This window comes from Crinia signifera, chromosome 3 (assembly GCF_055691185.1).
Source record: "Crinia signifera chromosome 3, ASM5569118v1, whole genome shotgun sequence".
Taxonomy (NCBI): Eukaryota; Metazoa; Chordata; class Amphibia; order Anura; family Myobatrachidae; genus Crinia; species Crinia signifera.
Genome location: NC_139219.1, coordinates 300,762,002 through 300,892,213, shown reverse-complemented (window position 1 = coordinate 300,892,213; position 130,212 = coordinate 300,762,002). Strand labels below are relative to the sequence as shown.

At 45.5% G+C, this 130,212-nt stretch overlaps 1 protein-coding gene across 1 annotated transcript; it reads right to left on the bottom strand.

Moving 5' to 3' along the window:
- Positions 1-22,823: 22,823 nt before the first annotated feature.
- Positions 22,824-101,304, bottom strand: TAF1B (TATA-box binding protein associated factor, RNA polymerase I subunit B). The gene is made up of 15 exons (XM_083178537.1): positions 101,110-101,304; positions 96,101-96,199; positions 93,794-93,881; positions 87,726-87,826; positions 85,615-85,710; positions 85,397-85,532; positions 83,675-83,837; positions 80,252-80,351; positions 62,689-62,836; positions 51,919-52,096; positions 51,214-51,260; positions 49,844-49,934; positions 47,739-47,809; positions 46,661-46,886; positions 22,824-23,608 (listed from the first exon to the last, which is right to left on the bottom strand). The coding sequence occupies exons 1-15, from the start codon at positions 101,125-101,127 to the stop codon at positions 23,440-23,442; spliced, it is 1,731 nt and encodes a 576-aa protein (XP_083034663.1). The 5' UTR covers positions 101,128-101,304; the 3' UTR covers positions 22,824-23,439.
- Between the last annotated feature and the right edge of the window lie 28,908 nt (positions 101,305-130,212).

Genomic DNA, 130,212 nt, shown 5'->3' with positions numbered 1-130,212 from the left:
AGCAGCAGCCTCCTCTAGCATCCTTCAAAACGGTCTGCTGTAAGGGGGCGGCCGTTTTTTGAGGGACATTTTGTCATAAGGACTCAGAGCCTGGAGGAGGCTAGCAGTGCAAAGTAGATCTGCGGTCCCGACTCCCGGCCACGAACAAGGACAGGTAAGACAGGGGGGAGCCAACACTTTGTGGCGGGGGGGGGGGGGGATTCGGCACTACGCCACTGCACCTTGGGCCTAATTTTGGTTCACTTGCAAAAGCGAATTCTCTCTCTAATGGACAAAACCATGTGCACTGCAGGTGGGGCAGATGCAACATGGGCAGAGAGAGTTATATTTGGGTGTTATTTTGTTTCTGTGCAGAGTAACTCTCTCTGCCCATGTTACATCTGCCCCCCTCCTGCAGTGCACACGGTTTTGTCCATTAGAGAGAGAATTCGCTTTTGCAAGTGAACCAAAATTAGGCCCAAGGTGCGCCGTCTGATAATGACCAGAGCCGAATTTCCCATTAGGCACGTGAGGCACGTGCCTAGGGGCGGCACATATTTGGGGGCGGCACTTGGACGCCTGTGATGGTACTATCAGCCCAAAATGTACCAATAACTGCAAAATATCTACTGTAATGTACTATGTTCCATCTTGAATAGAGCGTAAATGGACAGGACATGCAGATACTGCCCCTGTAAACTGTCCTACTTAGTAACTATGTATTCATAATAAAAGAACATGTCACAGTTAGTGGCTTTTTTTTTATAAATCCATTATATTGGCTATTATCAAATGAGGGCTTATAAGTAATCAATAAAAATAATACAATTAGACAGAAAGTGGGGGGAGGCGTTATTGTTGTGCCTAGGGGCGGCGTCATCCCTAAATCCGCCCCTGATAATGAGAAGCCAGTTCATTTCAACCCACAATATTTATTACAAATAATACAACATGTTTAGCCTAACATGCAGTAGGTAACAATTGTAACGATGTTAAGGTGTGTTCCCAGGGTGTGATTTTGCTTGTGATTCAATCCCAAATTGATCTAAGTGAATGGCAAGCAAAATGCATTAATTTGGACTATATAGTACAGATCTGTACTATGTAGTCTTGCCTGCCCTGTCTATTTTTCTATACTATTTTGATGCCGCGGGGTCACGCATTGGGATGGAATCGGCATCAAATGCGGCTGAAAAATGTTTGAGGTGCATTCGGTTTTGATTCGATTTTGCTTTTACAGGTTGAGTATCCCGTATCCGTGCATCCCGTATCCGAATTATTCCAAAAACCGTGTTTTTTTGGAACAATTCAAATCCCCCCCCCCCCAACCCTTTTTTTAGACTTACCAAGTCCCCCGGCGTCCATGGCAGGCCTTCAGCATCCTCTCCGGCGTCTCCAGCGGTCCCAGGAGTGCTTTGCGCGAGTGCGCGCCGGTGACGTCACCGGCGCACCTGGGAACTCGCGCAAAGCCCTCCTGGTACCGCTAGAGATGCCAGAGACGGTGCTGAAGGCCTGCTGTGGACTCTGGGGGACAATGTGGACCCCGAGGGACCACCGGGCACCACCAGGGGACAGGTAAGTATGCCTAAGAAAAATTTATTCTAAAAACCGGAAAAATTCCCTTATCCGGTATGCTCGTAGTCCCGAGCATTTCAGGTAAGGGATACTCAACCTGTATAAGCAAAATCGAAATAGAAAAATAGACCAAATCGAACCGTGTGTATGGGTAATATACCATATTATTAAAAAGACACATAAACTGACACATGATATAATTCAACAGTTTAATTCCTACTACCAAAAGGTAGTTATACTGTTGATAAATTATGTTCTAGAGGGGTTTATACTGGTTGATTCTTAAGGCTGTGTGATTCAAAAAAGTTTGGGAACCCCTGACCTACAGTATGTAACACTTTTCATATTAACTGCTATTTATTAATGTGACACCTTTTAGCATTTAAACTGCTACTTGTGTGACGTCTTGGGGTGTCTGGGTTATGCTGGCTCCAGACTAGAACCTTAGGAATGTTAAGAACACATCCGATAAGGTCACCTAGCCGTGGTAGGTGGGCCCATCATTGTTTGGTCAGACATTATACTACGAACCTCAATTGTCATCTCCACTGGTTCACTTTTACACTCTCTGCACTGCTTGATACATCAATACCAGTGTCTCTTACATTTATTATAGGAAAAGGGTGGTGGGGGAGATATTGAGTTTTTTTTTTCTAAATCCACAAGAGATATGGGGGCAGATGTTACAGATATATTGGGGTAATGTCCCGTTACCCTACCAGCCAGATTAGGGAATGGAATATTGATCATTATCATATATATTATATCTAGAAGGTGATATTTGGTGACAATCCCTTTTTCTCCTACTTAACCAAAATCAATAAATGAGGTACCATTTTAAAAATTAAGTTCTCCGCTTCTGGTGAATTGTTAATTTACAATTCCACCATCTTGCTGCCTCGAATCCGCTCAGTATAAAAAACACGGTAGATTACCGCCAGTGCTGCTACCAGACCGCTGTGCAGTCTCTGCAACCCCCCCCCCCCCACACACACACACCTGACTGCTAAAACTCAGCTACTTAGAGCTCTTGCAGCTCAGCCTCGCTGCAGGATGCGTACACGTCTCACACGTCTCAGTCGGAGGCCGGTCACTGACATCACATCCTGTCCGGCAGCAGAGCCCCGGAGCTCCATGCAACTGCAGCAGGACGAGTGCACACGGACCTCAGTACTAGCTGGAGAACTGTCTGCCCGCGTCACATCCCTGCTTGCACAGCCATGGCTGGGGACTATTTGGGGCAAACAAAGGCAGCGGGAAGAAAGGCTACTTACCTTCCAGACCTCAGTGCAGCCAGCAGTGGGGATCGCAGCAGACACCTCTATAAACAGGCCCAGATATGTCCTTCCCGTCACCCAGAGACCCTGAGCCCTCTTTTATAATAAAAGGGGAAGGGTTCCTCCTTAGGTATGTCTACAATTTAAGGAAAAATAAATAAAACCTACTAGGTGGCCAGTGCAAAAATTTACGATCCCTTTTTTCTCCCTTTATCCTTAGCCGAAATCCATAAATGAGGTACCATTTTAAAGATACAGTTCTCCGCTTCAATTGTTAATTTACAATTGTTTGTTTACAAATAGAGTTTAAGAATCGACTTTTGGCCCTAAAGTTCTTTCCCTGTATGCGCCAATACGGCACGGCTCGGCTACTCGAAATGGCTACAAATGAATCCGTTCTTCTTTCATCTTATTTCAAACCACCAACCTCACTATAAAATGAATCATATTTTTTTTGCATGCAAAATTTTCGCACAGGCCATATAGTATTTAAAAATCCTGATTCCCGTTTTGGGGAGGGATGGGCAAATTGGGGATTTTTATCATCTTTCATTTCTCAGAATTGCAGACAGATCACTAATATTATAATAATCAGGGAAATGGGGCCGCTGATATATAACAGCATTAAGCCTTAGAAAATGATTAAGTGGAGAGAGATAAACTACCAACCATCCAGCGCCTGTCATTTTTTCAAACACTGTCTGTAACATAACAGCTAGGATCTGATTGGCTGGTGCTTTATCTCTCTCCACATTCCGGATAGTGTCGCTGGATCAGAGAGTCAGAAGCAGTATGGGATGTTTAGCTTTGGAGCAGATGCAAATAACAGAGTATGACAGAGGATGACTGCAGAGGGTGACAGAGCTATTGTGTGGGCACAGCCATAGATAGATTTCTGTCTTGTATATTTTATGCATTAGCGGTCTATTATAAGAGCCGGTTTTTCACGTTTGGCTTCATACTTTAACTAATCACAGTAATGTTATGAATCCTAACGTGGATTAATACACAATTGATATAGGTCACATATGTAATTATTATAAAGTCAGTGCTGTTGTATCACAAGTAACGATATTGTCTTTACCCGGAGCAATGAACGTATTAGATAATTAGTGTCATGTGTTCCTGGGGAGTCTCCAGATAATGTAACGTATATGGGGTACATTAATTACTAAGATGGGATATTGCCCATAGCAACCAATCAGATTCAATTATCTTCTAGAAGGTTCAAAATAAATAAGAAATAGAATCAGATTGGTTGCTTTTGGCAACATCCCATCTTCAATAGAACTCTTAAGGTGCGTACGCACAGATAGATTTGGCAAAAGATCTGGGCGTTCCCGACCGATTGAAACGACCAATCGCTCAAATAGTTTCATGTGTATGAACGATATAGATGCCGATGCTCGTACCCGCCGGCCGTTGGTAGAGGTCTATGGTCTTTCCTGCATGCAGAAAGATCAGCGACCAATCGTTAGCGATGTGTACCGATCCTTTCACGATGAACGATTTGGTGACGCTGACTGACCGGCTCCCGCTCCCCTCCACCATCGTTAAAGATCATCGTTCATGTGTAATCGTTTGTACAATCGTTCACTATCTGACACCAAATCGTTTGTCCAGGAGTTCTTAGGAAATGGTTAACGAGATTGGATCATTTGCTAAATCTTTGCGTGTGTGTGCACCTTAAGTATGTGTACCCCAATGAATTATGATGACAACACTAGGGATCTTCCCGCCCAAGATCGCATTGCATTATGCGATCCTAATGGCTGGATGTACCTCTGTGCAGACGCAGACACAGGAGCTCCATAAGGAGCCCATCAGGAGGGCCAGGTAACTTCTATGACAGTATTTAATGTGGAGTAATAAAATGTGCTTATATTATTATTATTTACTGATTTTATAAAGCTGTTCCGAGCTACAGATGGCGCGCCTGTCAGCCAGCCTGCAGGATCACCAGATGTCCTGAGCTGAGTTTCACTATTAGCATTTTGTCTATCTGGTTGGTCAATCCGGACATGACTGGACTTCAAAGTTTTGGGAAGGAAGTCTTTTCCTTGGGTTTTTCATGTTTGTTTTTTTTGGTGGTGGTTTTTATGTAGATTTGATAACACGGTTGAAGATTGTTGGCTTGTGAATGGTAAAGTATGAAAGAGTTCACAAGAAATCAGTCAATCTGTCTGATTTGATGGAAAATCTGGTAATGTACAATATCAGGGCAACTGAGAATCGCCCATTTGCGCCAAAAATACTGGAAAACAGACAAAACTGAACATTCAGACAAATTGGGTAAATCCATTTTTAACCAACTTATCCGAACAATAATTTTTGCCCATTTTCTGGCTCTTGGGAGCAAATGGCTGATTGTAATTTTTCCCTTCTCTGTGGAAATAAAAGTCCATTCAGAGTGACTTATTTCCGAAGAGGAGAGAAATTATTCGATGATGTCTCTCCCATTCAGCCGCATGTGAGAGGACGTGTTCTCTTCCACAACCCTTCGCATGCTAGTGAGGGGATGTGTGTGTGTGTGTGGGGGGGGGGTGCGACGTTCGACGGGGCAGCGCTGACCTGTAAAGGTCTGAATCAGTCCCATGCAGTGGCGTAACTACGAATTGGGCGCCCCCTGCCGTTAATGGGGGGCGCCCCCCCGCCGCACCCCCTGCCCGCAGCCTTACCTGTCTTGCTGGTCCCGTCCCGGCTCCCTTGCTGGCTTCATTCTTCTGCTAGTGAGACGGAAGAACACAAAATGTCCGCCCCCAAACAGCAGACAGTTTCAGAGAACTGTCTGCTATATGGGGCGGACATTTTATTGTGGTCCGTCTCACTAGCAGAAGAATGAAGCCAGCAAGGGAGCCGGGACGGGACCAGTGAAGTCAGGTAAGGCTGCGGGCGGCGGATTGGCGGCGGGAGATGGGCGGACGGGAGGGGGCTAACTAAAGCACCACAGCCCCCCGGCGCCCACACATGCACAGCGCCCCCCCCCCCCCCGTGGCCGCGGGGGCTGCGGTGCTATAGTTACGCCTCTGGTCCCATGGTCTAAAACTCTCTCAGTCCTTAAAGTAGATAAGAGAATAGTAGAAGCATTCTTGCCAACTTCCTGGCTTCTCTCTCCGGTAGGGAGCAGCACTGATGGCTAAGCCAGGAGGGACGGTGCACACGGCAATGTGCCACAAGGGGCGAAGCTGGAGACAAGGGGGTGATATGGGGGCATGGTGGCTGATACACATCATCGTAGCCTCACCCCAATATATATAATGCTGAGACTACTGCCCATATTATTTATTTATTACCAGTTTCTTATATAGCGCACACATATTCCGCAGCGCTTTACAGAGTATAGTTGATCATTCACATCAGTCCCTGCCTTAGTGGAGCTTACAATCTATATTCCCTACCACATGTACATGCACACAGACATTCTAGGGTTAGGTTTTGTTAGGAGCCAAATAACCTACCAGTATATTTTTGGAATGTGGGAGGAAACCGGAGTACCCGAAGGAAACCCATGCAAGTACGGGGAGAATATACAAACTCCACACAGTTAGGGCCATGGTGGGAACTGAACCCATGACCTCAGTGCTGTCAGGCAGTAATGCTAACCATTATACCATCTTATGCAGACAGGGGTGTGGCAAGGATGACTCGATTCACCAAGAATATTACTTATATCATAGCAACCAATCAGATTCTGTCTATTATTTTCCTGGATACCATAGAGAAATGATAGCTAGAATATGTACGGTTGCTTTAGGAAACATCTTCATCACTTTTAGAAGCTTTAGTAAATTTACCCATAGATGTCACATTAAATTTATGTGACTTTCATAAAATAATAGGTTAATTTAAGCCCCTTCCCTGAAGTTGGAGGTTTGCACATGTGCACACACATTCCCCGAGCTGTTCGCTCGAGGAGCGACGGGAAGGACGCGGCAGCAGGAGTTTGCCCAGCAGATTTACCGAAGGAGAGAATAATCATTTGATGGTCAGCGACTACACACAGCCTAGCAAACAGGTCTGAAACAGGCCCAATGTGCCTTATTATCCTGTGGTGGTACATGTTATAACAAGCACTAATTATTTGTTTTCTACCAACATCTATCACACAGACCACAATGAGCGAGCGGCCATTTTGTGTGTTTTCCAAAAAACATATTTTGGTTTTGATGGAGAGCTGCATAAGATTTTCCGAAAAGATAGAGAGGGAAAAAAACAAGATACATGAGATAAGAAATAACAAGAGTTTATAGGAAGGTTTGTTGACAGTACACAAAATGCTAAATGTTTTTTGTTTTTGATATGTCAAACAGCTGAAGTAAGACCGACGGCTTCTCTGTCACTCAGGTACGTTTCCCCTCAATAACAAATTCCAGTAGGAACGTTACACCTCAGCAAGTTGGAAAACACAGTTTCAAGCATTCAATATTTTTTTTTCAAAATGTGAAATCTTGAAAAATCTTTTTAGATTTTATAAGCAAAAGTGAAGCTAGGCAAACACTATGGGCGGTATTCAATGAGCCTGATTCGCCATGTTTTTATGGCGAATTTGTGCTGTTTGGCGAATTTCTGACTAAAACGGTGAATCACCCTATTCAATGACCACATGGCGAATACATTTGAAGGTTTTTTTCGCCATGATTCACCGAGTAGCAATCGCTATCTTTTTATGGAGAAGTGGAATGTGAACTTTTAAAATAAAGTGTTTTGTTTTTTACATTTGGTGTCAAAAAATCAGGAATTTTATTCTGAGGAGGGGCATGCTACTTTCATTCATGTGCTGTAAGCACATGAATATATATTTAATAAAAAAAAAAAAATATATATATATATTTTTTTTAACACAGCATCCAGCAGGGGGCGCCGGAGCCGAGCCGCTCATTACATATTCATATATTCACTGCACCCGATCGTTACGATCGGGTATAGTGAATATAGGTCCCCTGCTGGCACCCCCGGGGGGCAGCCTGTGCTGCCTGGCACCCGGGGAGCCCACCTAACCCCCACAAACGTTCTGGGCTAGGCAGAGAGACTTCCATCTCTCTGCCTGGCACCGTCCTCAGGCTCCCTGCGGCAATCGCCGCAGGAGCAGCGAGCCCCTGACACGTTAAATACCAGAGCCCGCCGGCTCCGGAACGTGGCGAATGTGCAGCGAATCCTAAAAAGGATTCGCTGCACCTCGCAGGTATTCTCATTGAATACCGCCCTATAATTACAATTATCTGGCAGATCATCCGTCTAATCTGGGTGGTTGGAATGAAAATCTGTTAATGAGCAAGAGCAAAGTACATTTTCTCCCACAAACGGTCGTTCAGACAAAACAGTTAAATCCTTGATAAATCCTTGATTTAACCAATTTGTCTGAACTACTATTTTTATGTCCTTTTCAAAATCTCTCTGGAGGGGCATATCAGCCAGACAAACAGAATCATACTTAAAAGTTTGCATAAACATGTACAAATACATAGGTTGCTCTCCCATGAACATTTGGGTAACACCATTATACAGGTGGAGTGTCCCGTATCTGGAGATCTCTTATTAACTCCGAAGATTTTTTGGGGTCCCCCCCCTCTCCTTTATTTATACTTATCAAGTCCCCTGATGTCCACGGCGGCCTTCAAGATCTTCTTCAGCGGTCCAAAGAGTGCATTGCGCGGGTGCGCCGGTGACGCCACCAGCATGCCTGTAAACTCATGCAATGCACCCCTGGGACCACTGAAGAAGATCCTAAAGGCTGCCGTGGACACCATGGGACCATCAGGGGACCAGGTAAGTTAAAAGAAACTTTCACAGCTCCCATCGCATGCCATATGTAGTGGCATGCGATGGCATGCAATGCGATTTTCCTGTATTTTTAGGCATTTTTTATAAAATCGCATGAGATCTGATGCGATGGGATGTCATTTTTCACAGAAATTATGGACATGAGTTGACATCATGTAAAATGCACCCCAAATGTCATTTTGCACACTGTACCACCCCCACTATCAATGCCAACCCGAAGGGTGGCGAGCGCAGTGAGCCCGCGAGGGGTGGCGGTATGCGTCCTACGACCTTTTCATACCCCCACTATCCACGTCGGCGTGGAGTTGAGAATAGAAAGTGTGGCGAGCACAGCGGGACACAGTGTGGCGAGCACAGCGGGACACAGTGTGGCGAGCACAGCGGGACACAGGTATCCGGTATCCGTGTCCCCTCGCGGGCTTCACAGGTATCCATGTCCGCTCGCCACACTTTCTATTCTCGCCGAAGTGGATAGTGGGGGTATGAAAAGGTCGTAGGACGCATACCGCTGCGCTCGCCACGCTTCGGGTTGGCGTTGATAGTGGGGGTGGTACAGTGTGAAAAATGACATTTGGGGTGCATTTTACATGATGTCAACATGATGTCAACTCTGTGAAAAATGACATTGCATCGCATCAGATCGCATCCGATCTGATGCGATGCGATGTGATTTTTCGCTGTACGATGCACATCGTGGGAGCCGTGAAAGTACACAAGTACCTCCTCGTGGTCCCAAGCATTTCGTATAAGGGATACTCAACCTGTAATATAAACATATAGCTATTTAGACTGAATTATCCTGAGTTGTAAACATAGCACACCCAGGCATTTTTCAGTTGGATACAAATACCATTTCTACCTTAATAAGGGCCTATTCACAATTTAGCCCAGTGGTTCTCAAACTCGATCGTCATTCATTACTGACTGACACATTTTAAAATATCCACAGGTGGAGCTAATTATTTCACTTGATTCCGTGAGGAGACCTGAAAAACATGCACTGTGCGGGGTCCGACCTATAATTAAAATTTCTTATCACTGTTTTTCCGTATCGCAGGAATGTATTAAAAATCACATCCAGGGGCATCAGCGACTGCATATGCAGTGGGCCCTATTGAATTTCCCACAAAATGTGTTGAATAAGGGGATTTTTGTCCTTACCTGGAATTTTTGTCCTTACACTGGGACAGTGGGAAAGGGCGGAGCCATGGCGACGGGCACCAAGTAGCTAACACTAGAGATGCAGCCCAGGCCCCTCCTTCCCCATACTCCATCCTAGGTCAGTTTAGACTACCACCGGACTAAGGAGCACAGGTAAAGGAGAGAACATAGGAAATGGAAAGAAAAAGAGAGAGAGCAATCTTGTATTATCGTGAAACAAGAGCTTTCCCCAATACCAACCCTTCAGCTGATCAGGGGCGTCAGGGCGGGCGCCTAGTGTCCACCTACGGATTCAGAAATAAGGATTTTCCAGGTAAGGACAAAAATCCCCTTATTTCCTTTATACCGGTTGGTGGACAGTGGGACGTCGCACAGCTGTCCCCTCACGGGAGGGAACGTTCCTGAGCTGCAGAAAGAACGCCACGGCCAAACGCAGAATCGACCTCGGTGAAAGTATCAAACCGATAGTGGCGTATAAAAGTGTGCATGGAAGACCATGTGGCTGCACAGCGGAGACTCCAGAAGCCGCAGCCCATGATAGAATGGGCCGTGAGCCCAGCTGGCGCCGGTCTGTTCGCCAGGAGGTACGCTTGCCATCTGGCTAGGGATTGCTTGGATGCGGGCCAACCCCGCTTCTGATGATCATAAAGAACGTACAAAGCCTCTGTTCTTCTAATGTCCTTGGTCCTATCCACATAAATGTGAAGGGTGCGAACCACATTAAGAGTCTGTCCTCCACTAGAGTCCTGGAAAGAAGGCACTACAATTTCTTGGTTTACATGAAACCTGGATACCACCTTTGGCAGGTAACCCAACTTGGTACGGAGGACTGCCCGATCCTGGTGGAAAACCAAAAACGGTGGTGTGACGCCTGGAGGATTTTGTGGACCCGGTACTGACACGGGAACTTCAGGAGTGTCTGGAGCTCTGTATAACAAACGTGCTGGACGAATGATCGGCTGTTGCATGAATAGGTTTATTACCGGTAAGACTGTGACAGCAACAGAAAGTTCACCCGCAGGTTTGTCAGCGTCGCCGACGCGAGGGTAGGCACTTTGGCGGAGGTAATACCGGAATGCAAGGTGCTTGGAAGACCACCGGGAGTGCGGAGCAAGGCAAGCTGGAATATATCGGCAATACAGGACTTCCATAGGCGAATCTAGAATTATGGTAATGGGTGGTCCCAGATCTAGACAGAATAGCAGGGGTACCTTTGCGCGGCGTAGCCGCGCGTCAAAAATGGGGCGTGGCCTCATGGGAAGGAGGTGTGACATCACAAAAAGGGGTGTGGTATTACACTTTAGACCATACACAGTAATGGCCATTACACATTTTAGCAAACTCCGTAATACCCATTACACATAAAGCCACACGCCGTAATGCCAATTACACATAATGCCACACACCATAATGCCCATTACACATTGTGCCACACATCATGATGCCCATTACATACTATATAACAAACCGTAATGCCCATTACATATTTGCCACATAAGTGCTGCTTACCTACGTGCTCATTGCTAGGGGGTTCTTGCTTGATGGCACCATTGTACCCATTACACATGATGCCGCACACCATAGTACCCATTACACATGATGCTGCACACCATAGTACCCATTACACATGATGCCGCACACCATAGTACCCATTACACATGATGCCGCGCACCATAGTACCCATTACACATGATGCTGCACACATAATGTCCCTTACACATGATGCTGCACACCGTAATGCCCCTTACACATTAAGCCACACATTTTGCGTAATGCCCCCACATACCGCCACTTGTAGCGTCCCTTAAACAATGCCCCCAAAAGTGCCACTTACTGTAAATTTTTATATGAGCCTTCGCTGCTGCTGCAGGGAGAGATAGAGAGCGGTGCAGCTGCTTCTATGGGGAAAGGAGCAGAGCGCAGCACAGAGCACGCTCCCAACTCCCCTCCTGCCGAGTGGACATTTGAAATATTGTGCGCGCTGTTGTTGTGCGTGACATCGGGGGAGCACGCCGGGCGCTGGCACCACATGATTAAAGGGGGGACGGGCTGAGGTGAAAGCAGGGAGATGAATTGGAGCGGAAGCTGCAGTGGTGACGCCAATTAACCCATATGGATCCATCCTGGTATCAGATTGAAGGTTCGACTGGGATCAACCTCGAGCTTCAGTGATGCCGAAGGGGGAACTGGCAGCCGTTGAACTGGGTGGGGGTCGGAATTAGTGGGTCCCATGTTATCCTATAGGGAAAACGTTCCAGCTTTGCCTGGCCGTATCTCCAGTTCCCAGGGGGCTAGAGACACGGGACTGGGCTCGTTGGAAAGCCCCATCCCTCAGCTACAAAATGGGCTAATGGGTGGTCCTGTGCACCCCCGGACCACCCTTCTAGATTCGCCTATGAGGACTTCGGCAGAAGCGGATGGCTGAACTGGTAGTTGCACTGGAACCAGCAATATGCACGATTGTAATGGAGCACAGAGAACTAGTGGCCACAGTACTGGACTGTGGAGACGTTGCACTGGCAACTTCCTGTACCAGGCCTTCCTCCTAAATACCCCTCAGGGTAGGTCCCATTCGTTTGGGACGTCCTGGACCGAAGTAAGGGCAAAAACGGCTGTTTGCCCCCAACCAAGATGGCGCCGCGGGAGTCCGGTGCTCAGAGGACTACTCCCGGCTCCAGGCAGCTTCCCCTGGGAAGCGACTCTATCCGGCGTCTCCCCCAGCCGCGACACCGCAGCGTGCTGTGGGGAGGAGGGGGGGGGGGGCGAAGGAGTGCGGCTTACCTGCTCCTCAGCGCACGTCCCTCTGTGCTGGGATCCAGCCGGCTGGTCAGCGGCACTTCGCGGTGAGCCGGCTCCCGAGCAGGTGAGCAGCCTGGGTGGTCCACCTGGCTTGCTCGCCGCTGTAGAAAAAAAAAATGTGTTGTTTAAAAAACGCTGCAGATATCTGCAGCAGCTACTAAAAACGTGCCTGTGCTCTAAGGCACCAAGCAAAAAACTGACCTAGGATGGAGTATGGGGAAGGAGGGGCCTGGGCTGCACCACTAAAGTGTTAGCTACTTGGTGCCCGTCGCCATGGCTCCACCCCTTCCCACTGTCCCAGTGTCCACCTACCGGTATGAAGGAAATAAATATGCGCTATAATGTCTTTCCCTGGTCTGTACAGGCCACCAAGGCTTTTAAAGGGATTCATATGGATGACTGGCAGTGGGGATGTCTACGGTCAGAATACCGATGTTAGCATCCAGATAGAGGGAACCTTGGCAGGTGCCAGGTAAGTATACCTACCTCCCTGTGATGTCCTCCTAAGCTTCCGCCCTGCAGCCTAACATTAACTCTCCCTGCTAGTTCCTAACCCCGTAACACGCCGCCTAAACTTATGTTCTTATGGTGCCAAGACGGGGTGGGGGTACAAATTTCCCTGGACCTGGCAGAAGCAGCTCTTTTCAACACATGGCACTATGTGCTGGGCTGCAGTGTGGCCAGGGAGCTGCTTAAAGTGCTATTTTTTTTTTTCAAAATTTTATTCTAAGGACACGCCTCCCCAAATTAGGCCACACCTTCTGAAAAGTACCTGGGCCCAGCCAGACTCTCTACTGCCCTGGCGATAGGCCCTCATTCAGTTCCCATTGGAGTTGCGGATCATGCAGCAAAATATTGATGTTTGGTACTATAAGCATGCACCGGGCCCATACTGTGCATGCGCAGCGCTGGTCTCCGACATCAGCCGCACTACCACATCATGCTGTCAGTGCTTGACAGTCTGATGCAGTTTGGGGGGAGAGATGCGTGCCCCTGCCATAGCTGAGGTGGTTCAAGGCAAAGATCTCCTTCAGAGAATGGAGATTTCCTGGCCTCCGGGTAGTACTAGCGGTGGCCAGTTTAGGCAATCCCAATGGATCTGCAGATGGCCTATGATGTTGCAGTTGATGCGTTCAGTAATGCAGCAGGAAGTGCGATGCCTCCCACTGCATTGCCATATAATGGTATCACTGCTGCTTCTATGTAATGCACCAGATCTAATGGTGCGATTCAGACCTGCTCAGTCAGATCCGAATTCACTCTCCTGGCCGACGGGGGAGGTTTGCGCATGTGCAAATATGCGCATGTGCAAACCCCCACTTCGAACACCTTCGGCGACTTTCACACACCCCGGACCGTTCGCTCAAAGATATGCAGACAGGGTGGGAAGGGGGAGGTCCTTGGGGTCTGCCCGATTTATGGAAAAACTGGGAGGACACCTGTGAATGCAGTTGTGTCCATTCCTGCTTAGGACGGGTGGCGGACGTCACATGACATCAGTGCCCGTTCCCATTTCGGCGGAAAGCGGCCATATTTAAAGTATAGACTTGCTTTTCAGATCGAAGGCTGGAAAAATCATCCGATGGTATGTGCGATCATCGAATGATTTTTTCCTCCATGTGCCCACATTCGAGCGGTGTACACATCCGCTCGCATGCTAGTGCGGAGCATTTCTTTACAGGCGGGGGGCGAGCAGGACATTTAGCTGCTCGCTAAGAAGAAAATATAGCGAGCAGGGCTGAATGAGGCCTTATGTTGTGCGTAAAGATTATGGTCTTCTAGAGCATGGGTCTTCAACCTGTGGCCCTCCAGATGTTGTGAAACTACATGTTCCAACATGCATTGCCACATTTTTTCCTATAAGAGCATGCCAAAACTGTCAGGGCATGCTGGGACATGTAGTTATACAACATCTGGAGGGCCACAGGTTGAAGACATGTGGTCTAGATTCTCTAAGCTTCAAAAGTGATAAACTGGAGAGTGATAAAAAGACAGCCAATCAGCTCCTACCTGCTATGTCCCAGGCTGTGTTTGAAAAATGTCAGACAGGAGCTGATTGGCTGGCTGTTTATCACTCTCCATTTTATCACTTTTGAAGCTTAGAGAATATGGCCCTTTATTATTCATGGGTATTTGTACATGTGACGCGGCTTCTATTTCTACATCTTTTGTATTGTCACCATAATTATTAAAATAGGCCATAATAATATTAACATAATTTTTGCTGCCATACTGTAGTGGCGTCAGTAACACAGCTGTGTAATAAAACAATATAAGACAGAACGTACCTGATGGAAGCGTATAATCTGGGAGGAAGCAGTGTTTAGCACTGTGCAGCTTATGGGTGTCACATACAGCCTCCATGGCTGCAGCTGGGTGGAGGATCTAATTTGTCCCGGGGTTTAGAAGGCTCACGGAGCTTTCTAAGCTCATTATTGTCTTTAATTGAAGCCAATCCCGAAAGTTAACTGTGAAATCCTTTACATGTAATCAAATTCAGTCTCTGCACAGCCTTACTGAGCACAGAGCGATGGCACCGCCAGTCTGCTGCGCCTGGCTCTGCATGACATTCTGCGGGCTGATACTAGACAGCACTAGGTACAGGAACTATGCACTGCGCAGGTAAAGGGCAGATGCAGGATCTGTTCCACCTGCTCAGACTCCCAAGTTTTCTCTCTATCAAGCTTCAAAAAGTGATAAACAACCAGCCAATCAGCTTCTTTCTGTCATTTTTCAAACCCAGCCTGTAACATGGAAGTTAGGAGCTGATTGGCTGGTTGTTTATCACTCTCCATTTTATAATTGTATCCATTTGATCATATTTGAAGCTTGATACATGTGGCCCCCAGGGGCCTATTTATTAGTTATCAGAGTTTAGACCTGATAATAAAAAATTACCCATAACCAACTTTTTCATCATTGGGTGGTACATGGGGGCCCTTACAACTTTTAGCTATTGGGGCTACAAATATCTAGTTATACCACTGAGCCTTTCCCTTTGGCACTCACTTGCTTCCTTCTTGTCAGGTGTGTGTGTTATAGCACTGGTGTAAGCCGTGTGCTGATAGGGTATTGCAGATTGGTGTCTCTTTGATATAACTTATTACAGAGAATAAAGGTGCTGTGTGGCCTTGTTGGAGGTTAGTGAGGCTGGGTGTTTGGTGGCCTAGCAACAGAGCCAGATTAACAGTGAGGCGGCTGAGCTGCAGCTCCAGGCCTTCACATAAAAATAGGCCCGTCACCATGACAGCATGATGACCACCAGACAGACACCAGCTGGCCATATGGGTGGCCACAACTCTTATGTGCAGAAATACGGCTATGCATGCGCAAAACATTGGTCCCAGTGCGAATTCGCGCTCGACTGAATCAATCTGAATAAGGGCCATAGTGTCTGGGTACTAGACACTATGGCATTGGCCTCACCTCTTCCACTTCTCATAATAAGCCCTTGAACATTTTCAGCTCCAGGTCTATTAGGCCAGTGGTTCTCAACCTCGGTCCTCAAATACCCCCAACAGTGCACGTTTTCCCAGGTCTCCGCACAGAATCACAGGTGAAATAATCAGTTACACCTGTGGATATTTTAAAATGTGTCAGTGAGTAATGAGGGCACCTGTGCACCTGGTGGGTGACCTGGAAAATGTGCACTGTTGGGGGTCCTTGAGGACTGAGGTTGAGAATCACTGCATTAGGCCCTTAATCCAGCCATGCCTATCACAAGCCGAAATCAGGGTTGCCTACCTGACCCTCTCCTTCAGCGAGAAAATGCTCTGCTCCTGGACTTCCCTGGTAATGTAGGATTGCCATCACCTGTGGGGCGCTAGTTCATTGATAAGAGAGGTGTTTCACCACAGGTGACGGCAATCATACATTTCCAGGGAGGTCCAGGAACAGAGGGACAGATGTTTCAAGCTTCAAAAGTGAGAAAATGAAGAGTGATAAACAGCCAGCTAATCGGCTCCTATCTGTCAGTTTTCACACCCAGCCTGTAACATGACAGTTAGGAGCTGATTGGCTGGCTGTTTATCACTCTCCATTTTATCACTTTTTGAAGCATGATACATCTGGCTGAGAGCATTTTCTCCCTCATGGAGAGGGTCAGGTAGGCAAATATGCTCAGGGGCTAAATCACACATTTACTAATATATAAAAATGAATACCATAAATTAACTGTAATATATGTATATGTCGGCCCCTGAAACACAAAATTGATTCAGATTGATTAAAATTGACCGTTAGTAAGTTCCCCTCCAGTCATACCTCCCAACATGACCCTCTCCAGGAGGGACACATTGCTCTGCACCTGCACTTCCCTCTTAATTTATAATTGCCATCACCTGTGCTGAAGCACCATTCTTAGCAATTTACTTGTTCAACACAGATGAGGGTAATCATACATTATGAGGAACGTCCAGGAGCAGAGCATGGTGTCCCTCCTGGAGAGGGTCATGTTGGGAGGTATGCCTCCAGTGTCTATCTATCTATATGGGACTCCGCATGTATATAGTGATAATATGCCATTCTCTTGTAACTGCAAAGGTATCTGACACATATGCGGATTACAGTAAGACGTCATACTTAACCTTTACATGTATACAACATACATACCTCCCAACATGACCCTCTCCAGGAAGGACACAATGCTCTATTTCTGGTATGCTATATTGCCATCACCTGTGTGTTAAAACACCTTTCCTATCAATGAACCTGTTTAAAACAGTTGATGACAATCATACATATAGGGCGGTTTCACACGCTCTGGCTGACGTCGGCCGGCGAAACACCGCACGGACAAAAGCCACAGTAGTTAATAATGGACAGGATTGTGTCCATTCACGTGGGACGCTGTGGCCATCCCAACCATTGTAAATTTCTGTGCACGGCTTCTTGGCCGTGCGGGGTTTCGCCGCCCGGCGTCAGCCGGAGCGTGCGAAACCACCACCCTAAGAGGGAAGTCCAGGAGCACAGCATTTTGGAGAGGGGTCATGTTGGGAGGTATGAACATACAGTGCAATGTGTTCTTCCTTCTACAAGTGGGTGTTCTCATTTCTATCTATGTTGAGGTTGAATTAATGAGAAATTTCCCACATCAGTCAAGTACTCTCCCGGGTGCGGCTCCTGTCAGGTGTTGGCTGCAACTCTCACGGTTGTGACATCCAGAACTTATTCTAATATTCTCAATCTCTCAGCACCTCTCAGGGCAGTTACAGGCTGCTGTCAAGGTACCGATACAGACATGATTACTTAAGCTGGATGTAGACTTAATACCCTCCAACATAACCCATTCCATTAGGTACAAAATGCTCTGCTCCTGGACTTCCCTCTATGTATGATTACAATCACCTGTGTTCAATCACCTTTCTTCTAAAAGGCAGAATCTCCCAGGTGCTCACAATGCGCAGCCCCGCAGCATCGCTATCGCCCGGCCAAATAGATGGTGCAGACAGAATCTGTTCACTAGACTCCGCCTGCACTGTGTATTTGGCCGCGGCTGGATGCAGTTAGCCATCTAATCTGATGGCTAACTAGTACATCTTCATTATACACAGGCTCAGTCCAAATCGCAGGGGCTGGCTGTTTATACAGCAGCATACTGTAGTTACTATGCATACAGTAAATTGGTTGATAGGTTTCTCGCCTGGTTGCTGGAGTAAGTCTGTACATACATAATTAGTGATGACCCCACTGCCTGCGGTAACTAGCCCATAGTCTACAAAAGGGCTACCACCATCTCAGTATGGCACGAGCTGTAGAACCAGATGCGATGCTGCCCAATATTGGTACAGCAGGCAACATCGCATCCCCATAGTAACCTATGGGGGGTGAGGCTGCGAGAGGAGCAGGTAGGATGGCAGAAGGTATCAGTGATTCGGTGGTCCCTCCATCATACATTTCAGAGGTACTTAATATTTGTGCCCAAAATCACTCGTTATTAGCCACAAATATTAAGGGCGGGATGTACTAAAGGAAAAATGCGGAAAAACGGGGGTTTACCGCATTTTCCTATGTACCATTACCCGTCCGCCCCGTCTCTGCCGGACAGGGTATCGCCACCTCTGGGTGGCGATACCCTATAGAAGCCTATGGGCTTCTATCGCCACCCGCTGCCCGAGCGACCCCCCCCCCTCCCGTCCTCCATCGATCTCCTCCTCCCCCAGCAGGTGTGACAGCCGGGAGGACATCCGGCTGCAGGGGGGAGGAGGAGACGCTGGGGACACTGACAGCCGCCGGGATGTGACGGAGACCCCAGCACACCATATTACAGGTATCACGGGGGCTCCGTCACTGCACCCCGATGCTAGCCGCATATGTTAGTACATATGCGGTAGCATCGCGGCGATGTATATTAATACATCCCGCCCTAAATGATAAATGGGGCCGAGAGAGAGAGAGATATTTCAATAGAACACTTCTTGTGGCGTTGTTAGTGACATACGGTGTATAAAGGAATTACTTTTAAATGGAGTATTTTAGAGGGAGTTGCCTGTAATTGCTTTTATACTATGTCCACACACACCTCCTTCCGTCAGCATCCCCATTACATGTTGATGAAACACTGGGTGTTTATCTGTTTATTCTGAAATGGGAGAGATGAGACTTTAATGAAGGACAGTCACCAGCCAGCAAGGTGCGGCCGCTATCATTAGCCAGACAAATATGGTGGAATGGCCTGGGGCAAGGGTGTCCTCCTGTACTCACACAGCTGGAACAGACTCACATACTCTATCATGTAGCAGCTATCTGTATAGGGAAAACACAGCAGAGTCATTGGTATATCAATGTGATACAACTCAATGTATATTACTGCACTGTGTCAGGTCTTTATGTCAGAGGTGTATAAACAAGAAAGGAATTGAATGAGTTTCGTGGTTGCTTGGGACTCGCACTGTGTCACATTTACATACTGTGCATTACAGTGTACTAATTCCTCTAAATTGTGATGGTTATTGGGGGAAGGCGTCACTTAGATCAGCTCGGCTGGGCCTCTACATCAGCGCTGTATATAGCATTCTCTGCTAGAAAAAAATGTATATTTTTATTATTACCTTACAGAGATAAAAAGAAAGGAAAAAACTTATTCCCACAGACACAATATGGCCATAGGAATAAAATGTACCTCACACAGACAATTTGCAAATAAAGAAACAGTAAAGCCTATATCAAACTGGCTGACCACTCTATAATGGTCATTAATGGGTTAATAACTATATTAGCAGTAATTAGTCCATTCAAGCAGATCATTAGTAGTCATTTTTGAATATTAGTATAAATGATCTCCTCATGTCATTTAAATGGTTAGTCACTTTCCCATACCTCCCAACAAGTCATACTAAGTCATGGGCCAGATCCAGATGTACTAAGCTTCAAAAGTGATAAAATTGAGAGTGATAAACAGCCAACCAATCAGCTCCTACCTGACATTTTGGCTGTGACATGGCAGGTAGCAGCTGATTGGCTATTTTATCACTTTTGAAGCTTAGTACATCTGGCCCAATAAGTCAGGACTTTAAAAAAAAAAAGTGGCAAGGGCTTGGAAATGGGGGCAGGGCTTAGCAGGGATGCCACTGATGTGAGCCACACTTCCCAACTGCTGTCACTGTGGGGGCATGCCCAGCGCTCTGCGATAAGAGCTACCCTTTATGAGGCAGCCAGTGGAGGGTGAGCGAGTCTCCGTGGCTTTCCCCCTCATGCTGTGCCTGGCAGCCCCCTGCTCAGATGGCTGCCGGGCTCCACCTCGTCCTCTCTGCACCAGGAAGAAGTGTAGGAAGAAGGAGGTCACTGGTCCTGGAAGCACAGCAGGAGGCTGTCTGAACACAGGTGATGCAGGGCAGCAAGGGGCGGTGTGGGGTGGCAGGAAAATGCAGTAAAACCCCCAATAACAGAGTTTTTACCGCATTTTCAGTTTAGTACATCCCGCCCAGCCTCTACTCCAATAAGCAGGTGGAGGGGCAGTTGAGATACCCTGTGCTCTGCTTAGCAAGTGACGTGGTATCTCTTAACTGCCCGTCCTCTCCACCTCAGGACACTGCAGCCCACGGGAGGTTCAGAAGAACAGTCTCAAGAAAACAGGACTGTCCTGCACAGTTGGGGTGGAAATCTTTCCAATTGTATTAAGGCCCCCATACACTACAGCGATTTGGGACGATTTCACCCGTTCCCAACAGATCGGGGCAGAGAATTATTGACCGGACTCTATCATTGTTTAGCCCCCTGTTTTTGCTGCATAAGGGAGGTAGGAGGCGCCGAGATTATTATCCCAATCTTAAATTGATCAATCCCACAAGGTATTGATCACCTTAAGCGAGGCTGCATGCGATAACCCAGATTAGTGTATGGGGCCTTAACTGTTTTTTTGAGTCACTATGGAAACAAATGGACCTGCCCCACCTCCAGCTGTGCTGCACACCACAATGTCCTGGTTACTCCGGTAACAGTTGCCAGCCCTTGGGCCACTTACTGCCATGCTGACTGCACTTAGTAGAGGGAGGTAAACAAAGAGGTTGGCCTTGTCCTCTGTAATTACAACCTGCCTTGGTATTGAGAAGCGCAGCAGGTCTCCTCAACTCACAACTGCCATCTTAGTAAATTTCCCCCACGGTGTGTATGGAAAAAGTAGGAGCCCCATTCGGTCGGGCAGGATTTACCTATTCGCCAGCCCAGCAAACAGGTCTGAATTAGGCCCTAAGTATAGAGGCCTACACACAGGGTGATACTGCTGAACGATCTGAGCACTGTATCAGCGCTGTGTGCTGAGCGATCTCAGAGCCAGTGTTCTCCGCTGAGAACACCGTCCCTGACCAGCGATGTCACTAGATTTATCCAACATGCTGGATATTAGCGAAGCGCGGGGCCACGCATCGCTATGCCCCTACACACAGAGCGATGTAGGGGCATTTTCTAAAACCATGCTGCACTGCAGGTGGGGCAGATGTAACATGTGCAGAGTTAGATTTGGGGAAGTTATTTTGTTTCTGTGCAGGGTAAGTACGGACTGCTTTATTGTTACACTGCCATTTAGATTTCAGTTTGAAGACGCCTCACCCAAATCTAACTCTCTCTGCACAGGTTACATCTGCCCCACCTGCAGTGCAGCATGGGTTTTCCATCTGAAAAAATTGCAGCCTTGCTAACAGGTCTGAATTAGACCCTAGGTCAATTTGCATAACTGTCAGCTAATTCCCTTCATTCAAATGTTACAGATCATTTTTGTAGAGTGTGTTTATATAGCCTGGTAACAGATTTAAATCATGAGGTCTGTCCACAGGGAAAGCAGCGATTTACGTCATCTATGTACTGTACATGTTCACAAGAATATAAAAGATTTGATTTAGTCCTATATCCTCTCTAGGCCCTAATTCAGGTTGGATCATATATGCTACGTTGTTTGCAGCAGCTTAGCCTATGTGATCCTTAGCAATGAAAATGCAGGAGGAGATGCCTGCACACCACCCCCTGCCCGCACACCACCCCCTGCCCGCACACCACCCCCTGCCCACACACCGTCCCCCTGCCTGCACACCTCCTGTCTGTTTACCACCCCCTGCTGCCTGTCTCCATACCATCAGCTGCCTGCCTCCCTAACCCCCTACCTGCATCTGTGATCAACATTCCCCCTACTTGCCACTCTGTTACTCTCCTTTAGCTGCAAATTAAGATGTGACTGTGGGGAATCTGTACTGTGCCTTGCAGAGTGACAAGGTGTATAGCGATAGAGTATGAGCCAATCAGCTCCCAGCTGCCATGTTACAGGCTGTTTGGAAAATGAAAGGAGCTGATTGGTTGGTAGTTTACATCTCTCCACGGCATAATACATTTGCTCCCGGTTTGTTTATGACTGAACTGCCTGGATTTGTACACGTTTAACTATAGAGCATGTGCAGAGCAAACCCGTGCAATATGCATCTTTGAGTACAACTGCACCGGCCAGTAAATGTGCCTCACACCTAATTCAGACCTGATCGCAGGGCAAATTTGTTCTCAAAGTGGGCAAAACCATGTGCACTGCCCATTGGGGCATATGCAACATGTGCAGAGTGTGTTTGATTTGTGCTGAAATCTAAATCGCAGTGTAAACATAAAGCAGCCAGTATGTACCCTACACAGAAACAATTTTAATCACCCGAATCTAACTCTTTCTACACGTTACATCTGCCCCCACCTGCAGTGCAGCATAGTTTTGCCCATTTATGCGATCAGATCTGAATTAGGCCCATTGTATTGTGTTCTCATTCAGGTTTAAAGAAAACGGCTTTATTACATCGGTGTACCTGTTAGTGTTGCTAAAGATGAAATCACATTGGCATTGCTGTTTTGGTCTTCATTTTATAATAATAACTTTTTATAACAGAATTTATTTTTTTCCATATAAAATTCCTTATATTTTGTACAATCTAAGTTTGGTTTGTGTTAATGGAGTTCGAAGTTAAAGTGCATAAAGAATTCGTACAAAAAGCCTGGTTCATTTCTGTATGTATTATGTACTGTAGGACTCTTTTCCGAAACGGTCCTAAAAACCAACAAAACCTCTGCTCGTTTCTGTAGCCACTGGATAGAACACAGCAGATAGGCCCATATCTGTCCAATGTCTATAGCAAATCTGTTGTAACTGAAGGCAGCGATATTAAGGCATCCCGTCTGGACGATAGAGAGCTCCTTATTAGATGACAGCATTGCCTTCTACTGTGTGTCATTGTAACGGAACACCTGACTTTTCACACGGCCAGCATATATTCTATGTAAACACGTAATTCAGCATGGCGAATCAAGGATATTCCACGTTCTCTACTGTAGTTGTGTCTGAACTAGTTCTCCTCCTTTCCATTATACGGGCCTAAGAGCACATCCGGTGTCCCGACTGCACATTTCAAGCCATTTTCATAAGCTGCCGGTGGAAGAGGTTCTCCTCCACCAAGCACACCTCATAGTGGATAATGCTGACCTCCACGTTCAGAACCACGGCGAAGAGAGAGAGGACAAAGTCATAGCTGCTCGGGAAGTTGGACGCTTCGTAGAATTTCCAGTGTTTACAATGACTGTCAGAAAAAAAGAAAGAAAAATAAAGAAATGAGCAAATGATCGGCAGGTCCTGTGGACTAGCGATGATCAGCTGGTCATTAGGGAAACCTGAGGTTTTTTTTTTTTGTAATACAATAGTTGGTACTTATGTAGTATCTGGGCGTCCGATTTTGTGATTGTATGCCTTACCTTAAGGCATACAATCAGATGCGATTTTGCATAGGATTCAATGTTAAGAAGGTCCTGTTCATTTCCCCACTATCCAAGTGGGCATAGAGTTGATTTTATATAGCGTGGCGAGCGCAGCGAGCCACCGAGCCCGAAGCGTGGCGAGCCCCGCGAGGGGATGCATATTTCTTAAAAAGTATTCTGTGTCCCCTTGCGGGGCTCGCTACGCTCGCCTCGCTACGCTCGCCACAGGTTTATATCCAACTCCATGCCCACTTGGATAGTGGGGAAAGGAAAAGGACCCCTTTTTCCCATTGAATTCTATGTTAAAATGGACTCAGACCATTTTAACATTGAATCCTATGGAAAAATCTTGACCATCGCATCGCATACGATGCGATGCGATCCAATTTCTAAATCGGACGCCCAGATACTACATAAGTACCCAATAGTTTTTACCGGAATTTAAATTTTGGTTGCAAATAACAAACAATAAAGAGTTAAACAGGCAGTCAACATTCCTGCCAGTACATTGATGCTGCATTCGATTACATATATTCAATAAAAAAAACATACTTATATTGTTTAATAAACAAATGTGTGGTCTCCGTTATTGTAAATAATAATATATATATATATATATACATATATACATATACACACACACACACACACACACACACACCCGTGGTGTGTAAAGTAGAGATACCTACATATTAGACAGCGAGTACATGTTGTTGTATCACAGGGGATGAGAGCCCCCTATCCCACACGAAACCTGAGATACTAATGTGGACCCTACAGTATCTATTCCCCAAATAAGATAAGGCCTAAAGAAAGGATCTGACACCTTACCACACTTTATCATCCCTAAGTGCACCGTACACCCAACCGAACTTGTAGGGCCAGTGTATAATGTTCCATATTTCATACATTTTAAAAACAAAGTAGCTTTCTACATAGCAGCAGTGAGATGGATACATATAATAGTTGGGAGTAGAAGAATTGCATTAATTTCCTCCATCCCCCAGTACTAATGGAGCATGTAACCCTGGACAGTTGGACGACCATGTTAAGCCCCCTGCTGCATTGGACACATGGGAAAAGACTGTTAAACATCTAAAGCAAAGAGGATTTGCACCCTTTCACTGCCAGACCAGAATTTTTTGGGGATGCAACAATTTCAGATTTTCACTACTACATATACAGATCACCAAGTGGCAAATTCTCTGGTAGTAAGATTATGGAACACAACGTTCCTGGGTACTTGTGTATTATCTGGGCGCCTGATTTTTTTCACCATTTAACATTGATTCCTATGGAAAAATCGGGCCCATCGCATCGCATGCGATTTGGTTGCATGCGATGCGATTTTGCTGAAAAATCGCGTTGCATCGCATCTGATTGTATGCCTTAAGTCAAGGCATACAATCAAAAAATAGGGTGCCCAGATATTACACAAGTACCCGTTCCTGCGCTAAATACAACTGTAGTGCAAGGAGGCTGGCGTGTACCTGTTACACCAAATCACGAGTCATATTTGTATAGTATATAGAATTTAAAAAAAACACATAATAAATCATATAATAAAACATGAATAACAATTTTGAAATAGGCGGCCCCCTATACAGTGGTTTACCATATAACCTAGGATTATTGCTAAAATACGATTATAGGCTTGTATATATAATATATTGAAGGCTGTCATAGGGAATCATGGTCCAACAAAGGTGTGACATCCACTCATTAAGTGCAGCTGAAATGTGTGGCTACACAGCTGTACTCCAGTAGTAATGTCCTTATAGTTGTGAGAGTGTGTATAATGTGCGTACAGTGTACTTGCAATATAGTATGAGTGTAAGCACTAGCTAATAGTAAGTCTTATACGACCGCCTGCCAGGGAGTGTACCTGTAACTCTCCCCTTTCCCTTTAAGATTGTCCAAAGCTTCCCCCCTGGGAGATGGAATCTCCAAATCTCCCTAAAAGGAGAGTGTGTCTTAGGAGACAAGAGGAGAGGGTGGCCCACCAAAACCCCACCAGACCGTGACCAACACAAACAAAATGGTCAGGTGAAAGGTACAGAAAAAAGTGCAAACTACATGAAGAAATTGAATACATAGTAAACAATTGAATAAATTAATAGTAAAACTGTATCCTTGCCCTAGCCAGCAAGCCAGGGCATAGGACAAATAGTGCATCCTGAAAAATAAAGTGCCTTACTAGTGCGAGGTGTGGTACCCACTGCAGTCACCAATGCATTTTTAAAGCACCCCCATTACCAGTGCATTTTTCGGCACCCCTGACTCAAGCAGCACCAGGGGCACATAGCACCTCAGGCATCAGGCTTCTGACCTCTTGGCCAGAGGATCATGCAGATGACCCATTTTCTACTGGGAGTGTGCCTAAACCCACCAGCAGACATAGACATCTACGCTTGATCTTAGCCCAAAGGCTGGGAAGACCTGGCTACACCATCCAATGCAAGGAGTCTCTGCAAAATTCCTTAATGTGGGGATGAAGGGTGACAGGGCAAGTGGTGGACACAGGGCAAGTGCTGAACTACTAGAGGCTTCACAGCTCCTACCTCTGCATATATATATATTCTACATTGAACTGAGAACGGTCCCTTTTCTTCAAGAAAAACACCAGTGGTGGCTACTTCCTTACACTGACGAACACGTACAGTACAGGAAACAATATTAATCAATGGGTACCTTCTTTTATACATCGAGTGCATGTCCGACCATGAGAAAAAAAGTCATTATTTGCTGCTAGGATATAACATTTAAAAAATATGAAAACTTATAGTGAATGTTACAAAGATAAGTAACTGAAGGAATAAAGATTGTGAAATAAACCAAGGTGCAAGAATCCCTGAAAGGGGGCGGGGGGGGGGGGGTATTTCATATTCCAGGCATACTGTGCAACATGCTCTCATTTTCCACATACATTCTATGGATACATTTGGTGCAAGACATAAGCAGTTACAAAGCTTAAGGTAAGTTGGTGGCTTTCCAAAAATCTGTCCAAGTCCATGGCTGTGATCTCCTGGGGTTCCAAGAAAGATCTTCACACAATCTAAAGGTGAGACAATCTCCGATCACAGTAGAGAAACATCAGAGACACCCCCTCGCCACCTTTCCTCCCCATGTGATGGCTGATAGCAATCTCTTGGCAGAGGCTAAATACCGGTCTTTGTTTAGTTTCCATGACTGTACAATCTTACACACACCAACTAAGTTCTAATCTGATCTGTGTGTTTTACCAGAGGATGGAAGGGGATCTTATGTACTGGATGTCCTTGTTCAGTTATTCCACAATTACGTTACACGTACAGTATGAAATGAACAAATAATTCATGGTCTCCTAATTAGATTTTAAGATTGCAGAGTGGCCTACTGTTGCTCACTCCATTTAAACCAGTGGTTCAAAAACCTCGGTCCTCAGGACCCCCCAACAGGTCACGTTTCCAGGTCTCCACACAGAATCACAGGTGAAATAATTAGCTCCACCTGTGGATCTTTTAAAATGTGTCAGTGAGTGCACCTGCCGGGTGACCTGGAAAACATGCACTGTTGGGGGGTCATGAAGACCGAGGTTGAGAACCACTGATTTAAACAACAGTTGCAATCAGTGGCAGCTCTAGAGGGGGGGATGCAGCACAGTCCAAAGTTCAAATAGTTCACCAACTGCCACAGCAAATGCTTCCACACAACTCTGACCAGGACTCCCTGGCAGTTGGTGGTGGTCTCCTATTTGAATTTTGGACTGTGCTGTAGTGCAGGCTGCAATCTTCTTCGTGGCCCCATATACATATTGGGGAATCTGAAATGTGCTATAACAATAGGATTAGCATACATCTCTGAATCAGGCCCTCTATGTGGGTGGTGAGAACAACCTGATAATGTTCAACTGATCTTACATCACCACTTCATATTAAATACTGCTTTATTTTGGATTGAGATCTAGGAGACTTAAAATACACATCACATTTACACCTCTGCTTGGGTCCAAAATCTTTTAAGTTATTCCATATCTGCAAACGTCAAAGCTGGGGATGTGCAGCGAAATGCCGGACATGGCGAGGACAACTTCTCCTTCTTAAGAAACAGACGTTTGCCCTATTAGGCTGAGAAAGGCGTCAAGGCAACACCCCCTGGATGACGATTGCAGATGTTATTTGGTTTTAACAATGATATTATATCTAATGTGTATTATTTTTATAAATAAATAAATGTATTTAAGGTCTATATGAATGCTCGTTTTAAACACATCTTGAAAACTAAACTAAATAAACTGGCAAAATGTATAACAAAACAAAAAGAGATAAAACAACCCTTCTTCCTCATGTTGGATTCATACAGCACACATGACAGCAAACAGTAGGTCTCAGGGCGTTGAACGAGGAACAAAAATGCCCCAGATTTTCATAAATTGTGGTCTCACATAACTGTATTTTGTACATATAAATAAATGGGAACACTCATATCTGCCATCGTCTACCTCGGTCTCCCATCCCCCCAGGCTGAACTAGGTGAGATGGTTTGCATAACTTTGCATATTAATGAAATTCTATATTGCTGGAGAGTTTAGTAGTCAAACTTTGTTTAAAATTTCTTCAGGGCAAATATCGTTTTCACAGAAAACAAAAACATTTTTCTCATTGTTGCTTCTATCTGGTAAAAGGCCAGGAGTAACATAAGGAGTAACATCAGTAACCAGACATTCCTTGCTTGGGAGACCAGTTATGTCAAATGGACAAAATCGTAAGCTATCAACAGGCGGTTTCAGACCTATTGTACTGTCTCTAGGACAGTTGTACAGGCGCTACTTTTGGCTCTTTACTCAAAATAAGCAGCAGCTATAGAAAAGGGGTCATCACTCTCCTGTATTGAAAAAAATGGAGAAGGAAGAAGATAGCTGCGCTTAGAGGAAATAAAACTGATTCACACACAGGGCGGGATGTATCAACATACATCCCCGCCCTTCGCACGGCAGCCGCCGCGATGCTACCGCATATGTACTAACATATGCGGCCAGCATCGGGCTGCGGTAACGAAGACCCCCGCGATACCTGTGATGTGGGCTGCGGGGGTCTCCGTCACCTCCCGGCGGCTGCCAGCATCCCCCTGCATCTCCTCCTCCCCCCTGAAGCCAGATGTCCTCCCGGCTGTCACACCAGGGGGAGGAGGAGGTTAAAGGAGGACGGGAGGGGGGGGCGGCGCGCGGACGGCGTACGTCGGGCGGCGAAAGAAGCCCATAGGCTTCTATAGGGTATCGCCACCCTCTGGGTGGCGATACCCTGGCCTGCGAAAACGGGGCGAACCGGTGATAGTACATAGGAAAATGCGGTAAAATGGGGGTTTTACCGCATTTTCCCTTTAGTACATCCCGCCCACAGTCTGGAAATAATACCTTTCTAGGTTGAATTTATTACATGATATTCAATAAAAAAAATTTGATTAAAATTAGAATTGTGGGGGAAAAAAAACATTTAAAAACAGTTCATGTTAATGGATACTGGGAAAAGATGGTTAAGGCCCCCCTGTTAGTTCCTGTTCCAAAGGTTGGATAGTTTTTCAAACCACTCTCGATTGTAGGGAAGGAGTCCTACGCGGAATTGTAGATGAATGGGGAGCCCTCTGGAGTGGTACCAACGGCTGTTTGTCCTTTGGGAGCATTTCGCTAGGGGTGTTCCCAGCTTTTTCAAAGGTGACACATTTGAAAAAGCTGGGAACCCTCCAGCGAAACACGTCAGGCCAGGCAGAGATACCCCAACTTTTTTCCTCCCATCATTGGATTACAAACCAGAGTTCCTGAATCAGGACCTCTACCAATTACCAGGAGCAGTCATTCGCTCCCAAAGGACAAACCGCCGTTGGTACCACTCCAGAGGGCTCCCCATTCATCTGTAATTCAGCGCAGGACTCCTTCCCTACAATCGTGAGTGGTTTGAAAAACTATCCAACCTATTGGTATATTACAGTCCGTACATTTGGAACAGGAACTAACAGGGGTGCCTTAACCATCTTTTCCCAGTATCCATTAACATGAACTGTTTTTACATTTATTTATTTTTTTTCCCCCACAATTCTAATTTTTTTTTATTGAATATCATGTAAAAAATTCAACCTAGGAAGGTATTATTTGCATGCTGTGTGTGGATCAGTTTTATTTCCTCTATGCGCAGCTATCTTCTTCCTTCTCCATTGGTTCCAGACTTATTTGATGTATTTACTATTCCTTAAATTTGCAGTACCCAATACACAGTAATAACTTCAAGTAGGTGATAATCCAATAATGAGCTACATCGAAACAGACAAAAACATTTAACGCATTTTACATTTTTTAAATCAGAACATATTCTTATGCTGAAGTAATACATAGGAATTCAAACTGATTTTTACAGTTGCTGCTGCCATGGAACGGCGTTTTTTGTGAGGTGTCTCAGTGTTTTCTGTATATAAGGAAAACCAGCTCCATGAGAACACAGATGCAATTAGTCTCCACACAATATGCTATATCAGTGGTAGCCAACCCTAGCTCTCGAGAGCTACCAACAGTTCACATTTTCCAGAAAACCTAGCTGCTGCACAGCTGCACTCATTAATCACTGACACATTTTAAAAGATACACAGATGGAGCTAATTAGCTCACTTGAGATTCTGTGAGGAGACCTGCAAAACATGCACTGTTGGTAGCTCTCGAGGACTAGGGTTGGCTACCCCAGTGCTATATATATCAAAAGCAGTGCAGATCACTATGGTGAATGTGCCCTCCCATAAGTGCATTCACACACCAGCACCTGTTGCCTTGTGTTCATCTTAGTCCTCACTTCAGACCTGAACTCGCACATTGACAGTACACACATGTGCGGACATCCTGCGATGAAATCCTGCGGTACTTGTGTATTATCTGGGCGCCCGATTTTTTCATCTTAAGCGATTGTACAACCAAAAATCGGTCGCATCACATGCAATGCGATTGGACCCGATTTTTAATTGTACAGGCGCCCAGATGCCTGATTCCTGTGTTAAATGCCCCCCCAGACCCGGTTTTTGATTGTACACCAACACTGATGGGTAATGAGTAGGTCAAATGCCCCCCCCCCCCCCCCCCATTGTTAACGCCAACCCGAAGCGTGGCTTCCACCTTCTGTGAATAGAGAATGTGCCCCGTCCCCTCACCTGTAGCGGTGCAGCAGGTCAGCCTATCTACTCCACACTACAACACCCTGCAGAAGATAATCGCTGCATCAGGGAAGTTTCATTTACAACTCAAAATGTAAAAAATAAATAAAAAAGGTGAATTTCTGTGATTTCTAGAAGAAAAGGAAATTGATCCGTACAGACAGGAGAGAACGGCTTATCACAGGTGTGATGTCAGGACAACGCAAAGATTTACATTTGGGAATGACGTTTGATATAAATTCAAGGAATATATGTATAATACAGTCAATGATATCTTTAGCACTGATAACACCTCTATATTTAGATAGAAGAAAGTATAAAAACGACTGTGCCATTGACAGCAGTACAAGAGCCTACTAAGCCTGCCAACATGGGAAAGATCAGATAATAACATACAGGCAACAGCAAACAAAACATCATAAGTAGGATAGACCAGTATTGATAATTATTAACCTTTATACCAGACTGTCTTTGGCATGTTGGAGGAAAGCAACCCAAACTCGGGGAGAACATACACACACTCCCAAACACCCCACAATTAGAGCCCTGGTCAGAATCAATGCCATGGCCCCAGAGGCAGCAATGCTAACCACTGTGCCACCACATCAATGTGTGTCTAATGCCCAGAAAGTAATATAGAGGTACAAGCACTTTAATAACCACAACTGTAGAGCGGGTGAGATATGAAAGGGGGGTTTCAAAGTGGACAGTTACTGGCCAACTAGGGTAAAAATAAACACATGTTTGTGTAAACCAGTAACCTCATATTGTGAGCCTCATATCAGCATACACAGTGGAATCTATACATTCTAGGGCTGTCCTGTCATCTCATATCATGGCCGTCTATCACATACCTTTAGGCTAAGCCTGTGCTATGTTTTATAACCTGCTATGTCATGGCAATGGGGATTGCTTTGTCTCATCTAGAAGCAAATTAGTACACAGGAGCACCCTCATCTGCAAGAGGAGAGGCCCCTATTCCAAAATATATTTTCTTTACTACATGTCTGGTGATCACCCAACAAAACCACCCTAAACCACAGCACTCATAAAGAATGATACATGGCACTTCTAATGGTCACATGTTTAAAAATGACAGTTAGGGGCTGATTGACTGGAACACCATTTATCATTCGTAAAGATTGAGAACAAGCATTTCACTTGTTATATAGGCCAACTAGTTTTAAAACTCATTGCGTATGATAAATGGTGCTGCAGCCAATCATCTCATAACTGTCATTTTTATAATACATGACAGTCGTGGGCCAATTGGTTGGAGCACCAGTTATCATATGCAATGAGTTTTAAAACTAGATTTGCATGATAAAACTCATTGATAAATCATCCTGATGTCACCAGTCTCCATTCTGGCACCTACTGTATGTAATCAGTGGCATCCTCATGTAGAAGTGAGTACACCCAATACTATAAAAATATTTAAGCCCAGAGATGGGACTTTTTAGTAAACCCTTATTTCATGCAGCGGGATGTACTAAATAAATATTGAAATAAATAATGCATTAAATAATTTGGATATATTTTAGCAGGAAAACCCTACATGTAGAATCTGACTTTTTGCTATTTTATTTTAGAAAGGGGGATTGATGGAAAAGAAGAACCGTACTGTGTATCCTAGAAATGGTTAAAAAATAAATAAAATAAAATACACATTTGTTCATTTTACAGCAACATTAAAAAAGATATTGCCCAACATTAACCTGGTTTGCGGTGTCAGGAGGGATTATAAGCAAATGAACAGTATTTTCAGAAAACGTAAAGGGGGAGCGTGATAGCCTCTGAGGGGTAGATGTATGAAGCAGTGATAAGGGAGGAGAAGTGCCTGGTACTTTATCACCGGCCAATCAGCTCCCGACTGTCCCTTTTTAAACCAAGCCTGTAACTTAACAGTCAAGAGCTGATTGGCTGGTGATAAAGTACCAGGCACTTTTTCTCTTCTCCTCCCTTATCACTGCTTCATACATCTACCCCTAAGTTAGCAAAAGTTAAGGTTTCACTAAATAATTTAAAACTGATTTTATAGCACAGATTACATCTATCTTCTATCCAATACAAGTCACGTTATACATAATGCGTTAGCACTGTCTGCATCGCCTGGCGTCTTTTTCCATTAAAATGTGTTTTATTTTTTTAAATCAGCACAAATAGGACCCAAAAGCAGCTTCTGCTGATTAAAATGATATGCAGCATGTCTATACTCCGTGTGTGACTGCCGCAGTATCTGCATAAGCAATGGGATGTTACAGTCCTGGAAAACAGTCTAACGATCCATTTTTTCTTATGCAGATGGCACAGCGTGACTAGAAGGACTGTTTAACGCTAAAGGAGGCTAGCTCCACATCTGTATATCACAGACTGAAATCCCATGGAAAAATCACACTTTTTGTAAACTTGGACCTTATTACATTCCCTTCGTTCTTTAATAGGTATCAGTACTAAGCTGTGGGCTTTGCATAACCAAATGACTGATATTGGAATGTGTACAGTAAAAATGGGTTGAACACGGTTAGGTTGACACACATATAAGGTTGACATAAGTGGGCTGACCACTGAGGGTGATTCTGTGTCACTAGAATAGAGGTTATATAAAATACCAAGTAACTGGTTCTGAAGATAGAGATTTAATTTCCCTACATACTTTATATATTCATATATACTGAGATATAGGGATATAGATCTTTATATTTAAAAATATGGCACTAAAAATTTGTATTAAAAACGAATAACCTGGAGCCTATATTGCCTGAGCGCACCACCAGATTATATTTCTCTCTAAGGCTGAGCTCTCCCACACAGGTAAAGCAGTGGGAAGGAGCCAGCGTTGGGCGTGCACCAAACCCCAGACATGACTCTTGCAGGCATAAGCTTTCACCGAGAGCTGGAAGGTTCGTGCTCACGTAGAAGAATTTACCTGCACAACAAAGCCACTGTAACAGAACACTGTGTTTACATTTCTCCAAACACCAGTGTCACGGTAGATGTGTAACCGCACACAAAAGAAAAAGAAAACAGGACAGGGGAAAGGACAAGTGTGTAACTATGAGCTGACAAGTCTGCAAAATAAGAGAACAAGCCGGGAATTAGTTGGTAGGTAACGTCTACACACATAAGCGCACAAAGAACTACATGTAACAGGCTTTCAGTGATCAGAGCCAGGAAATGGAGAGACCGATGACATCAGTAACCTTCGCTCATGTACAACGATGGATTTGGTCTTTTTGGTTTGTTACTCTGAATGAATTGTATCCAGTTGGTGTAAAGCGCAAGGACAATGTCGATGCCAAATGAAAAGTGGGCAGGGCTAAAGAAACTTCTGGGCAAAGAAAACAATACAATATATGTCAAAGATAGGCAAGACCAAATCAAATGGGCCAGTTCTCTTAAGATGCCCACACATGGCATGATTTCACGAACAATCCAATCTGCCAGCCGATTTCCCTTGAAACACTTGTGGCCAAACTATATCATGTACACAGGACGATTATCTAAACATTGTGAATATCAGAGGATTAGATGTGTCTTTAACAATTGCAAATCAATAACACATCATTGGCACATCGTTCATCGTGGCTACACTCGGAACAATGGGCCTTATTCTAGTTCACTCTGACAAAATCCTTCTTAGATGGACAAAACCATGTGCACTGCAGGGGGGCAGATGTAAAATGTGCAGAGAGAATTAGATTTGGGTGAGTTATTTTGTTTCTGTGCAGGGTAAATACTGGCTGCTTTACTTTTACACTGCAATATAGATCTCACTTTTAAGTAAAACCCCACCCAAATCTAATTCTATCTGCACAAGTAACATCTGCCCCACCTGCAGTGCACATGGTTTTGTCCATCTAAGAAGGATTTTGTCAGAGAGAGTGAACTAGAATAACCCCCAATGTGTGCCAAATCCTGCGTTCACCGTTCTGAAGAGATCAGGAAGCTAGTTGAACGACCAGCGGGTATGCAAATTGCATTGTTATCATGACCACACACAGTTTTTAAATGGAAGGTTGTTCCAATTTGTTGAAAAAGGTCTATCGCTTTATAAAATCTATCCGTATCTACCCACATTTTCATAGAACCTTTTATGTATGTACTATCTCTTTTTTTCTCTCTCTCTGGGCCAGATGTACTAAGCCTTGAAAAGTAATAAAATGGAGTGTGAAAAACCACCAACCAATCAGCTCTTGCCTATAATTTTTTCAAACACAGCCTGTAGTATGGCAGGTAGGAGCTGATTGGCTGGTGGTTTTTCACTTTCCATTTTATCACTTTTGAAGCTTCGTACATCAGGCCCTCTGACAGAGAGGCACCTGGGGAAATTAAGAGAAGGCCCACAAAGTTTAAAACTGTGGGACAATTGACTGCAATGTAATAACCGTACATCAACGTGTGTCAGATACACTCCGGTATCCTGTACGATTCCACTCCGCCGTATAATGATGAGACAACACTGCCATCCAGCGTGTAATGTTGCTTTTCCTTACCATGGATACACGGGAAGTAACGCAAGGTTCACTAGACTGTTTGAAGGGTTGGCGGACATATTTTCCTAGTCGGCTGCTTCAGTGTCTCTCTGGTCCCTGTTTCCTGAGGATTCCTACAATCCCTAAATACAGACTTCTCATCTCAACACTTCATAGAGCTACCAACCCATCACTGTTTTTCTTCCTGATGCCCACATTCCTCAGTACCCGATGTCAGCATCTTCATCAAGACACATCTCAGGTGGCCTCTCTAGAAGATCCTTCTTTTCATTGGTGTGCTCCCTCCTTTTTTGGACCAAAGCCCCAATCAATCAATTACGCCTGTCTCGGTTTTTCCCTCAGCTTCTGTGCAGGTTTCTTCTCCTCCCCACCATTGCATTTCCCTGCTCGCTAAAACTTTACTAAACAATTATCTCCTCCCAGTCATAAGACTTAATAGGTCTACCATAACATTTCCTTCTTCCCTCATGATCACTGCACCCAAATCATGGGAACCAGTGACCTTAGTACAAATCTGTTTGCAGTAGTGATCCGATGCTACGTCCTAAGACTTGCGACACCACTGCCAAACTGCGTGACCCTTGGGGTTGTGCAAGTTGACTGCCGCAGATCCAACAAAGAGGCCAGGAATCTTATGACGGAGATCCTGGCCTTGTCAATCCCCCAAATGGTAGCAGACGGTCAATCACGTATGGTCTGCATTCGATCTGCTTCCGACATTGCAGACCTTTACTGCAAGTGACCATCGGTACTCTGCAGCATGAGCTGCAAGGACCTTAATGAGGCAATCAGACCTTAGAAATCCAAGGAGCACACCATACATGGAGTTTGGTGACCTCAAAGAAAAATTCAGACAAGCAGGTAAAGCAAGAAACACAATGTTGCAACAAAAACACCCTACAGGTATACTGGTCGTTACAAGTCACCCCCTACATGAGCGAAGAGCACATACCGCATACCACAAAGTCATTTAACGTGATTAACCGGATTGGTTTCTGTAGACCAACACGGACAAAAGATTCCTTACTAGTAACCATAACATATACATAGTCACATACAGTACATCTCAACAACACACCACAGTATAGAAAATGTACGTCTTAGTGTCCCGGGAACATGTGATTGCCATAATGGTGTAGTTCAAAAACAGCCTCAGTTAAAGACAACATCAATACAATAGAGTAATGTATGAATCTAAAGTGTGTACAGCAGGATAAAGGAGATCTGTGCGTGTATGAGGTATAAACAATTATCTCCCCCAACTAGTAAATAGCAATAAAAGAGTTGCTCAGTTTTTTCGCACTAAAAGTAAAACCTAGAAATATACTAGGTTTAATGGGGATCAGGATCCCACCAGTCAGATAAATAACAGCAGGATCCCGACAATTACCGGGGTTAGGGTTAGCACTATGGGGAGAGTTGGGGTCCGGCTGCAGGAGGGGACATTTCAGGCTGTGGGGTTATGGGAGGCTAGGGTTTGGCTGAGAAGGAGGGCTAGACACTCGAGGGAGGTTAGGGTTAGGCAGCGGGACGGGACAGTTCAGATTAGGCTGCGGGGATAGGGGAGGTTACATTTTAAATACTTACCTGTAACAATGGAGATTTTACCGTTGGGATGCAGCATTCTGCCCAACCCGTTTAATCAAGTATATTGTTCAGTATTTTGTCGTTCTTCTGTACTATTATGTTGGTGACTTATACTGCATGTGTGAACAGACCACTTTCAGCAGCTAAGGTTATTATACTGTGTGTGTGACGTCAGCTCTGGCCTCGATCAGGCTGATGTCACTGCAGCCGCAAAGTAAGTCTCTGGCTACTCTGTGATGAGAGACGCCCAGTAAAAGTGAGCGTCTTATGAGTGGATTCAGACATCTTCGCTAGGTGTTCACATCCAAGGCGTACATATTCATTTGCAAGGCTGAATTTAACTATAGTGGGGCGGCGTCTATTTGATCGCTGCATGCTGCACATTTGCGATCAGGACTGAATCGGCCCTAAAGTTTTAATTAAAAATAAAGTAAAATGTAGAACAACAATCATGTGACTGTTCAGCGGTATCTGGATGGTTGACAACAGACAATGTCAATACGTCAACACAAGAAAAGTTCAACTTTTGGGGATTCTTTTCGCCTTACCATCCACATGGATTCCAATTGGGAACAGTAAACAGCTGTCGAGTGCAGCAGGGCAACTAGCGCAAAAGAATTGAGAGCAAAGCGAGCTATTGGAGGGGACACGGTACACTAAATGGGGGTCAACATGCTTAGGTGTTGACAATGAAACCAAAAAAATTTGAAAAACTCATGTCGATCTTGTGCACCTTGACCTTTTGAGGTTGTCCAAATTGACCACAACCTTGTTCAACACCAGAACTTGTGGCTATTTGTCAGCCTGGTTAGTAAGACAGTGGTTTTTGTATGTACTAATGCAGCGGTTCTCAAACTGTGGGTCCTGTCCCCAAAGTGGGTCCCGACCACCTCAGCATGGGGTCACGACTCCATGTTGCTGGCTATCAGACTAATGTGTTTGTTGAGGGGGGACAGGGGATAACTCATTAAGTAAACACACTCTGCTTCCCTCTTCTATCCACCCTTTTCCATCCCCTCATTACCCACTGCCTCCATGTCACAATAGCGGCCACTTCACTGACCACACATGTGGCGGCCATTCTGTGGTAACTTGCTGGGGTCCTGTAATAATATTTATTGTCTGACGGGGTCCCAGAGCAAATAGTTTGAGAACCCCTGTACTAATGCATTGTTTCTCCAGGTTAGAAAGCACTTATGTCAACTTTATACAAAAGGTTATAACCTTATGGCACAAAGAATTCAACATGAATTCTGAAGGACTTTCATAAAGTTAGATGAGCCGTCCTGTCATCAGTCCAGAAGTTCTCGTTGGAGCTGCATTACCAGTTACTGGGATTGGTTTTACATTATAAAGTAAAAGTTGTTTAAACACGTGTAAAAGAAAATGCGTCCTGAGATAAACTCTCTGGTTTCTTAGGTCTAAACTAATAAATGGCTCAGAAAAAATGTACAGACCATTAAGAACCAAGACCAGACATGTAACACTGACTTATTCTGTTTGTGTCTCTCATGATATATTCAGCAAGAGGAATGTTGTATGTTCCCTGGGAACTGGTAGATCTGTCATATCACTAAGGCAGGTATGACCAAACTATGGCTGTTGTGAAACTACACATCCCAGCATGCCTTGCAATAGGTTGATAACTCCCTAATAGAAAAACTGTGTCAAAGCATGATGGGACTTGTAGTTTCACAACAGCTGGCCGGCCATAGTTTGGCCATGCCTTCACTAAGGGGACTATTCCAACACACTGCAAGTTGCGACGGTGGATACTTAACTATTGAAGTAACTCAGTATTGCTCCGGTGCGGGGACAGCTAGCAAACGTCCAGGTGATACGTAATGCTGCTGCTGGAGTAGCAGAGATGCCACTTGTGTGACTAGAGGAAATGGATGCACACAGCCACATGGCAATAGTTGGTAGGCAGCCTGTTTCCCATAGGAAGGCTCTGGGAACCAACGGCATCTGAAGCTGGCATTGGTCAACACAGTCCATCTAAAATTGCTTTCGGGTTTCGTTGTTTTCTGGATACGAGGTGGCCTATTTCAACGGATTCAGTATTAAATCCCGGCGGTCGGGATCCCGGCGTTCAGAATCCCGACGCTGGAATCCCGATCACCGAAATCCCGACAAGGGGGGGACGTAGATCGCCCCCCCTTGCGGGCTCGCTGCGCTCGCCACGCAGCGGGCCCGGTGCCTCGCTACGCTCGACACACTAATTTATTCTCCCTCCGGGGGTGTCGTGGACACCCCCGGAGGGAGAAAGTGTCGGGATTTCGGCACGCCGGGATCCCGACCGCCAGGATTTACACTGCATCCCATTTCAACATATGTAATGGGCCCATAACGGATCACGGCTGGTGATAATGCAGCAGCCAACCAGCTCCTAAATGTCAAGTTAGAGTCTGGTTTGAAAAATGACAGTTATGAGCCAATTGGCTTATTTCAGGTCTTCAGTTTTGGTCTAGGAACAGTCCACAGCAGCACTTATTATTATATGAGGCATGTATATATTATCTGCAACAACAGACTGGAAGTAAATATATTATTACGAAGGTATGAAACGCTTAGGAATGGTAAACTTTTTTCCTATTTATATGGGCTCAAATGTAACAATCATAATCAAAGTTGTTACTTTAAACACTTAGTTGAGAATCATTTGCAGGCAGTGATTGCCTGAAGGCTGGAACCCTGGACATCACCAAATGCTTTGTTATGCCTTCCCAGAGGCCCTCAGTAATGATGTATTCAGCTGTTGTTTGTTTGTGGTTCTTTCTGCCTTTACTATTGTCTATCAGATGACGGACTTGTGTGTTGCAGAATATTCCACTTCTTTGCCTTAAATTCCGGAATCTGAGCAGACAGTATATATCTATACACATCAGAATTCAACCATCTGCTTCTGTTGTATAAATAAATCAACACTGGTGACCCAGTGTCATTGGAAGTCATGCATGCCCTTTTCATCACACAGTCCCCACTGCACTTTACAGATGACATGCTGCACTTTATACATTCCAATGCTTCTCCATACTTTATTCTCCACATCACTCTGATACAGGATTATCTGAGTTCCATTTGTCTAAAGAATGTTCTTCCAGAACTGGGCGAATGCTCTGTATTTGCTTCTCTTTACAGCAGACGTGGATTACTTCCAGCACCTGGAGAGTGTCCTTTACTTGGTAAAGATCTTTCTTTACCATGGAAAGGATCCTGTGATCATCCACTAATGTAGTCTTCTGTGGTCATCCAGGCATTTTTGTGTTGCCGAGCTAACTACTACAACCTTTATTTTATCAGAATGTACGAAACTTTTTGTCCATTCCTAAAGTTTCCCCTATATCTATCTGATGGATTTTTTTTGTGCAGCCTAAGGATAGCTTATGGCACAGAGATCTCCGTTGACCACATGTTGTTGGCTGCCACCAACGGCTTCCAAATGCACATGCCACGCTAGGAATCCACTCCAGACCTTTTGCATAAAGAAATAATTAAGGAACATCCCAGACCTGTCCATAAAACAGGTTTTCAGTCAATTGTCAGGTAATTGGCCAAAAGGTTGACAATCATAATCAAGGTTCAAAGTGCCTCAATGCACATTGTCGACATCTGAATTGTCTATTGCTGTTTTGCTGTAATCAATCTAGCACTCGCAAATAAAGGCCACTACATTTGTCCCAATATCTAGTCTAGACGTTCAGCATCTATATTTGGTTGACTTAGAAAGTCATAGGGATATATTCAATTCCGGTCTGAATTGTCATCTTGTTGGAAAGACGTCAGTTTCTGACTTGAATAGGTCATAAGGCGTTCCGACCTATTTAATAAAGTCTGTTATTCTCCAATAGGTCGGAATGCTCTGACCTGTTGTAAACCAGGTGGATTGGCAGAATACCACCTGCTTTTGATGGAATCGTGGCCAAATCCAACAGGTTTTGGCCCCGTTTCTGGCAATCTCACTCTCCAATCTGAAAAAATGTTGGCTCGTGGCACGGAGGACCGAGCTGGGTGAGCAGCAGAAGCTCACCCAGCACTATCCTCACGCCCCGCTCACCCGTCGCACCGCCAGGATGGGTAAATGCAGCTCACCTCACTCCGTCCCGGGTTCTGCCGTCGCTCACTCGGTCCCGCACTTGCCGGGTGAGCAGCAATCAGCTGCCAAATTCGACATTCGGATTTGGCCGCTGATTTGAATAGGTAGTGTCGGAAACATTCCGACAAATGAATGTCGGAATGGATCCGACACTAACTGAATATATACCATAAGAAGGGAAAATAATCTCTAGCGTATGAATTGTTTTCCCCAGGCAACTGATCACAAGCTACAATATGATTATTATATGGATGGAAAAAAGGCACCATTATTTGTCAGGTCTCCTCCACACCACACCTGACACTAAACGTACCTGGAAATCCAACTGGAATGGGCGTGACAAGCCCGGGAGAGGACAGGAAATCTAAACAAGTGCTAGAACACAACATCTTTTGTTAGGGGGAAAAAAAAAGAGAGTCCTGTATGATTATAATCATAAATGACACGAAGCAGAAGAAAAAAAAAATCTGGAATAAATGACACTTTTACATTTTCCTTATTTGTCTTGGCGACCGCGTCGGGCTGTGACTTTGTTTATCGTTAATAACTTGGCTAACCATTTCCACAGCTCAAACTTGGTCTTTGTGAAAAATCTCTGTGGCTTGTCTTGAAGGTGGAAATTAATCTGAAGCCTGTAACAGAGTCTGGGTTCCCATTGTGACACCACATTGAGATCTCTGCATTCTCCAGAACAGTTTAATCCCGCAATTCAATGCCGGTCTTAGATATGGCTCAAACTGTAATGTAACCCAACCGAAGGGGTGTTTTGTGTCAAGGGGGGTGAAAACGATGCCCCGGAAAACAAAGTAGAAGGAGCCCCAGTATTGGGTATCACAATACACTGCCAATGTGCCCCTCACGCAGAAGCCAACTTTTGTTAAGGACTGAGAAAACATTAATATCTCCATTTTCTTAGAGAATTGATGCATTAAATCAAGACAATAGCAGCACATGAACTCTTTCCTGGTAATTATATGTTGCATAGGCCACTAGACAGATTTTGTAATATCACCCCATCTCCAAAAAAAACTGAATTCACATGTACTACTTTTCTCGTGGTTATTAAAGGGATTGTCATAATTAAACCTTCCATCTGCATATACACCCAGGAACAACCCCTCCTGCTACAGGAAGCTATGAGCCCCCAATATGCTCTATAGGGCCTCTTCTGTAGGGCGATACCAGACCTACAAATGCCCTCCTTGCCCTGCAACGGACACCAGCGCTATTCAGTGCATTGCAGCAGCGGGGGCCCTCTTGTTGCTATGGGATAGGAGATTAGCAATGTGATGTTAGAAAGTGGATCGTGCTTTTAAAGTATAGCATTGTGTCATAGGCAAGGCGAGTTCCTGATGACTCATATTTAATTCTATGTATGCATGTGAATGAATGGCCTGTCTATCAAACTAAGCTACACCTTGGGCAGAAAAGATGGCGTAGTGGTTAGCATTGCTATCTTACAGCCCTGGACTCTTTTTTCAATTAGTGCCCAATGGAGTTTGTACATTCTCCCTAACTGTTTGCTTAGTACCTGTTAACACATTATGGCATCCATATGACTGTTGACATTGTGATAAAACATAGACACCCTTCCAGCCCTAATACTGTGTATAATATCCACTCTATATGCTTATCCTGCATGGCTGTGTTCTTATATTTTGGAAAGGTTACTCAATATGATATGTTACAGTTCATTTTTTAGTGCAGTGGCCCTCAACCGTAAGTTTTCCCAACAGTTCATGTTTTCAGGATTTCTGTTTTTGGAATCAGGTGTATTAATTACTAACCCAGCAAAATAGGTCAACTCACCTGTGCATGATAAAGGACCTCCACAAAACATGACCTATTGGTGGTACTCGAGGACTGGCATTATTAGTTATTACCAGTTATTTATATAGCGCACATATATTAGGCAGCGCTTTAAAGAGAATATTTGAACACTCACATCAGTCCATGCGCCAGTAGAGCTTACAATCTATATTCCCTACCACATGTACACGCACACACAGACATTCTAGGGTTCATTTTGTTGGAAGCCAATTGACCTACCAGTATATTTTCGGAGTGTGGGAGGAAACTGAAATACCCGGAGGAAACCCATGCAAGCATGGGGAGAATATACAAACTCCACACAGTTAGGGCCATGGTGGGAATGGAACCCATGCCCTCAGCGCCGAGAGACAGTAATGCTAACCATTACACCATTCTTGCTGCATTGTGTTCTGCAACCTGCCCCGTTCTATCACATGTTGCCTCTAGCAGCTTTTGTTACTCTATTTTTGTTCACTTGTCTAAACTCCCCATATTACCAAATGGTTTAGTAAATGTTTATTCCAAGACTATTCTCCAATTAAGGGGGGTATTCAATATGGGATTCCGACAGTTGGAATCCCAGGCTGTTTTAGTTTCTTCCAACAGAACAGTCGGAAACAGCGAAAAACGGCTGCGGATTGTCAAAAAATGGCAGAGAATTCGACAATCCGCGGCAGTTCTGACTTTTTTTTTTGACACCTTTCAATGCTGCTTTTAACGACAGCATTGAATAGGTGAGTGGCGATATTTTCCCTGTTGGGAAATATCGGCACATATTGTATACCCCCTAAGACTTCTATTTCCTTTGGTTAGATGCCCTCTGATTTCATCTGCATCCTGCCAAGAGCTAAAGATGAAGAAATCGTGAAATCCCTGACCTTTAACGGCCCCCACACATCAGAGAGATGTATTGGAGATCAGGAATATTAAACATGTTTAAAGCCCCCATCCAGACCATTTGCAGTCGGTATAAGGGAATCAGACATTTCTAGTAGGTTAAATTTCCCCAATCCCATGACGGAACGCAGGCCGGTTGGTCTAGAAATCAGGGTATTGTTGCGCCTGATGTATGGGGGTATATTATCTTACATGCAACACTGTTTGGTGCAGACTTTGTGATGGAGAACATGGTTAACATCTGAATCACCAATGTGATGCTCTAACCATGTGAAGACTGTCTACGAGTCTCTACCAAAGATCACACAAATGATTCCCTGCTATTCCCGCTCTTTGTTTTGATGCATTGTGGCATCAGAGTTGGCATCGTTTGTATTGGACCAAACGAACCATACTCTGGACTGCTATCCTACTGACCAAGTTGGTTGGCTCTATATACTGGCACATACCCTACTTTATCAAAGATGGCCCCCAAAGCGGACTCTCTAGGTCTAATTCCCATCTGCGGACCAAGATGTTTTTATCATTGTTCATGTGATGTCCATGTACTTTCCTCCATTTGTTTTTAATGAAATAAAACTTGCTGTCAGTTCACCCAGTGCGCCCAGGGTTCTCCTTACCTACAAACACTAAATTATCAATAGGTGTCTGGGAAACACCAAGAAGGACGCAGGCAGCACAAAGGGGGTGCGCAGGGTGACTATCCTGCACTGATGTGAGTGTTGAGGCAGAAACAGGTGGGATGTAGGTGGGCGATCATTATATGCACTTGTCCATGCGAAGAACAAGAGAGTTCATCCAATTTTAGGGTATTACTGGAAATCATGGTCTCTGCAATCTTTTATAGTGATTTATTTTTGTTATTTAAAGGACATTAGTTTACACATACAGACAGAGCCATCCTCATCTAGCCCTTTAATAGGAATAAGTGAGCCAGAGCTGTCGGACTTAATCCTATGCTAATCCCCTACTGTATTGTTCTATGTATTGTATTGCAGCTGAGAACAATAGGCCTTGGTGAGCCATGGCTCACCATGGCTATCCATAGATGGCTAGTTGAAGAAGGCTCCATCTGTATACATATACTGTGTGAATGGAGACTACTCGTTAGGGTTACATTAAGCCAACTGCTTAACTCCCTTGCTAACCAATTGATTTTCTCCATCCTTCTAAACCTAGGTCATGCTGCCTTATTACACCAGGGGTATACCAAGAAATGCATTTGGTAAGTGCCATGGCTAAATGTAACACTAACGAGTAGTCTCCATTCACACAGTATATGTGTATGTGCAAACTACTGACCTTTAAATAAAATAAAAAAATCACTATAAAAGATTGCAGAGACCCTGATTTCCAGTAATACCCTAACATTGGATGAACTCTCTCGTTCTTCGCATGGACAAGTGCATATAATGACCGCCCACCTACATACCACCTGTTTCTGCCTCATCACTCACATCAGTGCAGGATAGGGTTCACCTGGGCACGCGAAGCGCTGTGGGAGACAGCCTGCCTGACATAACAATAAGAGATAAGTAGATTCTTCAACGGCTTCCTAGTGATGGTATGCAAATAAGCAAAGTCTTTCCAGGAACCCTCACTTCTTGGAACCGAAGAAACTACTCGCTAGCTGGAACTTGTTGTTCATTAGAAACTGGAATCAATTTGTCGAGACTAGTGTTTCATTTGACAAGTACGTCTAAGCTGTAATTATATTTGTGATCAATGTGAAAAGAACATTGTAAAAAAATAATAATAAAATCATCCTAACTTTTAAAAATAACTTATGCTGCTTTCACATCGCAAAACCAGCTTAGATCCTGTATTTAAAACGCTTCTTAAAACGGGTTTAGAGCAAGTTAAACCCCTTTCATATAGCATGTTGTAAACGGTATATTACAGTTTAATTACCATTTTTGCATCTTTCACATTGAACTGGTTTCACCCATAGAAAACAGGTGAGGCGTTTGGTGCACCCCAAAACACCCCCCCCCCCCACCAACACACGCACAAAAATCATATATGTTGCATATACTGTATACAGCTGGTCCCGTGCATATCTAATGAGCGGGACCCAGCGCAGTGAATATTTAATGAACGGGTCCCCGCTCCCTGCATATGTAATGAGCGGGACTGCTAAGTGCAGTGAATATTTAGTGAGCGGGTCCCCGCCTCCTGCATATGTAATGAGCGGGACCTGCTCCGTGCAGTGCATATTTAATGAGCGGGTCAGATAAGTTGCATGAACTGTATACAGCTGGTCCTGCTCCGTGCATATCTAATGAGCGGGACCCAGCACAGTGAATATTTAATGAGTGGGTCCCTGCCCCCTGCATATGTAATGAGCGGGACCAGCTCCGTGCAGTGCATATTTTATGAGCGGGTCCCTGCCCCCTGCATATGTAAAGAGTAGGTCCCGCTCATTAGTTATGCATAGTGCGGGACCAGCTCAGTGCTCACTGCTGCCTGGGTCCTAAAATACCAGTTCAGACCCGTTCACACTACACAAAGAACGGGTCTGAACCATGTAGGATCCTTCTTTTTGACCGTTTTTAATTACCGGTTTTCCTGAACCGGTGATTCAAAACTGGAGCTTTTCACACTGCAGCTATAACAGCTTTGAAACAGTTAAAAATCAGCAAATTACCAGGTTATAGCCGCGGTGTGGGTGGAGTATTACAGATAGATTTGACCAAGTCCCTGCAAGCCTTGATGCTTCATTTCTGGGACTTGTAGTTCCACATGAGCAGTGCTATATTTACACTCTGTAATACTTTTTGCTGCAGGATGTTGCAGAGATATCAACATATGAAAAAACTTACGTTTTTGTACATTTTTTCAGAGAGCTCATCCAGTAATTCGGGGTTAGTTCTGAGAGCAGGTTTTTGTCTTGTTGCGCAATTCCCTTCAGGCTGTGTCCATGAAAACAGATCTTGCCTGTGTTTTGCTCTTCCCAGCTGAACAAGAAACTTGACGGTCCCGGCTTCCCAGCATCAGCTCCAGCCCCAGACAGCTTGCTAAACTGCCTCTGCAAGTTATTTGCCATCCCTGTGTGGATACGAACAAAAGACGGCATTCATTCAGGTTATTGCTTACAGATAGCCAGGTTCTTGTGTTGCACAGGTGACAGTTACCTGTGCGTTCCTAATGGAATGCCAGGATGTGGGAACAATGACCGGCATCATAAACAAACACTGCAACCGCACTGGTTATATTTTATTTCAATAGTTCTGTGTAACAAAGATAAATGTTGGGATAGGCAGAGCATCAGCCAAATATGTGCAGACTGGGGGAGTATGTACAGATATGTGGAGAATGGGCAGGAGGCCCCAGTTCCATAGTGGTATTTGCTTAATGGAGAGAAGATTACATTTGACTTTGGGACCGATTCAGAGATTCGAAAAATGCTGTCTCTGCTGCGATCCCGTATGGATCAGCTGTGCGAAAACATGCAAATATCTGTATTAAGACACTCACTGGAAGATCACAATCATTATGGACCTTATGCGCAACTCAACGACAGCACAGTATGGCTGTTGTAAGTAAGACATTGAAGCCATGTGACCATAACACACCAACGTTACCTCCCACAAATGCTCCGGGACTGCCAATCACCTTGCAAATAGATTCTCGCTGTGGCCACCTGCGCTGAAACCTTGCACAGTAGCTCCACAACGTACAACATCACCATTGCGCCCATCTCTGAATAAGGCCCTTTCAATTACTTTGTCATTTTTGTTTTTTATGTTTAACAAGAAAAAAAAAAGGGGCGGTCTTATTCATAAATTTAAAACTTAGGTCTGCAGAAAGTGCAGTGTGAAGAGCCTGGTGCAGGCTGCACATGTCCCAATAACAGTATTAAGAATTGTATAACAACCAATAAAACGGAACCACACTCACGTTTTCTTTTTAAAACCTTCGATTTGACACTGTTGGTGTAAGTAAGAACTCGCTCACTTTTCCAAGAAAACCTACAATAGGGGAAGAAAAAAAAAACACACAGATAAAAGAAACTGAAATGATTTATCTATAAAATGACATTAGGGTGAATATTTGCTAATTACCTATAGGAAACTGAAACATCTTATCTCCACCTTTTTAATCAATAGATATTTAATTCCTTTTTAAGTATTTAGGCCGAATATGACGTTTTCAAGTATGAAGATTCATTTTTTTTTGGTTAATTTTATTCACATAATGGGGCAGATGTATTAAGCCTTCATAGGAGATAAATGCGATGGTGATAAAGAGAGAGAAACGTCCAGCAAATGACATCCCAACTGCCATGTTACAGGCTGTGTTTGAAGAAAGTCAGTAAGGAGCTGATTGGCTGCACGTTTATCTCTCTTTATCACCCCTGCATTTATCTCTTGTTAAGGCTTAATACATCTGCCCCACTGAAAGAAGCAGGTCTGGTCATTTGGTGGTAGTGTCCTAAAAAGTACAATTAGCACAGTAACACGAGGACTGTACGCCCTGCCACACCATAGTTCATTGCCTTTTAGTTTTAATTATGATTGACATCTAAGAGATCCCGATCAGATGCTGAATGGAACAGGTTTTGGGGATATACATGATGTTAAGTGAGGTCACCCAGCAAGTTGGACCAAAGCACTTTATCTGCCTCAATACCCATGGTTACCTAATGACACACACGGTATAGTATTGTAAAAGGTGAAGAATCCCCTTTAGGTTTTTCACATGCAGTCAGTGAGGCAGGACAGGTGCGCAGGATATACTTATAGGATTAATAAGGCAGCTTTTCATATTTTCTCAGAATTGATGGAAATTACTTTTAGTTGCATATTTTTCAGGAATTTGTCATATTTATTTTCATCTTAACTGCAGCTTTTGTTATTTTACCTCACAATGTATTCAGCTAGTCCTATGCCTACAGATACCAAATATGTGTACACACGACGACATGCATTGAGTTTACTTACAGTACATATATTTATTTAATTGTGGGGGGATTTTTTGTTTTATTTTTGTAAACTTCCTTTGCAACCAGGGAAAACCGTTAACCAGTGGCGGCTCCTACCTCTTTCGGGGAGGGGGGCTGCCTCTGGCCGCAGGTACCCCCCTCCCCCTGTCACCGCCACTGCCACTTTTTCCCGTCCCCGGTGCCTGCCCTCCTATGACTGCAGGATGCCGGGACTGGCGCATGCGCAGTACATATATATGTATATAAGTTACAGGCACCGGGACCAGCGCGTGCGCAGTACTGATATAGGTACTGCGAATACGCATATTGCCGTTTTTGCCCGGCAGCCCGCAGCAAGGCGCCCCGGATGGAGGGAACACCTCCCAATGGGACTGCCTTGGTGACTGGCAGGTCGGACTTCCAATAGGAAGTCACTGCCAGTCTCAGTGAAGCCAGAGCAGTCTCACAGACTGCACTGGCTTCACTACAGTGGCGGATTTCACCTGGGAGGGCTGCAGCCCTGCAGCCCATAGATAAAAACCCTTAACATTACTGAGGTGACTTCTGCAGACATACCCTAGTCAGAGCACTAAATGAGGCAAAATACATCTCTTATTAACATACCCGTCATTTACCAGATCAGTTTTACATGACTCCAGCAGAAAAAAATGGCGGAGGAAAGAAAACTTGGGTCACAGGATAACCTCAGTACCTAGCACTTCCGTCTAAGGGGGAGATAGTATCGCACCACCAAACAGGACAGGTGGAAAAGCTGCTGATAGTAAATGAATCAGATGCGAGCTAGCAAATTAAAGAATGGTTTAATTATTTAGCAATGGACTAGTTGCCATGGGCAACTGCTGTATTTATCTCCCCCTACACAAGTTCAGAGGGGCAGAAATCAGGAGGTCAGGACCCAAATTAAATGGTTATTTGTAGTCACTGAATAACAGCGCTCTACTCTGTGAGCCGAGGGCCACAGGCGGGGCCCAACTTTAGAGGACATATGTAAAGACATTACATTGACTGTCATAGACTGTCACACATGTCCACTCAGCTCCAAGATATATTATATAAATACCTGGCATACTCTTCCTCCCGTGTACGCCGTGCTTCCTCCATACATGGTCGCATGGTTTCGTACCAATTTTCAAAATCAAAAACGGTGATATCTGGAATGATGACATGAGGAGAAGTGATGAACATATTGGGCGAGATTCAGCAATAATACCCGGTGCACATCGCCTGCATTCGCATAGTTAATAATCACATATGCAGTAACATATGTGATTATTAACGCAAAAGTGATGTCCGGCGATGTGCACCGGGTTCCCCCCTCCCTGCCGGAACCCTTACACGGCTGTAAGGGCTCCGGTTCCTCCTCCCTGCACTCAGAAGTGGTGCAGGCAGGAGGAAATCACTGGTCCGGGCAGCACAGCAGGAGGCTGCCCGCGGGGGTGCGTCACAGATCGGCGGGGGGGGGGGGGGGGGGCGGGGCGGCGGGGGATGCGAAGGGAAGCCCATAGGCTTCCATGGGGTTACGCCAAATAGGAACTGATGTAACCCCCCGCAGCGAAGCCCCAGCAATGGGGCTTTGTTGCATATGAAAATGCCGTAAAATCCCCGAAAACTGGGTTTTTACGGCATTTTCAGCTTGCTGAATCTCGCCCATTGTCTTAATAGAACTTGACCATTAGTTAAAGCAAAGCCAAGTGCACAGGGTAGACCTGGCAGTGGTAAAAGGCAATGTAAAAACTGGCCTGGGTTACAAGCACATGGAACACTGATAATGCATGGGTTACTCAGACAGAAAGCTACATTTTCCTGCTGTTGCAACTCATTATATTCCCAGTAGACAGTAGGCCATTGCTTGCTCAATAGAAGGGACTGAGGGTTAGATGTATGAAGCAGTGATAAGGGAGGAGAAGTGATAAAGTGCCTGCTGCTTTATCAACGGCCAATCTGCTCCCAACTGTCCCTTTTTTAAACCCAGCCTGTAACTTGTCAGGAGCTGATTGGCCAGTGATAAAGTACCAGGCACTTTATCACTTCTCCTCCCTTATCACTGCTTCCTTCATCTATCCCACAATGAGTCCAGTTTATGTGGCTGACTGTTACAGGATTATAAATGGTGCTGCACCAGGACAGACCACCGAGAACAGAGTCAGTCTGAGGGAGCCGCCCGTCACTCACACTCCGCAAAGGACCATGGGAGGAGCTGCATGCAGTCGCGCATGCGCGCAGCCCTCCTATGGCCATCTTTTTGGTAGGATAAAACAGGCGGCGGGGGTTACTTTTTAAAGGCAGTAAGGCACTGAAGTTCTGGTGGTCCGGTGCACCCCAGGACCACCGCTTAGATTCGCCTATGTGTATAAACACCATTTCCTTGTGTTGATGGCTCACTTACAAACAGAGCGGGCTATCTTAAACGTTGGGTATAGGGATCCCTACCTCTGTCCTCTTTATTATTCTTCCTGCGGGCAGTCTTTGACATCTGCCTGCAAAACACAAATTACAATGAAGTCAGAGCCCAAGTATTTTGCATGGTCTTTTGAATACATCATTAAAGAAAGACAAAACAATGAGAAGATCATTGTACTGCATTGTGCATAATCAAACAGAATTGTAATTTGAAAATAAATTACAGAGCCAAGCCAATAGGAATTTACTAGAGGTTACCATAGCAACCAATAAGCTTCTACCTATTATTTTCAGTGTACATGATAAATGCAAGATTGAAGCTTATTGGTTGCTAGATTGATCCTGACTGGTTGCTATGGGCAACTTCTTTACTCTTTGCAAGGCTATATACATCTCCCCCACAGTCTTTAAATCCCCCATGCCCTGCAAAGCTGGCCGCCATTCCCAACCCTTTCAGATCACAAGCCAGCTCCAACCTGGGTTCGGCGCTTTCACATTAAACCCAGGTTGTCCATTATACAGACGGCAAACCCTGTTTAACCCTTCTCTTAACTCAGTTTGAATTGCCGGGTTGGTCGACCCGGGTTATAGGTTTTGGTGCTTTCCCACCGCACCTCGACGCAGGTCAACACTTCAGCAACCCAGCAATTACCCAGGTTCGAGGTGCAGTGTGAGAGGGGTATAGGCGGATGTAGCAAATAAACAAATAAAAGATAGTTTAGAGCGTAACATTACCATTCCCGGTCATCATTGAGGGCAAATAACAGTTTGAGAACAACTATTATTAAGGCAACCGCTTGAATGTCATACGGGATACATCTTTCATGAGTCTTCATGGAATCATACTTCAGATAAGTGGCATTGTCCATCCCAGTCTTCTTTGCCACCAGGTAGGTCCAGTTATGTAATTCATCTTATGATGGGTAAAAAAAGAGGGAAGTAAATATCAGATTATTACCTGGTAATATGCTTTCCTCTACTCCACCATGGCAGCCATTACTATGGGTTCCTCCCTTCTGGGTAGTCCTTCGGAAAAGAAAAAAAGACACCAGCCCCTATAAGAAGGCTCCACCTCCCTGCTCCGGTGTCTTGAATTCTCCAGCTTTAACATATAAACAGAAATAATTATTCCACATAACACAATACACAACAATTCGCAAGGGATGGGAATATATGCTGCCATGGTGGAGTAGAGGAAAGCATATTACCAGGTAATAATCTGATATTTCCTCTACCTTCCCCCATGGCAGCCATTACTATGGGTCATACCCCAGCAGTTTCATATTTTCGGGAGGGCATACTCACAACCAGCACCGAATTGTTGCCTCCTCGAAATCATAATAATCATAAATCATATTTTCAGAGAGCTTCTTCAGACCTTCACAGAGCTGCGCTAAGAACTTTCCTTCCGAACTTAGCGTCTGCTGAAGACATTACATCCAGTCTGTAATGTTTTGTAAATGTATGTATCGACGACCATCCTGCCGCCTTACATAATTCTTCCACTGAAGCGGATCCTTTCTCCGCCCAGGAAGCGGCCATCGCTCTTGTAGAGTGTGCCTTCAAACTCACAGGTGGCTCTCTCTGCCTCACTTGATACGCCTTAAGGATACAGTCCTTAATCCACCGCGCCAATGTCGCCTTTGAGGCCATTTGTCCCTTCCTAGCACCAGCTGTTAGCACAAAAAGATTTTTGACTGTTCGGACTTCTTTTGTTCTCTGAACATAAACTTTTAGCGCTCTCACAATATCCAGGTTATGCAAACGCTTTTCCTTCTCGTTTGCAGGGTTCATACAAAAAGAGGGCAAAATAATCTCTTGATTTATGTGAAACTCTGTCACAACTTTTGGTAGAAATTGCGGATTAGTTCTTAGAACTACCCTATTCTCAAAAAAATTTAGAAAAGGCTCTTCCGCCCATAACGCCTGCAATTCTGAAATTCTTCTTGCAGACGTAATTGCCACCAAAAATAAAACCTTCCAGGAAAGAAATAATAATGAAATTTCATGTAAGGGCTCAAACGGCGGTTCCATAAGTACTCCCAGTACTAAGTTCAAGTCCCAGGGCGCCATGGGAGATCTAAATTTAGGCTTTAGCCTTCTCACTGCCTGAATAAACCTTCGGACATACCTGTCCCCTGCCAAGTCCCAGTCCAACATTGCCGACAGGGCTGAGACCTGCACCTTCAATGTACTTAAGGACAGTCCCATCTGTAGTCCTACTTGCAGAAAACTTAGTACTGATGAAACTTCCCTTGGCGACTGCTGTTTCTCCTTACACCTCGATATGTACTTCTTCCATACCTTGTAATATGCTGCAGAAGTGGATCCCTTCCTAGCCTTGAGCAGGGTTTGGACCACTTCCCCTTCAAAACCCTTCTCAGTCAACGACCTGGTTTCAACCGCCAGGCCGTCAACTTCCAGGTCAATGGTTGCGGCTGACATATTTGCCCCTGCACTAGAAGATCGGGTCTTGCCGGTAGCGTCCACGGTTCTTCCACTGCCATCTGGCGTACTGAAGCAAACCACGCCCTTCGTGGCCAATAAGGCAGAACCGCTATTACCTCTGCTTTCTCCCTCTGAATTTTCCTCAACAATCTCGGAATTACCGGAATCGGTGGGAAAACATAGGCTCGCCTCATCCACCAGGTGGCCGTCAATGCGTCCCATTGCTCTGCTTGCGGGTCCTTGAAGCGAGAAAAATACACCGGTACCTTGTTGTTTTCTGCTGAGGCCATGAGGTCCACTTGAGGTAGACCCCATCTCCTCACCAACATGGCGAAAACTTCGTCGTTGAGCGACCATTCTCCTGGCAGACAGGTCTTCCTGCTTAATTCGTCTGCCATGTAGTTCTCTTTCCCTGCTAGAAAGACCGCTGTTATGTTTAGGACGTAAGTCTCTGCCCAGGCCAACAACCTGTCTGCTACCTCCATCAGACTGCGACTTCTTGTTCCGCCTTGGCGATTTATATATGCCACCACAGCCCGATTGTCTGATCTGATGATGAGTTCTTTGCCTTGTATCTGACTCTGGAACTGATGACACGCTCTGACCACTGCCTCCATTTCTCTGACATTGGAGTGTGCCTTTCCCCAGGATGGGGACCATCTTCCTTGTGCGATCTCTAGACCACAAGTTGCCCCCCAGCCTGTTTGACTGGCATCTGTAGTCACGACTACTTGTTCCATGGCTGCGAACGATCTTCCCTGCCTTAGCCGGTCGTCGTCTGACCACCAGGCCAAATCTAATTTTGCCGCCCTTGTCAAAACTATTCTTTGCATCAGATTTTTGCTGTCCTTGTCCCATTGCATGAGAAAGCAAGCCTGCATTTTCCTCATGTGAAACCGGGACCATTGCACTGTCTCTAATGCTGCGGCCATGAGACCCAGCACCTTCATACAGTCCTGTGACCTCACAATTGATCTCCTCCGCATCCAATTGGCTTGTTGTATCAACTTCACCCTCCTGTCGGAGGTTAATGCTACCTTCATTTGACTGGAATCTATTATGACTCCCAAGTATTGTATTTTCTGAGTTGGCTCCAAATGACTTTTCTTTCGATTTATGAGCCATCCATGTTGTTCCAAACATTGAATCACTCTCTCTGTGTGACGTAGTACAATGTCCCTGGAGCTTGCTACTATAAGTATGTCGTCCAGGTAAGGCCATAGCTTTATGCCTTCTTGTCTTAGCCTTGCCACTAGTACTATCAGCACCTTTGAGAATGTGCGTGGGGAAGTTGCCAACCCGAATGGAAGGGCCGTGAACTGATAACTTACTCCTAGAATCTTGAAACGCAGAAACTTTCGATGTCCCTCGAATATTGGCACATGAAGATACGCATCCTTGAGATCTATTGATGTCATAAAATCTCCTGGACCTATCTCTGGGAGTATGGACTTGATTGATTCCATTTTGAATGGCCTGACGCGCACCTTCTTGTTGAGACGTCTGAGATCCAGAATGGTACGGAAACCTCCGGATGCTTTTTTTATAATAAAGAAACGAGAGTACCACCCTAGAGGTTCTTGTCCTCTTGGTACTATAGTGACCACGCCTTGGGCCATCATTTCCTCCAAACTCAAAAATAAAGCTTCCCTTTCCTCTTTGTCTCTGGGAATAGGGGATTCTACTACCAGATTTCCTGGCCACGCCTTGAACTCTATCTTGTATCCTGACTGGATGACTTCCAAGACCCACCTGTCTGTGGTGGACCTTTGCCAGACCTGATGAAATTTTAACAGCCTGGCACCTACCCTTTGAGGGTCGGCGTCATTGCTGTTCCTTTTTGGAAGGGAATCTATTTTCTCTGCCCCTTTGGGTCCGAAAATTCGCCCTGGATATCCAGGATCCCCTTCTATAGGCCCTGCCAGGCCTATAACTTCTGGCCTCCCTATAGTCCTGTGGCTGGTATCTGTTGAACTTACTAGGCACATTTTTCCTGGCCGTTTTATCCTGAGGCAACCAAACCGACTTGCCCCCAGAAATTTTCGTCACCAGATCATCTAGTTGCTTGCCGAACAGGTAGTCACCCTGAAACGGCAGCGACATTAACTTGTTTTTGGACTGAACGTCTGCAGCCCACGGCTTCAGCCACAAGGCCCTCCTGATGGCTGCTGTAGTGGCCCCTGCCCTTGCAGCCAGACGCACTGAGTCCAAAGAGGCCTCACACAAGAACTGTACTGCCAATTGTATGTCCTGAATCATTTTAATTAACTCCGACCTCTTTATGCCATCCAATACATCAGCCTCAAGCTGCTGACACCAGCCTCTGAGAACTCTGGAGGTCACCGCCATTGCTGCAGCCGGCTTTAACGCTGCCCCTGCTATCAGGTGTTGCCTTTTAAGGCCCAATTCGATCCTTCTCTCCATGGGATCCTTAAAAATATTAGCGTCCTCTAGTGGAAGCGTAGTCTTCCTGGATATCCTCGAGACCGCTGCATCCACTCTAGGTGCCTCATCCCAGGACGACACCTGTTCCCTTTCAAACGGATACATCTTTGCAATTCTGCCCGGAATGGCAACCCTCTTATCTGGGCATTTCCATTCATCAGAAATCACCCCTTTTAGGGTTTGAGACAATGGAAAAACTTTATTCTTTTTCCTATTATCTTTAAACAGCATCTCCTGCAAGTTAAGATCTTCTGTCGGATCTTGTATGTTAAGTGATTTGTGAATAAGCCCCAACAAATTATTAATCATGTCTGTACTAAAGTCAGAGTCCGACTTGTCCTGCACCTGATCCTCATCATCCATGTCAGGATCCTGATCCAACACCTGTACACTGCCAGTTGGTTCCACTGAATCATCTGAATCACTTAACACCGCATGCTTTCTCTTAGATCTCATCTTGGAAAAATCCTCCCTTGTCATAAATGTATCCGCCAGGGACTTTCTCAGCATATCTACCAGACTGTTCATTTGAACCATTGGTATTTGCATCGGGGTCTTACAAGCCTCACATAGGTTGCCCACATGTTTCTCAGGCAAAGATTTGTTACAAGCACTGCATTTAGCTTTATGAGAACGTTTATGCTTGGCTTCCTTCTCTCTGCTGGTCTCTGACCTACCAACAAAAAAATACAGTCTAATCACTATAGTGGTGTCACCCAAAAATATAAAAACCAAATGACCACCACCAAAAAACAAACTTATTTGGGCTTACCCTGACTTCCTAGCAGCCTGCCGGTTTTCTTCCTCCATATTTATTAAGGTGGTGCGCACTACAAAAAGTATGTATACACAAATTCAGGACAAGTCCTTACTGCAGTCATTCATTTATATTCTTGCTGAACACCAGTAATCACCTCAGCCAGCTGACGGGTTAATTTCACAGTGCTTCACCTTTTAACTTCACTCTTGCACACTAGGTGACCGAATCAGTCAGCTACCATCCCATGCAAGGACATACAAGACCGCAGTTACTGGTGACAGAATTACTTATTGTTAATTCACAGTGCTCCTTCCGGAAACCACATTGGTGATACAGCGGGTACATTGTTTCCCTTACCCGCTCCGTCCGACACTGCGTCTCCGTCTCCTGTTCGCCGCCGCAGCGCTTCCTCTCCACGCGTCTCCGGCGTCTTCCGGCTTCTTCACCAGCCGGCTACTTGATATTCATGTGACGCGCTCCGTCACTCCGTCACGCTGCGCACCACCTGACACCCGCCTGTTCTCTGAATAGATTAACACAGGCCAGGGACGTACACAGCAACGCTCTGGCGCCGCTCTCCGTGTAACCCTGCGGGTGCCACCGACTCAGCTCCCCCCTGGAAGGGTTTGCATGCGGCTCAACACACTGGGACCGGCTCCCTACCAACTGCAGCAAGGTAAAATATACCCGAGCAGTGGTCTCTTTCTCTAGGCAGCACTTCACAGGGTAAGCCCTTCTCCAACTACCCGGAAAAGAAAAAAAGACACCGGAGCAGGGAGGTGGAGCCTTCTTATAGGGGCTGGTGTCTTTTTTTCTTTTCCGAAGGACTACCCAGAAGGGAGGAACCCATAGTAATGGCTGCCATGGGGGAAGGTAGAGGAAAATACTTTTGAAGTCTAAACATTTCTGAGAAAATAGAGGGGTCTAGTTATCAAATTGAAGCCAGGTAAGAATGCCGCTTCCCCCTCCTGGCAGCCTAGTGCCGCAGGCAAAAGTTTCAAATATTATGCACATTGGGGTACAATCTGGCGGGGTCCAATGAAGCTTCCCCACCTTGGCTGGTCGTAAATTGCTCTATAGCACGAAGCCTTTATGTAATCCCCATAGGAGGCTAAGCGACTGCAATAATATGCCAGAGTCGGGGGGCAGCAGGAGAAATCAGGTACCAGGTGTAAGTGTCTGATGCATTTCGCAGAAACCTACAGAAAAATGTTAATTAGGCCTTAGGGCAGGTACAATACGTCACTCGCTGATTTCAGTTACATGCCTCCCAAGCTGTTCTACATCATCGGAGGACACAACCTTGTCTTTGTCGCACATCTACGGTTCTGATAATGTTTTGCTGTTTATTTAAAACTGGGTTTGAAAACAGTAATTACAAATCTAGCAGCTACAAATGGAATTGAGTTAAAAAAAAAATCTCGTTTAATGCAGTGACATGGACACCTACAGCTGGGTTCACAGAATAAGAAATATGTGATATATTGTTCGGACGCTGAGGAAAAAAAAAATTTATGTATCATCCACACCGTACAGTATGTACCCCCGATCTGTCGTTCTGGATGTGCTGTACATCTATTAGGATGAGTCTACGGTCAATTGTACATTTGTACAGATTGTTTATCGTGTAAGGCAGATGCAATTTATCGTTACACTGTCCCTGAGAAAAGATCGGTTTACTTGCAACGTCCGATGTACTCCCATCCAAACAGTTGCAAGAAAAAGATTGTACCACTGTACACACTCTCTCGATTGTCATTGCATGATGGATAACACCCCTGTTGCACAGGTACTTGTAGTGCCACGTAAAAAGATGTAGTCAGCCGGCAGGGTGACTAGAGACAGACATACGGCAAATAGCTGGGGTGCGTGTCTAGATGTAGTCAGCCGGCAGGGTGACTAGAGAGCCAGACATACGGCAAATAGCTGGGGTGTGCGTCTAGATGTAGTCAGCCGGCAGGGTGACTAGAGACAGACATACGGCAAATAGTTGGGGTGCGCGTCTAGATGTAGTCAGCCGGCATGGTGACTAGAGACAGACATACGGCAAATAGCTGGGGTGCGCGTCTTGATGTAGTCAGCCGGCAGGGTGACTAGAGAGACAGACATACGGCAAATAGATGGGGTGCGCGTCTAGATGTAGTCACCCTGCCGGCTGACTACATCTAGACGCACAGCCCAGCTATTTGCCATATGTCTGTCTCTAGTCACCATGCCGGCTGACTACATCTTTTTACGTGGCACTACAAGTACCAGTGCAGCAGGGGTGTTAACCATCATGCAATGACAATGACAATCGAGAGAGTGACTACATGCTGTAGGAGAGATCACGCAGCTATGGAACGCCCACATGGGCGTTACAGCTTTGGCAGTATAGTCGCAAGAACGGGCAGCATATGGATCGAACGTGCGTGCACACTGCACTTTTGTTCCGATATGGGCCCGTCCTGTCGGATGAAAATTAAACAGCACTGAACCTTCCACCGACCGAGTATGGACGGACAAGACAGTTTTTGGCCATTTATCGCTCGTACAGAGGGAGTCGTGACAGCGTACACACCTATACAATTGAACGGCCGTACGACCCAGAACGGAAGAACGGCCCGACGATTGTATATATGTGTACCCAGCTTTAGGCAGAGAACAGTGGTGGAGAGAACCTGGAGGGGCTGCAGCCCATTGGTAAAAACCGCCACTGCTTAGCTCTGTCATCCATTACTTTATTAGAAGGTGTATTCAGGCTTTACAATCATAGCATTCAGGATTACTGTATGTGTATGCACGTATGCCGGCCTGGGAATCTGCTGCTGCCACTTTAAAACACCTGTGTGTGGAAAACCCATGGAAACCACACCTGAATCCCAGCCAAAATGAGGTCACGGTCCACTTCAAAGTGGCAATTAGTGGCGTGTCACAAGCTGAACAACCTGTTTGTCATTAAGGCCACCAGGATACATAGGCTGACCTGCCTGTGAGCTGTAAACAAGCGGAGCATGCAGGCTGTCACTCATCTTCTCCCCAGCAGTCCAGCCAGCTCCTACATTTCTAGTCTAACAAGAAACTCTGGCTTCACCGTTATTAGACAGCTACACAATCCACAATATCCGCTGTCAGCAGCACAAAACGCATAATACTAAAACAAAAACCACAATGTTTTGTTTCTTACAGGAATAAAAAAAAGAAAAAACTAACACAAAACAAAATCTGCCCCAAGCACTCGGACGGAAAATTCCATGTATCCCAGCGCTACGGTGCAGGTGGAGGGGTTTGCATTGTAAGCATTGAGGGGGTACTAGCGCTAATGGACAGTGAGTGGGAGCCATGTATACATCCACACAGCCTCTGCCAACTAACCAGGCCTTAGACTCTCCCAGAAGCGGTCACCTAAAACTTTTCAGAAGTGCAACCATCGCAAAACACTTACAGTTACTGATTAGACACCACAGATACCTCACATTTGTATATTACGCATGTATCTGAGGTAAAAACTGTAAAAAAAAAGTAAATATTATGAACTAAGGGGTAAATCTAGGAAGCAGAGGTTTACTAAGCCACTGCGTATTCAGCAAAAGGATTTAAAGAGGCAATTACATTAACTCCAAAGACACGCCCGGCCCTGCAATTAATATTAAGGCCCTTTTTTAAGATGCAGCAGCTTTACTTAGTAAATGTAACCTCCTGTCTACATGTCTGACGTCTATTGTGCATATTCTTAGCACTAACCAAAATCCCAGCACAAACATTATTTGCAATGCGATCTGTGCACAATATTAGTGCCCAGGATTGCACTGCAATATGCGACTGCACTGGGGCAATGTATTACAGGGAACCAGCAGAACGAGGTCCCGAGGATGTGCTCGGTGTGGAAGTGGGACTACTGTGTATGCCCAGTCCTATGGACCACACATGCACAGCAGCCCTTTCCAGGGGACCCTCTGCTGGGTAGGAATTGTGGAGTGTAGCCATTTGGCTACAGCGGGCTTCCACCCTCTGAAGAGGACGGTAGCTGTGGAGGGTCAATCTCCGGAATGCCTTAGAAGCACAGCAATCTATTTCGATCAATTTTAATCAAAATGAACCTTCAGTAAATTTCCCCCTTTGGCCTCAATTTAAATTTGAGGTGTTGTGCAACAGGTGACATATAACTTTAGGGCTTATGCAACTTCCTCGTTCCTTTTTCACATTCCGCAAACGCCACAAAAGAGGATTTCTTCAGAATAATCAATCTCCTATAATAATATGCGGGGACTCGCTGACAGCACTGAGCCAAATAGTGTCTTGTCACCAACAGGTAAGTCTATTCAGATCGCAAATGCAGACTATCGCAGCCATTTGTAGTGTCGTATTCCTATGGGAATCTATTCAAATGCAGATTATCGCAGCTGTTTTATTATAGTGGTTTTATATCTGTACAATGTCAAGAACTTATAATAATGAAGTGCGGTTTTCTGACCTTACGTTTGTTAGATTTAATGACCAACTTTTGCTGAGGGGGGGGGGGGGGGCTTGTTGTCTGGGGAGGTAGCAATCAGGATGAACATGTTTCTGTGGCCATATTTATTCAGTATAGGTTAGGACACCTGTCCTTTAGGATGCTGGGGTGTCTAGACTCTAGTACATGAAGTGTTTAGTTTATAAAGTGACAGCTTAAAGTCAATAGCAACGTTATACGAGCGTTAAACAGAAGGCAACACACCAACATCACTACAGAGGGACTGTATTACCACCACAACATTTATGAGGGCTCTCCTCACCATGGGAACACCAGGACCAGGCCTACTACCCCTCTGGCTGAGAACATCAGTTCTCCCCGCACTGAGCAGGGTGCAGAACACCAGGAACAGGCTATGCAGGAACATTTTCCATTGAACTTGAGAGTGTGCTCTGCACTCCCTCATACTGATACGATGACACCAAAACAGTCATCATTTAACCAATTATTATTATTTTTTTTTTAAGTTATTCCAATTTTCCCCTTCTTTAGTGACCTGAAACGTGTTCTTACCATGTTTTTTTTTACTTCTAATAGCTGATTGGCTGGCTGTTAATCGCTCTCCATTTTATCACTTTTGAAGCTTAGTGCATCTAGCCCATACTCTGAAATCTTGGGGAGAAGTATTAAATAACACCCAAATATGTAAAGCAGGGAATGCAGGTATCTGTTGCTGTCCCTCCATTTCCTACAGTGATGCCATCAGATTTACCAAGCTCTGAAATACGAACCATTACGGAGTTTGCCCCACATCACCCCACAGCTAACTTCATCTAAAGATGGCATTTTGATGCTGTAACCCATGGGATACACTTTGCAGAAATCATTGGGAGAGGGTTCAGCAGATGGCGTATGCGCCGGAGTCCCAATAGGGGAGTGATGAGACTGCGGAGACGGCCTCTTCAATGCAAACACATACTTTCGGTATCCGGTTTCTGAAGCTTCCTCAGGCTGCCTGTTGGTTACGGAAAGCCATGTCTGGTAAGTCTGTGTCTGACAGAGACCTTGGACCAGAGAACACTCCTGTTTTGAAGAATGGTGTAGGGTGCCGCCCCCATGCTCCAAAGTATGTCAATTATGCTGCGATACACATGATACGCATACGCATCTTCCAGCAACTAGCAAATAAATAAATCAGCCCCTAAACCAGGCATGGCCAAATTATGACCCTCCAGCTGTTGTGAAACTACAAGTCCCATCATGCCTTGCCACAGTTTTGCTATTAGGGCATGCTAAAACTATGGCAAGGCATGCTGGGATGTGTAGTTTCACACAGTTTGGACTAAACCCTGAAAATGACATCAAATTACAAAGTACTTTCCCCCTAACCAGCAGACATCTTGATTTAATATAAATTTACCTGGCAAATTGACTTCCATCAGGTATTTCATACACAGTATATTAGGATGATAATAGCAGGTCTGTGTTATGGGTGGAAATGGAGGTAACTTTAAAAAGGTTCCAAGCATTGCGGTCAGCTCCATAATATCACTGTATAGTGGGAACGCCTGTGGAGGAGACAGAAAGAAACAGCTTTAATCCATGTGGCCCCTCATCTAATATCCTCATCTAGGGTGAGATGTACCAAGCCTTGAAAAGTGATCAAATGGAGAGTGATGAACCACCAACCAATCAGCTCCGACCTGTCCTTTTTCAAACACAGCCTGAGACATGGCAAGTAGGAGCTGATTGGCTGGCTGTTTATTGCTCTCCATTTTATCACTTTTCCAGCTTAGTACATCTGGCCCCTAATATCCTAGGATAACAAAGGAATATAATACCAGAAAAGCATGAACAATACTGAGGTACAAGACATTTTTAAGTTATCTATATTCTACATTGACATAGATCTGGATTTATTGGCAAGGGCATAACTACCATTGGTGCAGGGAGTGCAGCTGCTATGGGGCCCAGCGCAGAGAGGGGCCCATCTTCCCTGCCAAAGTACAGTGATATGTGCTATATACAATTCTTACCATTGGGTGGTACATGGAGCCCTTATAAACTTGCTATGAGGCCTATAAGCATCTAGTATCACCACTATTTATTGTACCTATCCCACACACACTGACAAGATGGATTGACTTATAATAAAAAATAAATAGTATTCCTTGTTCTTAATGGATTAGTTTATGCTGTCCATTAGCTATAGCCTGGCTGCATGAGTGAATGGAGCAGACGTTCTGGCAGTGCTCTCCCCCACCTCTGAAGTCAGTTATCAGGGTGCCTGTGGTTGCCAAGACGGCAGAAGAGGCTTCCACTATAAAGCTTGTAAGCAGTGACGGGTCCACTGATTGGAGAGATATGGTCACTTGACCATATTTCGGGTGATAAGCATGATTGAGGTTTTAGTTGGTACAAATATTACCTAGCGGGTTTGTGGTTTGAATAAAAGGTTTATTATGCAAAATAGAACGTCCTCTGCATACTTTTCTGTGACAGATTTGATACCCATGGGATTCAGGGTCCTCAAATGGGGGAAGCGGTCTTGATGCTTTGTAGGACACTGGTGCTATAAGGGTTTCCATTGTTTTAGATAATAGTGGGGTCAACCACTGCCAGCCAACTTTATATACCCTGTATTGTCTTGCGTATGTGTTTATATACTTTGTAAATGGGTGCTATGGATCCCTTGTGGTGCCATATAAATAAAGAATAATTATATTAATACATAATTCTAAAAGCAGTAACAAGCACTAGGTCCTAGCTAATCCAAAGCTATAACGAACCAATCAGACTTTATATTTCACTGTGTAACTTGCGGCAGCAGGCATAAATCTGAATGGGTTGTGATAGCTTCATCTTGGAACAACATCAGTAAATGTTCCCTCAGGATGATTGGGTAATGTGGATGGCACGGTGGCTAGCATCTCTGCCTAACATCACTGAGGACATGAGTTAATTTCCAGGACATGGCTAATCTGTGTGGCGTTTGTACTTCCCCCCACCAGGCCTACTACCCCTCTGGCTGAGAACATCAGTTCTCCCCGCACTGAGCAGGGTGCAGAACACCAGAAACAGGCTATGCAGGAACCCCCCCCCCCCCCCTGTGATTGCTGGAATTTTCCCTGGATGCTACATTTTCCTCTCCAAAAACACACAGACGGATAATTGGATTCTGGCAAAGAAAGTTATTCCTAAAATGCAAGGAATATAGATTGCAAACTCCACTGGCGCAGGTCCTGATGTGAATGACTGAGGGTAAATGGTAAATAATTCAGAGAATATAATCAGGAGCTTTTCAGGGCTGGTGCAGTTGATGACAGAAATGTGGTTATTGTTGCTTTTACCGGAGAGCTCATCTGCTAGTATAAAATGGATTATGACGGAATTGTCTTCTAGAAACAATGTAAACTTAATGTAAGCACATGTACTATGACAAAATGAGCATACTAGATTACCCTGTCAGTCAGGCAAGTAATGGGGGAGGTGACCTGACTTGCTTTATGCCTCTGGCCCCCGAGAAGCGCACAGAGGGTGACATTTATGGGAAGAGTATTTTACTAAAACATAGGATCTTCTGTAATATTAACCAGTGTTCCTGTAAACAGTCACAGAATTTAGTTCTAGATCATTTAGAACAGTGGTTCCCAAACTCGATCATCAAGGCATCTTGATAGTGCAGGATAGTCATTTAAGCACAGATGACGAGTATCTAAGTTTGATTATAGCATCTGTGCACAAGCATGGATATCCTTATAACCTGGGCTGGATGAGTAAATTTACTCAATCTTCTAAAAATGAAAAAAGGTGATGTTGCCCATAGCAACGAATCAGATTCTGTCTCTCATTTTCAAGGATGCAATAGAGAATATATAGACTCATAATAATCTCTATGAGCAATGACACTCTCCTTTCATTTTTATAACCTTAAGGCCCCCCATACACTAGGAAAATTTGGGCTGATTTCACCCAATCCCAACGGATCGGGCCGAGAAATCGCCTAAATCCGATGCGCGGTCCTGTGCGCATCGGGTCAAACCCTACAAATTGAACCCGCTGCAGGTTCAATTTATCGGATCGGACCGATCAGCGGCACATTGCGGTTGCTTTTTAGCACCCACGATGTATTGAGTCCCATCTGCAGGGGTGTGCCAGCGGTGACGCACCACTGGCACACACCTATGTGCAGGGGTGGGCATGGAGGGACAGCGGCCGGTGCCATAGGCAGGCAGCAGCGGGTGCTGGGGTCCAGAAGTCTGGCCAGCAGCGGATTGCCTGAGAGAATTCTCTCAGCCAATAACTGGCCGGCCAGTTTTTTTTAAATATATTTTTTAACTTCCCGCCCCGCCGCCCAGGCTGGCACCTACTGCTACCGGCTGCCCGGCTCTCTTGCAGCTCCGTGGGAGTTTACATGTGATAATTCATCCGAATGCCCCGCCACCCTTCTTCCATATCCAGTTGCTAGTTCGTACAGTGGGTTTGCATATGCGCAGAACCACCACCACAGTTGACTTTCGTGTTTCCTGTATCATGTATCTGCAGCAGTGAGTGAGCGCACTCATAGTTTTGGGCAAATGTTCTCTTTATAACAATTGTAAATGATAATAAAAAGAATATTCCCTTGAAAGTGTTGTTCCCCAATTGTGGTTTCTTTTCTATTCATTTGAAGTCTTTGAAATCTTCCAAAAAATACTGTACACACCCAGCCACAATACAACCTGCTCAGTGTCTCTCCTTTAATATGAAGAACAGAAAACAAACTTTTGTTTGTCCCAGAACCTTTTAGTAAAAATGAACAGAGACATTCCTTATGGATTTCAGATACATAAGCCTACGGAACTTTAGGTGAACCTCTCCTATGCTAGATATATAATGAACCCCACCCCTTTTTTTTTTTTTTAAATAAAGTTCAATACACAAAAAAAAAACAGCGATGAATTGCTGGGAAAAAAAGTTTTATAGAAATCTCACAAAATATACTGGGGTTTTGTGTTCTCGATTAGGTCATACCTGAGACAAGTAAGGACAAGCTAGAGTTTCTGTTACACAAGAGATTACTCCCAGCTATAACCTGAACACAATGGCTCGCCAGACGTTTCCTGCTGTAATGCAGAAAGAGGGAGAGCCTCACCCAGGCCTACAGTGGGCTTTCCAAGTATATCTGCACAAAAATCATAAAGCAGCTTAAATGTATGGACGGGTGCCAGCTGGTGACGGTGGCCAAATACTGTATTACTCGCTGCTCTACGTGTCAGCCCATATCTCTACGAATAATCCACTAACTGGAGGACACACCAACCAGAGACACATCACTGGATGGATCCGAAACGCCACAGCTACTGCAGAACCTCTTGGTGTCGGCGAATTATTAAAAAAATAAACCAATTACAGAGTTGACGGCTAAACCTAGGGCAAAGTTGCTACTTTCCAGTTTTGCTTATTTATTTTGTACTTTGTTACCCTTGTGGCGCCATACAAATAAACTTTATTAATAATAATAATAATAAACTGGCGATTATCGTAGTAGATAGGTTGCGGTATTGAAATGTCCGTAATAAAGTGGGTGACAGAAAAGCTGGTGATCAGAATTATATTTAACTGGTTTTAGTGTTCACTGTAGCACCCTGCACATTTCAACACCTGTGCAGTTCCTCTTTCCTACCTAGGGTGTCGCTCTCTGCTTTGGTGCTTCTCGCAGTCTGTTCAGTATCTCAGCACAGAGATACAGAGTAGACTGTGCTGGAAGCACCAAAGCAGAGACGAACACGCCAGTTAGGAAGGATGAACTGCACAGGGGGCCTTATTAATCTAGTTCACTCTTTCTGACAAAATCCTTCTTAGATGGACAAAACCATGTGCACTGCAGGGGGGCAGATTTAAAATGTGCAGAGAGAATTAGATTTTGGTGAGTTATTTTGTTTCTGTGCAGGGTAAATACTGGCTGCTTTATTTCTACACTGCAATATAGATCTCACTTTGAAGTAAAACCCCACCCAAATGTAATTCTCTCTGCACAAGTAACATCTGCGCCACCTGCAGTGCACATGGTTTTGTCCATCTAAGAAGGATTTTGTCAGAAAGAGTGAACTAGAATAAGGCCCAGGGTGCTAGAATGAATACTATGGTTTCAAGCCTACGCATCTCAATGTAAAGTAAAATAACTTCGGTTAGACTTTTGTCCATCACTAACAAAACCACCCTACTAGCAGAACACCTTGCTGTAACCACCATGCTTAAATGGTAGACACGGTCTTCCTTGGGTGACGAGATGCATTGTCTTTACAGTATGTTGAACATTAACATTATCTTACTACCTTTTAGGTCAACACATGTGTGACTCTTGTTACATGCAAAGATTTATTTTCTGTGTTCTAGACTAGTGGTCCTCAGGGCCCCAAACAGCTCATGTTTTCTAGGTCACCCAGCAGGTGCACAGGAGTACTCATTATTCAGAGATAAATTTTAAAAGATCCCCAAGTGTAGCTAATTATTTAAGTTGTAATTCTCAGGAAACCTGGAAAACTGATTTTTAAAACCACTGCTCTAGATTCATGCAAGGAGTAACCGGTTCCTGCATCTCCATTAATGTTGCTATAGATCACTAATTCACATTCTCTTTCATTGCTCGCCGATGCATTCTAATTACACGTTTATTGAAGGCGATTAACTGGAAATGTAGCTACAGCCCCTTTATGAAGAGTGTGCTAACATATGCAACAATAGTATAGTAGAATCTGTATTTTTCTTTTATTTCTAAAGATTATCGGTTTATCGCTTGCAATTTATTGGTTTCAAGATCCCGTTAAATGCAGAAAAAAAAAATCTGTCATGATGAATTTGTTTTTACCTTCCACTTTATTACTAGGCTTAATACTGTAGATTTGCTCCACTGTGTGATCACTACCCTCATCTGCCAATTCAACCACTGTCACTATACAAATCCAACTGCCGCAGGGTAGGGATGGCCATAAACTATCAATGATTCTACAGAGATGGCAAAGCAAACCCGATGTTTTTGTTTTTTATCAAAGTACAGGCACACAGAGCATAGTTCCGCCCCCGACACCCACTAAGCCCCATCCATGTGCTTTGATTGGCCTACAGGCCAATCACTCAAACATAATAGATGACTATCAATATGTAAAATTATCAATGGTCACACATTGCATAGTTTTACACTATCGATGGACAGTAGCACTTTTGCTCCCCCCCCCCCCCCCCCCCCCCCGGGTAAACACTGCAAAAATGTCTGTGCGTGAATACAGAGGGGACGAGAAGAAAACACTCAATACAATATTTAATGAAAGTCTCTGTATATTTTTCTAAATGGGACACTCCCTAGAGAGTGGAATTAAAGCCACAATGAATACCGCAGAGATCACTGCAACCAAGAAAACACATAAACAGGCTAATCAACATTTTTATCATGTCTCAAAAACATTCCAAATAAGTGTACAGCCCTGCTGGCAAGTGTAACCTTTACTGTACGCTTCAGTCTAAGCTCATTTTCTTCTGGATAATAAAGTAAGAGACACACAGTGATCCAATAAATACTGACCAATGGAACCATATTGAACGTTATGTTGCTGCGCTGAAACCCATTACCCCTTCCTGTAGGACGTTGACCCAGTGAAACAAGCTGGAATCGGGACCATAGAACAACTTTTGCAGGTTCTACCAGTAATGCTGATGAAATCTGTAAAACCGGACAGGTCTCTACTAGGAAAGGGATTATTGACTTGTTTTTTTTATGAGATCTTTAAGACTTTATTGAAGAACTGGAAAGTCCAGGGCTGGTCACACCTTATCGATGTGATTCTCAAGTAAGACAAAACTGCAGCACCGAGAGTGCATTAAACCATATAAATAAAGCGTTAGTCTCCGCATCATGCACACAAAAACCTATAATGCAAGGGGATACGGTCACTAGGCGACCAAGCATTAGGTCATGACTGAAGGTCGACATGAATGAAAGTTGACATGACTGAAGGTCGACATGGGTTAGGTCGACAGTCAAAATGTCCAAATGGGGTTTATCACTTTTTTTTGAGCCGACATGTGCCGACAGGGGGTATTTCATGCCCTACCATCCACTAGGGCGTGGTGGGAGAATAACAGTGTGCTGGGCATAGCGAGGCCCCGTGCCCGAAGCATGGTGAGCATAGCGAGCCACGTAAGGGGATGCAGTGCACTTTTTTTAGTGCCCATGTCGACTGTGTCCACATTCGGACAAAAAAGTTAAAAACCCCATGTTGATCCTTTGAATATCGACCTTCAAGCATGTCGACCTTATGCTTAGATATCTAATGTATGTCTATCCAATGATCCCATTTAAATGCCTGGGTGAGTTGTTGCTCTTGGATTCAGAACACAGACAAAGGGCCTGATTCAGATCTGTTCACTAGGCTGCCTGTGTGTACAGGTAAACGCCACCGACCGAATAGCTGCCCTCCCTAGCGCGAATCCCGCATTTGTGTGCGGGGGGTGTGTACACTTACACATCCCCTCGCATTCGGCCGCACAAATGAAAACTCATTTAATGGTCGCCGACCATGAAATTTTTTTTTATCGTTTGCATTTCTGACCGAGATGGCCGAAATCGGGGTGGGCATTGACACGCCTACGTTCCCATGGGAACACCCAGAATTTTTTCAGGGGACGGCCATAAAACGCTGGCCAATCCCCTGCTGCAGCCCCTTGCCCGCCCCCTTCCCTCCCTCAACAAAGTGAACGCCTTGGCGGGTGTGATACTTGCTGAAGGCATTCTCACTTGCGCATATTTGCATTGCGCAGACCCCCACCATCGGAGACGTCCAATCGATTCTTGAATCAGGCCCAAAGAGCCATTATGGGTTATAAATCTGAGCCGTAGGATACTGAATTGTGGCTTTAACCTGGCGAAAACTCTGCAATCACAGCGACAATGTACAAACGCCAATGACCCAAACACTGTATGGCATCAATGCTATCCACTGTGCCACCCAACTTCCTATATCACTGCCATGTCTACACTGCATTGATTTGTGTCAGGTGTTTGTATGTAAAATGATGACTGATCCGGAAGGTCAATGGCAACATGTCGGCACTGCCAGCAGGGACCTCGTGCCACAATGAATTGGGATCTATGTATTGGCATGGGTGTTTTTGGGAGAAACCCAAAACTCTTGATGAATTTATAGATGACGTTTTATTGTGTTTAAATCCCAAATATAGTGAACTCCTTGTTCCCCGTGACCACAGCTACTGTGTGCCAAACATTGTGTAATAATCATTGCATTGAACGCTATCCTGTTTTGGAGAGAAAGGTGTGCTCTATGACAGACCATGGGAGCAGGAAGAACCTGTCCATTACCAAGTCATTTCTAGCCCCTTTCTTTCTGTCCCACCAAGAGCTGGATGCAGCCCCCCATAAGGGGTGCACTGCATGTTACCAGTGTGCACATTTCTGGCTCATTGTGTTGACCCTCCCCTCCCGGTCTCAGTGTGACTGGCTCTCTTCTTCTCTGGGACTATGGTGAATTAAAGAATCAGTGCCTATACACAGCTCACAGGAGTACCCTCTCTGTCTTGACCAATCACTGCCCTGCCCAGCCAGACTCCCATTCCCCTCCCCTCCCCTCCCCCAACAATGAGGGGGAAATTTACTAAGATGTGTATTCTACTTCACATGTGCTGTTGCTATGGGCAACCAATCCAAATCTACTTATTTATTTAGCAGCCTTTAGAACAGGCATGTCCAACGTTGGCCCTCCAGATGTTTTGAAACTACACATTCCAGCATGCTTTGCAATAGTTTTAGCATTCTCTAATCGCAAAACTGTGGCAAAGCATGCTGGGATGTGTAGTTTCACAACATCTGGAGGGCCAACGTTGGACATGCCTGCTTTAGAAGATAGTAGACAGGATCTGATTGGTTGCCCATAGCAACATCCCATTTTATTTATTTATTTATTAGCAGTTTCTTATATAGCGCACACAGATTCCGCAGCGCATGTGAATTAGAATACACATCTTAGTAAATCTCCCCCTGTGTGTCTTGTCGCTATAACCCAGTCTCCTATCCTCTTTAATTTTTTTCCCTTTGCTGATCAGAAAAAATTAGCAATAGTGATCATTCTAGCACACTGCGCCGTGTATTTCCTCTTCCCTGCCTGGGGTGTCGCTGCCTGCTGTGGTGCTTTTAGTACAGTTTGGTCTATATCTTAATACAGAACAGACTGTGCTAGAGGCACCAAAGCAGACAGTGACACCCCAGGCAGGGAAGAGGAACTGCAAAAAAAAATTGCATACTTGCTTCCTGCCATACAGGTTGAGTATCCTTTATCCAAAATGCTCGGGACCAGAAGAATTTTGGATAACGGATTATTCCGTATTTCAGAATATTTCTATTTTTCAATTATGTATCTGGAGGTATCTTGCATTTATGTTGTATAAACACATCAAAGACATGAAATACACACAAATATATTGTATTTGTGCATAAAACAAGGTTTTAAAACATGAAACAAAGTCTGTGTCCAATCACAGATACTAAATTTAAATGCCAAGCAATCATGTCCTTGCACATATGAAGTGCCATTTACATGTTATTTCCACAGTAGTGCTGTTACAGATGTCCTCAGTAGTGCCAGTTACATATATTTCCCCCCCAGTAGTGCCAGTTACAGATGTACCCAGTAGTGCCACTTACATATCATGTCCCCAGTAGTAACAGTTACAGATCACCCAGTAGTGCCAGTTACATGTTATTTCCCCAGTAGTGCCAGTTACAGATGTAGCCAGTAGTGCCACTCACATATCATGTCCCCAGTAGTGCGAGTTACATATATTTCCCCCAGTAGTGCTGTTACAGATGTCCCCAGTAGTACCAGTTACATATATTTCCCCCCAGTAGTGCCAGTTACAGATGTACCCAGTAGTAACAGTTACAGATCACCCAGTAGTGCCAGTTACATGTTATTTCCCCAGTAGTGCCAGTTACAGATGTAGCAAGTAGTGCCACTTACATATCATGTCCCCAGTAGTGCCAGTTACATATATTTCCCCCAGTAGTGCTGTTACAGATGTCCCCAGTAGTGCCAGTTACATATATTTCCCCCCAGTAGTGCCAGTTACAGATGTACGCAGTAGTGCCAGTTACATGTTATTTCCCCTGTACTGCCAGTTACAGATGTAGCCAGTAGGCGTTTAGCAAAAAATAAAAGTACATTTTGGAGACTATGGTTTTCGGAATAATTTGGAAAACGGATATTTGGATCAGGGATACTTAACCTGTACTGGTATCGTCATACCCAACACTGCACAGCAACTTTAGTGAAATAATGCAATTTTCCTCGTGAAATAGTGTCTCATACTATGGGCCCAATTCAGACCCGCTAGCCGGGATGAAAATTTGCAGATTGAGCAATTATCAAACGATAATGCAGTGCTCATGAGCGAGCGAAGGCTAGCTTTCACTCTTCCTGCTCTAAGGATGATTGACACCCTGCAGCGTTTGAGGGCGTGCTACCGGCATTCGTACCTGTGCTCAGGGACGGGGCAGTGTTCATCTGCACAGTGGGCTCAGAACACTCGCAGCCTAGCGAGTGTGAATCAGGCCCTATCAGGCCCTATGTGTGCACAGACCTGAAAACAATGAGATCTAATCAGATCTCAATGAAGGTATCTCCGTACACCTGTGTGAGCGAGCCAGAAATCTCTAGTAAAGCTGAGGCCCTCTAGTGGTCTTCTTATGCAATGACGGGAAACTATCCCAAGGGCAATAGATTACGGTATATAATTACCTGATAAAATAAGCATGTGAACAATGGACATCCTTATAAACAACTCAATGATATAATACAAAAATATACAAATAAATCAATAATACCCCTTTTACACCAGAGCCTCAACCTAGGATATTACCACGCCACTCCAGGTCAGTGCCTGGTGTAAATGGGGTCAAAAAAATATCTTGGGTCCTGTTACCTGGAAATCCAACCCTGTAAATGCTCAGGGTCGGACACAGGATATACCCGCAGCCAGGGGCCGTGTAAACAGGTAACCCGGGTCTCGATTTCACCAATGAAGAGAGCCCATACCTCCCGACTGTGGTGTCCTGCAGTCAGTCCGGAGGTTGGGCAGGGGCCATGTACAGCCTCCGCTGCTGCCCGCTGTACTATGTAGACAGCAGCGGAGGCTGGGAGGAGGTGAATGGATGCCTGTGTGCGGCATACATTCACCTCATGGATGGAGGTTGGGGGCGCACTGAGGCTGGGGGCAGCCCAGCAGCTTTCCCGGGTGCTGGGCTTGCCCTCATCATGTCGGTTGTCATCGCGGGGGTCCCAGATGGTAAATTTTCCGGCACTTGGAGATGATGTGTGTGATGTGGTGTGTGGGGTCTCCGTCACATCCCGGCTCAGCGCGGCTATCCCCGGCGCCTCCTCCTCCCCCCTGCAGCGACACATGCTAGAGGGAGGAGGAGTTTCATGGAGGACAAGGAGGGGGGTAGGAGTCTGCGGCGGGCAAATCTTACTTCGCACCACACTCGGTCACTATGCGCTTCATCAATTACCTTCACAGTAGGCAAGTGTTGTAGAAGTCTGAAAAAGGTCGATCTCCAGAGTTCCCACTGTTCCTTTTATACAAGTATTTATAAAACGTACAATATATAGGTTATTTCCTAATTTAAACCCAAGATTTCAGTGAAACCTTAGTATTAGCATGGCCTGACCCACCTCCGCTCGCTGCATAGGCCGGGCGGCGTCTCAGGCTTTCGTTCCCAACACTCCTCAGAGATATTAAGTATGAAATCCCGGCGGTCGAAATACCGACAAGAGGGGGCCGTGGATCGCCGCCCCTTGAGGGCTCGCTGCGCTCGCCATGCTTGGCACACTATTTTATTCTGCCTCTATGGGTGTTGTGGACACCCATAGAGGAAGAAATTGCCAGCATTGCGGCGGTCGGGATTCCGGCGTCGGTATTTCGACCGGCGGGCTTTTGACTCCATCCGCCTCAGAGACAGCACTGACTAAAGTAGTGAATGATCTGGTCACTGCTGAGTCTAATGGCCATTCTAGATCTTTCGTCTGCCTTTGACACTGTTGACCACTCTCTTCTCATACAAGCACTGCAATCCCTAGGTCTTCAGGACAAGCCCTTTCCTCATCCTAACAATGACTCTTTCAGTGTCTCTGAATCCACCTCCTCTTCGCTATCACTATTAGTTAGAGTACCACAGGGTTCAGTCTTAAGGCCCCCATACACTTATAGGACATCCCATGAGCTGCCTGGCAGCTGGATCGCTTATGATACACTGTATGCAGTGCTTTTACATAAGATGCATCATATGTGATCCCAGCCAAAACTGACGGATCTGACAAGTCTATATGCAGCCCTTGCGATCTCCATCCCCAATGCATACGGGGCCGCACATCGGAACGGAGTCGATTTCTCGACCCAATGCGTTGGAATGGGCTGAAAAGTGCCCAAATCGCACTAGTGTATGGGCACCTTTAGGTCCTCTGCTTTTCTCAATCTATAGCACATTTCTTGGCAAACAAATCAGCACCTTTGCATTTTGTTATCATCTGTACACAGATGCTCAATCTACCTATCCTCCCCAGGCTCCCCTCTCCGTCTACCTATCCTCCCAAGGCTCCCCTCTCCGTCTACCTATCCTCCCCTGGTTCCCCTCTCCGTCTACCTATCCTCCCCAGGCTCCCCTCTCCATCTACCTATCCTCCCCAGGCTCCCCTCTCCATCTACCTATCCTCCCCTGGTTCCCCTCTCCGTCTACCTATCCTCCCCAGGCTCCCCTCTCCGTCTACCTATCCTCCCCAGGCTCCCCTCTCCGTCTACCTATCCTCCCCAGGCTCCCCTCTCCGTCTACCTATCCTCCCCAGGCTCCCCTCTCATCTACCTATCCTCCCCAGGCTCCCGTCTCTGTCTACCTATCCTCCCCAGGCTCCCCTCTCCATCTACCTATCCTCCCCTGGTTCCCCTCTCCGTCTACCTATCCTCCCCAGGCTCCCCTCTCCGTCTACCTATCCTCCCCTGGCTCCCCTCTCCGTCTACCTATCCTCCCCAGGCTCCCCTCTCCGTCTACCTATCCTCCCCAGGCTCCCCTCTCATCTACCTATCCTCCCCAGGCTCCCGTCTCTGTCTACCTATCCTCCCCAGGCTCCCCTCTCCGTCTACCTATCCTCCCCAGGCTCCCCTCTCCGTCTACCTATCCTCCCCAGGCTCCCCTCTCCGTCTACCTATCCTCCCCAGGTTCCCCTCTCCGTCTACCTATCCTCCCCAGGCTCCCCTCTCCGTCTACCTATCCTCCCCTGGCTCCCCTCTCCGTCTACCTATCCTCCCCAGGCTCCCCTCTCCGTCTACCTATCCTCCCCAGGCTCCCCTCTCATCTACCTATCCTCCCCAGGCTCCCGTCTCCGTCTACCTATCCTCCCCAGGCTCCCCTCTCCATCTACCTATCCTCCCCTGGTTCCCCTCTCCGTCTACCTATCCTCCCCAGGCTCCCCTCTCCGTCTACCTATCCTCCCCAGGCTCCCCTCTCCGTCTACCTATCCTCCCCTGGTTCCCCTCTCCGTCTACCTATCCTCCCCAGGCTCCCCTCTCCGTCTACCTATCCTCCCCAGGCTCCCCTCTCCGTCTACCTATCCTCCCCAGGCTCCCCTCTCCGTCTACCTATCCTCCCCAGGCTCCCCTCTCCGTCTACCTATCCTCCCCTGGCTCCCCTCTCCGTCTACCTATCCTCCCCAGGCTCCCCTCTCCGTCTACCTATCCTCCCCAGGCTCCCCTCTCATCTACCTATCCTCCCCAGGCTCCCGTCTCCGTCTACCTATCCTCCCCAGGCTCCCCTCTCCATCTACCTATCCTCCCCTGGTTCCCCTCTCCGTCTACCTATCCTCCCCAGGCTCCCCTCTCCGTCTACCTATCCTCCCCAGGCTCCCCTCTCCGTCTACCTATCCTCCCCTGGTTCCCCTCTCCGTCTACCTATCCTCCCCAGGCTCCCCTCTCCGTCTACCTATCCTCCCCAGGCTCCCCTCTCCGTCTACCTATCCTCCCCAGGCTCCCCTCTCCGTCTACCTATCCTACCCAGGCTCCCCTCTCCGTCTACCTATCCTCCCCAGGCTCCCCTCTCCGTCTACCTATCCTACCCAGGCTCCCCTCTCCGTCTACCTATCCTACCCAGGCTCCCCTCTCCGTCTACCTATCCTCCCCAGGCTCCCCTCTCCATCTACCTATCCTCCCCAGGCTCCCCTCTCCATCTACCTATCCTCCCCAGGCTCCCCTCTCCATCTACCTATCCTCCCCAGGCTCCCCTCTCCATCTACCTATCCTCCCCAGGCTCCCCTCTCCATCTACCTATCCTCCCCAGGCTCCCCTCTCCGTCTGCATTGCTCCGTGTCTCTGGATGCCTTTCAGATGTTTCATCCTGGATGTCATCTCGCCACCTCAAAACTTAACATTTCCAAAACAAAATTAAGTAATCACTGCCAAGGTGTCATCCTTGACTCTGAACTGTGTTTTGTTCCCCACATTTAATCTGTCTCAAAATCATGTTACATGCATCTAAAATTCATATCCAAAATACACCCACACCTTACACAAGACACTGCAAATACACTAATCCATGCACTCATCATCTCCCGCATTGAATATTGCAGTAGTCTTCATAAACTCTCCTACCCAATAACATCCCTACTGTACAGTCTACACATATCCGCACATATTTTTCCGTTCTTCACTTTCCCATCCTCCTGACCCCAGGCCAACATTGCTGGGTGACCATATCATACAGCCCACCAAGAACCTTTGCAATCTGGTGGAACATTATACAACAGAGAAAACCTATCCTTATCAAAGTCTATTTCCCTATAGATTGTAAAGGCCCCCATACACTGTGCGATTTGGGCCCGATTTCACCCGTGGATCGGGCCAAATCGTATGTGCAGACCCGACCCGATGTGCGGTCCTATGTGCATCGGGTCGGGAGGTTGGATTTGGTAAATCTTATGTGCAGCCTGGAGGCGGGCAGGGGACGCGGCGTATGGGAAGCAGGGAGCTGAGCGGGCTGATGCAAGGAGCCGGGCAGGAGAGGCGGTGGACTCACTGACCTGGGCGCTGGGCAGGGGAGGCAGTGGTCCGGGCGGTGGACGCAGCGATGGGTACCAGAGACCCTGTAGCGTGGTGGAAGAAGGACAGCAGCGGGCGCACACAGAATTGAATGGACAGTCAGTGAGTAAACTGCCTCTGCGTCCCCTGCCTGGCTCTTCGCTTGCAGCCCCCCCCCACCGGGAGTTGTCAGTAGATTAGGTCCGAGTTGGCCTAAAGTATGGGGGCCCTAAGACTGCAAGCAGGGCCTCCCTACCACTATGTCTTTTATCACCCAGTTTTATCACTGTGTCCAATTGCTGAAAACCACAAAGAGAATTGCTGTTCCCAAAAGTTGCAATGGTTCATGAATAAACCCTAAACGCATAGCATCCAAAGACGGGCACTGATTTCAAAGGCCGTGATTTTATGTTGGCACAACGTGACCATTTTAATACCCTCTTATTAATTCTACGGCAAATTCTAGACGATAAAACAACAGAGTCCGTTGAAGACTTATTTGAACAATGGACTTCTACATTTACTATGTACCAGACCATGCTGTGCTTGCACAGGTTGTGTTTAAAGACAAATAGATTAGATCATGAGGAAAGCAGATTTAGAGGCCAGATAATGGGCAGTAAACAGCGTCAGTGTTCCCAGTGCTGACAGATCCCCGATTACCTACATTAGCCAGAGCGAGGGGGGGGCGGCATATATGAAGAACGACGCATGTCATGTGACTTGTGGAGTCTAGTCATAGGATACAGGCATTTAGTAACTGAGAAAAGGACAGTGGCTCGGGACTATGTAAGGCGTCCGCATAGCCTGGCGTATCATTTCAAACATCTTGGCATGTGTTCTCAGGCATTCTGCTGTTTATACAGGTGTAAATATTTAACAAGGATAAAAATCTAATGGCCTGGTGCTGTCTGTATAAGCAGTGGAACGATCTGCCCTCGGTTTCCCTGGGAAAGAAGGAAGGTAGGGCTGTCTTTTAGATATGACCTGCCGTACACCTAGAAAAGCACACTGGCATGTTTACGAATGCAAAAATAAAATGTACAAGAATAGGGCTGATTAAATCAGTGGTACCCCAACCATGCTGCGACAACAAAGGCGCTACGTTCTATCACGGCATGACATGGATGAAAAATAGTTTCAGAAGTATAATTATGATTTATTTATTATTATTTATTAACAGTTTCTTATATAGCGCACACATATTACGCAGCGCTTTACAGAGAATATTTGAACATTCACATCAGTCCCTGCCCCAGTGGAGCTTACAATCTATATTCCCTACCACATGTACATGCACACACAGACATTCAAGGGTTAATTTTGTTGGAAGCCAATTAACCTATCTGTATATTTTTGGATTGTGGGAGGAAACCGGAGTACCCGGAGTAAACCCACGCAAGCACGGGGAGAATATACAAACTCCGCACAGTTAGAGCCATGGTGGGGATCGAACCCATGACCTCAGCGCTGTGAGGCAGTAATGCTAACCATTACACCATCCGTGCTCATTTATGAAAATATATTTCAAACCACAGGTGAATATACTACGAGGCTGGATTAAACAGTAATGCCTCCATGGCTAGAAGTTTGTTTTATTTGTGGACATAACTCAGTTTATCCTCTACGTAATGTACTATTAACTTTTCAACGTAATCCACATCCCTTTCCACGCACCGTAAAATAGAACATACATTGCATAACCACAAGAAAACGACACAAGGAAACACAACTCTCATGCAGAGTGGATTTTAGCAAATGGACAAAACCCTGCTGCACTGCAGGTGGGGCAGATGTAACAAGTGCAGAGTGAGTTAGATTTGGGTGGGGTGTGTTCAAACAGAAATCTAAATTGCAGTGTAAGAATAATGCAGCCAGTATTTATCCTGCACAGAAACAAAGTCACCCCCCCCCCCCCCCCCCCCCCCAAATTTAGATCTCTCTGCACGTTACATCTGCCCCACCTGCGGTGCAGCATGGTTTTGCACATTTTGAAAACAAATTTGTCATGCAATCCGGTCTGAATTAGACCCGGTATCCACATTTTTCATTAAATTGATACTTGTCAGTGAGTGAATAAATATGAAAGTCTTTACTGAAGTCAATTTTTTTATGTAGTTTTAATTCCTCTCCCGGGTCCAAACTACTTTTCCACTATCTTCAGTACCTTGCTAAGTCCCAACCAACTACTTTTCCTCTGCCTTTATCAGATTGCTCCTTTCCTTCCATTACCTTGCTAAGTCCCGCCCACTACTGTGCCTCTGCTTTCATCAGCTTGCTCCTTTCCATCCACTACCTTGCTAAGTCCCGCCCACTACTGTGCCTCTGCTTTCAATAGCTTGCTCCCTTCCTTCTACTACCTTGCTAAGTCCTGCCCACTACTGTTCCTCTTTCTTCATTAGCTTGCTCCTTTCCATCCACTACCTTGTTAAGTCCCGCCCACTACCTTTATCAGCTTTCTCCTTTTCTTACACTACCTTGCTAAGTCCCACCCACTACCGTTCCTCTACCTTCATCAACTTGCTAACTCCAGCAAACTACCTTTCGACTACCTTCATCAACTTACTGCTTCCCGTCTACTACTATTGCCCCATATTGTGTTTCATATCGATAACTGTTTTAGTGTGTTTGCTCTTTGCTCTACACGTGACAAATGGTGACTATTTAGCCATGCCATACTGTTAGCATTGGGTTTTTTTTTCACCTCAATTGCTAACTCAATTTAATCTTCATCAAGACGGTCATGGGTTAAATTGCCAACATGGCAGTAATTGGGTGGGGTTTGGAATCTTCGGTAGGTGGACTCATGCATCGCACGGTTCTTGGGTGACAGGCCAGAGGCAGACAGTACTATAGGAAAGAGATGAAAGTCATACCTTAACTTCAAAGATCGTAACGTCTAATCCACTGATATTGGTTTTCTCAGGTAAGTACTGTTCGGGATTGAAGTAAGGTATGTGACGGTAGAAAACTAGTCTATGGAACAAACAGCAAAATATCATAATATGAGATTGCACAGATGTACAACATTAAGTTAAGGCCTGTTGAACAGAGACTGCAATGTATTGCTTTGTAACACAGCTGCACAATACTCATTAGGTTAGATATAGGGGGGTAGTCAATCCCACCGCTATTTCCGACGGGGGAAATAGCGGCGGGCGCCTATTCAATGCTATCTTGTCTGGCAGCATAGAAGAGGCAGTTCGACAGATCCGGCCTGTCTTTAAATGCTGTCGGGCCCATGTTATCGCTAAAGGCCGTGAATTGTCGCGACAATCCATGGCCGTTTACACGGACACGCCCCCTTTTCACCAATCGCCAAGCGGGACATTGAATTCCACCTGAGGATATGCTGTAGAGCAAAACGAAAACGGGCCAGGGTCACGGCTGTTGGGACGGATCGTCGTGACCCGGGATTGAATGCCCCCCATAGTCTGAGTGTTGTGGTGGTCTGAGAAATCCACTTCTGGTCTATAAAGCACGCACCATTCTACCTGCTGGAGAACTGAGCCACGATTCTCATTCTGCAAAACAATAACCACCAATCGCCTTGGCTGGTGATGAGGATTCCCCGGCTATTACAATACAATGGATGTATTAATAGAACAGCTAGATATATTTGGTCAAAATAGAGACATCAGATCTTCCGCTAGGTGTTATACATCTGCCAGCAGATGCAGTGGACTGACTTTTCATGATCCCACGCGTCACGGGGGTGAGAATTATCCAAGGTTTCAATGTAGTGTTATCTTTATGCGTATATATATATATATATCCACAGTCACTGTCTCTGACATATGATGAGAGTACGGGCCGGATTCTTATTCACTGGCAAGGCTGATGGTCCTGGAGTGGAGCGATTTATTTGCTACTGCACGTGCATGAGATTCCCTATGATGCATTCTTGAAGTAATTCTATATACATTGGCCCTTATTCAGATCTGATCGCAGCACAAATTTGTTCTCCAAATGGGAAAAACCATGTGCACCGCAGGTGGGGCAGATGTAACACGTATAGAGAGAGTTAGATTTGTGCGAGTTATTTGTTTCTGTGCAGGGTAAATACTGGCTGCATTATTTTTACACTGCAATTTAGATTACAGTTTTAACACACCCAAATGTAACTCTCCCTGCACATGTTACATCTGCCCCACCTGCAGTGAACATGGTTTTGCCTATCTTGAGAACAAATTTGGGTACTTGTTTCCTAGCAGGGTGCCCAGATTTCCTACGTATGCTAGCGTAGTGAAATCGCATCGCATGGGCCATTTTAGTGCCGTGCGATACGATTTTTTAATGTAATTTATTCACTGCTGTGTTGGCCCCGGGGGATCGCGTCGCATCTCCCGCAAAATCGCATGCAATTTTATAGGGTGCGATGCCATTATCTATGCAGTTGTATGACAACTAACACCGCAGGGAATAAATTACATGAAAAATGGCTCATGCGATGCTATTTCCCTACGCAGAATCGCCCACTAAGCAATTTGCTTCGTGGACGCCCTGCTAGGAAACAAGTACCCAAATTATAGTCACCCATGGGTGATTTCATACCCCCACTATCCAACTACGCATGGAGTTAATCTTATATAGTGTGGCGAGCGCAGCGAGCCCCGCGAGGGCACGCAGAATAAATATAAAGTAATCTGCGTCCGCTCGCCACGCTTCGGGCTCGGTGGCTCGCTGCGTTCACCACACTATATAAAATCAACTCCATGCGTAGTTGGATAGTGGGGGTATGAAATCGGAATCGGGACATCTGTCAGAATGAACTTAGGTCTACAGTCATTAGGTCGACCCCACTAGGTCGACTGGCAGGAAGGTCGACCTGACTTAAGGTCGACAGGGGCCAAGGTCGACATGACTTAAGGTCGAATTTGCATAAAGGTCGACATGAGGAAGGTCGACTGGTCATAAGGTCGACATGGGGTTTTCACTGTTTTTTGATCCGAATGTCGACACAGTCGACATGGACACAGTTGGCAATGAGAATCGGACGCTTGCGATGCTTCGGGCACGGTGCCTCGCTGAGCTCGGCACACTATTTTATTCTCCCACCGCGCCCTAGTGGATGGTAGGGCATGAAATACCGCCTGTCGGCACATGTCGGCTCAAAAAACAGTGAAAAACCCATGTCGACCTTATGACCAGTCGACCTTCCTCATGTCGACCTTTATGCAAATTCGACCTTAAGTCATTCGACCTTAAGTCATGTCGACCTTGGCCCATGTCGACCTTAAGTCAGGTCGACCTTCCTGCCAGTCGACCTAGTGGGGTCGACCTAATGACTGTAGACCTAAGTTCATTCTAATAGATGACCGCATCCCATGAAATCACCCATGGGTGACTATAGAATTAAAAATCGGGTCTTTACAATGAAAAATCGCATCGCATCACATGCCTTAAGTAGTGGCATGCAATGAAAAAATCGGGTGCCCAGATAATACATAAGTACCTTTAGAGTATTACAGAAGTTATTCATTCAATCATCTCTAATTACTTTAATTTGCAGAAGCCGTTCTGTAAAGCCTCAGGCATGCGTACCAAGGGTCTGATAAAGATTTCGGGCATGCTGCAAGGGATCTATAATGTCACCAGTGAAAGTTACATTGTGGAAATGTTGACATTGTAAATTTCAACAGGTGCATAATGTCAACATGTGAAATGATGACATTCTCAGAATGCCGACAGGCTGCTTGGGGAGCTTAGGGCTATGCTTTGGGAGGGGTGGATAGGGTAGATGGCAGGGAAACGTTTATAGTGAAGCTATGGGAGGGGTGGTTAGGGCAAGGCTGCGGGAGAGGAGGTTATGGCTATGCTGTGGGAGAGGAGGTTAGGGCTAGGCTGCGGGAGAGGAGGTTATGGCTATGCTGTGGGAGGGGTGGTTATGGCTATGCTGTGGGAGGGGTGGTTAGGGCTAGGCTGTGGAAGAGGAGGTTATGGCTAGGCTGTGGGAGAGGAGGTTAGGGCTAGGCTGTGGGAGAGGAGGTTAGGGCTAGGCTGTGGGAGAGGAGGTTATGGCTAGGCTGTGGGAGAGGAGGTTATGGCTAGGCTGTGGGAGAGGAGGTTATGGCTAGGCTGTGGGAGAGGAGGTTATGGCTAGGCTGTGGGAGAGGAGGTTATGGCTAGGCTGTGGGAGAGGAGGTTATGGCTAGGCTGTGGGAGAGGAGGTTATGGCTAGGCTGTGGTTAGGGTTCTAGGGGGAGGGTTAGGGGTTTGCGTTACTCCGCAGCTGTTGCTTGATCAGTCGCTACCATCAGCTGAACGCAGGACCTAATGAAATCAGATTTAATTCTCACCTTAACAAGTCAGAGAGTGTGATTGAAGCTCTGACCCATAGTAATGAGAGATGGCAGAACGCAAGAGTCATTGGCATGGTCATTTTCGAGACAATATTCTTTTGCTTCTCTTGCCTGTAGTATCTTCCGTCTACAGACCCAGAGTGGGCGGAACAGCTACTATCTGTGCATAAAGAATAGGTTATGAAATCCATTTATTCATATCAGCGATTTCTATGCTTTATAGTGTGGAGAGGGCATTGCTGTTCCTGTAGGTAACTAAAGACACTATGGTGACAATATATTTTGTTGCAATGCCTCCTGATGTAGTAAAGTAGGCACCTCATAACTGACAATACAGGGCTGGACAAGACCAGATTTGCCAGGCAGCAGATACGCCGGGCAAAGTGGTGGCTGGCATTACTGGCAACAGCCGGGCAGAGCGGTGGACAACCCACCAGGCTCCGGCTGCATCAGAGCAGGTCCGCGGCACTGCTGTTTCAAAACTCGAGGCGGCTCGCGAGCCAATTGGCGCTCGTAGTTGAGCAGCCAATCAGGAACTGCATTGGTAGCTCCTGATCGGTTGTCGGGCCGTGAGCTCCGATTGGCTCGCAAGCCGCCTCCATTTTGAAATAGCCATGCCACGGGCCTGATCTGATACAGCCGGTCCTCCGCTCTGCCCAGCTGTTGCCGGTACCATGCATGGTAACAGTGGGGGAGGATGTGTATAACCCCGTGGCAATGAGCATGCTACCCCCTGACATAGGAGCATGAAACCCCTGGCATCAAGCATGTAGGTAAGCAGCACTTTTGTGGCATAATATGTAATAGGCATTATGGCATGTGGTATTATATGTAATGAGCATTATATGTATTGGGCATTACAGTAAGTGGTATGGGCATTAAAATATTTGGTATAACGTGTAATGGGTATTACAGCATGTGATATAACGTGTAATGGGTATTACGGCGTGTGGCATAATGTGTAATGTAATGTAATGTTTGGAGGGAGGTGTTTGCGGATCTACGGCACAGTACATGGATCTGATCACCCTGAGGGGTTTTTCGCTTGTTGTTATCTACTACATGTGAGTGTATTAAATAAATAATTTATATTTTAAAAGACATTTTTGCACTATATATTTTTCATTGAGTCCCTAGGGAAACTTTATGGGGAAGATCCTATTGGATTGAACAGAAAGACCTATTGATATGCGCATTAATTCCAATGGAATGTGAGTGAACTGAATAACAATAAATCTATCTCTTATTCAGACGTTGCTGCACTGTGGTCTTCTTGTTTTGAGTTTCTTTTAGATCTAAGAGACTGCAATAGAGAAATATTGACTTATATTTACTGTGTAAGTGATGCATTCATTTTTTCTGTGTTAAACTCGCCAGTGGATTTACAAAAAAAATCTTTGTTTCGGTCATAATGTGTAATGGGCATTACAGTGTGTGGCATAACGTGTAATTGGGCATTATGGCATGTGGTATAATACAGTATGTAATGCGTGTGTGACATGTGTAATAGGTATTGGAATGTACATTTTTGGCGCGTGCCTTCGGCGCGCACAATCCCTATTTTTTAGCTTGTCTGGCTCCTACACTTTCATGCTCGATCCTAGATTTAAAAAAAAAATTATTGAGCCCTGAGAGAGTACATCCTACTAGAAATAGTTTTAATGAAAGTGTCCAAGTACCTCCGGAGGGCTATTAATCTATATAAACCAACAGACGTACCTGATGCCGTTGTGTATTGCTGGGAGGAAGAGACACCACAGTTGTTATCAGACATCGTTTCTCCTTCAGTTTCTGAAGCTTGGGTAAAGTCCTGCTCACTGTCCAGTTCGGAAGAGGCCAAACTGCTCCCTGACAACTGTCACACAGTCCGAAGGGGTCAGTAGCGGATGGGGTCATGTTTACAATTAAAAAAAAAACTGATATTCAGCTACACATACCTTTTGCGTTAGCAGGCTCTTGGACGTTGGTCTTTCGCAGTAAGCTTGTTTAGACCGCTGAAGGTACCGCCTCCAGAGATTACACATCACGTGATCCTGTTGTACAGAAATAACACACTAACTCATTGGTCCCCACACTTTTTTGAATCAAGGTGTTCAAGAGAATCATTTATTTGGTTCACGGCACCTCTAGGCCAAAAGTTTCGTACGAAGAAATTTAGAGAAAAATGTAATTCTTAGGTTCAAGTATGTGGTGATGGACAAGATCCATTAACATATTTTATGATTGGCAGCCATAAGCAGTGGTTTTGCCTGTTATGATGGCCATAAATAATTTGAATTGGTTCTAGACCACCAATCCAAGGCGCCGCTGCAGCACGCAGTTTGGGTACCGTTGCATTTAATGGATTCTACAGCATCCTGAGAAATGCTCTCTGCTTGATTTATGTCAATCACATGGTTTGCGAGGACCCTCTCTTTCATATTTTTGGACCACTCCCATCCCAATCTTAGTTCTATCCTAACCATTCCTAGTAGGGTAGGGCACTAGCTATGTTAATTTTTTATTTTTTTTGCTTTATTTATTAAAGAATAAAATACACTAAATGTTAGTAGGCACAAAGCACTGAGCAATGGTGATAGGTCAGGCTCGAGATTTTGAGAACTAGAAAGATTAGATTAACAGTGGACAATACCCAATAGTAGTGACGCTAATAACACAAAGCTATAATGGAAGTAAAAGAGCAAATAAAAAAACATCTATGGCAACATCTGCTGTCTAGAGATAAAACAGAGGAACCGTGATCCATCCATGAAAGATAATGTTAGGTGTAGGTGGGCGTGTGGCAAGGAGGGGTAAATTGGTAAGGGAAGAGAGGATATACCAGGAAGTACTCAGAGGTATGGGTTAATAAATTAGTGTCACCCGCTATAAGGGCCCTTACCTTGGATATCTGTTTAAGCCTCACTCACAAGTGCAGCCTGCAGGCTTATCAGTTACTAACCAGGGCTAACAGAGCCTGCCCCAAGACGCAAATTTGTGTAAAATAAAGCATAGTATAAAGTAGCACAATCTGAGGTAAAAAAAGCAAAGGACAGGTGCAATATGACCCACGCCACGCATCGTTCTAATTAATCTGTGAATGCCAATTCCTTTGCCACCAATCCTAAATACCTAGTACGCTGTAAGCAAAGAGTGGAGCAAGTGTGCAGTTTGTGTAAAAATGAAAGAGGCAGGTTCGATACCAGTGACCTGCACCATAATCGCGATGGATTTATTTGCGACTTTGGGTCTAATTCAGACAAGCAATTTTATTTTGTCTAATGGGCAAAACCATGTGCAGATTTGGGTGAGTTATTTTGTTTCTGTGCAGGGTAAATACTGTCTGCTTTATTTTTACACAGCAATTTAGATTTCAGTTTGAACACACCCCACCCAAATCTAACTCTCCCTGCACATATTACATCTGCCCCACCTGCAGTGCATATGGTTTTGTCCATTGGAGTAAAAAAGGGCTTTGCGGTCCAGTCTGAATTAGACACTTTTTCGACAACAAAATAATAATCCCAGGTACCTAATATACTATGGGGGAATCCAAGTTCTGGCAATGAATTCAGCAAGCCTGAATCTTGCAGCGGCAGCACTTTACAGCAGGCCAATCGGGTAGCGAGCACTTTTAAGCAAATTTAGGATTCAACCAGGTGGGTAAGAAATGCAGTGCTGTCGCCACTCTGCGGCAGCGGCAACAGCAATTCCACTCTTCATCTAGAATTGAATTGCACCCTATATGCAAACTAAGATGCAAAACTAAGGGAAACGCAGAAAAATTGAGGATAGGAGCGGTGCAAGAGAATCCGTCTTGCACCACACATCCCAAAAAGTAAGTGTCTGAGGGCACAATTGTAATCCTTTCTAAAACTGGGGATGACCAATCATACACTCTGTGATGCCCTTCGCAATACCGAAAGCCTCTGTCTAGGACATTTTTTGGCCAAGATATATTGCGGAGTGCTATATTGCAGGAATTTAAGGACATAGAGGAAGGAAGAAGTAACAATTAAAACTTCATAGTTGGACAACTGTTCATAATTAAAATTAATTTAGAAATTACCTTAATTTGGGGGTCCACTCCCAAAGCTTGGAGGGCTTCAGCTTGCCGGAGCAGTATTAGCTGGAAGCCTTCACAAACGTACCACTCCCAGCTGAATGTTTCTGTACAGAGGAAAATAGAACACAATAAATCAAAAATGTCCAATGAATTTCAATAGCTCCTGTCCAACTGCATGCTGGGTTGTGCTGGCAGGGGCAATAAAATGGACAAACTCTGTTATTCAGATGCCCCTTACAAATCAGTCCCTAGAAGTCCAAACAGGCCAGGGTCAAAAACTCATTCCCAACGCTTAAAATCTGGACCGTCAAGGCTCCTTATGGACTTAGTTTAGGAACCACTGGTCTAAAGCAGGCATGCCCAAACTGTGGCCCGCCAGTTGTTGCGAAACTACACATTCCAGCATGCCTTGCCACAGTTTTAGCATTCCCTAATAGCCTAAAGAAATGTCAGACGTGCTTCAAGTTCAGAACAGAAGACTTCCTGTAATAACAACATAATTAAGCTGCTTCAGAGCATCATTAACTTGTTCAGAACATTACAAATTGTAAGCCACGAGTTGCTATACCCATTCAATATCCATGTGGATAGTGAAACTCATAGCCCAGGGGCCCCATGTTCTGAACTTCAGCTACCAGAGCCTAAACAAAACAAGAGGTGGGATGTTCTAACATCCGTAGCCCTCTAACGCCCCCTTCGCCGGGTACCGCATTGTTAATAATGGCATATGCTCAAACATTAACGCAAGGGACAGCTCTTGTGATAAGAGCGGTCCCTTGCGATGCGGCCATGATGCTGGACTTCCGGGTCTGGGACCCGGGAGTCCGTCTGTGCCTAGCGCCGAAGCCGGCCGCAGGGCATGCTGGGAGGGATCCGTTACGAATCTCTCACACAGCGCTGCGGTAAGAAGCCCATAGGCTCCTGCAGGGAATCGCCAGCTTTGCTGGCGATTCCCTCCTCAGCGCTGACACTGCGGAGGGGCAACAGAGAATACAGAAATGCGGTAAATGCCCAGATAACGGGGTTTTTACAGCATTTCTGGTTTAGAGCATCCTGCCCAGGGTCCGAAATGAAGACAAAAAAAAACAAAACCAAAGCATTACAGAATGGAAACGAGAAACCAGTAAATGACTAAAAACACTGAACAGAAGTTACAGAGGCAGCACGCAACAGGCCATTACAGGGGGTGGGGCTTAATGACATGATTTCTGTCTGTTAGCCCCACCCCTTCACACGGTCGCCGCTTTTGAACCAATTTTTGTCCTTACCCTTCTCGTGAAGAATTGGGAAGTTGCTGGATTGCCACACACCGGGCTGCAGGGGACTAGCCTAAAAATCAGATGTCTCCCACAGCTTCTGGTAGGGTAGGCATGTATGAAACACACACGCACCAAAAAATCTAAACCTTGAAAAAGTACTCCCATTTAAAAACAAAAAGGTAAAGATTCTCTGAGTTCCTCCAACCCACAGCACAGCTCCAGAAACATTGCTTAATAATCATATTTGTATATGTAACAAATCTGTGTATGTAACATTGCTCTAGGACAGCATTTCCAGAGGCCAGGGAAGGAGTGCAACATGCATGGGGTGTGGATCGTTTGGTCTACAACTACTGGGTCGACACCACTAGGTCGACACCACAAGGTCGACACCACTAGATCGACATGCAGCAATGTCGACATGGGTTAAGGGTGGACATGGGTCAAGATCGGCGTGGAACTAGGTCGACACAGGCATTAGGTCGACACACATCCCCTCGCATCGCTCGCTATGCTTCGATCACGGTGCTTCGCTACGCTCGACACACTGTTTTATTCTCCCACCACGCCCTGGTGGATGGTAGGGCATGAAATACCGCCTGTCGGCACATGTCGGGTCAAAAAAACAGTGAAGAACCCCATGTCGACCTAATTTCATGTTGACCTAGACCCATGTCGACCTAATGACCGTATCCCCATGCACGAGGGAGCACACACAAAATAATCATCAGCAAAGGGCTGATTAGCACAAGACAAGCACAGAGGTCAAAGGCACAAACCTTTCACAAGTATGGTGAATCATCACTAAAAATATAGTTAGCACATAAAATAGAACACAAGACTCAGAAACTAAACACATAAATAACATACAAATGTCTGGTCCTTTCTGCAACAGCTCTGGGCATGCGAGATGTTCACACAATGTCGGGGTGTATTTAAAAAATAATACAAACTGGAATCCAATTGGGTTTCACGACTGATAGAAAAGGTAACAATGCAGAAGATGTCTCGCAGAACTAAAATGCAGGTAAGTTCATCTAAAGCAAATGGGGAACCCCCCTGGGAAATGCCTGGGAATAGCTGCTCTACAACAGAAATAACCAATAGATGGCACTCAAGAGTTTTTACATATAATTTTCCAGCAAACTACAGTGTACAAACTCAATTATATTCTTCCACAATGATCAAGCAGCCAATTGTGTATTTAAGTGCAGCTAAATGAAGAGATAACAGCATTTGGTTTCTTTGTAATTGTAACGTGTGCTCAAAAAACAAATGGTCTGTGCAGTGGCGTAAGTCCGTCCATGTCGCCCAGAGGCAAGATATAAGTTGGGGCCCCCCATAGATAGCTAGAGAGATGGAGAATGAGAGATAGGAGGGGAAAGAAAGAGAGCGATAGAGAAAGAGAGACAATCATGTCAGAGAGAAAGAAAGAAGGTCATTGAGAGAGGGGAGCATCAGGCAAAGCGAGGAAATGAAAGGGGAGAGTGAGATAGTATCAGGGATAGAGAGAAGGGGGTGAGAGGATTTAGGGTAAGAGAGGGGCTAAGAGGGGAAGTCAGGCAGAGAGAGGGGGTTAGGCAGAGAGAGAGAGAGAGAGAGAGGGGGGGGGTCAGGTAAATAGATGGGTGAGTGTGAGGTCAAGCAGAGAGAGGGATGGGGTGAGAGGGGGGTCAGACAAAAAGAGGGATGGGGTGAGAGGGGGGTCAGACAAAAAGAGGGATGAGGTGAGAGGGGGGTCAGACAAAAAGAGGGATGAGGTGAGAGGGGGGGTCAGACAAAAAGAGGGATGAGGTGAGAGGGGGTCAGACAAAGAGAGGGATGAGGTAAGAGGGGGGTGTGTCAGGCAGAGAGAGGGATGAGGTGAGAGGGGGGTCAGGCAGAGGGATGAGGTGAGAGGGGGGTCAGACAGAGAGAGAGGAATGAGGTGAGGGGGGGGGGGGGTCAGGCAGGGAGAGATAAAAGAGAGAATGGTGGTAACCAGTCGGGTGCTGCTACAGCCCAGATGCAGGCATTTAAAGCTAGAGGGGGAGATGGGCGACTGCACCATATATTCTGGGCTGCGCACACAAAGGGGCCACCTGGGTGTAAGGTGACAGCTCCTTCCTTGGACTCGCTGAGCTGCTGCTGGGGCTTCTCCTGATAGTGGTTCTTGTTTCTGGGTTAGGCCTCCACTGCTTGTAGGAATTTAGATTTTGGCTGCGGGCCCGGCTGAGCGGGGGGAGGCCTCGGCAGGGCCTGCACAGAGGATGCAGCCTGGCCCTTTCCTGCGGGCTGTCGCAGATGAGCTGCTGGGGAGAGAGCGGAGGGGGCCGGTGGCTGGGATATATGCAAAGTTTGGACACCTGTCGGGGAAAGGCGCGGTGGGGATGCTTCTCCCCGGGTGGGAGTCTGGGCTGACATTCACTGCGTGGGGCTGGGCCTGGCCGCTCCATGATGCTGGGAGCTTGTATGCTGCGCTCAGGGACGGATCTATACTTTTCTCTCTGTATCCGTCCCTGAGTGGCACCCGCTGCTGACTGTCTCCGACCCGACTCCCGGCTCCTCGTCACTGTGTTGGCTGGCTCTCCTGTGCTCAGAACGCTGTCACTCAGTGAGTACAGCGGCAGCCAACCATGGAGGGAGGACTTGGGGGGAGGGGGAGCGCCGATGCATACAGTGGTAATGGAGCCAGTGCCCAATTTAAGGCTGGCTCCCGGCGGCAGATGACTCCATTGCCTCCGGGAGTTCCACCACTGAGTCTGTATAAACTGCGCACTAAGTGGGTGATTGATTTAGGCCAGGCATGGGGAACCTTCGGCCCCCAGCTGCTGTTGAACTACACTTTTCAGCATGCACTGCTACAGTTTTTCTATTTGGCCATGCTAAAACTGTTTCAGGGCATGCTGGGATGTGTAGTTCAACAACAGCTGGAGGGCTGAAGGTTGCCCAATCCCGATTTAGGTGCACGAGATGATGAAGAGTGGGATTATATTATCAGTTTGCCTAGGTAAGCCATTGCATATGCTGGGTTCCAGCAGATTCAATTGTATGGACTACATAGAGTTTACTGGACCCCATGAAAATGACTATGGATTGGAGGTCTACAGGGACGCTGACAGGTGGGTGCTGTGGATACAGCTGTCCCGCGCCCTGGCCTCTGAAAGAGCCTGGGCAGCTCATTTTGAACACAGTAACCCTCCGCTGTGTGCTGCCTGTACTGCGCTCAGCCCTCAGCAGGTCCCCATTCACATGCTTCTTCAATGCAGGACGCCAGCAGCCAATTGAAATGCTGCACCGGCTTTTGAGCCAATCAGAGCAGCTGCTGATACACAAGCTCTGATTGGCTCACCAGCCGGTGCTGTATTTTAATTGGCCGCTGGCATCCTGCATTGAAGAAGCATGTGATTCGGGACATGCTGAGTTGTGTGGTGAGTGAAGGGAGGGGGGAGATGGGTGGATTGGTCTGGAAATCAGTCCCGGGCACCAAAATTCCTAGTGGCAGCCCTAGAGGTCTATCATCAGATGCCCCAAATGCGCGGTGGTTCCCCTGGTGCCCACTGAGATGCCCACACGTGCACTTATACTCTAGGCGAAATGTAATAGGGTGCGATTTTTTTCGTAAGAAAAAAATCGCACCAAATCGCACCTTTAAAAATCGCATTTTTTTGCCGCGAATTCGCATATGTAATGAGATGCGAATTTGCGGCAAAAAAGTGCGACATGGTGCGATTTCGGGCGCTTTTTTAGTCCTGAAAATGTGCGATTTTCAGTCCTGAAAATCGGCACATTTTCAGTACAGTGCGCTGTGTTGTTTAAAAAAAAAAAGAAAATAAACGGCGTGCGGTCCCCCCCCTAAGCATAACCAGCCCCGGGCTCAAAAAGCCGGTGCTGGTATAATAAAATCAAAGGAACAATCAAGTTGGGGTTCCCTGGATTTTATAAAACCAGCACCAGGCTCAAGGTCCGGCGCTGGTTCCCAAAATACGGGGGACAAAATGACTAGGGGTCCCCCGTATTTTAAGAACCAGCACCAGACCCAACCAGCCAGCAGGGTAATGCCACAGCCGGGGGACACTTATTATATAAGGTCCCGCGGCCAAAGCATTAACCCCCTGGCTGGTCAGCATGGGCAGGGGTCCTGGGGAAGTGGGGACCCCCCCAAAGAAGGGGTCCCCCCCCCCTCCAGGACTTACCAGCCCATGCTGAAAGTCCGGGGCTGTCCCCGATGCCCCTGGGCGGTGGGCATCGGGCTGATGTAAAGTGTAAAAAAAAGAATATAAACTATTGTTTTCTACTGTAGAACTATGAGTCCCAGCAAGCCTACCCCGCATGCTGGGACTTGGAGAACCACAAGTCCCAGCATGCGGGGCATTAAAGGGCCCGCTGGGTCTTGTAGTTCTACAGTACAAAAAATAGTTAAATAAAACACACTGACACCCTGAAAAATAAAAGTTTAATACACACATAACACACACACTGATACTTACCTACCTTGAGCCCGTAGGTCGGTCCCTGGATCCTGGGTCCGGGCTCCAGGGCAGAAGAGTCCGGTTCCGGGGCCTTGGTCCTGGACCCCGTAACTGGGGCATTGACTAAGGCTCATTATTATACTGTGTTAATTGTTCTCTGATAGCTGTAATCAATATGTTCTCTAAGTTTCTATTTGGGAAACGCAATCATCATTGTCCATTGTTTGTTTTGTGTAAAAAAATAAAAAAAAATACTTGAGTGAGTCCCCGGCGCAGTATTGGGGTCCATTATAAATGCTGCCCAACAACTCTCGTTGCCGTTTCCTGTAAATGCAGAAGATAAATAATGGCCATGGCTCACCATTTTTTTGTTTCTTTAATCCTCTGGAAATGGACTGTATCTTCGCATTGTTAACGAAAACCTCTAGATCCTCAACTTCTTTGGTTTTCTGCACCAACACAAAACAAATGCATTGACATTAGGACAATGGTGCCAGTTCAGTAACAAGATATGTTAGACTATCGCTCTGAAAACTTGTATTTACTGAGGTGACGTTATCACAGTGATTACTCCGTTATAGAGACTGTACATCAGGGGTGGCCAAACCGGTCCTCGAGATCTACCAATGGTCCATATTTTCCAAATCCCCTAGCTGGTGCACACAACAAGGTGTGGAAGCCGCCGAGAGGTATAAGGCGGAGAAACGCGTAATTGAGCCAGTCTTTTACTCTGTTGTGAGAGGCATCACAGTCACCTTGTTGTGTGACGCATCACAGCTATCCCTGAGCGTATTTGGACTCCTGAATGTGACAAGAACTGCGGTATTCATGCAAGGCTTAGAGCAGCGGTGGGAAACCTGCGGCCCGCAGGCCGTATAGGCCCCCGCAGCCGGTCTTTGTGGCCCGCCCACCCTCCCGGCAGCTGCGAAGGGAAGTCAAGTACAGGGGAAATCTTGTGAGAGTTACCGACCTCTCGCGAGATTCCCCCCCGGCGAGTCTCAAACTGCGGCAGCCGCCGGAGTGTGGGACGGCTGCCGCAGGCAATTTGTACGTTTTTTTTCTTTTAAATGGCCCCCGAGCCATTTTCAACCAATGGAAATGGCCCTTGGCCCCTAAAGGTCCCCCACCCTTGGCTTAGAGATTGCTTCTCCGAACCCCCTGCAAGCCACTTAAACCTCACCATGAGAGGAGATTAAAATCGTGAAGTGGCCAAAGAATCGAGCAGGTGATATACAAAATAAATGGTCTGTTGCCCACCGCTATATTTGATTGCTCAATTAATGGAGTGACTGTCAGGATAATATACCATTGACTATACAGAGGAGCCTTTATTTCATATAAGCTATACTTCCATGCCTCAAACCATTTAGCCTCATAAGCTTCATATATTGAATTTAAATCATCAAAAATCCATCAAAAAATTGTGGAATTATGCGATTTACTTTTAATTAAGCGGCATACAACTAGGTGATATATAAATTGCTTTTCCTGTGTTTTTTTTTTTTTAACCGGTTATTAATTATTTTTTTAGAAATTTGGTACTTGTTTCCTAGCACCGCGCCCCCGAATTTGATCGAAGTGCATCTTACGCAATCGCATCGCATGCAATATAGCGGCATGCGATTTTTAATGGTACAAGCACCCTAATGGGTGCTTACAATGTTAAATGCACCCCCATTGTCGACGACACCCCCACTATCAACGGCAACCCGAAGCGTGGCGAGCGCAACGAGCCCGCGAGGGGCGGCGGTGCGCGTCCTCCGACCTTTTCATACCCCCACTATCCACGTCGGCGTGGAGTTGATATTAGATAGTGTGGTGAGCGCAGCGAACCACCGAGCCCGAAGCGTGGCGAGCGGTCACGGATTACTTTACATGTATTCCGCGTCCCCTCGCCACGCTTAGGGCTCATATTCCGCGTCCGCTCGCCACACTATCTAGAATCAACTCCACGCCGATGTGGATAGTGGGGGTATGAAAAGGTCGGAGGACGCGTACTGCCACTGCTCGCCACGCTTCGGGTTGGCGTTGATAGTGGGGGTGTCGTTGACAATGGGGGTGCATTTAACATTAAAAATCGCATCACATGCCATTTGCTATGCGATATTTCATTGTACAAGCACTCCTGTTAATTTAACGGGAATATCGCATCGCATACCACTAAATGCGGTATGCGATGGGCGCCGTGCTAGGAAACAAGTACCAGAAATTTTTTATTGTTGTATGTAATATTGTATGTGTATCTGAATTAATTCATTATATAGAATCATGTCTAAATCAGAAAGTAAAATACCATCTTTTATGAAATAAGTCATGAAATTGTTTTATTAATTATTTGACCAGACAGCGCTCTCTGAGAAGAGTTATTCACAAAGTTCGTGAGACCCGAGTGAATTAACTCTTTAATAGAGTACAAATTTTTTCTAAGAAGGTACAATCGCTTCTTTTTGAGAGCAGCAGTCTGGACAAAGATTGGAAAATCCACTTGACCAATACTAGAAGGGACCAGCGCCGATAATCATATTTTGGGTTGTGTTTTGCTCTTTATAACTCAAAGCAGTTTCGGAGAAATACAAAGCAAACCTCTGACTACGACGATAGCATATTTATCCGGCATAGATAAGATCATGGAACACATGCATATAGTAAGAGTGTTAAGCGTACATACCTCTATGACGGTGTGGCAGGATTTACAGTAGAACCTGCCTTCGTCACTGACACCCCAGGTAACTGCAGAACATTGGGGACACGGCTCCTTATAATTCCTCTAGTAAAGACAGGGAGAACGTAAGTAACATATAACCTCATATGGCAGAAAGCACAGTTCATATAACCCATGTACCCTAGGATGCCCTTGTGCAAACGCAGAATCTCATGTACATTCTGTGCTATCCACACAGAGGCAGGTTCCACAATGCAACCTAGGCCTACATGAATCTGTCTGAAGGGGACAAGGGGCCTGATTCAGCTTTACTCCGTCTCCTGCAAATTCTCTGCGGCGACCAATGCTCGGGTCTGTGCATGCGTGTAAGCGAATATATGCATGCGCAGACCAGATGTGCGAACACCTATCCCAGTTGCCGAGTTGTTAGCACACTGTGGGGCGGGAAGTGGGCGGGGAACATTTCCAGGGCGTGCCCACAAAAATGGTGGGTGTGCCCAGAAAAAAAAGCTGGGTGTCCTCATAGGAATGCAGACGGACCCCCAATGGGGAGGGGGTCATTTCCCAGGCAAGTAAATGTCAGTCATTTCCGAGGCAAGTAAATGTTAGTCTAGATTGAGGTCTATTTGTGAAAAATAAATCGATCATCGGCCACCATCGAATGTTTTTTCGCCCATACGCCCACATGCTAATTTATGTATAGGCTTACAAATCCATTCGTAGGCCGGCACGAGCATTCGGTCACCGAAGGGGGGGGGGGGGGTCAGGCGTTTTTTCCTCTGGTGGGCGGCATTTACCAGCTTGCTAGCGAATGGGTCTGAATCAGGCCCAAAGTGACAAAAGACAAGTAGCACTGGTGCCATAAATATCACTAGGGGGAGAGGAAAGGGGGCCCTGTCTGACAGCTTTCACACCAAGGGGAAGATGATATTTTGTAATATGGTCCTCTATCATCCCTCTATTAGTAAGCCGCATTACCACATGACCGCCAATGTTTAGAAAAAACGTTAGTGAATAGACTTCCAATTTGCCAGGCACAGAGCTGCATTCTCTGGCCATCCGCTAATAAGGTCTTCCTCTTATTCTGGTTGGCAGAACATCATCCATCCACATCATAACATTTTAATACATAGAGAAAGTATAATAAAGAGATGCTTGATCTGCAGTCCTTCAATTAGACGTAAGTACAAGCTGGAATTAAACGTAAAATGCAGTTGATAGAGCAATGTAATAAAAGGTCAGGGGCAATGTAAGGGTTCCGTTTGGAACTTCTATTATGATAATATCAGAAATGTTTTTGGTTTTGTCAGTAAAAGGTTTCCGAGCAGTCACAAAGCTCTGCCAAAAGCAACAAAAAGGAATAAACTCGTAAAACTGATGTGATAGTACACACAGAGTGAGATACTAATCTGGGAGCGTAAGGTCACATTCCAAAAAAACAGCACAAGAAACGACTATAATAAGACCTATGAATACAAGACTTGCGGCGGAGATTTATCAAGGGTTGGAGAGAGATAGATGAAGAGGGATAAAGTCCAATAAACTTCTGTCATTTTTATAACTCAGGGGCAGATGTAGAAGTGATAAAGTGGAAGCTCCTAACTGTCATCGTGCAAGCCCTGCCTATAACTAGACAGTAAGGAGCTGATTTGGCTGGAGCGTTATCACCTTCCAGTTTATCACTTCACTGTGCTTAATACATCTGCCCCAGCATTAAGGTGCCCGTACCCCAGCAGCGTAGTTGGGCAATCCCCTAACAGCTGAATCGGGGGACTGGGATATTAAACATATAAAAATACCACCCTCTCTGGGACAGGCCTGGCCAACCTGTGGCTCTCCGGATGTTGTTAAACTACAAATCCCATCATGCCTTGCCACAGTTTTGCTATAATGGAGTGTTAAAACTGTGGCAAGGCATGCTGGGATATGTAGTTTTACAACATTCTAAAGAGCCAAAGGTTGGTCTGCAATGCTCTGGGACTTTTTAACATGCTTTTTCCCAAGTCCAGCAATGGATTGCTGGCTGCTGATTGGCTGAACTGCAATGCCGGCGGGTCAAGGTATCGCGACTGCTGGTGTATGGTCCGTTAGAAAATTTGCTCTATGCCCGATATGTCGGACGTTCAATTGTAGAGCCTACAAATCGTGGGCACGGTGGCGGGTGCACACCCCGGTAAATCTGTGACTAATGTTGTTCACAGACATATTGCATTAGCCCTACAGCACTGCTAATGGCAGATATTACCTGTAGATGTGTGTATCACGCTGCAGAGGCTGCTGATGACTAATAATGCAAATGTGCGGGTGCATGTGAGGTATATACTCAGGAGAGCAGGTGAGGAACCCCTATGGAGAGATCGATCAGTGGAGGTGTGGACGGGGGAAATGTGAAGAAAAGATTTTGTGAGTTAAGTGGTTAATATAACTCTCTGTTGCTAGCTGCTATTTCTGAAGAAGTCCTGTAAAAGTAGAAAATATATTTTATATAGTTAACAAAAAAAAGAGTTATGTTTTGTGTGAGTTGTGCGAATTCACAAGCCGGGCGATAATCAAATGACAGTGCATGCGTACGGTAACAATACCCAGGTTGCGACAGAAGAATTAATTTACAACCTGGCTGCTACTTGACTGACAGGAAGCAGCCACTGCTGGGCTGCAACCCAACGTTTTCTAGGTGTTCGTGAAAAAAAATCCAGGCGTGCCCTGGCGTTTTAGGGGTGTGAGACGTCAGTGCCGGGCTGGATCAGCCTGTCTCTGTCGCAAAACTGTGGACGGGTCAAAGTTCTGCACACTTCAACTGACTGGAAAAATAATTTGATGCCGAGTGGTTTGCAAATCAGTTTGCACAGAGAGGCCGATCAGTGATCAATTTGCAGACTTGCCAGGGGCGGGATTTCACTCTGTCTGGGCGGATCTCTCATTTCTCTTTCAAACACAAAAAGAAGTGTGGATATTATTTGTGATAGGGGGTCTGGTTAATGGGATACAAGCTTCTTATTAGGTACAGATGAGGGATAGGACACCAAGCGCTGAAATCAGACTTATGCCCCTTTCCCACTGCAGCCTTAAAACGGTATTTTGCCAATTTTTGAGGGCAAAATACCGTTTAAGGCTGCAGTGGGAAAGCGCCAGAGTTGAAATACCGTTTAAAGTTAAACGGTATTTCAACCCGTTTTCAGAGCAGGGTTTTACACGGTAATCTACCGTTTAAGAGGCAATGGGAATGCATCTTAAACGGTAGAGATGATGGCTGATTTTTTCAGCCATCATCTCCGTGTGTGTACGCTGCCGGGCTGAAAGATTAACCACTTTCAGCCCGGCGGTACGCCCCACTGCCACACCCCGCCCTCCTGTTATACTCACTTGTCCACGCTGCCTAGCTGTGTCCGGCTGGCTGCTGCTGCGGCTGGATTCCGTTAGCGACGCTGGCCGGGTCCGGCCACATGCCCCGCCTCCCTCCGTCCTGCTCCACACGGAGCAGCACTGGCCACCAATGTTTTATTTTGTAAGCCAGTAATATATAGATTGCTGGCATATGCCAGCAATCTATATATTTCTGGAACCACTGGGCACCAATGAGAATCGTAAGCCAGTAATATATAGATTGCTGGCACATGCCAGCAATCTATATATTTCTGGAACCACTGGGCACCAATGAGAATCCTAAGCCAGTAATATATAGATTGCTGGCACATGCCAGCAATCTATTTATTACAGGCACCACTGGGCACCAATGATTTAGTTATTAGGCAGTAATATATACATAGCTGGCACTGGCCAGCAATGTATATTTTACTGTCCACCATGGGTTAAATTGAGCCGACACATAGCACAAATGTTGACGGCTGCGGGATTTGTACGCACCACTGGCCCCTCCCCCACCTTTTATTATGTGAAAACAACTGTGGGTGTGCACCTTTTTATCCCTGAAAAGCCCATTAAAGTTTTTGTGTTGTAAAAACGTTTTGAAGAGCTAAAACGTTTTACCTGCAATGGGAATGGTACTTAAATGGCATTTAAAACTGTAATCTGCTGCAGTGGGAATGCTAAATACCGTTTAAGATTACCTGTAACTTAAAACGGGTCTGCAGTGGGAAAGCAGCATTAACTTCATCCCAATTACCCCAGACAAGTTGGAAGTTTGATGCCCCTCCTTAAAAAAAAAAAAAGGAAATCAAATATTGTGTGTGTCTACCTGGTTCTGGTTGATACGTGAACAGGCAAAATGTCGGCATTGTCAAAAGATCGACATGCACTAGGTTAGTATTGACAAAAGGTTTATATAAGCAATAGGTTGACAAGTCAATGGTCGAAAGGGGTTTTTCATGATTTTTTTTCTTTCTTAGTACTTTTTACACTAACTGGGTGTCAATGTTGATGGATTTCGACACAGACATAAAAAAAAAAAGTGAAAACTCATGTCGTCCTTCCACCAACTGCATGTCGATCATTCATGGTTGACCTAGGCGCTCTAGACCCCGTAAACCACACAGGTGTGGACCGGGGCCCACAGTGAATTGGCAGGGCTCAGCTATGCTTTGCAAGAGTGGCTGGTGATTCAAGGTCACACTCTCAAGCATTCAGAATCAGAGTTTACCAGCGGGTCCCATCTCACAGTCCGGTGGAAGGGGTGAACCGCATCTTGCTGCAACACAAGCTGAGTGATGCCTGCCAATGAGTGGAGCCATCCTGTTCCCCATTGCAGATGTAAGCAGGGCTCAGGTGATAGACTAATAACTATACAGAGCTCCATTGAAAAAGCAGAGCTCACATTTGGATCCTGCTGTGCATGCAGGTCGGTGCCCTTAAGGGCTTGGAGCCCATAGGCAGGAGACTCCATTGCCTTAGCACTAGGAGGTGACATAAAAGCACGTGCTATTGCTCCGTGTGTGCGTGTACAGAACGTGTAAACATGACAATAGCCAGTGGCTGTGAGTGAGACAGTGAGTGGCAGATGCAGCAGCAGGCAAACACGTGAGTGTGAGGCGCGTCTTGCTGACGTCATCAATACACACCGTGTCTTCCTCCTCCATCCTTCATCACCCGGTACACCGTATACTCCGATAAAGCGCGAGTTAACACCAGATGAAGCGATAAACAAGATGGGGAAGCTGGTCAGGGTCAGGCTGGTCGGTTTCCTTCATCACATACACACACGTGCTAGCGTCACTTCCGCCCGGTCTCGTTTGAGCATCAGTGACGCTGGAGGAGACACGTGTCACGTGATCCGACGTCATGTGAATTGCTCCCCTCTTGCTAGTAGTGCTCGCTGCAATCAAAGGCGCCTCAAGCAAAGCGTATAGAGAAATGACAGCTCTGCTTCGTCTCCTTGGTTGGTGGTTTTCCTAAATCAGAATAGGTTTTCTCTCATAGCTGTAAATCAACATATAAATGGCTTGGAAATAAATGCCTGTAGTTGAAAGATATATCTTTCAAAGATTTTGGCAAGTTTTTTGGGTCTAAAAAACAGAACCAGAGAAGACCCTGGACATCAAACTCTGCATGGGGGGTGTCTTGTCCCGGGGGATGTCTGTGATAGTTTTCACCAGAGACATGGGGAAGTGGAGATTACAGCCTTCCCGTGTGTTCCGGACCGTTCCGGTTTTTGCCACATGCCGGGACCACACAGGCTGCCGTCACCACTTGGAAGGGGTCCTTTCTGGCTCTGGTTTTTACTCATAACCAAAGTTTTTTTTTTAAACTAAAGTTGTGTATGGGCCTTAACGGTCATCCTGGTTTTGCTCAACTGTACAATTTTTTGGACCAATTTTTTTGGAAAAACATTTCCCTTGAACCCAGTGTCCTGGATGAAAGATGTTGAAGAAAGATCTAGCTACAGTTTATAGGCTCTTTTTGAAATACACTGCTCAAAAAAATAAAGGGAACACTAACATAACACATCCTAGATCTGAATGAATGAAATATGCTTATTAAATAATTTGTTCTTTACATAATTGAATGTGCTGACAACAAAATACACAAAAATCAATGAAAATCAAATTGATTAACTCATGGAGGTCTGGATTTGGAGTCACACTCAAAATTAAAGTGGAAAAACACACTACAGGCTGATCCAACTTTGATGTAATGTCCTTAAAACAAGTCACAATGAGGCTCAGTAGTGTGTGTGGCCTCCATGTGCCTGTATGACCTCCCTACAACGCATGGGCATGCTCCTGATGAGGTGGAGGATGGTCTCCTGAGGGATCTCCTCCCAGACCTGGACTAAAGCATCTGCCAACTCCTGGACAGTCTGTGGTGCAACATGGCGTTGGTGGATGGAGCGAGACATGATGTCCCAGATGTGCTCAATTGGATTCAGGTCTGGGGAATGGGTGGGTCAGTCCATAGCATCAATGCCTTCATCTTGCAGGAACTGCTGACACACTCCAGCCACATGAGGTCTAGCATTGTCTTGCATTAGGAGGACCCCAGGGCCAACCCCACCAGCATATGGTCTCACAAGGGGTCTGAGGATCTCATCTCGGTACCTAATGGCAGTCAGCAGGGGCGAATTTGGTGGTCAGGCCGCCCCTAGGCACAATTTTGGTACTGCAGGGAGAATAGTTCCTTGCTGCTTGCACGGAACAGAAAGTAACACTAGTAGGTAACTTTGTGTGGACGGGCTCCGGACTTACAGGCTGTCAGCAAGGCAGGCATACTGTCTGTATGCTCTGCACGGAGGGAGGGACGGGACAGGACTGTGGCTTCATGCTGCCAGCGCTGCTGCCCAAAAGAGGGACAGGTACGGCAGCAGCCGACAGCCATGCTGAGGGGATGCAGAGAGGCTAGAGAGCTCCTCCCTGCACTGAGGAGTGGCCGCTCTGTAAAAGTCAGTTTCAGTCAGACTGACAAACTGAGTGGCAGCAGGTGCCCGGCGGCTGCCGCCCTTGACAGGTGCCGCCCCTAGGCCCGTGCCTCAAATCCGGCCCTGGCAGTCAGGCTACCGCTGACGAGCACATGGAGGGCTGTGCAGCCCTCAAAGAAATGCCACCCCACACCATTACTGCCAAACCGGTTATGCTGGAGGATGTTGCAGGCAGCAGAACTTTCTCCTTGGTGTCTCCAGACTCTGGGGTAGATTTATTATAGCGGCGTTAAAAGTGCCGCTATTTGTGGGCATTATGTGTGTCAGCGGTGCTACTACTGTAGGCATTATGTGTGTAAGGGGCACTACTATGTTTGTGTAAAAACACTTGAATGGAAAAATATGTAAAAAACAACGTGTGTTGAACATTGTCATTTCCACCTTTTTAACCAGTCAATCTTTTGTACCTATCCACCTTAAGCACTGTCGACATTTCACCTGTCTACCTAATGAATGTCAACCATATTGTGTTGCCATGTTGACTGTCAATCTAGATTCTAGGCAGTGTGGATCTATCATCTGGATACCACAAAATCCAATGAAATCCAGACATTTTTATAATTCCTGTTGCTACCGGGTAAACCAGGAAAGTGCAGCAGATGAACATATTCCTTTAAGCAATGCTGTGGAATAAAATATAATTTGAACACTTTTCCCAAGGAAGTGACAGAACAATGCATAAATCTCCTATCTGTAAATGCTAATGAGAGGCACAGTGAGAAAACCAGCATCTCTAACATAACATATGATGAAACATATGATGCAGGTTCAATCTATTGGATCGGACCCATCAGTGGCATCTTTTTAGCACCATGATGTGTTGGTCCGATCCATAGGTGTGTGCCAGCGGTGAAGCACCAGGGGTGGTCAGCGGCGGGTCAGGCAGTGTCCGGGAAGCACCAAGCCACAGGTGCCATCACCATGCAGCCAGTGGCGGCAGAATTTAAAGGAATTGGTTGAGTGCTCTCTCAACCAATCAGCGGTGAGTCCGCGGAGTGGCTGAGAGAGCACTCTCAGCCAATCAACAGCTGGCCTGTCTTTTGAATTTTAAAAAAAATATTCTGCCAGCAGTGACAGCACGGTGACGGTACCTGCGGCTCAGTGCATAGCCAACACTGACCACCCCACCCCCGTATGGTCACCCCCAGGTGCTCAGTGCAGCCTGGCACCCTCCCTCTGCCGTTTACTAGTTTTTTTTGTTTTGTTTTTTAAGTCTCCTGCCCCCGCAGTTCCCCAAGTGCCAAATTGTAAGTGAGCTGCCGGTGGAGCTCAGGGGAAATTGGATCCGCCTTGTCCTCAGGTCAGACTAATTTATGGGGGCCTTTTGAGGGATTGTGGTGTTTTCCAAGCCAATCTGTAGATTGCAATACATCACAATATGCTTTTAGGAGTATTTCAATAAAATAAAATGTATTTATTAATGTGTTTTAAGTATAAATAGTAAATGGCTGTTGGTTTATGCCATCCCAGGCTGTATAAACAGCAATTAATTTGCAGCGGTTTTATACATAATTAATCAACCTCTTAGCAAGAAGTCAGCTTACTCAGTATTCACACAAATGGAAATATCAATAATGTCTTCTATTATTGCTCAGTTTAAAGGGAACCATTGATTGGCTCCTACATTAACTGCTAAATGTCGGATTACAAAATAGGTTTATTGCAATCGCCAACTCTATTATTTAGAACTACATTATCTGCACCTAGTGTTTCATAGGCTGGAAAGATTCACTAATTTTAAAATGCTCTGTTACAGACCTGTCTGTGTGGTCAGGTGGGGGATGCAGTCAAAATCCAAACGGTCAAAATCCCGAATGGGTCATAATACCGACAAGGACAAAATCCCGACATTTAAAATCCCGACAAGGACAAAATCTCGACATTTAAAATCCCGACAGGGTCAAAATACCGACATATAGAATGTACAGGTGAAACAGTCAACATGACTTTCGGTCGACAGGTCGCACGGTCGACATGGGTTTTTGCACTGTTTTTGACCCGACAAGTGCCGACAGGTGGTATTTCATGCCCTACCATCCACTAGGGCGTGGTGGAAGAATAAAATAGTGTGCCCGAAGCATTGCGAGCGGCTGAGGTTCACCTCCAACTGTGTCCATGTCGACTGTGTCAACATTTGGGTAAAAAAACAGTGAAAAAACCCATGTCGACCTCACGACCTGTCAACGTAAAGTCATGTTGACTGTTTCACCTGTACATTCTATATGTCGGTATTGTGACCATGGGCCTTATTTTGGTTCATTCTTTCTGTCAAAATCCTTCTTAGATGGACAAAACCATGTGCACTGCAGGGGGGGCATATGTAAAATGTGCAGAGAGAATTAGATTTGGGTGAGTAATTTTGTTTCTGTGCAGGGAAAATACTGACTGCTTTATTTTTACACTGCAATATAGATCTCACTTTGAAGTAAAACCCCACCCAAATCTAATTCTCTCTGCACAAGTAACATCTGCCCCACCTGCAGTGCACATGGTTTTGTCCATCTAAGAAGGATTTTGTCAGAAAGAATGAACCAAAATAAGGCCCCATGTCGGGATTTTAACTGTCGGGATTTTAAATGTCGGGATTTTAAATGGCGGGGTTTTAAATGGCGGGATTTTGTCCTTGTCGGGATTTTGTCCATGTCGGTATTATGACCCATTCGGGATTTCAACCCTGTCGGGATTTTAACCGTTGGGATTTCATGCCAAATCCTTAGGTGGGAGCTAGGAGGTCAGACAACCCAGGTGTTGGATTGGGGGGGGGAGCATTCAAATTAATTTGCAAACTGACCGCCCCAAAATAAAGCCCAGGGACTTTTTCAGAATGGGTGAGTCCCCTGGGGACGCGCTGTGCTAGTATTGGTCACATGTTTGATGATTGATGTTTCCCTTGCCCAGTTCCAGAGAAGACTGAGTGGGGAGGAGGAGCAAGTTGTCTGGCACCTGTTCTGATGGCGCGGGCTACCGGCAGTGCAGGAGGCATCGGTATTGAGGGGGAGCAGCTAGCAAAGAGGACGGCAGCCCGGCCACACCTGAGCGACATCTGCAGTACTATTATGCTGCTGTATTACAGCTACATCACTTACCCCTATTTGCTGACTGAGCTGCATGTAGTGAATCATGCAATATTTAGGCATACAGTACATGCAGCTCACAGAGTATAATATAGATGCCGCACCTGTGTGACCAGGCTGCCATTCTCTGCCCCACCAGGAGCTCGCCACCCTGCTGTACCCTCGTGACCCTATGTTGTTTGTTTCGCTCTTTTTTGTTGGGGGGGGGGGGGGGGGGAATTACTGCCTTGTCCCGGGCTCCAGAACTCCTAGTTTATTTTTTATTTTTTTTTAAACTAGGATGGGAGTTCTATTTCACATGGTATGTTGCTATGGGCAACTAATCAAAATCTTCTAGAAGATAGTATATAGAATCCGATTGGTTGCCCATAGCAACATACCACCTGAAATAGAACTCCCATAGTAGTAAATAAACTCCTGTGTGTCCATATGTCAATGTTCGTCTGTCTGTGCATCAGCGTCTATGTCAGTGTCAGCATGTCTTTGTGTCTATGTATCAGCATCTGTGCGTCAGCATTTTTGTGACAGTTTCTATGTGTCAGCGTCTGTGTGTAGGTGGGTCAGTGGCTGCCTGTATGTCAGTCTCAGTATTTGTCTGTGTGTCAGCTTTACCACCCCCAGTCTGTCTCAACACACCTTTTGTTGACCACACCCCCTTTCGTGAGCAAGTATGTTCCACAATGGACACTATGAACCTTATTCTGGTCCACATGCAACACTGGGAATTCGCGTATACGTATAAGCATCCATTCACATCCTTGGGTGTGGGGCCCAAATCATTTGATGGTCTGCGACCATCAAATGATTTGGAAGGTGCGTGCAGATGTAAGACACCTCGCTGGTGTCTTCAGCAGCCCATACACGCTGCGATGCGGGCTGCTCCCGCGGCACCTCATCGCACAGTACAAAAAGTATGTGCTTGCACATATTTTTTTGTACTTAGTTTTCATCACATTGCATGCACAACGCATGCACAGGCAATGCAATGCAATGTGATCCTTGCTAATTAAGCACGGAAAGCACGCCCGCATTGCAGCGTGTATGGGTGGCTTTACATTTGCATGCTACCTGTACAACGGGGATGGAGAACCTTCGGCCCTCTAGTTGTTGACTACACATCCCAGCATGCCCTGCAACAATTGTAGCATGGCCACATAGCAAAACTGTAACAAGGCATGCTGGGATGTGTAGTTCCACAACAGCTGGAGGGCCGAAGGTTCCCTATCCCTTCTGTACGGAAAGAGGACCCGCCCTGCGTCATTGGGCAATTACCCACGCCCCCCGCCTGCACTGGTAGGTGCGAATGGGATGGCTAACTAGGTCATGGACCCACACGAGGTAGAATAGCCCCTGTGAGTCGGGATCCCCCTAGGTATGGCCATCGACGATTTGAAATCATCGATGGATTATGGCCGATGTTGAATACTTTTGCCATCGATGGGGGAGAACCAGATGGTTTCCCTACATCGAAGGCACAGCAAAACCAATGTTTTGCTTTTTCTTTTTTTCAGAGTGCCAGGACAAGGAGCATAGCTCCACCACCTACACTCGTGAAGCCCCGCCCATGTGTTTTGATTGGCCCACAGGCCAGTCACTCAAACATAGTAGAGGACCATTTATAAAACTATTGATGGTCATCAATTGAATAGTTTGACACTATCGATGGCCAGTTGCACTTTTGCCATCAATCGCAACCATCAATGGCAAAGGCATCAATGGCCATCTCTAGATCCCCCCTGTCAGAGCACCAGCAGTTGGAATCCCGACATCGGGATACTGACTGTTGGGATCCCTACTGTTGGAGCGTCATCCGGCACCTGGGGAGAGCAACATCACAGGACGTTTGGGTAGTCAAGTTAGAAGGTATAATAGATAATGGGGCAAATGTATTAAGCCTGGAGAAGAGATAAACTAGAGATAAAGTGGAGATAACTTGGAAGAGATAACGCACCAGCCAATCAGCTGTGTTTGAAATATGACAGTTGGGATCTGATTGGCTGGTGCGTTATCTCCTTCCACTTTATCTCCAGTTTATCTCTTCACAAGGCTTAATACATCTGCCCCACTGTTTGTTGTTGGGCTATTAGTTACCTGGCATAGATGTTATGGGTGGGGTTAGAAGATAGCCATTCCTTATTGGCACCATTCAGAGGCAGAACTCTAGAAGGCAATGGAATCATCTGCCACCGGGCTCCTGCTCCCAAGGGGGCACCTCTCCTCCCCCTGGAAGTTTAAATCAGTTATTTAAAATCCAACTGTATTGCTTTTGTGGCTGAGTTTTGAAATATTTATGTGTTCTATCTATCTATCTATCAATATATAGGGGTGTGTGTGTGTGTGTGTGTGTGTGTGTGTGGGTGGGGGGCACCAATACTTGTCTTGCCTCCGGGCAACTGGAACTAACTTATGCCACTGCCACCATTATTTATTCCTTTTATTTCAGCATTTAATTTAGAATTGTTAAATAAATTCAGCTAACAATTTCTGCCAAACCCAAGTCTCCGAGACTTTATTTTAGGTTAGTCGTTAAGTAATATGCAAGCACAAGGTCATGCATCAGTTGCTAGGATGTTTATAAGATCTTGCAGTTTGTGATATTACAATTGCAGCAAAAATCGGGAGTCCCCTGCAGGATCCAGGAGACCAGTATGACCCGGTGCAAAATATTCACTGTTAATGTCACATGCCCACGTGTTTTCCTCTGATACAGATCGGGTATACGCTGAACTTTATACTTATAATATAATATATATATAAGTGCAATTAATGATGCTTCTTTTTTCAGAATGGCTTTTAGAGTTTGTTTCGCTGACAGATGTGGGCGGTTACCATACTCCTACATAAAAACTCCCTGATGAATTTAATGTTGTTCAATTCCTCCTACTCAATATCCACCCCCTCCACATTGCATCAGTGCTGTTCTTTATCACCATGGGAACCATTACTTGTGACCTGATCAGATAGAACCAGGATTTTGCCTGATCATCTCATATTGAATTTAACCCTTCTGACAATGCAATGCTGGAGCCACGCAAATGTTTTCGTATAACTCATTCTGCAGTCTTCATAGATTGGAAATATTACCATGAATGAAGCAGTTTTGGCATTTGTTAGTATTTTATTATTCCAGAATATTTCTCATTGCGATAAAGGTCCAAAATGTCCCTTTGTGAGTTTGTCAAAATCCTGAGTAGTGGGACAGGCAACTGGGACGGTCCCATACAAATTTGGGCAATTTTGAGCAATGTATGCCTTGGCACTCATTGGTATGTGTACAAGTGGACAGACACCCCTTAAAGCTTATATTTCCAACCAGCGGCTGCAGGGCTGACCATGTAGTTTTTGTGCTTACATTAATGCTAGTAGTACGTTGCAACTCTTCAGCTATGGAATCAGTAGAGCGTTGGGAACGTTTATGCCGTAGCAGTCATTGAACTGCTCTGTGAGTTTATGAGATCCTTAACTTCGTGGTTGAGTTGCTGTCATTCTTAAATGCTTCCACTTGGTATCATTATTATTATCAGTTGACCATGGAATATCCATCAGGGAGGAAATTTCACAAACCATCTTATTGTAAAGGTGGCATCCTAAGTACCACACTTGGGGCGAGATTCTCTATCACAGAAATGCGGTAAAAACCCGTTATCGGGTTTTTACCGCATTTCTGTATTCTCTAATGTCCCTCCGCAGTGTCAGCGCTGCGGAGGTAATCGCCAGCAAAAGCTGGCAGTTCCCTGCAGAAGCCTATGGGCTTCTTACCGCAGCGGTGTGTGAGGGATCCGTCACGGATCCCTCCCAGCATGCCCTGCGGCCGGCGCGTCAGTCTGCGCATGCGCAGACGGACTCCCGGGTCATAGACCAGGAAGTCCAGCAACGGCGCCGCATCGCAAGGGACAGCTCTTATCGCAAGAGCTGTCCCTTGCGTTAATGATCGCATATTTTAGAGAATATGCGGTCATTAGAAATGCGATGCCGGGCGAAGAGGGCTGCGGATTTTAGAGAATCCCGCCCTTGAGCTCTTCAGAATGACCCATTGGTGCTTGGTTTTTTAGACCTCTGACAACAGGTCTGATTGAAACACACCTAGGGCGAAATGTAATAGGCTGCGATTTTTAGACGAGTTCCAAACTCGCCAGAAATCGCACCTTTAAAAATCGCATTTTTTTACGCTAATTCGCATATGTAATGAGATGCGAATTAGCGGCAAAAAATGCGATTTGCCCCGATTTAGGTCGATTTTTAGTCCTGAAAATGTGCGCATTTTCAGTCCTGAAAATGTGCGCATTTTCATATATGCGATTTTGGTTGTAAAAAAAAAAAAAAAAACGCGTGCGGTCCCCCCCCCTAATTCTGAATACAGACGCCGACGAAGTAACATCTCAGCGCATCCAGAGCAGAGATGTTACTTCGTCGGCGTCTGTATTCAGAATGATTTCTGGCCAATCAGGAGCCGACTTTCTCGGCTCCTGATTGGCCGAGAAATCATTCTGTTCAGAGACGGCGAAGAGGAAACATCTCAGCGCCGGGCAAAGTCCTTCAAGCCGGGTACCAGTCGGGAGCAGCGCTGTCACCGGAGGTCGCCGCCGGGGAGCAGGTGAGTAGGATTTGCCTCCTTAGGTACCCCTGGGGACTACCACAGATCCCGGACCCCGGATTCTTCACGCCAGGAGCCCCGGAACCCCAGGACCAGCCCCGGAACCAGGACCAAGGCCCCGGAACCGGACTCTTCTGCCCTGGAGCCCCGGAGCCCGGACCCAGGATCCAGGGACCGACCTACGGGCTCAAGGTAGGTAAGTATCAGTGTGTGTGTGTTTTGTGTGTATTAAAGTTTTATTTTACAGGGTGTCAGTGTGATTTTGTGCACTATTTTTTTCACTGCAGAACTACAAGTGCCAGCGGGCCCTTTAATGCCCCGCATGCTGGGACTTGTGGTTCCCCAAGTCCCAGCATGCGGGGTAGGCTTGCTGGGACTCATAGTTCGCCAGTGTAAAACAATAGTTTTCATTCTTTTTTTTACACAAATCATCAGCTCCATGCCCACAGCCCAGGGGCATGGAGGACAGCCCCGGACTATCAGCATGGGCTGGTAAGTCCTGGAGGGGGGGGACCCCTTCATTGGGGGGGTCCCCACTTCCCCAGGACCCCTGCCCATGCTGACCAGCCAGGGGGTTAATGCTTTGGCCGCGGGAGCTTATATAATAAGTTTCCCCCGGCTGTGGCATTACCCTGCTGGCTGGTTGTGTCCGGTGCTGGTTCTTAAAATACGGGGGACCCCTAGTCATTTTGACCCCCGTATTTTGGGAACCAGCGCCGGACCTTGAGCCTGGTGCTGGTTTTATAAAATCCAGGGAACCCCAACTTGATTGTTCCTTTGATTTTATTATACCAGCACCGGCTTTTTAAGCCCGGGGCTGGTTATGCTTAGGAGGGGGGACCGCACGCCGTTTTATTTCTTTTTTTTTGTTTTAACTATTTTTTTACAACAGAACCATGCACAGATCTCAATGATCTGTTTATGTTTCTGATAAAAGCGCCAGGCAGAACCTGGTCTATTTTTTTTGCGATTTTTAGTAAGCTTTACTAAAAATCGCAACCCATTAAATATGCGACTTCTATCCTTTTTAATGGGAAAACATCTTTAGAGAATATGCGGTCATTAGAAATGCGATGCCGGGCGAAGAGGGCTGCGGATTTTAGAGAATCCCGCCCTTGAGCTCTTCAGAATGACCCATTGGTGCTTGGTTTTTTAGACCTCTGACAACAGGTCTGATTGAAACACACCTAGGGCGAAATGTAATAGGCTGCGATTTTTGGACGAGTTCCAAACTCGCCAGAAATCGCACCTTTAAAAATCGCATTTTTTTACGCTAATTCGCATATGTAATGAGATGTGAATTAGCGGCAAAAAATGCGATTTGCCCCGATTTAGGTCGATTTTTAGTCCTGAAAATGTGCGCATTTTCAGTCCTGAAAATGTGCGCATTTTCATATATGCGATTTTGGTTGTAAAAAAAAAAAAAAAAACGCGTGCGGTCCCCCCCCCTAATTCTGAATACAGACGCCGACGAAGTAACATCTCAGCGCATCCAGAGCAGAGATGTTACTTCGTCGGCGTCTGTATTCAGAATGATTTCTGGCCAATCAGGAGCCGACTTTCTCGGCTCCTGATTGGCCGAGAAATCATTCTGTTCAGAGACGGCGAAGAGGAAACATCTCAGCGCCGGGCAAAGTCCTTCAAGCCGGGTACCAGTCGGGAGCAGCGCTGTCACCGGAGGTCGCCGCCGGGGAGCAGGTGAGTAGGATTTGCCTCCTTAGGTACCCCTGGGGACTACCACAGATCCCGGACCCCGGATTCTTCACGCCAGGAGCCCCGGAACCCCAGGACCAGCCCCGGAACCAGGACCAAGGCCCCGGAACCGGACTCTTCTGCCCTGGAGCCCCGGAGCCCGGACCCAGGATCCAGGGACCGACCTACGGGCTCAAGGTAGGTAAGTATCAGTGTGTGTGTGTTTTGTGTGTATTAAAGTTTTATTTTACAGGGTGTCAGTGTGATTTTGTGCACTATTTTTTTCACTGCAGAACTACAAGTGCCAGCGGGCCCTTTAATGCCCCGCATGCTGGGACTTGTGGTTCCCCAAGTCCCAGCATGCGGGGTAGGCTTGCTGGGACTCATAGTTCGCCAGTGTAAAACAATAGTTTTCATTCTTTTTTTTACACAAATCATCAGCTCCATGCCCACAGCCCAGGGGCATGGAGGACAGCCCCGGACTATCAGCATGGGCTGGTAAGTCCTGGAGGGGGGGGGACCCCTTCATTGGGGGGGTCCCCACTTCCCCAGGACCCCTGCCCATGCTGACCAGCCAGGGGGTTAATGCTTTGGCCGCGGGAGCTTATATAATAAGTTTCCCCCGGCTGTGGCATTACCCTGCTGGCTGGTTGTGTCCGGTGCTGGTTCTTAAAATACGGGGGACCCCTAGTCATTTTGACCCCCGTATTTTAGGAACCAGCGCCGGACCTTGAGCCTGGTGCTGGTTTTATAAAATCCAGGGAACCCCAACTTGATTGTTCCTTTGATTTTATTATACCAGCACCGGCTTTTTAAGCCCGGGGCTGGTTATGCTTAGGAGGGGGGACCGCACGCCGTTTTATTTCTTTTTTTTTGTTTTAACTATTTTTTTACAACAGAACCATGCACAGATCTCAATGATCTGTGCATGTTTCTGATAAAAGCGCCAGGCAGAACCTGGTCTATTTTTTTTGCGATTTTTAGTAAGCTTTACTAAAAATCGCAACCCATTAAATATGCGACTTCTATCCTTTTTAATGGGAAAACATCTGGATGCGATTTTTAGTCTAACTAAAAATCGCACCTTTAAAAAATGCGATTTTTCCCGCAAATCGCACCCTATAAAATATGCGATTTTCGGGAAATGGGCGAAAACGGCCTATTTTGCGGGAAAAATCGCAAAAAAAAAAATCGCACCCTATTACATTTCGCCCCCGAAATCATTTATTAAAAGGGGTGACAAAACACTTATGTCCATATAGTGTATTTTAAATAGTCCAACTTCAAAAACAGAAAGAAGAAAGCCCCTTCCCTGGATGCTCCGCAGTACAATCAAATCTAATGCAATGGAGTCCTTACAGTATAGTACAGTACGGAAACGTTTCCTCTTTTCCGATATTTCTGAGACACTCACATGGTTATGTGGTTACAGAGCAGCAGGTGTTACTCTATTATGGTCACTTTGGGCCTCATTCTGAGTCCCACGCAGCAGCAACATCTATTGTTGGTTGCCTGGCTGTCATTTAAGGCAAATACCACTACAAATTCCTTCCATGTTTGCTGGTGCATTGCTGAGAATGCAAGGTTTAAGACCACACTGTAATACCAATTACTGATACAGTGTTGTCCCAATCTTGGAAGCTGATTTGTGCATACACTTTGTCTAACCCATGTGACATAGGAGTATATATACATTTTTGCACATGCGCAGTCGCAAAGAATTGCCCACATTACGTGAACTTTGTTATTTTGTGCGGTTCTGAACAGTGTGAAGACACCAAGAGATCTCAAAGTTATGGAACATGTCAGATGCACGTAACTAAGGCGGCGGAGGGCTCTCTGTGACAAACATTCCTGGCTGACAGTGCAGTGTCTCCATCCCTCTCTCACCAGAACCATCCAGTGCTCCCCCTGACCCCCAGCTGGCACCTCAGTTGTGTGGGCCATGGTCTTGAACTGGAATCGGGCTGGGATCGGATAGACTCAGATACCGGGTAGAACCTGTTTAATTTTAGTAAATTAGGCCTCCCTTTTAGTTCTTAAATAGAATGTTTTTTTTTTTTTGTTTTTTGTGCTTGTGCGGCCATTATCTTATTTTATTATTGTCCTTTTAGTAACTGTGTGTGTTTTTGTGTTTCTTATATCAGTGCTGAATTTGGTGCTATTGCTGAACATAGGTAAATGAGTGAAAAGTATCAAATCCAATTCCATCCGATGCGCGGTTCTTGGCGCATCTGATCAGCGCCAGAGATCGAATGGCTGCACTAAGGAATTATCGGAACACACAGCCCTTGCTGGGATCATGTGACACCTCGCGTAAGTGTTATCGCACCTTTAGTTAGAATTGTATTTGATATTTCACAGCTAAAGTGTAAATACAAGTGTTATAGAAGTCAGTAACATGTTTCCCTATACGTAGGCTGTGTGTCCTGATATAGCATTTGATATGCAGTGCCACTGCCAGCCAGGGCAGGGAACAGATTAAACTCCTGAGTCTTTACGCCAGTAAAGCTGCCGCCCCTAGGCATAGGCCGACACCCTTGGCAATTGCCTAGTCAGGGCCGTAACTAGGGGGGGGCTGGGGGGTCACGCGCACCGGGCGCTGGAGGTGAGGGGCGCTGTGAGGTCCGGTGACAGGTGTGTGGCCGTCCATCTCCTACTAGCGCGGCTGCAGGAAGCGCTGATGACTTCGAAAAGACTTGCCGGACGCTGATTGGCTGGGGGGCGTGGCCTCGCGGGAGAGCAGCGATTATAGGCCACGCCCCCAAATTAGGCCACCCCCACCCCCCCCCCCCCCCCCCGAAAATTTCAACGCGCCTCCGGCGCGCAGCAGCATCCCTAGGGGGTGGGGGCACCAAAAGACTGCCTTGCCCCAGGCGCCGGAAACCCTAGTTTCGGCCCTGGCCTAGTATACCTATGCCTAGTGCCGACTCTGCTTCTACTCGCATATAAAGCTATTAGCCATACTACCAGCTTATATCTCTTACTTACCACAAAATATCTCCCATCTCGACCACTCCGCTCTGAGGAAGATCTGCGTCTCTGTTCTGCGCGGATCACTAGCTCCCATTCACTATTACAGGACTTTCATCGAGCTGCTCCCACCCTATGCATACCCTCCAACATCTGAAGGGCAGAAATCGGTACAGACCCAGAAAGGGGGCGTGGTCATGAGTAAGGTGGGTGTGGTCACTGGTGAAGGGGGCGTGGTCACCCCTTTCTGAATGTTTACTCGGCATTTAAAATAAAAAGTGAGTGCTAATAAAATATATATATATATATATATATATATATATATTGTGGAAGTCTAGGTACACACACGCCATTTTGTGATAGTATGACCGCCATTTTGGTTCGCAGAGTTGCGCAAATAAAGTTTCCATACCCGAGTACGTGTGACAATGTGGACCAGAAGAGTAGACATACTATCACACATAAATTCATAATAACACACTTACACGAAATGATATATATTTAAAAGGTTTAGAACGCCACACATAGCTTAGTTAGCCCTGCACACACCTGATTGTATCGTGTTTAGTACCGTTCCGCTCAGCTCATCATGCAAAGTATTCCGGTCATTGCGAATATTTCGCAATGTACACTGTCCGATAGTTATGGATAAAATCCATATTCCAGAGACAGTTTCTGTTGTAAATAGTTAACAAAGGAAACTAGCTCAAACCGGTTCTTATCCTTGCTGACGCCGAAACCACCAAACAAAGGACTCTTAAAGTTCACTCCCCTGCACCTGGTCAGACCAGGTACAACGTCTAACCCCCAATCACAGTGGACCGGACATATGATCTCTGGCCAATGAGAATGGCCTTTGACCTCCCCCTTCTGACCCTATAAGATAGGCGACCCAGAGCAGCCAGGGTCTCTTCGGCACAACTACCTTCCCTGGACCTTCCTACCGGACTATCGCTCATTCCTGAACGATAGTGAGCTCTGACCGGACTGCGCTTCGCATACTAGATGACCACGGTAAACGGTTGCATTTTCACGGTATTTATCCTTGTAGTATTGTTGGCTGGTTGTGTCTTGTATTATTGTATTCTTTCCCCTTAGCAGAGAGTGTTTAGTATTCATTGTTATTGTATTGTATCACTTGTTATACCTGTTTATTCTTAATTCTGTAACCCCCTTTTGTCCATTAGGGACTTTAATACAATCTCTTTATGGAGTTCTAACCTCCTTATTTCTATTCCGTGGTCGTGTCTAGTTATTCGCATAATAGCGATAAGGTACATTAAGGACTCTGTCCTTACATTGCGGACTCTGTCCTTTAAGGTATATTCTCACAATTGGAGACAAGTCCTGCGAAAGGATCTCTTATTAAGGTATCGGTTCTTGGTGTATAACATACAATAGACTGTACGCTGCGCTGCGCTACGTTTTGTTCGCACGCAGTTAGGTATAAAGGGTAAGCAGGTTACGGACACATTACGTAACCTGCGCTTTCCACTTATTGTCTCCTTGGTCATATCATATCAGCATTAACAATTGGGGACATCGTCCGGTCGTTTCACATTCCGGAACTCAGTACCAGGCGTGCGGCTCGACCTATACCAGCAAAAGGGTGGAAGTATTTATTTGTTTCCATTGCTGGATAGGCCGATTCCACGGCGGTGCGGGGTTCGGGAAGTGCTAGCGCTGAACCCGGAGCACAATAAGTGAAAGCCACGTGTTTTAAAGCATATCATACCTAAGTGTTTAGCAAACTGTACTTCTGCCTGCCACAAGTAGTTTAACGGGGTATAGTGTCCTGGGCTGCTTGTTTATTATAGTATATGTACCACGTGCGATAAGGTTCGCACACGTGGAATCTGTGTTTATTATAGTACATAGAGGATCCCCTCTGTGCAAAACTATAATTGTTTATTGTTAGCTACCGCAAAAACAGGGACTCCGCCATGTGGCGACAAGTCCTGGGCCTTTTGCAGTAACGTAAAGCGTCTATTGTGTATTACGCAAGGTGCGCGCGCACGTGCCCACATCGGGAAAGTTTCGCATCTTTGTACGTGGTTTACGGATTAAGTACGGGATTTATTTCGCATCTTGATACGTAACTCTCGGACAGAGTTAAGGGATTTATTCCACATTTAGGCGCAATTACTGCGTATAGCGAAACCCGAGCGCAACCTTGCAAATACACTATAGAACACGTGGGTGGCCGATTCATCGGCGGCCTGTGAACAACGCACGTACACACGTGGCTGTTCATTGGTACTGCACATGCAGCACACATAGGAATTAAGAGGTGAACAGTAATAAACCACTAGCTTTATTTAAACAGTATAGTAATATACTGCGAATGAAGCGGTGATTAATAAAAGAAAATAAGTTTTTTTTCTTTTTGTTCATTTTCTCATAAGCAAGCAACTCAAGCATTATTTTAATAGATTCCTATAGTTTATTATAAGGGATTTATACCTGCATAAGAATCTAGTGAAAAGCTACCGGCCTGGGAAAATTTTCTGTACAGAAATATTTCAAAAATTAGCATAAGACCAAGGTGTAACTAGCGCCCAGTGTGAAAAATAACTGAGGCGAACGGGTGTGTGACGGCACGACTCAGCGCAGTGTAGTCCAGTGTAGGACAGTCCAGTTAGGACCGGGTTCACGTGACGACGTGCCCATAGGAACTGCCCCTTCAGTGGAATTAATTCCGCTAGGAGGGTACAAGAAGATATATCGGAACGCACTTGTTTCCGATTAGCTACTTTAGAAATCCGATTTTTGGGGGTATAGGAAAGCAAGTTTGTTATACCCTGGAAAAATTGTGCCGCATCAAGCAAGTTGGCTAGAAGTTCGCTGCTAGTTGAGAGCTTGGTGATTGAGTATCATACCTCGCATTGTGGGCTCTTCGCTTGATTGCGTCGAAGTGTCGCTGTGTGGAGAAGTGAGTGTTTGGGGAGCTCTCAGATAATTAATAACCCACCGATTATCTATTAAGCTGTGAACGTTTATTCCTGTAACTATGGGTAATAACGGGTCACGCTGTGATAACGTGCAGGATAGGGAGGAAGCAAGCCGGCCAAGAGGATCGGCTGCTTTTATTATGTGCAAGAAGCACGGTGAACTCGCAGTTGTTTACCAAAATAAATGGAGAAAAATGACACAAGGCAGCAAGTTAGAATTTCCCAGTGTTGGTAGCTTCGATCCAGAAATCTTATCGGCAGTAAAAGATGAAATATGCCTACTCTCCAGCCGTAAGGAGAGAGTGAAGCATATAGATTTTCTTAAATTGTGGCAGAAGGAAGGACAGGAACAATGGGGAATCAAAGGTCTGGCAATATCGGACACAATCAGCCACAATAAAAATGCAACCGTTGCCGCAATAGAATCAACTCCCCCACCCCCATATGTGCCGAAGGGGTTAATGACTTATAAGAAAGACATAAGTAATAAGGTATCTGTTACTAATTTGTACCCTGTCTTACCCCCTTATAAGGAAACCCGAGAGGAGAACGAGCAGCTGTTGGCACTGGCCGTCTCCCATGCCCTTAACATGCTTGAGGGAAAGGCGCAACCCACTGCTGGGGTCCCAGCACAGGAGGAGGAGACGGCTGATGTCAACAGCATAGTATTAGACACAGGTAAGTACACACAACACAGCACAGAGATAGTTGCTCCTGGGATGTTGTCCAATGGTGCAGGGGGAATACAGATCCACCCTCTGCACACAGTGGAACCTCCTTGTGGACGGGGAGACGAGGATGAGGTAATGCCTGTAAAGGATAGTGACGTACACAATACATGGACACGATTGGAACGTCATTCAATCATCAAAAATTTCCCTGATCCCAGCAAAGATCTGGCAAAGTGTCAGAAATTTGTAAGGGAGCGAGGAAATTCAGATGAGCCCACCAATAAGGATTGGCGATACATGTTGAGAGCTTGCCTCCCTTCACATATAGATGTCCAGAAGTTCATTCGAGACAGTGGTGTGGAGGGCGATAAGATCTTAACTGAACAGGGCAACCAGGAAAATATACGCCTAATAAATATACAATTGGGTGTATATTTCCCAGGGACAGTTGAAAATACCCTAGGGTTCACCATCACACAGAAAGATGGTGAGTCCACCAGCGGATATTTCAACCGTGCTTTACAGGCGTTGCCAAAACACTCTGGTATCCACAGCCCCAGGGACAACATACATCTTAAGGGAGGGATTGTCTCTGTGCTGATACAAGGTCCTAGGAAAAATCTGAGAACCAACATAGAAACCATTCACCCCAACTGCAGACAGATGTCAGTACGCACTTTAAAGAAATCTGCTGTTGATCTGGACAAACAATTTATGACAAAAAGACAAAACCAAATAGTATGTTTCAAATGTGGAAACAATGGACACATAGCCAAACATTGCAGGGTAAATAACCATAGAAAACATAACACATATGTAAGTAACTGAGAGACACAATGGGAGAAGACAGGTAGGTCTCAACACATAGCCATAGCCCCACCTAGTAGCCAACGCCGCCCTAAGCATGACACATATATGCAAACAAGGAGTAGGACACACATACACCCCACATCCAGGTAACATAAGACAATATCTGAGGGAGGAGCCTCAGATATGGGTAAGTGGAATAGTTTAAATATAAAGTTTTTTTTTGTACCTAACCCGTTAACAACATTCCCTCCTGGTCTAGGTTGTGTCAAGCAATTAGTAGCAGCAATTGGGGTAACAGGAAAAATACAACATTACCCACTGACGAAACCAGCAGATGTTACAAGCGGGCCTCTGCATACCAAACACTCTTTTCTGTTGGCTGCGGTGGCCCGACTAACCTCCTGGGTAGAGATTTACTATGTAAAATGGGATGTGTCATCTAGTACACTCCCGATGGGGTATTTCTGGACACTCCTAGAAATCTTACACAAGAAGTGCAAGATATGCTGGACAGTCCTCAGAGGCTAATGTTGTATTCCACTGTTATAGAGTCAAATCCATCTAAGGTAGCTAAAAACTACAGCACAAATACCGAGTTCCCTTTGAACTAAAGATGGGAAGGACACAGGATCAATGGCAACCATAGCTTCAATAGAAACCCTGTTAAAAACAGAAAGTATAGCGCCCCAAAGTACAGCCTCACCATTCGAAATCTGAGGTTGAGCTGGAAAAATACCCAGTGAAATAACAAGGTTCCCAAAAGAGAACTTTTAGCTAAATACCCCTAGACACAGCCCGTAGTCACAACCACACTGGGAAACAGAAAGAAAGGGAGGGCTTAAGAAGCAGAACAGGAGTTGACAAGGGTAAGAACCAAATAGTTGAGAGCCAATTCCCCCATAGTGCTAAATCCTGGCGTCCTCAAAATAAAAGAAAAATGTTTCTGTTGAAAATAAATGTACACATTACTGTCATTAATATCTTCTACCTTTTTTTTTTTTTTGAGTTTTTCTCTCTCTCTTTTTCCAATTTTTTCTCCTTCCCCTACCCTTCTGTTCCAGAGACCCACAAATCATAGAAAAACAGTTCGAAGAATCTGTCGCACTCCCAGCAGAGAAATACCATTGTGAATATGCGGTACCCTGTAAAGCGAGTAGTCACAATATAGATATTTTTCAGTAAATTTTGAACAAAGTCCCAATAACTGTAAGCATTACTCCTAATGTTACCCAGGGCAACCACAGCCACCATCTTGTGAAAAGCAGTCCAAGTAATACACAAAGCATTCCCCTTCTACAAAGAATGAAAAGGGTTGTAAAACGCATTTACATATAAATAGGTGCAATCACAATACCCATGTCTTCACAGACAGATGTGGACAATAAAGAAGGAGAAACAGGCCTGATTACAGCTTTTTGCCATGGGTAAAACTGACACAAGAGACCATGTGATTTAGAATATTAGACCTGCTGAGGGGGCGACAGATATAGTGACGTAAGAAACCTGGTGATGCCAGCCTGACCAATGTCGTACTGCAGTGTGCAATTAAACCCTATTACTTAAGCACTTCATATTTGTCTACATAGTGGAGTTGCCATAGCACTACTGGTAAACAAAACTGAGAATGTGGTGTTGGGGTGTGTTTTAACTGTTTATGCTCCTCGTATAGTCTGGACACTCCTAAAATTCTGCCAAAACATGTGAAAAATATTCATCAGCCAAGTTCACTAAATGGGAACTTGCATTGATGTTACCATGAAAAATGGGTAATATTGTAAACCCAGCAACACTCTTACCAGGTGTGCCCACTAAGGCACAAAGGGTGGAGTGGTGCTGAGGTTGCTGGAATAGTGGAATTTAGTGGGAGCCGAGATGAATATGATTGCATGACATGTTTGAATCAGACCTTTGCAGCATGCCCCCAAAGGGTGGTAACAACCCATTGGAAGAGGTAATTCATTTTTGTTTGTTTTTTTTCTCGTTCTTTCCACAACACCGAGAGGGAAAATTGTACACTGGCTATACTGTAATAGATGGAAAAGGCATAGTAGAGGCTGAACCCATTGGACATCTCACTCAGCAGCAGCAGTCTCATTAATAGTACTGCGAACTGAGAGAAAAAAAAAAAACAGTCAATATTCATGCCGACTCCAAGTATGTTTGTTGGGGTAATACAAAAGATCTTAGGCCCTATGGCGCCTCAGATGTTCTGTTTCAGTAGCTGGCACTCCAGTGGCGCAAGCGTTGTAAGTTTAAAAGATTCTTGACAATCATACAGCTGCCGGACAGAGTGGCTGTTATCAAGTGTAAAAACCACATCCTCAATGAGGATTCAGTGTCACTTGATAATGAACATGCTGGCAAGGCAGCTGGGTGAGCCATGCGCTCTGCGGATAATGTTTGTGTTCCCCCTATAAATGTCAGTATATTCACATAGTAATACAAAATTTGTGTCCCCTGCAGGAGAAGCAGTCTGGAAGCCGAAGGGATGTGGACAGGAATAGAAAGATGGACAAGGAAAACCAGTGACTCTAAGAACATGCCAAACTGTCAGGACAGAGATAGCCCAGGGCCTGACTTGTCTTGACAGGGAAGGTATGTGGAAAAATTAGTCCGAAATTACTGGTGTGCCCACAGACAGGTAAGACGACAGAATCATGCCTTACTTGTCTGGAGGAAAGAAACTGCAACGGCTGTTCCCACAGAGCCATCTCCACATCCCTCCTCCAGCAGGATCCTCTGCAGGTAATACAAAAATTGGCTTTGCACAGTCCACTCTAGAAGCATTATAGTTATTTATTATTAATTTTTTTATGTATATATACATGTAGGTGTTGACGTTTGTGTGTATAGATATGGCAGCCCAGAAGCACCCTTGAGTATGCAAATATATATATAAAAGGTTTAAGTCATGTGTGAACCTTTAGGGACTGATGGTACACCCCATAAAACTCCTTTTGTAATAGTAGAATCACTCTCAGAACCCCACCAAAATTTGTCCCCATCGAAACATTGCTTGGCGGGCAGCCACAGGTTATGGTAATCCCACAAGAAGATCCTAGACCACAAATGCAAGTGATGTATCCACACCTGGAAAACTGCAGCAAAAGGACTTTGTTGACACCTGTTGTGAACTGTCATAACCATGAACCAGGAGATGTTGTTGTTGTTTCCCCTGCTTTGCCATATACAGGTTGCTTGATAGACCTTTGGAAAGAACCACCCCAAAATCTTGTTGACCAGCACTACCTCAATAACAAAGTCGCAGAGAGAGAGATTCGGGTACGTTCGTCCTACTGCCAAAGGAACTGAAAACCAGAAGGTCCTTACACTCGAGGGCGAAAGAAAGAAATCGCTAAGAGGCACCATTTCGGGAGGACTGGAGAGCAGCTAAGGTCAAGCAACCTGTACAAGCTACAAAAGGGACTGTGACACACCCCACTGGTAACAGGTTGAAAGGATCACTAACAAAATTTTTCCTTTCTCAGTTTTCTCTACTGTTGTGGGTCCTATTCTTGTCTTTCCCCCCCCACTATCCGTTCTCATCTTCCAAATCAAGGATACCGCCGCCGCCCTGCTGCCAGGCATTGGACGGACGATACAGAGTTCTGAGAGTGTGTTACCCATCCCAGCTTAGGTCAAGGTAGAATCTATAAACTTGACACCTTACCCAGGACCGGATGTTTTAATACCATCATACTTAAAAGCATATCAAAAAGAGAGACAACAAAGAGTTCAAGAGTCTGTTGTCACAAACAATACCTACCAAAGGATGCCATATCTGAAGAACGTGTATATGTTGTAACCACCCCTGTTTTTATTTTTATCCCAAAAATTGTACATTATCCTTCGTGACCCTGAGTAGATTGTTCGATAAATGCGGCCCATCGTTTATCCATGATCCTGGATCGGCCGAGAGCAGATGGTTTACTCCCCTTATATGTTTATTTCATGTATCCCAATTTCTCTGTTTGGATTATGAATTTCTGTATTGTCGTGTGAAATGTTTTGTAATGTAACAGTTTTATATTTACTGTTAAAGGGTGGACTGTGGAAGTCTAGGTACACACACGCCATTTTGTGATAGTATGACCGCCATTTTGGTTCGCAGAGTTGCGCAAATAAAGTTTCCATACCCGAGTACGTGTGACAATGTGGACCAGAAGAGTAGACATACTATCACACATAAATTCATAATAACACACTTACACGAAATGATATATATTTAAAAGGTTTAGAACGCCACACATAGCTTAGTTAGCCCTGCACACACCTGATTGTATCGTGTTTAGTACCGTTCCGCTCAGCTCATCATGCAAAGTATTCCGGTCATTGCGAATATTTCGCAATGTACACTGTCCGATAGTTATGGATAAAATCCATATTCCAGAGACAGTTTCTGTTGTAAATAGTTAACAAAGGAAACTAGCTCAAACCGGTTCTTATCCTTGCTGACGCCGAAACCACCAAACAAAGGACTCTTAAAGTTCACTCCCCTGCACCTGGTCAGACCAGGTACAACGTCTAACCCCCAATCACAGTGGACCGGACATATGATCTCTGGCCAATGAGAATGGCCTTTGACCTCCCCCTTCTGACCCTATAAGATAGGCGACCCAGAGCAGCCAGGGTCTCTTCGGCACAACTACCTTCCCTGGACCTTCCTACCGGACTATCGCTCATTCCTGAACGATAGTGAGCTCTGACCGGACTGCGCTTCGCATACTAGATGACCACGGTAAACGGTTGCATTTTCACGGTATTTATCCTTGTAGTATTGTTGGCTGGTTGTGTCTTGTATTATTGTATTCTTTCCCCTTAGCAGAGAGTGTTTAGTATTCATTGTTATTGTATTGTATCACTTGTTATACCTGTTTATTCTTAATTCTGTAACCCCCTTTTGTCCATTAGGGACTTTAATACAATCTCTTTATGGAGTTCTAACCTCCTTATTTCTATTCCGTGGTCGTGTCTAGTTATTCGCATAATAGCGATAAGGTACATTAAGGACTCTGTCCTTACATTGCGGACTCTGTCCTTTAAGGTATATTCTCACAATTGGAGACAAGTCCTGCGAAAGGATCTCTTATTAAGGTATCGGTTCTTGGTGTATAACATACAATAGACTGTACGCTGCGCTGCGCTACGTTTTGTTCGCACGCAGTTAGGTATAAAGGGTAAGCAGGTTACGGACACATTACGTAACCTGCGCTTTCCACTTATTGTCTCCTTGGTCATATCATATCAGCATTAACAATATATATATATATATATATATATATATATATATATATATATATATATATATATATATATATAAAGCCAAAGAATAGCGGCACTCCCACGGACTTAGCTCAAGTCGGAAAAAATACCAGCACACCAGGTATTTAAGTCAAAGCGACGTTTCGGATTTTACTCCTTAATCATGCAAAAAACACCAACCACAGAACAATACAATTCACTCACCTAAATAGCAAAAGTGCACAGCGTCATGCTCACCCCGTCCACCGGCCCGAGCGTCCTCTCCGAGTTCCCGCACTTCCGGGTTGTGGTACGTGCGTCAACACGCCCACTCCGTCCCTCTGTGCGTCCTGGTTGCTAGGAGACCCCCCGATGCCGGGACTCGGGTACAGGCGCTGTGAAGAGAACAGAGTACAAACATCAGTGACACAATATATAAAAAGTGGAACACGCTGAAGTATGCAATCATAGCAAGAAACAGAGCAATATGGCATATCACATAAACATGTTAAGAGACCACTGTTCATTCAGCCCTCGAGGGAACATCGTGTCCAACTTAAATATCCATCGACTCTCAAGTTGGAGTAGACGTTTGGCACGGTCACCTCCATGGATATCTTGGGGCACATGATCAATTATCGTAAACCGTAGGCTGGTAAGCGGATGTTTGGCCACCACAAAGTGGCGGGCGACAGGTTGTTCATGGGTAATGTTGTTCTTAAGTATTGCCGATTTGATTGCAGCACGATGATTCGCTATTCTTTCTCGTAGGGTACGGATTGTTTTCCCTACATAGCATTTGTCACAGGGACATCTGATCAGATAAACAATGTATGTGCTGGTGCACGTCACAGGGTATCTGATGGAGAATTTTGCTCCTGAATAAGGGTGGTAGAAAAACTTGGTGTTCTGCATACCGCTGCATGTAATGCACCCTGTGCAGCGATAGCACCCCCCACTTCGCACTTGGGTATTTGAAGTTACTCTATTGGATATTTCAGTTCGCACAACCCAATCCCGGATGTTGGGGCCTCGTTTATAACATGACATGAGTTGGTGTTTTTTGCATGATTAAGGAGTAAAATCCGAAACGTCGCTTTGACTTAAATACCTGGTGTGCTGGTATTTTTTCCGACTTGAGCTAAGTCCGTGGGAGTGCCGCTATTCTTTGGCTGTATTGTAACTACCGGTGATTGCACCCCGGCAATTAATATTCTGGAAACGGTGTGCCAGTCCGTCAGAACATATTACTTCAGTGTCTCACTTTGCTTCAGCGAGCCACTGTGGATCTGAGCAACCGTCGTTTGATATATTTCCCCTATTGACCAAAAACAGAACCGACTACAAGCTGGTGCCGCCGTTATTAACCCACTGTGAAGAGGGTGTGCAGGACGTAACGGCCGATTTTATATCTTGGTGAAGGTGTAACACACGCTGGATGCCCTAAGTGAGACATGGCTTCAGGCAGTGAAGGACTTAATATCTCAGCATTCCCACTTGGGGAGAGGCTAGGTTTCTCAGAGGATGAGTCCACTGCAGTTTTGTTCACAGAACGCCTAGACGAGGCAACTGAAGCCCTTACTCCAGACATCATATATGACAACATATACAAACTAAAGAAGAAGGAAATTGAGTTTTTATTACACGGGGTAACTTTATCCGAATATTATAGGGTAAAGAAAATACCCAGGGGCTTTCGAATCAGAAATGTACCCACGATAGGTCGATACAATGCTGAATTCTGCAGGAGGTGGGTAGCAGTTTTGAATAACTGCTCATTCGATCTTATGACCCTTGTCATTGAAGAATCAGCTCGTGAAATGAAACTTATTCAGAAAAGAATTGAGGAATATGAGAGGTTACACAAAGCGGCTCTTACCCAGGATACTACAACTGACTGGCTGAAAAAACTTAAGGACCAATGCGCTGCCTTTAAGAAGGATCTTGTGTTATTCAAAAAGAACAAATTCGAGAAAGTCAATAAAGACTATGCTGAGTTTAATGTGTACCAATGGAGCTCTGGGTCTACTAGAGCATTCCGCAGAAATACACGACAAAGGAGACAGTTTAATAAAGGCACTCAGGATTCAGAATCCAGTAGTGACTCAACCACCTCAAGGCACACTACTAATACATCTCGTCAGGCTCCAAAAAACGGGCAGCGGCCCCCCTCTGGGGTACGTACCAGAGCGGGGCGCGAAAGAGATTCAGACCCTCTCGTAGAGGAGGAAAAGGGCGAAGATACAAGGAAGCAGAGAAATCGCCAGAAAAAGCCCTGATCTTCAACCTGTCTGACCGTGTACTTACACAAGCGGAAACTGCAGTCTGGTGGTGACCTGCTATGCTGTATCTAGTCCAGTCCAGTGGCGCTGTGCTGCTGCATCAGTCTGGAGCAGTGGCATTAGTTTATCCCAGGTGCCCGGAGGCAAGAAAAATGCACCCCCCACCACCACCTTATATAAATATAAGTGTGTGTGTGTGTGTATATATATATATATATATTTTTATTATTATTATTATTTTAAATAAAGAATGTGTGAAGTCTATGGTCCTGCTAGGAGGATAGGTGCCCCCTTGGAAGCAGGAGCCCGGCGGCAGATGACTCCATAGCCTCCCAGAGTTACGCCTCTGACCCTAAGCACACAGCCAAGCTATCAAAGGCGTGGCTTCAGGACATCTCTTGGGAGATCTAAAAATGGCTGTGCACCCACGCTTCCCATCCAACTGTATGGAGCTTGAGAGGTGCTGCAAAGAGGAATGAGCGAAACTGACCAAAGCTAGGTGTACCAAGCATGTAACATCATATTCAAAAGGACTTGAGGCTGTAATTGCTGCCAAAGGTGCATCAACAAAGTATTGAGCAAAGACTGTGAATACTTATGTACATGTGATTTCTTAGTGTTTCATTTTTAATAAAGTAAAAAAAAAAACTAGTTATTGCAGGGAGAGAGCGCAATAAATGATGATAATGCAGCCTGCTAATTCATGAAGGAGAAACACCACCTCCTAAGGATTAGTAGATAGGACAATAAATTAATGGTTGGCGCAAATATAAAAAAAAATATATATTGAATAAAAATATTATTTAAAACAGTGGTTCTCAACCTCGGTCTCTCAGGTCTGCCCAACAGTTCACGTTTTCCAGGTCTCATTATTCGCTGACACATTTTAAAAGATCACAGGTGGAGCTAATTATTTCACCTGTGATTCTGTGCGGAGACCTGGAAAACAGGCACTTTTGGGCCTGAGGATTTAAAACAATTTAATTTAACGACTTATCAAGTGCATGAGGACCACAGCCAATTTATCCGGGGGATTGGATATCAAATATAAACAATAATACCTCACCCTGAATGGAGGCTGCGGTGGGCTATACTGCCGGTGGCTTCAGGGTTTGGATCCCGGTCAAAGTGCAAGTGCATCTATAAAGTGTCCAGATGCTTCAAAGGTGCTTCTTTCCAAAGTGCATCAGTTCTTTAGTCCAAACAGCAACGCGTTTCGGAGATCTATACTCTCCTTCCTCAGATCACCGGCATCTCCCAGACCCCCAGAGTTACAGAAAGGGGAAGTCAGTACACGTAGCCATGCCCCTCTCATGTAGTCACCATTAGTCGGTGACTGTATACACTCTGTAGGCAAAAGTGATTGGAAACGGACAGCAACACAATTTTATTGACGTCTGGACAACAGTAGGCGGTATGTTTTGCCATTCCTAGAATGCACCCAGTGGCATCACTAGGTGGGTGTGCGAGGGGTGGCCAGAACCCAGGTGTTACACATACCCTCGCATGTTAACGAGGGTAATCGGCAGCAGCAGGGTGGTGGGCATTTACATGGGTGGCAGGTGGCATCTCAGGCGCTCGGTAAGCTGCGATTTGTGCAGCTTAACAAGCCATGAAGAAAAGTTTTTTAATTCCGCACTGAAAAAATCCTTTTGTTCGCCTTTGTATACTGTATCTGCCTTTTCTTTATTGTTTTGTACTCAATTTTGTATTATTTTCTTCATTTATTCATTCGAAAAGAAAAAATGGTGCTACCCTTCTCTGAAATATAAGTATATGTTAGAAGAACGAGAATAGTAGAGAAGAAATGGGTGCACACTGCAGATAACGGATATTTACATGTTTACAATGTAACTTTTAATTCTCACAATAATTAAAAAAAGAGGTGCACTGTTTACACCTTCTTATTGGAACAATAGTATAGATGTGCAAAAAGTCAGAAAAAGTGATTCAAATCGAGATGTGGATGCTCTTATTATGTCCACGTTTCAAAAACTCCTTGTGTTGGTTCTTCTTGTGATTTCAAGAAGAGGGTGATATAGTACATATTAAAGGTGCGTACACACGGGGGCGATTATTGCAAATATCGCTGGAAATATGGTCGCTGAGCGACCATATTGCCCACGATGGGAGTGTGCACCGGCGATAAATCACCGGGTGCGCGCTCCCGTTTTTACCCCTGTAGTGATCGCTGGTCGCAGGAACATGCTCCTGCGACCAGCTGATTTCCACTGCCGGGCTCCCCCGGCAGTTTCTTTTTCATCAGCGACCATCTCTGGACGCCGATGCAAACGGGACACCGAGCGATATATCTCCCCGTGTGTACAGGGCTTTATTAGTTCACTTTCTGACATACATTCCACATCTGACTTCTCTTGCTGTGTTCTCTGTTTCCAGCAGATTGTCATATACTGCTATACAGACAGCGTTATTGTTCAGATACAATGTTGCACTTTTGTTCTCATAAGCAATTTTGTTAGTGATAGTTGGATACAATTTTTATCCTCTTATAGTCAGATGTGAACTATCTTTATGTTGATCCCACATTTGTTACACTCACCCTTGCCACATACCAATGCTAGGGAGGAAGATTGGTATGCTGAGGCAGTACGAGGCAGGATATCAGACGCCGGCTATAAACTCAGTGGAACAACAGTGTATAATCACTGCATAACAGCATCAAAAACAGCGGTGCATACCCAGACTGTGAAAATAATAACATAAGACACACTTGAATATCTATATTGCAATAATATCTAACAAGATACACAAATAAAATTGCAGACTGTTTAAAAATGCATTCATGGTACACACGCAGGATGAGTGTAACAAACGTGGGATCAACATAAAGATAGTTCACATCTGACTATAAGAGGATAAAAATTGTATCCAACTATCACTAACAAAATTGCTTATGAGAACAAAAGTGCAACATTGTATCTGAACAATAACGCTGTCTGTA

Bases quoted from the DNA above. Each gene is read 5' to 3' on its own strand.
- TAF1B (XM_083178537.1), bottom strand. The intron at 52,097-62,688 runs GTAAATTTATAT...ACCCATCATAAG, and splicing joins GATGGAAGTCAATTTGCCAG to ATGAATTACATAACTGGACC. The intron at 47,810-49,843 runs GTATTTATATAA...CCCCTATTGTAG, and splicing joins CGGGAGGAAGAGTATGCCAG to GTTTTCTTGGAAAAGTGAGC.